This window comes from Erithacus rubecula (assembly GCF_903797595.1).
Source record: "Erithacus rubecula genome assembly, chromosome: 25".
Taxonomy (NCBI): domain Eukaryota; kingdom Metazoa; phylum Chordata; class Aves; order Passeriformes; family Muscicapidae; genus Erithacus; species Erithacus rubecula.
The window spans coordinates 2,942,141-3,064,036 of NC_136677.1; the positions used below are offsets into that span (position 1 = coordinate 2,942,141).

Sequence of the window (121,896 nt, forward strand, 5' to 3'; positions counted from 1 at the left end):
CTTTGTAAGAAATGCTCAGGTAGGAGCTGCACAGACTCCAATTATTCTCCTCCACCCTAAAAAGAAAACACATTTCAAGGTTCTTCACATCATTTTGTCAGGCTCCATTTTCACTCAAGAACTTAATGAAGTGCAGTGGAACAACCAAGCAGCAGCAAAGAAATACAAATTAAAGCTGGAAACACAATGCAGTGCTTTTCAAAAGGCTGGAAAACAAAGGGGCAGGGGCAGAATATGGGAGGCTGCAGCTAGAAAAGAACAGGGGGCAGTTTAACATTTTAAAACTCAGCAAGAGCAGGTTTTGTTGGGTTTTTAGTGGATAAGCTGAGCTCAGAGAAGCTGCCAGAGGAGCCTTGGCATCACCTGCAAGAGGCTTTCTTGGATCTGTCCCATAAAACTCAGGCCCCAAATTCACCCCAGAAATCCAATCAGCCTCAGAAATAACTCCCTGCTCCTCCTCCCAGCAGCACAGGACCTGCAGTTCACCCCACTTCTGCTGCCACTTCTCTGAAGTTTCCTTTCTAAGCACCCAGCTGTGTTTAGACCAAGCCTCTCACCAAAAAAGGAGGTAAAAAAAAAAAAAAAATCAGATATTGATTAGCAGGTCTCAACATATTCAGAGAGAAATGGCACTGAGATATTTTACAGAGAAGAAAAAAAGAAATTAATCTGTTTCTTCTTTCCTCTTTTATGATTCAAGTATTGATTTCCTAATAAAAAATAAATAGCAAACTAAATGGTAGTAGGTCATTTTGGGACATATCTGACCCAATTCCCCTGCCAGGAACTTTGGCACTCTCCAAACAATGTCACCTGAAGTGCCAGGACATCCATGACAAATTCCAGGCTTTTCTCAGCCCATTCTACCAAAAATGCCTTTACAGAGGAGAGACCACCCTACAGAAATATGGATTTTATTGGGTTTTACCAGCCCATTTCTCCTTGGAGCTCAGACCAGAGGAACCCATTCTTCCCTTGGAGCCAGCACATGGGAACCCAATGCAATGAACTTTCACAGCATTTAAAAACCAACCCCAAACCAGCACAGATTATTCACAGATCTTCTGGGAAAAGCAATTTTTACTGTCCCCATCTCCCCCTGCTCATCCCATCATGGATGGAACAATGTTCACCCCCCAAATCCCAAATCCTTAGCTCCAGGTCCCTGTTCTGTGTAAAATCCCACCACAGAAAAGTCCAGGAGCAAAAGTTCTGCTGGAAACTCCTTCTATTCCTTGATTTCCCATCCAAACATTTGGGAAATATTGAGGATCAGTTATTATCCCCAACTTTACATCACACAAGATGCCAAAATGGGATTTTCCCCCCTTTTTTAAAATTTAGTGTCAGCTCACAGGGGGAAAGAAGAGTGGTTGGACTTCTCTGACTTCATTTTAATACAATAAATAGAAAACACAGAAAACCCTGGAAATTGAGCAAAGAGGGGATTATTTTTTTTTTTTTTTTTTTTTTTTTGCCTACAGCAGCGTGTGTCAAAGCAGCCAAGTTGAAACCCAGAGAAATTTAAAAGTGGAAATGCAGAGCAAATCTTGGGTGGAATTAACACTGAAAGCTTCTGGAAAGAAATAGTCAGACTTTATTTTGAGTTTACAGCCTAATTATTTTCATATAGAATCTGTACATTGGGGTTTTAAAAAAATGACTTCTTCAAAAAGAATTGTTCCACTCTCCCAACTTTAAAGGTTATTTTTGCACTGCAGGCTTTGGTGGCTTTTTCCTGCCCTACCACTTCTTTTGGACTTTTCAGCATGATTATTGTTTCTTAAAAACCATTTGAAAAGACACAAATGCCATGAAATTGGGAGGAATGGGATTCTATAATAAACTGATTTTTGAGAGAGGAGTTGGAGGGCCAAGCCCCTCCTGTGGCAGAGAAGGGATTCCAAGTTCCTGGATATAAAAGAGGAGAAATGATTGTTCCTCTCACAAACTGCTGGACCAAGCAAGAAAAGAATAACTCCATGTTACTTTATAAATGAAATTATTTTATCTGGTTCACAATTAACACAAGAATTCTCCCCTATCACACCCCCATCACCAGAGCAGGGCAGGACATGGGTGGGATTTAATTTCTTCAGCCTGATATCAAATAAACTCCCCCCATCCCTTTTTCCCCAGCACCAACCAAGCAGAGCACCCCTTTGCACGAGCTGATAATTGCAGCTCCACTTTTATACCCCTCTAAATAAAATTAAAAAAATTAAAATATGAAAGAGGGAAGAGGGGAAAAAAGGGGGAAAGAGTGAAGAATATTTGGAGGTGAAGTGCAGCAGCACCCAGTGTGCATTTGCCAGCCAGCACAGACCTATAGATACAAGCTTGTGTGGAATATGAGCACAAGTTCGGATCTACGGGTTTGTGGCAGCAGGCAGGGATTTCTGCTGCCCCTGCCAGGTTTGGGGTCACTTCTTGGGGGGGTGGAAAGAGGAAAAGCTTTTCTGTAAATGGAATTTCTGAGTTTTAGCCAGCTTTCGTTGTCTCAGCACCTTAAAGCCCCTCCTTGGAGGGTGGGGGGCAGAGTGGATTGTTGATTTTGTTGTGGCACAAGGCACATGCATGCCCATGAGAGCTGTAAGATAATCAGTAAAATAAAATGAAATAGAAGTTTTTAAACCAACCCAAATGAAGCTGATCTGTGTTTCTTCCTCACTTTGCTGGACAGAATTTCTGGGGATGACACAGTACTGAGGTTATTGAATCAACAGGCAGCATTGGAGGTGTATCACTGAAACAGGGCAGGAAATCATCCAACAGCAAAATTTGGGGATAGAAACAGAATTTGGGGAAATAGAAACAGAAACAGAATTCCAATGCACAGCCATTCCCCATCCTTGCAAAGAGTTGTTTCCATTCTGGCTGAAGCAGGCAGCAGAAACAACTTTTTACAGAAATAACTTTTTTAACTTTCAGAGAAGTCATTGCTGGGCTGGGATTCTACTTTAATTCTATTTTTAAAGGCAAAAAACCCAAACCCTGTCACTCTGCTAAACAAGCTGGAAATTCCCCCCTAACCCCAACTCTGCATTTCTTCCACACAGAGAAATATAAAAGTTCTTTAGGATTTTTCTAATAAAGCTTGAAAGTTTTACCACCACAAGCAGGAGGCATCCCCTCCTTCCCCTGAGGTTTCCAAGTTTTCTTTCCTATGTAAAGAATATTTCTCATTTTTTGGTGGGGAATCAGCCTGGAGAGCAGCCTGGCTGTGAGCTCCACATGGAGCTGGTGGAGAAAATCCCTGAGATCAACTTCTGCTCAAAGTATCACTAATTTCTCACTTCCATCAGCAGACAAGCCATATTAATGCAAGTTAATATAATCCTCTTTAAAAATCAAACAGGCAACACTTGGAAAAGAATTTTGCTATTTGGATGCTGTTAGAAAATTTCCTTTTTTTTTTTTTTTTGGGTGCAGGTTCTTAAAATAAATCACTTCAACCTTTCCAGCCTGGTAAATATGCAATTATCAAATACAATTTTCCTTTATTTGGAATCATTGGGTGGCAAGAACCTCCTGTTATAGATGTTAAACTTTCACCATCTGCCCAAAGGTTATCTAAATTCATCCTCCAACTTCAGATTCCTACACTGACACTCACCTTAAAACAATCCAGCTTTTCCCAAAGCTTCCACCAGCCAAAAAAAAATCGTGCTGCAGCATCTTTAAAAATCCAGAATGGTTCTCCTGGTGGAATTTTGGGGTGGGCAAAGCTCTGCAGTGATCAGGGCTGGAGCAGGGCAGGGATTGTGAACAGAGCTGCAAATGGAACACAACAAATGTTACCCTGCCAAAAATAACCCCAGCCCTCCACTACAAAGCTCATTTATTGCAGGGAGGTTCAAATCCAGGTTTTCCAGCAGGGTTAAAGGTGCAATATCAGGGGTCAGTTGTTGCTGGGTGCATCAGGATTTCTTCCCCAGGCAGGGAATTTCACCTCAATCTCACTGTGTTGTGCAGAAATGTGTCAGGCAGAATGTGTTCTTTATATACAGTATTATATTTTTATTTATATTCATTTTCACCCTAATATTCATTGCATTCAGTTATGTGTATGAAGCCAGCTAATTTGAATGGCTCTGGCTGAGAAATATTTGATTTTTTTTTCATGAGATGATCTGACTGAAATCACACAAGGCAGGGTGGAGGTTACATTTTCATCACTTTATGAATTTCCCAAATTTTACTTTTTCTTTCCCATTAATTCCTGGGCTAATCTCCTTTCCCTGGGATAGTTAAATCCATGAAGGATACCAATTTATAAAATTTGGGTGTTTTTTTGTACAGAGGGAACACCCAGAGCCAGACTTGAGCCAGACTTTCAAGGAACCCAGCACATGATCCAAGAAAACTGGGATTTATTGGGATTTGTTGGGAAAACCCTGCTGCACCTCCCACTCCCCACCTGATTGGCTTTTCCAACACAAAAGGGAAGAAGGAAAATTGGGATCCATCACCAGAGCTTCACTCAGGGATGAAAAACAGGAGAAAAAATTGAAAAGCAGCAAGAACTATGAAAATCTCCAAATTAATTCCCACTATAAATCTGATTTTGCCCCTCTGAAATGGAGGAATGGGGCATGGGGATGGCATTCCATGGCACCTGGGTGCTGTAAATCACAAATATCCAGGAGCCAACCTGCTCCTTTTGGAAAAGAAATTCCTGGATGAGCTTTAAGATAACAAATTGATAAATGCAGCAGCAAACCCACAGTTTTGTTTGCTGAAAAAGGCAGATTTTTAATTTTTTTTTTTTTCATGAGTGCTGCTTTTTAAATAGGAATTTCACTTGTGTCCAATATTTTCAGGGGGATTGAAAGAGAGCCATGGATTTGCCAAGATTGGTTGGAAATGTTTCCCTCCACTGATTGATCCTTTGTGAAAACCTGATGAACACACACACAGAGGCAGAAAATCCATCAGAGGCAAACAAATCAATCAGCATCAGCCTGGATTTGCCTGGAATGCTAAGATTACCAAAAAAAAAAAAAAAAAAAAAAGTTTCAACCTGTACATTAAGGTATTTCTATTTCTGATTTCTTTATAATGAGAGTATTTTGCTTCATTATTAATTTTGCAATATCACTGATCACAAAATCAACGAGGCTTTGATACGTGGGACAGCCAAAAATACAGAATATTTTTTGTCAGTAACAACCCAAAGCTGGTATTTTAGAGATTTATATCCAAAGGAATATAGTGGGAAATATGAGGAAATAAAATCTCTAAAGACCTAACACTGGGGTTTGATCTGAGGGTGGTTTCCTTGCAAACCACAAAGCAGAAATGCCCTGTCCAGGAAAATCGATCACTACGGAATGCATTGTGTGCCTGAGCAAAAAAAAAAAAAACAAAAAACAAAACCAAAACTGTTTGCAGCCATTTCATCCTTCTGCCCTGAAATTCAGGCAAATAAGAAACACAACTGTGAAATAATTCCCATTCTTTCCCCCTCCCCACTTTTAACCTCAATTAGGCCTATAAAAAAAAATAATAAATAAATGTATATATACATACTCGATCCTAGCTTTAAAGAGCAACTCTTTAAGGATTTCTGTGCTTGAAATAATTTGAAGGGGTGAGGAAGAAAAGGGAGAATTCAAATTACCTCAGCAGCAGCTGCATTCTGCAGAGTTTCCTATGGAATGTGTGCTGCCATATTGCTAGGCCCAACTCCTCGGGAACGGATCCTGGAAGACAAAATATTTACAGATATTTTCATGGCATATTTTCAAGGAATGGATGCTGCTCTCCCTACAGCCAGAGGCTACAGATTTAGGAGCAAAAGGAACAGCCAAGCTCCTATAAGAGAAATTAATCCCCTCCCTCCCAATATACTCATTTTTAATTCTTTTTTTTTTTTTGATGATTCTTTTCCGTGTTCCACCTTGGACCAACCCACCCGTGGAAATCAAACAAAACATTCCTTGGAACACAACAACTCCAGAAGTTCTGCCAGTCCCCATTCCCACCAAAACCATTGAGGAGAAGAAAGAAACGGGGAGGCACCAACTCCTGCAAGTGATCAGTTCTCATCTCCAAACCCGAATCCCAAAAATCCACAACGAAGAGGAGAGCATCGTTACCTGCTTTGGAGGAGGTTCCCCAAACAAGCTTTTTTTTTTTTCAGCTTGTTGACTCTTTTACCAGTGATACAAGGAATAATTATTTCTGTGTGCTGAGGAGATTGTTACAAGAGGAGAAGCCCTGGCTGGTGGTGGCTCCGTGGATGCAATTCTTTTTTGCACCACAGCAGGATTTTTGGCTGCCACTCCAAGCTGCTTTCACTTGCCAAGTTTTAAGATGCCGGTTTTGCCTTTCATTTTATTGTTCCTTTCGCAACGTTAAAGAGCGACTTTAAAAAAAAAAAAAAAAGAAAACCCTTAAAAAAAAAAACCAAAAAAAAAAAAACAACCCATGCACAGCTGCTATTGGGGAGGGGGGGAATTATTTGAATTTTGCACAAGAATGGAGATGAGGAAGGAGCTCGCTGTGATGTAACCACAACGACACCCACAGAAATATTCCCAATATTGGGGGGGACGGGCCAGCTCCCGATTTTTGGCATTTCCCCAGCACCAGGAGACAAGAATGAAACTCAAACCAGCCAGAGCCACGAGCAACCACAGAGGTGGAGGCTGATCCTTCTCCCCCCTCTCAGCACCAAAACTCCTTTTTCAATCCACTTCAGGCTGTTCCTCCCCACGGAGGGTTTTTCATCCTGGGGGTGCAGAGATGGTGAGGTTGAGGAGCAGCCTCCTGACTAAAGGATTTTGCAGACCTCCACCCTTTTTCTGTGATAGGATTCACCCATTCCCAACCATGCCAGCCCTTCTTGGATGTGATGCCACCAGGAAGGAGCTCCACAGAAAATCCTCCCATCCCAACTCCCTGCAGGGTCCTCCTCCAAACACATTCCTTCAGCGTAAGCCATTGAATTCCATTTTTAAATTTTCTTTTTACAATTTCTCAATAAATTTTTAATTTTTTTTTCTATTATTCCTGGATTTTTTTTACATTTTTTGGAAAAAAATATTTCAATTTTTAATTCATAATTTTTAATTTTTTAATCACTATTATTTTTAAAATCCCCAACTTCACCGCTCAAGAGCTGATTTATTTCATTTTCCTTGACGTAGCAACAAAACTCCCGGGACTGATGCCAAGGCCCGAGCGCATTTAAATGAACAAACAGCAACAACAACAACAAAAAAAAAGTTGTTTGTGATCCTCCTTGGGTCAGAATATGAAAAGCACGATGGGCTTTATGCTCTGTGTGCTGTAAAGTGCAGGATAACGGAGCTCTGAGCTGGCTGCTGCAGATGTTTTTTGGAGGGACACAAACTCCAGATGTGGGCAGGGAAAATCCCCGCTCGGTTCCTTGGGTTCCACAAACCAAACCCTGCTGGCCACAGCTCCTTTTCCCAGAGCAGAGGTGCCTGTTTATCCCAAAAATGGGAGTTCCCAGCCCGCAGCAAACGAGCTGCCGCCAGCTGTTGGGTGTGCAGAGCTCCACAGAAGCAGGAGATGAATTTCAGAATTCCATCCACCCCATAATTTCATATTTGAAGGGAAAACCCAACCCTGACTCCAGACAAAGTTTCTGTGCAAAACCCAGCGAGTCTCGAACAAAAGCAGCGCGGATTAATAGAAGGGGGGAAGAAAAACAGAAGCTTTGTTCTAAAGTGGAAGCAGAAGATGTGAAATTTCAAAATCAGATGGCTCAGGCTGTGATTTCTTTCATTTAAATGAACTGATCTGTTGCTAAACTGCTGCTCTGGTGCCAAGGAAGTTTTAACTCCTTCAGCTCAAAGCTGGCTGCGTTCTGCTGCTTCCTCTCTCCTCCCAAGCAGCAAAGAAATCAGAGGGGAGAAGTGAAAAAGGGAGTGGGGAGGAAAAAAATCCGAGATGGGGAGGATGAAACCCAAGGGCAGAGCACAAAGAGCTTCCAGTGCTCGAGGAGAACTTGTGCTGCACAAACAACGAGGTTCTGCAGATTTCCTAAAACTTGGAGAGGAGGCAGAAAGGCCTCGAGCTCCCCAACCATGGGGAAAAGCCCAAAATGCTAAAATCCCTGAGCTGACTCATGGCAAAGGGTCACTTACCGAGAATGCAGAACCCCCTTCCCTACACGTGTGAAAAAGAACAACCAAAAAAAAAAAAAAAAAAAGGATTTTAAAAGCAGCCCTAAAAAAAAAAATAGCTGCTTAAAATTTGGGTGAAAGTTTCTACTGCTTTTCCATTTGGTATTGGGGTTGTTTTGCCCACTTAAAAAAAAAAAAAGAAATTGAATTAAAAAAGAAAAAAATGAAGAGAGACGTGTTATAATTGGAGGTAATTCCACGGGGAAAATATTTATGTGTAGAACAAAAAAAAAAAAAAAAAAAGAAAATGTAAAAATAAAAGAAAAATATATTTCTATATCTCTGTATCTCCCACTTTGCAGTTCTGCTGCAGTTCCCCCTAAACTGCTGCTGCTTGCTCCAATCTGCTGCCTGCTTAACAACGGAATGACAGGCAACATCTGTTTGTATAGGAGCCAAGATCAAGCCTTCAAAATGTTTTTTGGCTCAGCTTCTTTTTTTCTTTTTTTTCTTTTTCTACCCCCTCCCCTTGGAAGAAAAAAAAAAAAAAAAAATAGAAGCAAAAGAAAAAGTAAAAGCGCCCAGGAAGATTTTGAAACAACTCAAGTGAGGCTGCAACTCTTTTCCCCTTGAGTTATTTCAAGGTACAGGACTTGGAGGAGAATTCTGCTTTTCTCCACCCTCCTCCCCTGCTCTCCCCACCCTTCAGCTTCTCTCTTGCCCCATGCTATTAATAAAGTATCACACAAACTGGGGGGAAAAAAAAATAATAATCCAACGTACCTTGATCCCTAAAAGGCCACTCCCTCCTGTGGGGAGGGAGGGGGTTCTTCGGGAGGAAACTAAAAAAAATTGCACGGGGAGGGGAATATGGGATTCAGGGACAGGCTTGCCACAATCCTCTCACCCTGGTGGGTTTTTGTTTTGTTTTGTTTTTTTTTCCTCCTCTCCTCCATTTTATAGACTGTTAAATATATTGTTTGCAAAATCAAAGGGGTTGTTATGAAATTAAAAAAAAAATAAAAAATAAAAAAAAGATGCGGGCGATTAAAATAAATAAATAAGTCGAAAAAGAAAGAAGAGGAAGAAAAAAAAAATTTTTAAAAAATCAGCCCGGCTCCAAATACAATTCCAATGAGTAACAATGTCAGGCTACTGCCAATTCTGTGGCAAATTGGGAGAAAGCACAATAATTCCACATGCTGAGATGTGAACAACTGGAAAGGAACCAACTCTCGGGAAGTCACAATGAAAACTCTCCCAGTGCCCCCACTGCCATCCTTTTCGGAGGAAAAAAAAAATAATTTAAATTAAGCCACTAATTTAACAAAAGGAAAAGGCAAAACAACACCAAGAGCATCGAGGGAAGCGGTTTAAAAACTCAGGGAGTGTTTTATTCGCTGGAGATTTGGGACAACGCCGCCGCATGCACATGTATGAAAAAAAATAAAAAAAAAAAAGGGGGGGGAAAAAAAAAAATAAAATAATCAGAGAAGTTGCTAAGGAGACTTGTGGAAAGCGGGACTGCAGGCACATTTGTGGCCTTTCCCCCGTGCCCATCTGCATTCCGAGCACGCAGCACTGCGGCGCGGCTGCACCAATGCACGGCACCGAGCCGGGCAGCGATCTGTCACCGCCGGCAGCAGAAAAAAGCAGCTCTGGGGAGGGCTGGGGCGGGCCCTGCCTGATGGATATCAAATATAGAGCCTGGCTTAGTGAGGGAATTTTAAAGAGGAAGTGTTATCCGGGGGGATGCAGAGCGCTGCTGTGTTTCTGCCTGTCTTTCTCTCCCACTGACAAAATCCCCGTTCGCTGGCAGATGTCTGAATCCCTGCCAGATCTAACAATGTCTGACCCACTCCTGCCACCAGACACTTGGGCTCGTTCTCCCAGCACGCTGGGGTCATGTATCCATATTAAACAACCTTTTTTTTTTTTTTTTCCTCTCCCCTCTCTTCAGTGCCTGTTCCCAAGGCAGACTCTTGGATGTAATATTGTCACCTTCCACTTTTAGGAAGGGGCAGATCAAATCAAAGCCTGAGTTATTTGTGCCTGCTGACCTTGTCTGGGACAGGATTAAATTGGTGGGGTTTGCTTTTTTTATTTTTTTGCTGTTCCTTGCTTGGGGTGCAAAGGGTCCCTCTCCTCCCATCTGAAATCCTCTGCTGTTGATGGGACCATTCAACACCTGCTTTTCCTGCTCCTTTTGTGCCCTGCACTGGGGGAGATGAGGATTTCCATCCTCACACGAGGAATCCACAAAACCAAGAGCAGGACAGGGGAAAAGCCAATTTCATGGGCTTGGAGCATTATCCCACTTTCAGCTCCCAAGGACAAGGGGCTGGAATGGGGTGGGTTTTAAATCCCATCAAACCCAAGGCCATTCTGGGGTTCTCTGATTGTCCAAAGGCAGCACATTCCAAAATAGCAACCCAAAATTCCCTGAGGAGCATCATCTTTACTTTCTACCCAGGACAAAAGCACAGGACAGGGAATTTCTGGCTGATGTCACCCCAGCCAGGAGAAGCATTCCATGAGTTGGGAGAAGAGGATCAACGTTTGACTCACCTGAGTGCTTGTCTTGGTTTGGGAGAAACCACCTAAAAGAAAAATACCAAACCAACAAGTTAAAACTGTTCATTTGAGATTTGGCTTTTTCCCTAATAGTTAAGGAAAAAGCAGAAATCATCACAAAAACATGCTTTTTGAGTGTTTCTCTGAATTAAACAAACACAAAATAAACATTCCTCTCTCTCAGCTTGCTCAGTTCCTTTGTACAGGTTGGTGCTTCTGTCCCAAACCCAAAAATGTGGGGGTGAGGCACCTGCCTTGAGGTCCTCACACTTAGGAACAGCTGGAATGAGATTTGAGGGGTTGTTGAAGGAGGTTTTCTACAGCAGAGCCAGGAGAAGGGATCAAGCTCCACGAAAAACCAGTGAAATTAAATTAAATTAAATTAATTAAATTAAAACCAGTGAAACTGGTACCTGAGCTGGGCTGGGGCTGCCCACACCCCTCTGTCCCTGGGGGGACCTTCCAGCAGCCCAGGTGAGCAGGGAGAACATTCCCTGCCTTGCCTCCAGCCATCCACCTGCAGCTCTGCTGGGGCTGGCTCAGCACTCCCCACCCCCAGAAAAACACTCAGCAGCCCCAAAAAGCAACCAGGGCACAGCTCCTGACTGCACATGGAGAGGAAGCTGAGGAGGAGCAAGAAAAATCCCTTAGAACTGGCAGAGGGGGGGATAAATTGGGATTTTGGGAGGGATAAATTGGGATTTTGGGAGGGAGGTGAAGCTGTGGCTGCCCCTGGAGCCCTGGAAGTGTCCAAGGCCAGGTTGGGGTTTGGAGCAGCCTGGGACAGTGGGAGGTGTCAGGCTGGAACTGGATGAGCTTTCATGTCCTTCCCACCCAAATTATTCCATGATCCTCTGAGGAAAAGCACAAGAGGCAAAAAGATGCTAAACCCCACTGCAGGTGCAGCACCAGGTGCTTTTCACACCTTCCCACTTTCAGCCCCTGAGGTTTTCAGAGGAATTTCTGCTCTGAGGTTGGCTGAGTGGGGCTGCATTTTTGTTTTGGTTGCCAATTGGAAGCCACTATTTTTATCCCCAAGTCCCCCAAAGCATCTGTTTCCCCAGAGCTATTTAAGATTTCTTTTTATAAGACCTACTTAGAGGTGTATCATTATTTTTAAACCTTACTCTGTGCAGCCATACTCCCATTTTATCATCATTACAAGTGTCATTATCTGTGCATTTCAACTGGGTAATTTAAAAGAGAGATAAAATCCTTGCAGGGGGGCTTAGAGTTGCTTCCCCTCCAGCAAATATTTTGGGATAATACTTGGAACAAGCTGGTGCATCCCAATGAAAGGAAAAGAAATTCCAAGTTATCTAGAAAAAAAAAAAAAAACCCACCAAAAATTGTTTGGAAGCATTCACAGAATAGACAAATCCCCAGAAAATGAGAAATCCCCATTTCAGTGTTCCTATAACATGATGTAAGTGTAGCTCAGGTCATTTAATTTAAAGTTATTTTTTTTTTTATCTCTTTCCCTCATGGATCCACCTTGCTGCTGCTGATGGTCATGGGGGATTTTATTGCCTCATAACCAAAAAAAAAAAGAGATTTTTCTCAAATCTTTTTGTCACAAAAAGAAGCTCTGTGTTCAACCTGAGGCAGAGCAGGAGTGATGCCTGAAACTGCAAACACCCAGATGTGCCATGAAACACCACCAGGATATGCAGAATTTCCTTTCCAAATCTGACCTAGGACTGCTGATATTTGGAATAAAAGCTGATTCACTGTCCCAGAGCAGGTTAAATGCATCAAGTGGTGAAGAAAATCACGTGTTAGGAATGGTTTGGATTAAATTTTTCACACCTGTCAAGGCTTTCTAGCAAGAAAATTTGACCTCTACATGCCCTGTTCTAGAAATCCCACAAAGAAAATTTACCTTCTTCCAGCTTGAAATTAAAGCTGTGATAAAGAAACCAAAGGTAAATTTTAGCACCCAAACAGGGCAGCTGATCCTGTAAAGTCTTCTAGCCACACAAACCTACAAGTACAAATTAATTTAATTGGAAAAAAAAGAAAAATCCAGAAAATAGATGTTGACACACCTAAAGAAATCTTCCAGAAATTGTTTTTCCTTCTTCCCTTCCCTCCTGACACATCAGGGACCAGGAGGACAAACCTTCATCCATCAGATTGTGACATTGGCAAAGAAATTCTTCAATTAAGTGAATTTCAATGAGCAGAATTTACTAAATACAGCTTTGGAGGTAGAAAATTAATTCTTCTTTGCACTGATCCTTTCAGCATTGCTCATGGACACTCATTCTTTGGGAATCTAACCAAAGTCAGGGAAAAATGTACCCTGGTTTCATTTCCTGGCATTTCCACCCCTCAGTCACTGATCCAGGCTGTCCCTCACTGTCACCAGGCTGAGGAAAGGAAATTAATTCACATCCTTCAAAATTTCTGAGCTTTTTGTCCTTAATTCCCAACTTCAAACTGTTTCCACCTTTCACATGGGGATGGGACACTCCTTTAACCTTAAGTGTAAGGATGTCAGAAAATGACCTGGGTTATAAATTATAAATTATAAATTCAATTCATGCTGAGATGGAGCAGGCAGAGGATGGGAGCAGCAGAGATTTCCAGGAGCTGACAGAGGAAATGAGCAGCAGAGCCTGGAATTTATCTCACATCTCTTGGTTCCAGTCCAAATGTTTAAACCACAACATCACCCTTCAGGCCTGGGACACCAACAGAACCTTTAACCCTCCTGCTGGAGCCTCCTGAAGCATTTTCCATCATTTTTCCAGCAGAGCTGGCCTCCAGGCTGGGGCAGGGCTGGAGGAAGCCAGGCCAGTTTGGGATCTCATGCTGGGGTCAATCCCAGATTTGGGAATTTCATGACAGAACCCTCCAGGTATTTCTGCCTCACCTGGGCAAGGGCAGTTTGCTGGGAGCTGGAAATGGGGAGGGAAAACTTTCCAGACACAATTTCTCACTGGGAGAGTGTCCCCTGCCATTCCTTTCCAGCTGGGGAAAAAACTGAATGGGAACTTTAGGAAAACTTGATGGTAGTGAGAATAATTTTAAAATAATCTTTGAGCACAAATGGACATGTTTTCATGGAGATTTGTGAGGATTTGTTCAGCACATTTCTTTAGCAGGTATAAAACCACTGCCAGCCCAGTGCCCTTCAACACAGAGCCAGCCAAGAAATAAAATTAAATATATGTTGATTGTCACAGCAAGAGTGATGGCTGGGGAAGGAGGAGGAGGAAGAGAGTGTCCATTTTCTCAGGCTAGGTCACATCAATCCTGACTGTGCTGCCAGGGACACCTCCATGATTTCCCATGGTTTGGAGTAAGTCAACAGCAATTTTGGGAATGTTAAAGAGCTGACAGCACCCAATGAATAATGGAGGGGGCTCCTTCTAACCCAAAGGAGATGGATCACCAACCTTGAGGATGATTCACTCACAACCAAAAACCAAAACCACCTCATCTCCTGGGCTGGACACAGCAGAGTGGGTCATTCCTTCCCACCCTGCTCCAGGCTGGCTGCAAAACTCCTCTGTGCTGAGAGGAGAAGGGCTGGAGCAGCTGAGGAAATGCTGCTGCCAAACTTTCTGCAGGTGCCCTGATGTGTCTCTTTGCAGCTCTAAGTCCAACACAACGGAATTGAAAACAGAAAAGCTGCACTCAGCCCTCACAGATGAAAATGAAGATTTTTCCTCTTCCCTGTTCTGGTGGGATTGTCCCTTAAAGTCCCTAAAGGCAGAACACATCCCATTCATCAGAGCAACACCCACTGCTGCAAACCGGGAGAGGGAGAAGTGCTCCAGCCCTGCTTTGGATTAGGAAGAGACAGGAGAAATAAAAAGAGCATCTGACACCAAAATAAAACTGTTTTGGTCACTGCCATCTCTCTTATTCTAAATGAAGCAATTGTGGGCTCCGTTTGTTTTGCATTCATAATTAGCAGACGGAACAGATGGCAAAGGCGTCACTTAAAGCCACACGCCCGACAAAATAACCCAGGCTGCCAGTGCTGCTCTCTCTGGGAACAAGGAATACTTTCCCCTCTTCTCCCATTGAAGAGAGGAGCCAGCAAATGTCTGCATGGAGCAGGGGATTCACGGCAGAAAGGAATCCATTGTGTGGGGAGAGTGCTGGGGCAGCGAATGGAGAGAAAATAGGGCTGGAAAGGGGCAGAGAGCTGCCAGGAGCACAAGAAATGCTGAGTGCCTCCTGCCTTCAGATCTGGGCTTCAGGCAGAGGCTGCAAGGTCTGTGGTACACGTCAGAGACAGTGGAGAGATGTTATCCATGAAGGTGTCCCACAGCCATACCTGACTCGTCCTCTCCACACCTGTAGGGACACTGGAAAACTCACTGAGAAACTCTCCAGAGCACAGCTCCCCATCCCTGGAAGTCCTCAAGGCCTTCCCACCCAAACCTTTCTGGGATTCTCCAAAACGAGCAAAGCACAAAGTTTAAAGCACCACCCACTGCATGAGGATAGCTCAGAGCTACAACCAGGACAGAATATTTTACCAGAAATCATAAACCACGTGTGGTACTCACATCCTATTGCCTCGAGCAGAGGGAAGGAATGGGATAAAAACCCAAAACAAACCACACACGACTCACTGACAACAGGGAGGTCTTGGTCTCTTGGGGAGTGCTGTCCTTGTGACCCAGAGCACAGGTGGGTGACATCTCAGAGGAAGAACTTCCCTGAGAATGTCTCCATGCAGTTCCAAGTCCCTTTATTCAGTCCTACAAAGCCCCAACAGTTTAATCACTGTGAGCATCCCCTGCTTCTTGGAAAGGAGAAGGAACCAGAGATACCAACAGAGTTTTGCTCCTTTTCCAGCCTTGAGAGGTGCTCTGACAGCCCTGATGGGCTACCAGAGGGGTTTGGCATTCCCTGAGCTCCAGGGATAAGCTGCTCCCAGCATGGATGAGTGAGCAGGATCAGGGCACAGCCATGGGACACACACCAGGAGCTTCACCTTGCTCCTGCTGAAATGTTCCAGCTTCCAGAGCCACTGCAGCTCAAACCTCCTCCCTGGTGCCATGAAATGCTGATCATGGTGAGTCCTGTCCAGCTCCACAGCCACAGGCTCAGAGGCTCCAAGTGTGGTGCTGTGTGTGCCTCCATCTCTGCAGAGTGGAGCTCTGCCCCTCTGGTGATGGAAAGGGATCAGCAGGGATGCTCAGGACCAGCCATGGAAGAGGATCTGCAGAAAGAGCTCCAGGGAACAGGCTGAGGGGGAAGGAGAGGGGCTTGGCAAGAGCAGAGCTGGGGAAAGAGAGGTAAATCCCCAGGGAAGGAGAGCAGCACCCAGAGCTGCTACCCCACCTCTCCCTCCTGGCCAAAGACCCTTCAGCAAAGCTAAAACCTCTCTGGGGAGGAATACACTGACCAAACCCCATCTACCTGTGGGACATCATCTTCCTCCACCAGCTGTTCTAAACTTTTTGGACATTTTTTTCCTCGTTCCTCTCTGTTTTCACTTCATTCCTCTCTTTGTTTTCACTTTTCCCTGCCCTTACACCAGCTGAGGGCTCTCCCAGCCATCCCTGTGCCTTCCCCTAGCTCAGCCTCAAATTACTTTATTTTTTTTGTTTCCTCAATTGCCTCTAATCTCCCTGCTTTTCCCAGCTGCTCCATAATCCAGGAGGCATCAGGACATGGAGCCCAGGGCTGGAGCTTGATGCCCTCCAAATTTAGAGCTGGACATTGCTCCACTGGCACAACATTTCAACATCCAGCAACTGCTCTAAATTAGGAAACGGCTCCACAAATGCTCTTTTGCCTGGCTGGGAATTCCCTTTGGATGTGTTAGAGAGAGAATTGTTATCACTGCCCTCACCTTCTCTCAAGGCCCATCAAAACCTCACAGGGGTTGCAGCCCCTAAAATTCACACTGTGAGAAATCTGCTCCAGGATTGCTCCACAAATGCTTCAGGGGTTCCTTACGCAGAAATTTTGGGGATCTGAGGTGCCCAGGAGGGCAATTCCCAAAGTGTCAGACTCAATTCACCCCCCAGCTCCATAAAATGCAGTGATCATGGCAAATCACACAGAAATTCCTAGAAAAGGATCCATTTCTGCAGAAGAGCAGTGGGAAGAGAGCAAGGAAATAGAGAAGGATGTGCTACCCATCCAGCTCTCAGTGCCTAAAACACTCAGCTGCCAAAGTTGTGGGGAAAGAAAGATGGAATTTTCACGTTTTCAGTGGGGAAAAAAATAGATTTAGTGCACTGAAAATTACTCGCTGATGTGCTGCCTCTGGCACTCACGTGGCAGAGGGGAAACCTGGGCTCTGCTCCCTGCTCCTGCATTAAAGAATCAGCAATTAAAATGCACAATCAGCCCTCAAAGCTACAATCTCATTAAAAGTAAGGACTGAAATTAAACAATTCACCAGCCCAAGCTTTGCTGGAGGAGGCAGGGAGGGGAATACCTGCAGGGAGAGCCTGCCTGTGTCAACACCTGGATATTGATGCAGAGCAGAGCAGCAGCAGTGCAGGCTGGCAGGGAGACATTCCTGCAGCCTGCCTGGGGCTCAGGTTTCCTGCAGGAAGGGAGGGGAGCAGAGCCTGGGCCACATCTGAGCTGACCACAGGGAATGCTGAGACACGAGGGGGAAAGGAGCTGCTCCCTCATCCTGCCAAACCCAGCCTGGGAGCTCGGAATTTCCACCCCATCCCACAAAGTTCCTCTAGTTCCATGCCAAGGGACACCTTCCACCACCCCAGGCTGCTCCAAGCCTTGTCCTTGGACAATTCCAGGGATCCAGGGCAGCCTCAGCTTCTCTGGGAAATCCATTCCATCCATTCACCACCTTCACAGGGAGAATTTCTTCCTAATATCCAACCTGTCTGTTTGAAGCCATTCCCCTCTGCCATATTTTGCTTTGGGAAAGATCAATGCAAAGATTTTATGTTAAGCCTGAAGGGGGAAAAAAATGGTGTGAGGGGAAAAGATTCACTTTGGGGCAGATTTTTGTGTCTTAACTTCCCATTTCTCCCACTGATCCCCCTTAAACAACCCATAATTCACACCCCCATTAAAGATTAACCCCACTGAATTCAAGAGGAGTTTTCAGCCTTCTGAAAATTGGTGCACTTCTAATTTAGGCTCTGAGTTCAGCAGATTAACAGGTGGCAACACATCCATGCCCAGGGCTTAACCAAGGGGAAGGAAAAAAAAAAAAAAAAAAAGGGATTTGGACCTGGATTTCAGCAGGACAAAACAGGGATTTGGAAATTCGAGGTGTCATTCACTGTGCTCTACATTGAATATTTCACTTGTACTTGGGGACATCATCTCTGTGTCACCTCTTTTAGGACATCCAGGAGGGACAGAGCTGGATCTCAATGCTCCCACAGAACATAAAAATCTTTGCCTTGAGCCTTCCCAAAGCAGAATAGGACAGTGACAGTTCAAAGGAGGATGGATTCAAACTGATTTAGATTGGATATTAGGAAGAAATTCTTCCCTCCCAGTTTCAAACCCCCAAAGGTGAAGCCTGGGTGTTTCTGTGTGCACAGAGCTCCTGGAATTCTCCAGATTTTCCTGCTGTGTGGTGCCCTCCTGTTCCTTCCTGCTGGGAATCCTCCCTGGGATGTGCAGCACCTCTTCCGTGCACAGCTTTAATTCCTGCCCAAAGGCAGGGCCATAAAATGTGCATTTACCTCATTGCTCATCCTGATTTCAGGAGAATGAGGTAACCACACTCACCCACCAATAAATTCATCATCATTATCCAACCTTTCCCCCTTTTTTATCATTATTAAATTAAACTTATTCACAACCCTGCTCCTGTGTTAATGCATTGATGGCACTTTGAATAATGATCCCCTTGATCTGAATTCCATTTGAATTCCAAATATCCCACTGGAAAGACTCTGACTTGGGAGGAGATGTCTGCAGCCTCTTCCCAACTCCCAAAAAAAAGGGGATGTGCACCAGTACCAAGCTCCTGGAAACTTCCACAGGTGTGTTTTTCTCACAACTTTTCCAAGCTCAGACAAGTAAGCTGAGTTTAGGAATAGCTGTGCCATTCCCACAGCCTCTGGAAAATCAAGCTTTTCATTCATTTTTGCATCTCTGAGGATGCTGGAAAGCCTCAGAATTCTGTATTTCCAGTGATTTTGACAACAAGACTCTGATATTGCTCAGGGCTAGCAAAATATAGATAAAAAAAGTTCCCCGATCTCAACATTAGGACATATTTTCTGATAACAAGTTGAAGGTTCCTTTGGCTTTCTTTCATCCTGTTCCTATAAATTCCTGCCCAAATTTCTCAGGAGGGCAGAATTCAAATCCCTTCAAATGTACCCATGCAGCAAGAAATAAAATAATAATTAATAGGTGGCTCAGATAAAGGCTTTCCATCTCAGGGCAGAGGAAAGTATTAGCTAATTAATCATCAAGTTGGCATTAACTTATCTTTTGGCACCTCCAAGAAAATGTAAATCTGAAACGAGTTGGGGGTGGTGGTGTGTGGAAACAAAAGAATAAGAAGCCAACAATAGTTTTGGAAATGGATGACAAAATCCAAATGTTCTGCCTGACTGCTGCTAAATTAAGCTCTGTGTTATCAGTGCAAAGATTAGGAAAAGAGAGATTTTCCTCTGAACCTCAAGTCACACTTTGGAGCTGCACAGGACACGACAGCAGGAGTGGAGACAAGAGGATTCACTCACCCTGAAAATGAGTGGAAATAAAACAGGATCTGCTCAGTTCTTGGCTCCCCCCAAACACGGATCTGTGGAGGAAAAGAAGAAAGAAGGGGGTTGATTTATTGTGCAGGGGATGAAGTGATGTGCACCCTCCCTCCCATCCCAGGCTCCATCCAACTCATTTTTCCTTCAGCCCTTTTTGCCTAAATTGCCTTTTTTCCCCACTTTTAAGTGGAAAGGGCTCCAGTGAGATCCTGCCTTGAGCCAAACACTCTTCTGGGAATTATTTTAGTGCTAAAACCATGAGGAAAATTGGTTTTCCCACCTTCCATCAGAGGCTCCCAGCTGCTGACCCAAGATGGAAGATCATCAGTTGGAATTGTGTTTTCTCCAATTGATTTTTTGAGCAAAACCTCTCCTTTCAGGGAGAGGCCATATCCACAAACCTTGATGTGTGCACCAATTGATGCTTCATCAAATTCTGCTGGAATTAAAACCATCCCAGCTGGTTTTACCCCCAATCCAGACAAGAAATGATTCCACACGTTCCTACCTAAACTCCAATTAATAAACACTCAGCTCAGCTCCATGACAAACGTTTTGCAAGCACCTGTGGGTGTTTTTGGGATCAAAGGAGCTGCATTCCTTCCTGCCCAGGCACAGATCCCATCCCTGCCTGCTGCAGGAGCCACTGGGATGGATGGGCACATTGCTCCTCCAAAAAGCCATTTTATTCCCAAAAAACTGGGAATGAGGGAAGGTAGAAAGGCTCTCCATCCTTCTACCTATTTTTGCCTTTAATTCAATATATCCTAACCAGCTTTGGCCTCCAACAACCTGCCAGGAGTCATCCAAGTCTATAAACCAGAGGGGATGAAGGCACCTGGCACAGGGCAGCTCCAGGAAATCACAATATTTCACAAATCCAGCTTCAATACCCCAAAAATCAATATATTCCTAATCAATGGGGCTGCTCAGGCACAGTGCCCCTGCAATCCAAACTTATTCCTTCCTAATACTCTCTTCCCTTCTGTTTTCTTTTGGCTCCCAAAATGGTGTGAAATCCAACAATTCAGCATGTGATCAAATGCACAAAAGTCACCAAGACCTGCCTTGAGCTGCATCAAAGTCCATTTTTATCCCCAACTCGTCCAGCCACAAAGAGCTACAAATAGGCAAAGGGAGCTAAAAGGTTTTTGGATCCCTACAGAAAAAGAAGATGCAGCTTTAGGTGTCGCGGGATTTTATTTTTTCCCGCATCCATTAATTTCAAGAATGAAGTCAAGATTTTTTTTAATTTTTTTTTCCTTTTTTTTTTTTTTTTTTTTTCTGTGAACGTGGCTGGTTATTTGACGAGTGAAGCGTTAGATTTGCGAGTTGTTCTGCAAGCCAAAACACGCTCCCTTTTCATTCATAACACTGAGCTGCTCGGCGTTAAACAGCCGATTATCATGAATGAAGTGGGTGTAACTTCCTTGAAATCCTCCAAAGACCTGTCAAAGCACAGCTACTGCAGCTCGCTTTTCTCCTTGAAGCACACACATCATTGCTTTAATTGTTCCCCGATCCCCCAAATGTGTTCCCTTCAAAGCCAGAGGGTTTTTGATTTTTGATTTTTTTTTAATTTTTTGGGGGAGGAGAAAAAGGGGAAGGGTGGGGAATGATGCCTCGGGTAAAGAGAGGGAAAGTGGGGTTGTGTCTCCGCTGTTGAATTTTGATTTTCTTGGGGGGGGAATCTAAATTAAGCTTTATCCGTTTAAAAGTGTGGCAGACAAAACCTCACAAATCAAAGCCCTGCTTGTTTTGCATGGATAATCAAGAGCCTCTGGCTCTTTTGCTAAGAGGAAATGTTTAACCCTAAAAAGAGGACTCATGGTTAAAGTGCTGGCCAAAGGCTTCCAAAATTTAAATTTAACTGCAGGTCTGCCATTCTCCACCTCCTTCCCAAAGTTTATTTTTGCCCCAGTGTTGCCATTTTGCAAAGCAGGACTTTGAGGCAAGAGGCTGAAAGAGTGCCCTGATAAACACACATTCAATCGAGGAACTGGTTTAGTTCCAGATCTTTCCAAGGATGACCATTATCCCAAAGAAAGACCTGCAGCATCTCAGCCTTTGCTCTTATCCCACTCCAGGAGAGCAACCTTGGCCAGCAATAAATTGTGATCTCACCACTGACCCACCAAATATTTCACCCTCTTGCCTAAATATTTTTACAGCCTGGGAAGCTACAGAAAACCCACTAAAACAACCCCAAACCCACAAGCACACTTAACAAGGTTTAGTCTTGGAAACACTGGGGAAAGTGGCACCAGGGAAAACTATTGAAATTTTCATATTTCAGCTCAGATTCTCAGCTAAATCTCATTATCTCGCCCACAACCAAAACATCAAGAACAAATCTTGACGGTGCTTTCACGACAACAGCTTTTGTACATCCCTTAACAGCTCTAACAATAACAAAGGCTGATGCTTGTTGGGAAAGAAACATAAATATTTGTCCAGCATTTTGGAAAACTCCAAACTTGGGATGCATTGCAGCCAGCTCTGGAGACAGCAGCGATTCCAGAGCAATTCCACCTGCTGATTTTTATCACAAAGGGGTGATAAACCTGGGAGCATCCACGTTTGACTGGACACTGGATCCCACTGAAAATTCCAGTGAAAAAAATTGGATCATCATCTTATAAAAATCCACATCTCTCCCTAATGAGCAAATGGAAATGACAATTCCCAAGGAATTTCCCTGCTCCCATGGAAGCCAGGGGGAATTTGGACACTGGTTTCAAACTCAGTGAGAGCTGGCTGACACACAGGATCTGCAGGTTACATTTTCCTTCTCCTGACTTTAATGGGCACAAGATTCACTGAGGATCCACTCGTGCTCATCTTTAGCATCCAGTGCTAATTTCAGCTGCATCTGTGGCTGCATTGCTGTGAAATGCATCACTGGCTCTGACTCACCCTGCAGAGGACACGTTTGTAAACTGACCCACCATTGACAAAATCCTCTCTTTCTTCACTTGGAGGAGGCGAGATGAGGCATAGGTTCCCCGTCTGATTCATTTCCTGGGGAAATTTTTACTCCCTGCATCTTTTTTCAGTCCTTATTCAGCCAGCGAGTAGTGAAGTGATTAATACAAAATCCATGCTTGACACAGAGTGGAAGGATTCATTCAAATTCTTTTAAAATCAGCTCTTAATTAATTGCTTAGAAAAACAACCCATTGCCAAAAATGTGGGGGGTTGGTTTTGCTTTTTCCTTTTTTTTTTTTTTTCTTTTTTTTTTCTGGTTGAGAAAGCTTTTTCAGTTGAGAAACTAATTACAGGCAACGGCACAGAGCAAAATGCATGAAGGACAAAACCTGGCACCTTTTTGATACTCAGCCCCTCAGAAGGAAGAAATAAGAACCTGGACAGAGCTCCAGGGCAGCTCCAGCTCTGCTGCTTCTTCACTTCCATCCAGCCCTGATCCTTGTTCCCAGCCCTGCAGAAATCCTGTGAGGATCAGGCACGAACACAGTGAGCAGGAAATGCAAACTGCCAGAAATAAAAGCTAAGGCAAAGAGAGCCCTGTGGAAACTGCTGTAAGTTTCTTGACCATTTTTTATCTCCCTGATTATTGGTACCAAGGCAGTACTAACCAAGTCCAGATCGGGATGGGGCTGGGAACAATCCCTGGGGCTCGCAGGGCTCAGCCTCATTCCTCCATCCTGCAGGGTGCACAAGCTTAGCCTACAACATCCAGGAGAAAACGAGCGTGTCCTTTCCCTTCAGCTCTGCCTCTCTCCCTCTCTCCACATTCTTCTCCTCTCGCCTTTTCCACGGCGAGCACTGAATGATGGGATTTTTGACATCAGAGGAAAGTCATCCCTTCTCCACTCCCCCAGCTCCTGGCGTTTCCTCCTCAGCTCTGCTGGTTTGCAGGAAAAAAAAGTGTCTTTACCATCCCCACTCAGGGACCAGCTGATCCCAGCCCAGCAGCATCTCTGAGCATCCTAAACCTGCCCCAACACACCAGGCTGGCTGATCCGCTCTCCCTGCAGCCTCTAAAGCTCCTTCTGCTGTCCAGAGCTGGCACCCACTATAGCAAAGTCATTGTTTAGGCAAGGTAAAGTGACCTCTGTTTACTGGGACAGCTCAGCCGCCTGCAGGGAATAACTGGGCTGGAGAGAAGTGAAAATGTGGCTGGGAAAGCTCGGCGCTGGCTGCCACAATGAGCTGAATGTTCAGGCAGTTCATGCCCTCTCTCCTGCAGCTTCTCCAGCCCTTTGATTTATTATCTGCAGCCAGACAGCCAATGACCCCATCCCGCTGCAGCGAGCCAAGGCCAGATGAGAGACTTGTTCAGCTCAGCGCATTTTCTGATCCCAATAAATACCCCCTTAATTATCATAAGCTGCCAGACACCTGCCATAAGTTGTTTATTAAAGAATAGCATTAAATCAGGGCTTTTTTTTTCTTTTTTAGGATGCATTTCCTCCTGCAGCAAGTCCAGTGGATCCCAGCTGGACTGGGGATGGCGAGCGCAGGAACCGCGGCTCTGAGTCACGGAGCTGCTCCGGGGGGGCGGAGGTCGGAATTTCCTGCTGGCCCTTGGCCTTGTAAATCACCACGTCCTGTTGGAGCAGAGCTGCTGGGAGGTCAGGGAGTGGGAGAGCTGGGGATGCTGCCCAGTCCACCTGCTTGGGGGAAGGAGGGGTGGGAATGCTGTCCCAATACCACAGCAGCACCCGGGGTCTTCTTGCTCCACACATAACTCAATAATTCATTATTCAGTATCATGAACGACACTGATACAACCCCAGGAGATTTCTCTGCCTTCCTTCAAGCCCCATAAATGAGAAGCCCTGAAAGCCAGCCTGGCATCAATAACATCTATGGATCAACATGGCATCAATAACACCAATGGATCAATATGGCATCAATAACACCAATGGATCAACATGGCATCAATAACACCAATGGATCAATATTGCACCAATAATACCAATGGATCAACATGGCATCAATAACACCTATGAATTTGAAGGGGAAAATCAAAAGGTTGGTTGGGATAAGTCCAACCCAGTGAAAGTCTTCCCCATTGAACTTAATTTCTGTTGTAGCCAGAAAGATTTCACTGAGATAAAGAACTCACACATAATTCAATAATTCATAATTCAGTGTGCCCTGACATCTTCAAATTCCTGACAACCTCTCTGGAACCACACATTGCCCATCCAGCCACCCACAGACCCAAATCTTCTCTTACATGGATGGACAACACTGATACAACCCCAGGGGACTTCTCTGCCTTCCTTCAAGACAGATCCATCAATGAGAAGCCCTAAAAGCCAGCCTGGCATCAATAACACCAATGGATCAATATGGCATCAATAACACACCTATTTCACCAATGGATTTGAAAACCAAAATGTTGGGTGGAGATCCTGGTATAAATCCAACCCAGTGAGTCTTCCTAGTTGAACTCAATTTCAGCTGTGGCTGGAAAGATTTCACTGTCCCAGAGAACTCATGGCTGGGCTGTGCCACGATGACTCTGAGAAAAGCCAGTGGTTAACTGAGACAATGGACACCATGAATAGGGAAAGCAGCTTTTTAGCTGTGCAAAGATCACCTTCCAGAGCAGACCCAACTGGCCAAAATCAGTGTTTGAGGCAGGAAATTGAATGGTGGAAAGGAAAGGAGGATGCTGATGGTACTCAGCAGAATTCCTGGTCGTCCCCCAGCGATGGTGACACAGAACCAAATTTATCTTACACCAAAAGCACGTCCAGGAGGGAAAATGAGCCCAGCACATTTTAGCAGTTGTTGCCTCAGACTCCACACAGAGGGGCAGACAGATTTATCCCAGGCTCACCTGGTACCTGGCCATGTTGTACAGCTTTAATCCCTGCACTCAGAGAGGCTGTTAAACACCACACAGTGACAATCTCACACAGCAATACAACAGCCCCTACCTATGGGGTTATAATCCCTTGCCAACAAATGGGTGGAACTTCTAAATATTTATTTTCAGCCTTACATTTCACCCTTCTAGCTGAATTTGCTTGAATTATTGTAAGGAATATTGTCCCAATGTCTGGCCAATGGAGACACAGAGATCCCCACTCCAGCCCAGGACTGCTAAAAGCATTTGTGACACTGAAACTGCCTGGGGAGTTTGTGTCTGAATGGATTTTGACACATCCTAAAAATATTATGGTTTTTTGAGAGGGGATCAGTTGGTTCCCATCAGATTTTCACATTTTATCTAGGAGATGGTGGTTCTAGGAACATCTTTTGGAGCATATTGTTATCTAATGGCATCAAAATCATTATCTAAGGGCACTAAAGACTCGTGCAAAAAAATTTCCATGAGAATTACAGACAGGTAGAAGCACAAGGAGATTAAACCTGAGCAGGTTTAAAACCAAGACACGCATTTTTATCAGCCAAAGGCAATCCCCCCCTGCAGACACTCCTGAAGGACAGTGGGTGCATTTCCATCACTCAGCATTTCAAAATCAAGGCTGGGTATTTTTCATGCAGACAGAGAAGCCTTTTGGGCAGCAGAAGGTCAGAGCAGCCCGTGCTGAGGATCCTGGCTGCCTCCAGCACCTCCCCACGCTCACCTACAGCAGCACTTGTTGTTCACAGCCAGCCTGTTTCCCCACGGATGACCAGACCTGACCCTGCTTAGATTACAGAAGTTAAAGGGTCCAGAAGTGAGGAAAACAGGAAATCCAAACAGTGAAAATCTCAGCAATAACGTTTCCTAACAAAGACCTTCAGATCTCGCTCGGGGCCAGCAGCTGCCTTGGTGACGTCCAGAAAGGGCCATGTTCAGCCTGGTCTTTCTGCCATTTATTTTTACCCTGTTTATTTGTCTATACTGTGACATTCTCCTCCTTTTTTAAAGGCTTGGTCATAAATGAGGGCGCTAATCCAGACCTAAGAAAACAGACCTAAATGCACCTACCCCATGACATGGAATTTTCCCCACAGAAAATCAAACCTGTGCACCACATAAATCCCCTTTTGGGACCACAAAATTGGGATTGAATCCTGCAGGGATCTGCAATGAGATGATCTGCTTAATTTATTGTGCTACTACCTCTAGGGCTGCAAAGCAACTCCAAACATGATCCTGGTAAGGAATGATGAGCTTTGTTTTGAAGAAAAATATCATGTTTGTTTGTTTTGGTGCTTCTGCGTTTTAGACCTCACCCGAATCTCCTGACCAAATATTCTGTACAAGTTTGGCTGTGATACTGCTGTGGGCCAAATCTGTGGGTGGCATAAATTGGCATCACTCCTGTGCCACTGGGTGATCAGCAAAGACCTTGTCCTGGCTCTTCCCAGAGCCCTTTATGGGAATTTAAGGAGCTTGGAGAGGCATTTTTAAGGTCTGGTTGCTTTGAGTTCAAATTTTAGATTTCCCCCCGGGTGGTTTTGGGGGTGAAATTAGCCTCTTGCTCCCCGGCAGGGCAGGTTTTTGCCATTACACTGCCATCTAGTGCTGCGAGGGAAAAGAACCCAGACCTGGAGGGGCCCCACAGCAAGAGCCAAGCTCAGGAGTAAATGAAATCCAATTAAATTAACAGAATCGCCAAGTGCACAGCCAGTGGTGGCCCTCAACCGTGGCAAAATAACAAAACACTTCCCAGAGAAGGAATTGCGTAGAAGCTCGTCCATTTTCCAGCTGTTCTCCATGGTGGGGGACATTCAGGATGTGCAAGTTTGAAACTGGAAGTCTCCAAATCCAGCTGCTCACCTGGCACCAGGTGTTATTGCTGCCACAAGCAGGAGTTTTTTTCATGAGATGAATCCTCCTGCAATCCCCTGAATGCCTCCAGCCACGTCTTTTCCAGCTTTTGTGGATCCTTCCCTCAGCCCAACTCCCTCCTGCCTTCAGCTCAGTTGTATCACAACATCTGGGCCAAATTTATTCTCTTTGTAATTGATTTCAGTGGTTTCCACCATGGGCTTTTTGGAGTCCCTCTGCTCAGCCATCACTGTGATCAGCATCCAGACAGGATTTTCTAAGGCAGCACGTCACAGCACTCCCAGAAACCCTCCCCACACTCAAGGACTGGCCAGCAAAGCTCAGACTCAACATCTGAACACTCACCAAGTGACCTTTCCCAGTTCAAAAAGCCCAGTCCTGAGGTTTTACTCATGCAGAGGATATTTGTCCTCAGTGGAATGTGTGTCAGAGGGCGTGAAAGTGAGAGTGTCTTGAGGTTAGTGATTGTTCAGCCTCATAGTGGATGAATCATATGATAACAGCACAGCAACATCCTGCAGGGTGGTGGGAGCCTCTATTTCTGGCACTGTGTCCCTGCTCTGCCTCGTGAGCAAATGGTATTTGTGCTCTGCTGCAGAAAAACCCAACCCAAGCTGGCTGGACCTTCCAGAATCCCAAGTGCCCCCCTGAGCTTCCAGACCCCACTTGGGTGATGGGGCTGGGATGGATGGGATGGAACAATATTTGTGTTTCCTTGGCCACAGCTGAGCTCAGTGGGAATATCAGGGATCTGGGACAAGCACTGGGTGCTGGGGGAAGGAGCTCAGCAGTGCAGCTCAGATTTATCTTTGCCTGTTTTCCTGCTGGATGACCACAAGAAAATCATTTTGCCTTTTCTCCCTCTTTTTTGTCTCTCCAGACCTGCAATCCACTGCTCTGCTGCTCTCTGAGCTGCACCAGGAGCACACTCAACCTCCTTTGCCAACCTAAACACAAAATAAGGATCTTTAAGGTCCTTTCCAGCCCAAACCTCTCCACAATTCCACCTGTGGGAAGCCAAACACGGTGCAAAGCAGATTTTGGGGTTGCAGCAAAAACCACCAAGGATCTGCAGCTCCCAATCCCAGTTTGGGATTTCAAGCAGATATTTCTAACCTCTAAACACCACAGGGGGGGTTCCAGGGGTACAGATATGGGATGTGGCTGTTTTGGGGTGCACATCCAGCTGTTTCATGCATCCCTCCAGGGGAAGGTTGCTGTAGGAACCCCTGGAATAGCCACACTTAGGGCAGAGACCCTTCCCGAGGTGATGGCAGGATTTTGGCCTCTGGTTTGGGACTCTGCTTCCAAAACATCAACAACTGGAGCTCATATTTCAGCCATAATCCCACAAGATCCCAGGGAACCGTGGAGGAAACACCCTGGGAAAAATCAGGATAATAATGGAACATTTTTGTGGGGAATAACACCAGGGAAAAATCTTTAAAACGCCATTCAAAAACTTCCAAACAAATGTTTTATCTCTCATTAGAAATTATTTTCTTACGTTTTACTTCTCAATTGTTTTGACTATATCTTTACTCTTATTTTTTCATATATGAAAGAAAAATCCAAACTCTTTTAACCCATCCCTAGAGAATATACATTGCCTTTAAAAATAATCAATATTTTGATGAAATGGCAAATTCTGACCAAATGTATTTTTTAGGAAGAAAAGAGGAAAACCTTCCTTCAGAGAAAGGCTGGGCCTGTTTCTGAAAATAGTTAAATATGAAATATTTTGCAAGAATTATCTTCTGTTTAACTCTAAACCCAACAAATTTCTCAAACACCACTAAATGATCACCATTATGATTTTTCCATCCCCACTGGAAACTCTTGCAGGGTTTTGCAGTAGGAATTTCCAGGATATTCCCACTAATAAGAAGGAGATTTTAAAAACAATCTAGGGGATTAGCCACACATCTTCCATTAAAACTGAGGCACCCTTGGCTGCTTTACAATCTCATGAGATTCATTTGAAGAAAGTCTATTTAAAATGAATGTAAAAGTGGGCCAATATTAAAATGTGGGAGCTGAATCCCTTTTCAGTGCTGTGGGATCAGATGGGAAATTCTACACGTGCAGCACCCAAAAGGTGCTGCACTGGATTTTTAACAGAATTTAAATGACTAAATTTAAATTGAAATTATTTAATTCCATGTCAAAACAAACACAGAAACAAAAAAAAAAAAAAAAAAAAAAAAAAAAGGTTTCAAGTCAAACAAGCAAATGTGGACATCAACAAGGGAAAGCAGAGATGCTTTATGGGGTCATGTTGACTATTCTGACTTCAGATCTTTGGGTCATTTGATCCCATTTTGCTGCTCTCAAATCCCAGAATTTAACCTGGCTCTGACACAGCCCCAAAATGCAACAGCACCCCAAATCTGACACCACCCCAAAATCCAACAGCACCCCAAAATGCGACACCACCCCAAAATCTGACAGCACCCCCGTGGCCCAGCCAGGCTGAGCCTTCCTTGCTCCAAAGAGAGGAAAAAATCCTGTCAAATACAAAAAATATCTCCAGTGCTGCCTCCTCCTCATTTCCTGACTGCAGGCAGAACGGAAATAGCCACATTTCCTGAGCAGGGCTGTTCTCCAGGGAATGGCAGCCTGGCTGTCTGTCTGTCTGTCTGTCTGTCTGCAGCAGGGGCTCAGGAGAATCCCTGCATTCCCAGCAGGAGCTGGCATAAAGCACTGAGGTGCAAGGGACACCCAGGAGGAGATGGGAATGTGAAAATGGGTTTAGAGGGGGAAAAGAGGGAGAAGAGAGGGAGAAGGAGAGTTCCCAGGCAGGTCTGTGTGCAGGGAAAGCAGATGGAACCTCAGAGCCCCCAGGTTTGGCTGTGCTCTGGATATCCTGAGGCTGCATTCCAGATAAAGGGAATCTGTTTGGTGCCTCTGAATGGGGTGTTTCTATATCCTTATTCTATATTCTATAGTTCATATTCTATATTCCATATTCTATATCCTTATTCTATATTCTATATTCCCTATTCTATAGTTCATATTCTATATTCTATATCCTTATTCTATATTCTATATTCCCTATTCTACAGTTCATATTCTATATTCCATATTCTATATCCTTATTCTATACTCAGGGAATCTTTTTGGTCCCAATTCCTCTGAATAGGGTGTTTCTATATCCTTATTCTATATTCTATATTCCATATTCTATATTGTGTATTTAGGGAATCTATTTGGTCCCAATTCCTCTGAATGGGGTGTTTCTATATCCTTATTCTATATTCTACATTCCATATTCTATATTCCATATTCTATATTTAGGGAATCTATTTGGTCCCAATTCCTCTGAATAGGGTGTTTCTATATCCTTATTCTATATTCTATATTCCATATTCTATATTCTGTATTTAGGGAATCTATTTGGTCCCAATTCCTCTGAATATGGTGTTTCTATATCCTTATTCTATATTCTATATTTAGGGAATCCACTTGTTCCCAATTCCTCTGAATGGGGTGTTTCTATATCCTTATTCTATATTCCATATTCTATATTTAGGGAATCTATTTGGTCCCAATTCCTCTGAATGGGGTGTGTCTATATTCTTATTCTTATTCTATATTCCATATTCTATATTTCATATTCTATATTCTATACTCAGGGAATCTATTTGGTCCTAATTCCTCTGAATGGGGTGTTTCTATATCCTTATTCTGTATTCTATATTCTATATTTAGGGAATTAATTTGGTCCCAGTTCCTCTGAATGGGGTGTTTCTATATCCTTATTCTATATCCCTATTCTATATTCTATTTGATATCCTTATTCTATATTCTGTATTTAGGGCATTTATTTGGTCCTAATTCTTCTGAATGGGGTGTTTCTATATTCTATATTCTGGGGATCTATTTGGTCCCAGTTCCTCTGAATGGGTGTTTCTATATTCTATATTCTGTATTCTGTATTTAATTGGTCCCAATTCCTCTGAATGGGGTGTTTATATATTTTTATTCTATATCCTAAATCTATATTCCTTATATAGGAAATCTTTCTAATCCAAATTCTTTTGAGGAGGGTAAAGTTTGGTTTCCTAAAAGTTGGGTCATAAAACTGGGTTTCCCAAAAGTTGGGTTTCCTAAAAGTTGGGTTCCCCTAAAGTTTGGCCCTAAAAGTTTGGTTTCCTAAAAGTTTGTATTCCAAAAAGTTGGGTCCTAAAAGTTTGGATTCCTAAAAGTTGAGTTTCCAAAAGCTGGGTCCTAAAATTTGGGTTTCTTAGAAGTTGAGTTTCCCAAAAGTTTGGTGTCCCAGAAGTTGGATTTTCTAAAAGTTTGGTCCTAAAAGTTGGGTTTTCCAAAAGTTTGGTTTCCCAAAAATTGGGTCCTAAAACTTGGGTTTCCATTCTCCTGAAAGTTGGGTTTCCCAAAAGTTGGGCCCTAAAAGTTGTCATTCCATTCTCAACTCTTTGTTTTGATGCTGTAAATCCTAAATAAAGAGATTTAGGCAGCTCTGAGGGTAAATCAACCAACCCTTAAAGCAGAGGAAATGATGGACACTGCCAGTCTCAACTGGCATTTTAAATTTCAATTTAAATTCTGGATTTTAAATGATTGAAATTAGTCAAGGAAAATCTTATTCACAGAGGCAGTTTGAGGAAAAAGAATAAAATATTACAGGTATAAGGGCTTGGCTCCCATTCTAATTAATAAATAATCTCCAAAATGGTTTTGCCTGGTGGGAAGTTGCATCATGTCCCAAAGAGAATGACAGCTGATAAAACCAATAATAAAAAAAAAAAGTTTGCTTGATGGAAACATCACCTCAACCTGACCAGCATCAAACCAACCAATCTGCTGAGCTGCCCCATTTTTCACCCACAAAACATTTTTGCTTTGGTAATTATCAATCACCCTTCTGCAGAAAGGTTCCTCCAATTTTTTATTTTTTTTTTAACTACTCAATCCTTGGAGAGAAAGATGAATTTTAATGATTTAGATTATTAACCTAAAGGTTGATCCAGACTGGGAGGAACAGAATAATTTGTTTAATCATTATTATTATTTATAATTATTTAACATAAGGGAGAAAAATATCACCTTAAATGTCATCATGATGCTTTTTTAATTGCCTCGGATGAAATTCAGAATAATCATTACTCTGTAAATGTATACAGATCTAATTTTAAATACCCTAAGATGCTGGATATTTCTCTGGAAAATGCAGAAGATGCATATTCATTACTGGATAGGGAATTGCAAAGACAGAAAAGAATTGATCAACCAGTTATTGAAAATTAATTCTTTTTCCCAATTCACTGCTGGGCTGTTATTTGACACGAGGCAGAAAGAAAAAGTTGAGCCAGATAATTTTTCTTATTTTCTCATTCCAGAACTTTAAGATGTGCCCTTTAGGAGGAGGGATGATTTGTGAATGCCTAAAAAATGTGCTTTTAATTTGGAAATATTTATATTGTGCAGTTATCTGCACTGAGAATGGTCACCCAGCACAAGGAGAAAATTCCCTCTGTGAGGAATATTGGAGCCCAGCCCCACATGGGGCATGGAAAACCACAGGAAACACACAAAACTCATTTCAAAGCAATTGTTGCTGCTTTAGTGGTTTTTTTGGGGTTCATGCAGTTTCTTTTTGGAGATGAACAGCATAAAAAAAAAGAAGTTTTGGGATGGAATAGGATGCTCAGAGCAGCTGTGGCTCTGGGAAGTGTCCAAGGGCAGGTTGGAGCAGCCTGGGGTAGTGGAAGGGGCAGATATTCAAGGTCCTGTCCAACCCAAACCATTGTGGGGCTCAATAAAGAACAATCCTGTGCAGGACCAGCATCTCCAGGGCATGGACAGCATCCAAATGGGATATGGGGCTGCAGTCCTGACCTGTGCCCCCACACACACCCCCAGAGCAGGGCCAGCTCCCATCCAGTGCAGGTAACTCAGTATTTTTCCCTGCTCACACTTCATTCTTCAAAGGCTTTGGACTTCCAGAAAGTTGTTCTGCTTTTTTTTCTGCTCACAATCAATATTCTAAAACCCTTGTACTTTCAGTGATAACCCAGCACTTCTCCCAGCTCACACTTGATTTTCCAAAGCCCTTGCACTTCCAGAAGGCAATTCTGCATTTCTCCCTGCTCACACTTGATTTTCCCCAGGTACCCCAGCACTCCTCCCTGCTCACATTCCATTTTCCAAAGCCCTTGGACTTCCAGAAGGCAATTCTGCATTTCTCCCTGCTCACACTGGATTTTCCAAAGTCCTTGCACTTCCAGAAGGTAATTCTCCATTTCTGCCTGCTCACAATTGATTTTCCCCAGATAACCCAGCATTTCTCCCTGCTCACATTCCATTTTCCAAAGCCCTTGCACTTCCAGCAGGTAACCCTGCATTTCTCTCTGCTCATATTTGATTTTCTAAAGCCCTTGCACTTCCAGAAGGCAATTCTGCATTTCTCCCTGGTCACACTGGATTTTCCCCAGGTACCCCAGCACTCCTCCCTGCTCACACTGCATTTCCAGGTCCCTTTGTGCCCCAGAGCTGGGCTGGGGCAGGTCCTGCCCTTTCCCACCCCATCCCATGTCTTTGCCCCTCTCTGTGCTGGGACAGCCCCCTCCAGCCTGGGCTCAGGGAAACATTTGCATTTTCATTGGCACAGGTACAGCATTCAGGATTCTTTCAGGCAGGGCCAATTAAAACAAGCTGAAAACTGCTGAGTGAAGCAGTTTCAGGCAGGATCTGCTTACATTCCCCCTTGGAGAAAAGCAGGGGGCCCACTTGCTGTAACTCTCTCCCTCTCTGCACAGCGTGGGTTTTCAGCTTTTTTTTTTCCTCTTTTTTCTTTTATTTTCCTTTTCTTTTTAAGGTGGAATAACTTGTGCCCTTTACACAGGGGCTCTAAGTGATGGGTGGCAGGACTTGAGAATGTGGCTTCTTTTTCAAACCAAACTGGGGCATGGGAATTAAAAAAAAAAAATATAATAAAATGGGAAAAATAAAGAAAAAACCACCAACCCCAAAAACTAGTAACTCTGCACAGATTAACACACTTTACCTCCTTCACAAACCTTACATGGTATTTTCTTAAAAAGGAATAAAGCCACATAATTAGCAATCAGTTGAAGCCTAAGGCTTTTCTGCCACCACAGAGACTATTCAATGCCTACTGGCTCTCCTAACACTCTCCTATTACTCTTGGGTTTCATTTTGGACAGCCTCTTTCAAAGCTCAGCTATGTTGGAAATGCAAGCTGACAGGTTAAAAGATACCATTTTTATACCCCTGAGCAAATAAAAGGAAATAAAATTTAAAAGCCCATCCTACCAGGGCTGCTTTATTTTATAGTGATAATCTTTGAGAAGGTGCAGGAATGCTGAATGGTCCCAGGGATGGAAGGATATGTGGTGAAAAAAAAAGGTCAGGATTCTGCATCCAGCTCTTTATCCTGAAAAAAAACCTTTTTATTGGCACTGCCCTTCCCAGAGCTCACTCTTCCAAACCCCTGCATGCCAGGACTGCCACAGAGAAAACACCTGCAAATGGCCCTGCATCCATCTGGGGGGGAAATGGGCTAATCCAGCAGAACAAACCACAGCCCAGGGATTTGCATTTCTTCTCATGGCTCTGAATGAGGCTGTGTCACTCCTGGGCTCGGGCTGAATGGAGGGGAAATGTGAATTGCATGTGAAATTTGGGTCCATTTGGGGTGGAGCTGGGTTTCAGGCAATGACAGAAGCCAGAGGGCTCTGAATATAAATTTCTTTTCACCTTGATGAAGCAGCACTGGGCTCACACAGACACCAAGGATTCCCATCAATGCCTGAGCAACCAGAAACTAAAACATAACCAGAAAACAAATCATAACCAGAAACTAAATCATAAACCTGCCATGTCATCCCTCTCCTAATTGTCACAAGATGTTAATGAGAGGCACAGGAGGAGCAAGCCAGGTGACAGCTGGAGCAAACAGAAAGGATTTGAGCCAGCAGAAACAGCAGATTCCTCAGATCAGCCCTGAGAGGAGACAATTCTCTTCTCTTTGCTTTCAGAGCCTTGCTCTAGGAACAGGCTGGCCCAAGGGACTGGGAAAGTAGGGCATGAGGACTATTCTGGATCAAAATCCTTTTTTTTTTATCAAAGGCTGCCAGATGCCCTCCTCAGTGACCTGGAGCAGCTCAGCTCACCTGTCACAGGTGCCCACAAAGGCATTTATTGATCTCAGCAGGGCAGGCAGCACAGACACATCAATCCCTGAGTACACAAAGGTGCCACCCTGTGATCCCAGCCCTGCCTGTGCAGGGTGTGGGGTTATTGATCTCTGGAAGGGTGAGCAGATCCCCAAATTTAATAGCAGAGGGCAGTGTGTGACATTCAGGTGGGGACTTTGATGCTGGATGTGAAGCACTCAAAGGACTGAGCTGATCACCTCCCTCTCCTGCCCTGCCCCACAGCCCCACCTCTCCTCTCAAAGAACACTTCCCATCCCTCTCATCCAGGTGTCTTTTAGCTGTTAGAATTTTTTCCTGCTTTCTTCCCCTATTTAGTGTCCACCTGGATTCACCTCTCCACAGCAAAAAGCAAAAAACAAAAACATCCTCCAGGCACAGACCTCCTCTCCAGGTCTAAGCAAGGCTTGGACTGAGCAGGAGATGATCAATGGAAATCCAGTAAAAAAGGGAAAGAATACAAAGAAAATCCTTGCAACAAAACATCCTCCAGGCACAGACCTCCTCTCCAGGTCTAAGCAAGGCTTGGACTGAGCAGGAGATGATCAATGGAAATCCAGTAAAAAAGGGAAAGAATACAAAGAAAATCCTTGCAACAAAACATCCTCCAGGCACAGACCTCCTCTCCAGGTGTAGGCAAGGGTTGGACTGAGTAGATGGTCAATGGAAATCCAGGTTAAAAAAGGGAAAGAATACAAAGAAAATCTTTGCATCTGAGGTGGATCAAGGTTCCACCTACCTGGGACACTTTCTAGTGACATTTGCTAAGGTCATCCCCCAAGCTGGGATTCCCTCAGCCATGCCTTACTGGGCAGCTTTTCCTCCTGGTTTTCAAGAGGAAGAAAAAAAGAGGCAAAAAAATAAAAGAGAGGATCAGGAAACACTCACTTGGCCAAGTCCTGAGCAATTCCCAAAACGTGAGTGAGCCCAGGTTTCCTGCTGTCCTCTCAGAGATGGGATTTTCCACTCCCACCTTTCCCCCTCCTACTTATCTCCCTGCCTTGGCCCCTGAGCCTGCCTGGGTCCAGCAGTGCAGATTAGAGGCTGAGCACTGCTCAGAGCCCAGCTCCCAGGCAGCCTGCAGAGATAAAAGCAGCCAGACACTGTCCAGAGCCAGCCAGGGCAGAGCTGGGCTGCAGCAGCTCCCTGGGGTGATCTGGAGTGGGGACACCCCAGCAGCTGGGCTGAGTCCTGCAGGAGAAACACTGCTGGCTGCTCCCTGTGCTTCAACAGAAACCAAAATGGACAAAATGTGCAATGGAAACCTCCTCTGAGCATCAAAGAGCTGCTGCTCTGGGGTGCAGAGGAGAGAGATTCAGTGAAGGACAACCTGAGACCCCCAGGCTGTCAGAAGTGATGCCCAGAGAGCAGCACTGCAGCCTGCCAGCCCCTCAGTCCTGCTGCTGCTCTGGGAGCAGGGTGAGGATTTGGAGAGCTCAAGGAGGGCCCTCAGTAGTTTTTCACACTTTTTTTTCCAGGATTTGCTTTGCTTTGAGGCAGTGCTGGGTCCCTGTGCTCCCCATCCTGCCATGGCACAGCAGTGTTGGTGGGACTGTGCTCAGGGTGATCTGGAGCTGGGCTGTGACTCCTGCAGGCACAAACACTCCTTGCTGCTCCCTGTGCTTGGACAGAAATCAAAATTTCCAAAATATCCAATGGAAACCTCCTCTGAGCATCAAGGAGCTGCTGCTCAGGGGTGCAGAGGAGCAGCCAGTGCCAGCCTGCAGGAGCTGCTGAGCCAGCAGCACACAGTGGCACTGCTCAGGGTGACCAGCTCAGTGACAAAGTGCTGGCCCATCCCTGTCCCCATGGCTGACCCCCAGAGCACAGAGCTGTCCCTCAGGCCCTCTCTGGTTACATGATAAGAGCTGGGCCTGACACAGCAATATAAACACAGCATAAATATGGGAGGGACTCTGCAGGGACACGCTGCAGTGTCCAGGGGATTCTCCAGAGCAGGAGCTGTCACATTTATCTCAGGCTCCTCCAGAGCTGCCTGGAGCCACGGGCAGAGCACACAAAAGGACCATTCAGGGCAGCCCAGCACCAGAAACAAAGCAGATGCTTCAGGGAAGTTTGAAAAGGCACAGAAGGTTGGCAAAGCTCCTCTCCCAAATCTCCTTGGCAGCACCAGCAGCAGCCCCAGGCCAGTGGCAGTGTCTGGAGGAAGGGCAGTGTGCAGGACAAAGCTTGGCAGGCACCAGGGATGCAGAGCTAAACCAAAGCTCAGAGGCCACTAGAGCTTTTCAACTCTTCCACCAAGTTTGGCTGGTGAGGTCTATTGGGCCTTTTATTTATTTTTTCCTTCACTGTTTTGGCAAGTTAAGGAGTGGAATGGGAAAGCAGAAGCTCCATCTGACCTGCTGGGAGGTTTGGTCTCTGTGAAACACCAGAGAGGTCAAGGTGCAGGGAATGTGCATTGCAGGTGAGGTTTCAGAGGCTGAAGGGTGGCACTGAGTGGATTTGGAACTCTCGTTAAAGAGGATACAATAAATCAGGTCTGAAAGCAGGGACTGGTCCAAGCAAGGTCAGTTTTCTATCAGGAAGGCATAAGGGAAGATTCAAACACTTTAAGTGCAGGAAAAAAAAACAAAACAAAACAAAACAAAACCAGTTTGAAATGAACTTCCTACTGATTTAAAAATCCAAACTGCTTTTTTGCTCCTAGCTGGTATTTCAGGAATGAGCCTGAGCAAAGGCACCTGGTCTGGTTTTACAGACTGAACTGCTTTTGGAAAGGAGTCAGATGGGATTTGGACAAAAACAACGGAGGCCCAGACACAGAGGCTGCCCTGGGAGAGCAAAGCAGCTGTCTGCTCTGCTCCAGCCCTCACCATGTGCTCCCAGGGAAGGCAGGGGGACCTGTTAGGGGTGGCTCAGACACAAAACCCTGGCTCCAAACTCTGCAAGCTCAAAGCACACGGGGACTGTGAGCAGCAGCAGCAGCTCAGGGGGATGCTGGAACTCAGGAGAGCAGCAGGAGGAAGCTTGGCAGGGCCAGAGCACCTGCTGGCCCTGAGCTGGGAGGTTTGCAGAGAGTCCCAGTGGTGGCCAGGATAACAGAGGGGACAAAATCTTTGTCACTGAGCAGTGCCACTGTGTGCTGCTGGCTCAGCAGCTCCTGCAGGCTGGCACTGGCTGCTCCTCTGCACCCCTGAGCAGCAGCTCCTTGATGCTCAGAGGAGGTTTCCATTGGATATTTTGGAAATTTTGATTTCTTTCCAAGCACAGGGAGCAGCAAGGAGTGTTTGTGCCTGCAGGAGTCACAGCCCAGCTCCAGATCACCCTGAGCACAGCCCCACCAACACTGCTGTGCCATGGCAGGATGGGGAGCACAGGGACCCAGCACTGCCTCAAAGCAAAGCAAATCCTGGAAAAAAAAGTGTGAAAAACTAGTGAGGGCCCTCCTTGAGCTCTCCAAATCCTCACCCTGCTCCCAGAGCAGCAGCAGGACTGAGGGGCTGGCAGGCTGCAGTGCTGCTCTCTGGGCATCACTTCTGACAGCCTGAGGGTCTCAGGTTGTCCTTCACTGAATCCCAGGATGGTTTAGGTTGGAAAGAACCTTAAAGCTCATCCAGTGTCACCCCTGGGACACCTTCCACCATCCCAGGGTGCTCCAAGCCCCAAACTGACCTTGGGCACTGCCTGGGATCCAGGGGCAGCCACAGAGGGCATCCCACCCTCTGATCATCTTCCTAACATCTCATCTAAATCTCTTATTTTGTAGTTTAAAACCAAACAACATTAATTCTGAGATCAGCAGCATCTCCAGTTGAGTCCAGCCCATCCATGTGGAGCTTTGTGCATTAGCCTGGAGTGAATTCACTCAGTTCAGGAATTTGGGGCTCTGATCTCCACTCAGAGCCTCTTGCTGCTGCCACCAAGCAGGAAAATGCCAAATATGGCTCATACCAATCCCACCTCTCCCTAATCTGTTTTGTCAGCTCATCAGAATCTTGAAAGCAACCTTTAAGTGCTGGGAGGCATCCTGGTCTCTAATTAGGCTCAGTCAGATTTTGTGGTTTAGTCAAGCCAACCTGGCTCACTGCTGCAGCTTCAAACACATGCACTCAAAATCAGTTTTTCCAGCCAGAAAAAGATAAGGGCCCCAGTTTCCTCCCCTCAGATAAGCTGAAGGAGAAAGGAACATGAAGTCATGTCCCTGCCACCCCAAACTCGTGTGGTTCTGGGTCCCTTCTCCACAGCTGTGCTTTGCTGGCATCCAAAGGCAGAAACTGAAGCACAGGGTGCTCCAAGGGGTGGGAAATAAAAAAAAAATCCAGGGATTTCCAAGCCATCACAGAAGGTTTGATAAGCCACTATTATTTGTATTTTCAGAAGTGTCACAGTGTTCTCAGCACTTTGCAAACAACAAGTCAGAACTCACAGACTTTTCCAACCAACAGCAAAATGCAAAAAAGGAGAAAACTCAAGACTGACTCACTCTGCCTGATTATGAAGCACTTTATGAAACTTTTCATCAGCCATTTGCTTCCTACAAAAAAAAAAAAAAATTCTAATCCAATTTATTGAATCATTTCAGCCTTGCAATTATGTAATTCCTGATACCAGGGAATTTCCACTGTGTGTTTTGATCACCCTTAGAACCATCTGCAGAGCCTGAGTGGACAGGGATGCCAGGGCAAGGCACTGACCTGGTGTGAAGGTGACACAGGACTCATGTTCCCTTGGAATACAACTTGAACCTTGGAAATCCCTGCTTGGCAATCCTTCCTTGGCCATGGCATTCCCTTCTCATCCAGCTGCCAAAAGGAGATCTGAAATGAAAATAATTAACATTAATCACTCATGGTTTTGTTGTTTGGTTTTTCTTCCCTGTTAAGCGTCCAAACCCGTATCTTAGATAAACAAAAAAACAAAAACAAAAACAAAACAAAACAAAGGAAAAAAAACATTTGGCCCCAGCCAAACCTTGGCTCTGAACAAATCTGGGTAAGATACCCAGGACTCTGTTGTGTGGAATCCTGTGAATTCATTTACCTCCAATTTGTTCATTATTATTATTGTTCATTATGGTATTCAGACCCTGTTGTATTTTGGTTATAGGGGTGGCAGAAAGGATAATGCAATCAAGTTTTTTTGTGTAATGGAGGAGCAAAAGAGCTTTATTTAAAGAAACACTGTAGTCATAGAGAGTAGTTAATGAAAAACAGAATAGAAAAGGTTTATTGGTTTAAAAAGGTAACACTTCTTCATAAAAATGCTTTTTGCAAAACATCACATTTCTCACACACCCTGCAGGTGTTCAATCATTGTTATAATTTCTTGTCTTTGAGCAGCCTGAGAAACCCAAGGCTGCTTTTCCCTGGTTCCCAGCAATATCCAAGACCCCAAAGCCAGGCTGTTCCCATGGACGTGCCCTGAGGCTTGGGCACATCTCACCCACCTTTAGGGACTGCCTGAGGAAGCTGAAGGTGAGGGGTGTCCCCAGGGCACCCCACAATGACACAGGGCTCCTCTGGGGGCTCCACCTCTCAGCATTGCCTCTGGGCAAGGCAAACCAGCTGTTGGGAGCCAGCCAGAGCCTCAGATCCAGCTTTTCCCTGAGCTCCCCATCCTGGCTGCTCCTTGGCTCCCACCCAAGAACTCAGCACCTGGGGAAGGCTCAGCCCAGCTCAGCTCAGCTAAGCCAGCCCCAGTTGAGAGGGCACAGGGGCTGCCACCATCAAACTACCCACCTTCCCTTCCCACAGCTTCCAGGAGACACGAGGGAAGTGCAGCTACTTAAATAAATTTGGTTAAAACAAAATGTCTTGGGTTGCAATGCAGGATGTGGCCAGAAATGTGTATTCTATCACAGTGACCCTGGCACATATTATCTGCTAATGGGCCATCTTTAAACCAGCTGGGGCAATCATCGTTATCTTTCACCATGACCCACCCTTCATCCAGGAGGTATCACCTGTCAATGGGCCATTGTTTAAAACTGGGTGTGGCAGCGATTCTTATCCCTGTGGGAGATATCTCCTGTTAATGGGCCATTGCTTAAAACTGGGTGTGGCAGTGATCTTTATCTCCTGGCACACATTATCTGCTAATGGGCCATCTTTAAACCAGCTGGGGCAATCATCTTTATCTTTCCCACAGCCCATCCTCCCTCCAGGAGATATCTCCTGTTCATGGCCAGTGAGTCCCAGTGCATGACTGATAAAATTCCATCATCCCACTGGGAGATGCTCCAGCCAGGGCAGGAGCCAAGCCTTTCCTACCCAGATAAAAACTGAGATTTTGGACACCAAGGCACCTTCTTTCCACTGGATTCCAGAGGAAAGCCAGACCTTTCCACATCATCCCTGGACCTTCAGAGGAAACTGCACCTTCTCCAGGAGCACTGCTCCAGCTGAACCACATCTGCCACTGCAGGAGGATGCAGCCACCATGGAATGGGACTGCTGCCACCACCCTGACTGACTGACGGGTGTCAGCTTGGATTCTGACTCTGGCAGTGTTTTGGGATTGTTCTTTGTAATACTGTATTTCTATTTTAATTTTCCTAGTAAAGAATTGTTATTGCTAATTCCCATATCTTTGCCTGAGAGCCCCTTAATTTCAAAATTATAATAATAATTTGGAGGGAGGGGGTTTCTATTCTCCATTTCAAAGACAAGCTTCTGCCTTTATTGGCAGACACCTGTCCTTCCAACCAGGACACACAGCAAGTTTGGGGAGGAACTCTGGGTGTTTGGACATCCTGGCAGTGGTGTTTTGGCTGGATGGGCTGTTGAGATTGAAATGCCATCCAGTCCTTGGAGATTCTTCCAGCAGCAGAACCCTTGGAGCTGCCTTTAAGCCCCCTCCTCAGTCCATGTGGGGCTTAAGGGCAAGGCTGCACTAAAACCTAACAGGGTGAGAAGCTGCAGAGCTCTGCCTTGTGTCTGCAGCTTCAATTTTGCTAAGAAGGGATTAATTAATGAGCAGTGGACAAGCCCATGGTGATTCCCTGGCAGCTCTGGCACAGGGGAACCCTCACCATGGAGATCCAGGGCTGCTCCCACACATTACCCTGGCAGGAGGATGCCCACACCCAGCCAGGACCCCACATCCCTCCTGAGCTGCTCCAGGGTTCCCCCAGTGCCAGGGGAGCAGAGAGCTCCATCCTGGCGTGCAGATGGCTCCCACTCTCCTTTGGAGAGGCTGAATGACTTTTCAAACCTTTGATTCCTGATGTATTCACTTCAGGAGACACAAAAGTACAAAATCTCAGCATGGAGTGACTCCTTTGCTTGCTTTATTTTTATTTTTTTCCTTCCCACACCCCCCCCCGCCCCCCCCCATCCCTTGTCTTTTCTTTTCTTCTCTTCTCTCCCTGGACAGTTTTATAATTTTGGCCTGTGGCCAGAAAGTCTGTCCTGATTAGCCTGGGCTGGCTGTGAAACACCTGCAGCCCATTAGAGCAGGAGGAGGGAGAAAATCCCTTGTCATAGGTGAAGTAATGACCAATTCTTCCTTTGTTTTAACACTAAAAGGACAGTCCGGAGAAGAACCAAAATAAAAACCCCGTGGCTTTATCACCTCACCTGCCATCGACTCAGCTGCAGCCACTGGGTCATTTTTGTCTGATAAGTGACTCCAATAATTTGTTGTCACTTCACTCTGGTGAGATTTACAGGTTATTAAATATGATGTGCACTTGCTGCATTTGAACAGTGCCCCCTGCACCTTATTTTATGTCTCTGTGAGGAGCCAACCAGGCACAGGGAAGGGAATTTCCTCTGGGCAGGTCACAGCTGCATTTCTGATCCCAAAATCCCTTCCAAAGTGTGTTTGTGCACCAGGATGGTCATTCCTCCACAGAGGGGCTTGGACCCTGCTGGGATGTGGCAGCAAAGAGATGAAAACATCCCCCAGATCCCTCCTGTTCAGCAGGGTCACAACCAAAACACACCTGGGATGAAGGGAAGGAACCAATGAGACCTCAAAATATATATGGGATGAAGAAAAGGACACAGTGAGACCTCAAAACACACCAGGGATGAAGAAAAGGTCATAGTGAGATCTCAAAATACACTTGGAATGAAGGGAAGGACTCAGTGAGACCTCAAAACACACCTGGGCTGAAGGGAAAGTCACAGTTACACCTTAAAATAGACCTAGGGTGAAGAAAAGGCCACAGTTACCCCTGAAAACACACCTGGGATGAAGAAAAGGTCATAGTGAGATCTCAAAACGCCTGGGATGAAGGGAAAGCCTCAGTTACACCTTAAAATAGACCTAGGGTGAAGAAAAGGCCACAGTTACACCTGAAAACACACCTGGGATGAAGGGAAGGCCCCAGTGACACCTCCTGGGGTGGGGACACCTCTGAGTGTCACAGGTGTGCTGGGACAGGAGCTGAGGGCACAGCCAGAGGTGCAAACCACTCATCCTGCTTCACACCTGACAACAAAGTGGGAGCTTAAAGGCAGCTCCAAGGGCTGGCTGGCATTTCAATCCCAAAACTGCCAGGATGTCAAAAAACCCAGAGTTCCTCCCCAAATTTGGTGTGTTTTAATCAAATTTCTTTATGTAGCTGCAGGGCACTGGAGATATTTAAACCCCAGCAGCTGAATTTTTTTAATTCTGCATCCAGTGGAGTTCAGCCATCAATACAAAAGAAAAGGGAAAAGAAAAACTTGTGACCACAAGGGACTCTGTCAAATATTCCCACTGCTGTCCTGGAGCATGGAAAAGCAATGCTGCTGCACACAGGTCTGACTATTTGCATTTTTAATAATTCAAGAGTTTAATTAGTATCATGCCCTTAATCAGAGGCTGAAAATACAGCTGAAGTCATCAGAGCTTAATTAGTTTGGAAAAAAATAAAAAAGATTCTGCAGTGAAAATGTCTTGACTAACATGGAACTCAGTCCTCAGCTTTGGGCTTCAGATGAGCTTTTACCTGTTGCTTTTGATTTTCAGTTCCAGCCCACCTCAGAATAACTTAAAATCCTCAAATAAATTAGTTCACTTCCTGTTTATCCCTGTGAACTCTTCCACAGCTTTCTTGAACTGGACTTAGGAAAAAAAACCAATCAGTTTGAAGATAATAAATTAGATTAAACCAGGTGTAACCCATACATGTGATATTCCCCTCTGGAGGAAATAAAACTGCTTTTAGAACATCCATAATTGTCTCTGGATCTTCAGCAGGAGCACGTGGGGGATCAGTGTATGGGTAGAAAAATCCCCTTTTAGCAGCAAGAGTGGGAGCTCAGACTGGTCCCAGCTGGGCTCTGGGTGGTGAAGCCTGGGAGGTTTGGTCCTGTCCCATCCTCAGATGGTCCCAGAGGAATTCTCCCAGTTTGGGATGAGCAAATCCAAAGGCAGGAGCCATCCCTTCCTCCCTGCCAGGTTGTTGGTGTTGTACAGGACATCCTGGATGGGCTTTCCCAACAATATTTCATTTAATGCTGGAATTCATCACCACCCAAGGCTGGAGAGACTGAATACATAAGCAGGTTCCAAAATGGATTAGTGAAATTCGTGGGAATGAAGCCAATCCCAGACAATTAAATATGCTAATCCAGATCAGGTCAGGAAGTCAGGCAGTCCTGTGCCCTTCCACCCCTGATTTATTTGGAAAAAGGAAGCCAGAAAATTCTCACCTTGCCAAAAAACTGTCCCTTGGCTCTGAGAATTAGTGAGAATCACAGTAAATCCTTTTTTTTGGCAGGGGGAGGAGGACAAGTTTTCCTTCAGCAATGATATCACAGTTCCTTTCCTCTGTAGCTCCTGAACATCTAGAGAATCTCCCAACTCACTGTCCCCTCAGGAATATCCCAAATAAATTAGTGAAACCTACTGGAAGTGATAGCAATCACATTTAGCATGGAGTTAGGAATTCAATCACTATGTACCTAGGAAAGGTTTGCCTGACTCAGACTGAGAAAAAATGGTTTTTGGGACCACTGGGCCAGAGGAAGATGCTGAAAATTCAAGATGGAAAAATGGAAGCTGCTTTGTCCCCAAGGAAGGTTTTCTATAGCCCCAGGATAGTTTGATTTCCTCCTGACACTCCTATGGGAGTTTTTATATATATAAATAAATATAAAAATGGGTTTATACATATAAATAAATTTGAAACAAATACATTTTATTCTGTGTCCTCATTCCCCTTTGAACCTGCTCAACTCCTGACCCAAGGAACAGCTTTGGGTGTGGATTTCCTGCTCACCTGCAGCAGGAATCCCCCCTCTGCTGCTCCTGAAGGTGTTTAGGGGCTTTGCTGCAGAGCAGAGGACAAGATGACAAATGAGCCAGCACAGGAATGTGAGTGAGTCTCAGCTATTTTTAATTAAGAAGCGATGACAGCTGCCTGAATTCCCTGACCCTGCAGTGAAACCCAGACACTGGCCACCCTCTGAGGGCCAGCATCAGTCCCACAGTGCTGCTGTTATTGTCCTGTCTGGGCACACACAGGGCTCACCAAAATCCTGCCAGGATTTGGGGATGTGGGGATGCTGAGCAGCAGCAGGTGAGGGGAGGACAGCGAAGGACACCGTGCTCATCTCCAATTAATGTTCCAAAGGTTTGGACAAATCCAGCTGCCATTTCCCTTTTTGGCTGGTTAAACCAGTGATAGATTGAGCAGGGGAGAGGCTGAGAGGCAGAAAGAGCAAGAGAAGGGGCAGGGCAGGAGGAGCTTTTCTCAGCCCACAGGTCACAGGGAGGGTTTGACTGAGAAAAAGCAAAGTGACCTGGATTTTGAAGGGTAGGGATTCACCTGGATTCGTGTAGGGATGTTGCTGTTGGGCTAGGAGAGCAGCAAAAAGGATGCAGCAACAATATTTCCTTCAGGCAGGAGAGAAGTAAAAAAGCCCTTTATTAATGAAACAAACTACACTTTTATAGACTGGATGGTGGAACTGAGGATAGACTTGATTGTGTTGGTGCAAGGAAGGTGACACCTTTGTCACTCATGCACCCTGCAGGGGATTATCTTTATTATTCATTCTTTCTCTTATGTTTTCTTTGAGAAAATCCAAGGCTGCTTTTCCCTGGCTTTCCCCAGTATCCACATAAGGACTCTTTAGCAGAGATGGGAGCACAGTCCAGGTGTCCAGATCCCACTGGCACAAAAGTGGCCCTGGGAGGGTGTCAAGAAGAAAACACCAACCTCAAAAAGCGAATCCCAAACTCCCTTTTTGCTCTCAGGGCTCGCACAGCACCAAATCCAGCAGCTGATCTCTTTACCTTGAGCTCTCTTGTTGCTTTTAGCAGGAGAGATAAAGAGCAGAATTCCTTCTAGCCTTTCCAGAGGGCCACAGGGAAGAGGGATGAGGCAGCAAAGTCACCCAGATCACGTACAGCCTTGGCATGAGCGAGACAAATACATTAAGGGACATCATCAGGAACTTTCCAGGCTGGCTGCAGCTGGGAGGGGGCAGAGCTGCTCTGTGCTGTTGCTGAGCCAGCCCCCCCAGCCCTGCTGCCTCCAACCCAGCCTTCCTCCTCCCATTGGCTCTGCAGCCACATCGAACCATCCTGACAGCTTCTCCTCCTCCTCCTCCTCACCCTGCTGCCTCCTGCCCAGGGCCTGTTACCAGGGGAGAGCCAGCCAGACGTGGAATCAATAGTTTGTGAGAGGGAAGGGGCTGTGCAGGGCTGCATTTGCATTCCAGCCCTGTGGCTCTGTGCTCCCAGCAGCAGGGGTGAGCTGTGCCCAGGGGGTTGTACCTGCAGTGCCAGCAGGACACAGGGACCATCAGCATCTGCCTGGGCACTGATCACAGCCTGCTTCCTCCCAGTGGCCTGCCTGAACTGGTGTGCTGGTGTTCCCAGCTCAGTGATCACTGGAAATCAGGGGGAGTATCACAGCACTGTCAGTGATGCCCTCTCCAGTGGGATTTTTAGAAGTTTCTTGGTCTGGAGGACCTGAAAGCCTTCTGGAGCAGGAAGAGTTTAGGAAACACCCCAAAGCCACAGAAAGCATTCCAGCCTGGACCAGGATGGCTGGTGACCACCAGTGCTGCTTTGGCACAGCCAGGCTGCAGAAATTTGGGAACAGGGGCTCCTTCATCCAGTGAAACACAGCAGCACTGGGACAGCTCATCAGTCCCACCCCAGAGCCCATCAGGATTTGGGAGCAGGCACAGGCAAGGGGACAAGTTTCCATCTCCCATCAAAACAGGCTGGAATTGACACTGGGCATCAATGAAACACCAACACCAAACACCCAAATATTGCCCCTGGCTTTGGGACAAACTGGGAGACAGAACTTACTGAGCAGTGACAGGGACCTGGGGCACACAGAGGGGTGAGTGACTCAAAAAGCAAAGCCAAGCAGCTGATGAGCCATCCCAGCACACTGGGACACCAGTGAAACACCAGCCCTGTGGCTGTTTGCCTTCCCCACTCAGGTGAGTCAGCATCCGGACTAAGGAAGAAAAACTGGAGTTTCCTTTTCTGTCCAGGACAGCACGAGGTCAATGAACCCAGCAGAGCCATCCATTGGATGGACACTGTCCCCTAAATACCAGATTTTCCCATCCTGGACATTTCTTTTGCTCCCTGTCTTTTATATTACACGGTTAGGCAGAGTTCTAACCCAAGCTGATGTAAAATAACACAAATTGTTGATCAAGACAGGGCAATTTCCTCAGGAAATTTCCACTGCTAAACATTTTTATTTGTTTCAAGGCTGGAGGTGGCTGGACACAAAACACCAGGTCAGTTTAAAAAAACAAAAAGAGTCTGATCTGAATAGAGCATTTTTATGAAATCCCCAGGGATGGTTTCTTTAATATAAGATGGAACTTGGAGTTGAAAGGAGGAGAGAGAAGAAAAGAGCATAAAAATCAGGTTCAAATCCCTGCTTGGCCTCACTCAGCAAAGAACTCTGAATTAGGTCTACAGTTACTTAGACAGCTTCAAATATTTTGGGATCTCCCTGCAGTTCCTATGATCTAAGTTTCATCCTGAGTCAGAACAACAAGAATGTTCTGAGCTCCCCAAACCAGCCACAACTTGGGACAAATGCATTGAACCCAGCTCCAAACCAAGCTGCTCTTTTTTGGAGTCTCTGCAATGTCAGATTTCTGTGCTGTGGTTCCTCCCAGTTGTGTGCTCAGACTGGTGCAGAGAAGAGAATTAATGGGCTGCAAAGAAAGCTACATTTATTTTTCTCTCTCTGCACCATGTGAGACTTGCCCTGTTACCTTTATGAAATTAAGCAAAACTCAGGATGATAAAACAAACTCGAATAAGTGAGTTAAACCTGTTGTAGCTACTCAAGACAGAACCTCTAAATGAAGCTTTTTTGATCAATCAAAGGCTTTTAAATTGAATTAAAGCTCTCAGAGTAATTTTAGGATGGAAAAGATTCCATCCCTCACAGCTTGGCCCCAAATTTTTCTCCTTCCCATTACTTCCTACAGAAACATTTACCTGGGCACGTTAGATTTGCTGTAGTTGGAAAAAATAATCAGATTCTTACCAGGAATATGGAAATATCCAGAGCTGGGATGGAGCACCTGCAGTAACAGCAAGAAGATAAATATGAATATGAGGAATATGGATGGATATTGACAATATCAATCTGACATGATGGATACCTGACTGGAAACCCCAACCCAGCAGAGGGAAAATTGTGCCTTTGTTTCTCTTATCAGAATGGATTTACCTTTAGCCCAGAATTTCAGGATACCACTCCCCACCTGCCTGGCACAGCTGATGGAGAAAAGGAGCCAAGAAACCTGAGACATTCCTGAGCCAAGGACTGTTCCCAGATCCCTTCTGCTTTCAGATTCCCAGCTCAAAACATAAAATCCCCAATGCATTCCTTGTCAGATCTTCCTTGCCTCAAAAGCCATTGAAATATCAGCTGTCTTGTCTTTTTTTTGTTCTAAGAGATGTTTTTGCATGTGCATTTTGGAATTTTTGACAGGAAAAATCAGCCCTCCTTGCTTTGTGGTAAAATTGCCCATGAGGGGGTTTGATCCCTGCCCCATTCCATGGATGCAATTCCTCAAGAAGCTGGGATTGTTAATAAAGCCAAACCACAGCAATACTTCTCATAACTGCTCCATCCCTCTGATGCCAAAAGCTCTCCAAAGTTCAATTCCATCTTGAAACAGTTCAGGGAAGGTAATTTGGTGTTCCAATCCCATTTTGCTGGTAAAGCAGAGTGCTAAGGATTGTCCCAGGCCATAAAAACAGAAGGAAAAAAGAGAGCCAAACTCCTGATTCCTGCTCCAGAGGCACTTGCTCCATCCCCACTGGACAACATTCTTTCCCAGCATGACTAAAAATATTGGGATCTTCTGTGAAATCCAGTGGGATCCCTGATTTTTGAGGTGAAACAACCAGGCCAGCATGGGAAAGTGTAAAAGGGGATAAAATATCCAAAGTTCCTGAGCTCTGCTCCCATGAACAGCTCCACAACTTGTTTCCCACACTGAACCTGTGTTTTGGGGGCAGACAAGAAGTGCCAGGTGTTTGTGCCTGGTCCTTGTTCCCTCTCCCTGGCTGCTCTCCTGTGCATCCATCCATCAGCAGAATGTGAAATCCACGTGCAGAAACCCCCATGTGCATATCAAAGGTATTGAAATGAGAAGGGACTTTGATGTTAGATTGGAAAAAAACGTTCCTGACACACACAGAGCTGTGGGAATGAGCTCAGAAATCCAAGGATTTGGAGGACAGACTTTTCCCTCAAGGTGTTTCTTCCCACCCATCACCTGTTCAGGAAAATGAATTTTGCATAGTCAAGCTTTGATCCTTCTTCCTGGGTTTGTGCCACCCCCAAAAAACTGTCCCAATATCACCACAACACCCCAGAATAATTAGAATTTTGGTAATTAAGGCTGAACTAGCCAGGCTGGATGACTTCAGTACCAAACCAACGCTCTCACAAATGACCCTTAAAGCAAAATAAATCAAAAAAAAGAAGCAAATTAACAACTCCCTGCACTCATTTGTTTAGGATGACAGATCAACAAACACAGGCATCTTATTTATTTTATTTTTTTGTTTCACAAGCAGCTTTTTATATCTTCTGACCCAAAATAAGCCCAGGCCCAGCTGTGGTGCCATGTCAAACAGTAATTACTCTATAAAAGGCTGACCAAACGAGGATATTGGTGGGCCAGAGGCATGGAATTATTTTAGGATTTGCACAAACTTTCTCTGGGAGTGGTGAGAGGAGCTGTTGGCACTGTGGTGCACCTAAGAAATGAGCAAACTCCAGAGGGGGATTTTTATTCCTGCTTGTTCCAAGCCTCACCACCTGATGTGAAATGACTTGGTCAAAATTCAGCTCAAGGAAAAAAAAAAAATAATAGAAGTGAGATTCGTTTACTCCTCCATAAAAGAGGCTTCACTCTGTGACAGGTTTGGAGATTTTTCCCCCCAGGAATTCTTGCTGAACCACACCAAAATGAGTGGCAGAATAGCAGCAAGACCCTTGGAATATTTCATTATGCTGGGAGGAAACAAAAAATAATTAAAAAAAAAAAAAACAACTCATCCAGTTCCATGGATGGAACACCTTCCACTATCCCAAGCTGTTCAGCTCCATCCAGCTCAAGGATGCACCTGCACTCCTGATTTTTTTGGCAATATTTTGGCAATATTTAGGCTCCCTGAATCCCTCCTGCTGAGCCTGAAGGAGCAGGAGCCCCTAAATCCCAACTCCTTCATCCTCTCAAACCTTCAGGAACATAAACTCTGTCCCCTGGGGCATGGCCTGCATGGGAGGAGGAGGAGGATGGGGAATCTCTGGGGAATCCTAGAGAGGTTCAGAGTTTGAGAGATGCTTCTCAAAGCCCAAGGCACCAAAAATGCACATGGATTTTTGCTGGAAGGGCTGGGAGAAAGTGACAGCATCTGCCTGATATGAAATTCCCATCCTTAATTAGGGATTTCCAAAATAAATCCAGTTTTCCTAGCAGGATGGTGGGTGTCAAATAAAATTAAAGGGAGGTTTTAATGATCTCAGTGAGAGACAAGTCTGTTTTCTACTTAATATGTGGTTTTGCACCCAGGAATTTCATAGAATCATGGAATTATATCAGTTGCAAGGATCTTTAAATGTTACCCTTTTCCAAGCCCTTAATTCCAAGTTTAAAATTTGTGGCAGCAAATGGATTTGGGTGATACATCCCAGTACAAACATTATACAAATAAACCCGAGTTTAAAAGTTTCTGAGCTCTTAATTCTCAGTTAAATTCCCAGCTGGCCCCAGGAACAAAAGTCTCATCCCTCCAGGTGACAGGAGGGAATATCTCACCTGCAAACAGCTCCTCAGCCAGTGGGAAGGAGCAGCTGGATTTGGGATTTGGGATTTGGGATTTGGGGTGGCAGATTTTCTGTGTGCTTCTCAAAGAGATTCACCAGCACTGGCAAACTCTGGAAAAGAAGGAAATTCATGGTGGGATTAGAAATGATCTCCAGATTTTCCTCAGCTCTGCTCACGTGCTGAGAGTGGCCTCAATGTGAATATTTTTCTTAGTTCTTTTCTCTTTGGATATCCCTGATTCTGAAATCTTCCTCTGAATAGAACTGAGGTAAGCACAACACAGAAATTGCAGGATAATTCAAGAAAATGATGGAAAACAAATGCACATACCCTGTGTTCCATGGAGTGGCTTTAAAACCCTGGGTCCATTCCTTCTCCCTTAATCTGCCACCAGCACTCAGCTACATGGGAGAAAAAAGATTTAAATTAAATTAAATTGAATTAAATATTGTGTCTAGCTCATTATTAACACCTCCTAAACTGTGCTGAACCTCTCACTTTGTGCCATAACCCAGACTGTGGGATTAAACAGAACTGGCAGCAGGCTCAGATCTGGGCTAAATTCTGAATTAAAACCCCAAGTTCTGTAAAAGTTACACTCCTTTAAACGTGAGAGATGTGACAGATGGCTGCTCCTGCAGCACCTCTGTACAAATATTGTGCTGTGCAAATACTCATCAGCTCGTTCCTGCCACAACCGTGTCAGGTAAGATCATTAACACCACCCCTAATTTCCCTGATAAGTAGGCTGAGACAGGAGGGTGGAGAGCATTGTCTAAACTGAAGCACTGAGTAACAAAGAGAACTCTGAGCCATCCTCCCCTCTCAGAGTCCATGCAGGGATTTATTATTATTATTTTTTCTTTTTTTTCTGCTTAATTCAAAAAATGAAATCTTTGGGACAGTTGGACCCCGTGCCAGCTGAAGTTTGATGGCACAAAAAAAAAAAAGCAAACAAACAATGGATTTCAGCTCACACCAGAACTAATGAAGCATTGATGTTCCACTAAAATGGGGCTTAGCTTAAGTATCCATTTTTAACTCTCAGCTGAAGTGAAAACATTAATTCATGCAAATCAATGTTCCCTAAACAATAATTTTCCTCTAGAACATTTCTTCTTTTTTAACATAAACTCTTATCTAACAGAACCCATTTAAAGGATTATATCTGCAGAGTTCAGCAATTAGCTCTGTAAATTGTTTTCCTTGAGTGTAGGGAAGGTTCCATTACACAGTGAAATATAAAGTGCACACTACAGTCCATGAAAACCTCTCTTGGAACGATGATTATCCTTCAAAAAGGCTGGGATGAGGGCCAGATTACCAGAAAGGACTCAAGTTCTATTTGTACACCCAAAGTCCCCCTTTATTTCATGCAAGTATCCACTTTCAGCTCATCTTCAGAAGCTTTGAAAGGTAATTGTTTCTGTGGAACACCCACAGGTCGAGTTTTAGATAAAACACAGCCCTAAAAATCCACTCTGAGAGATAAACAAGCAAATAGGAATGGGAGGCACAGAAACAGGGGAGGGGTGAGAATCAAACAGCCAGAATAAGGTGGAAATGGCACTGAGAGCTCTGGAAGTGAGGATGAGGATGGAGGGGCTCATCCTCATCTGGCTGCAAACCCAGAAAATCTCAGGGGAGTCACAGGTTTGGAGAACAGGAGTGCAGAGGGTGTAAAAGATGGCTGGAAGTCACCTGAACCATCACTCAAATGGAATCAAATCAAACTCAAATTGTGGCTAAACTGAAAATGGAATCTGCTGCTGTCCAAGGAGCTCTGGAGCTCCTCAGGATCAGAGACACAGCCTGGCTGAGCTGCACCACCCTCCCAGCTCTGGGGCTCCCCTCTCCTTAAACCCAACCAGAATTTCTCCTGGAGTGACAGGAGGGTTTATTCCTGTGGTTTGGAGGCAGATTCATTCAATCAGGTCCCTCACAGGTGACACCCCCACGAGACTGTCCCCACTCTGCTCCCGAGCCACAAGATCCTCCTTGGCACAAAACACAACCCTTCTCCTTGTTTTCCATGGATTCTCTGTCAAAGAGTTGTAACCATCCATCCATCCGTGGTTCCATCCATCCATCCATCCATCCATCCATCCATCCATCCATCCATCCATCCATCCATCCATCATCCATCCATCCATCCATCCATCCATCCATCCATCCATCCATCCATCCATCCATCCATCATCCATCCATCCATCCATCCATCCATCCATCCATCCATCCATCCCTCCATCCATCCATCATCCATCCACAATCCAGGCACACAGAGAGGGCAAATCCCCCAGAAGAAAATACAGGAACCCCAATTCCCCATCTCCCCTGTTACCTGTGAGACCAAACAACTTTTGGTGAGACCCCAGAGGATGATGAGAGAAGCAAAGCTCCTCACTCAGATCAGTCCCATGGGGTCTCAGCTCAGCTGATCCCATTTGGTGACCCCCAGAGCTTCCACCACTTCCAACAGTGCCTGAAATCCACTTACACTGAAATCCAGCTCAGAGCATCTATGAACACACCCCTGATTTATTCCAAACCCTTCTACTTAATGCTGCCACTTCTCTTTTCCATGCCAACATGCACAAGCCCAGGAGACAGACACATTTCCATGCTCTCAGCTGGGAATCGTGTTCCTGCAAGGCTGGTGGATGATGCACAAACTGTCTCTATTTGTGTCCCCCCTTTCACATGGCAGGGTGCCCACCAAACAAGCTGATTAGCACTTGCCCTGGGCTATCAAGGCAAGGCAATGGTATGTTTAGATCAGCAAACTGCATAACAATATAAATGTCATCTATTCCACAAGAAGCTTTGGCAGGATTTTGCATCTTGTTCTTCATGTGCCAAAAAGAAACATGAAGACTTGCAGGAGGAAAGGCAGGCACGGGGTTTGCCACCCCTTCCTGGTTGCCAAAACACGTTGTGCAGCATGGGGTGTCTCCTTATCATCCCCCAGGAGCACCCCAAGGTGTCAGATTATCCATGCACACCCCTGGGATGGATATAAATATATTGAGAGAGCTTCTTTTTCTGTTCAGCCAGGCTCACACGCAGAAATGAGGCACAACCAGAGTGTCTGGCACAGCTCAGGACAGGATCTGTGCCCAGAAAGGATGGCACCAGCCCAAGGAGAAGAGCCCTGGTGGGCACTGCCTGGGCAATATCTCTGCTGGCAGGGCCAGGCTGCAGCAATGACCAGCAGCCCTGGTGGAGAATGGGCTCAGGACACTGGGATTGGGACACTGCAGCTCCATTTTCCAGTGGAGAATGGGCTCAGGACACTGGGATTGGGACACTGCAGCTCCATTTTCCAGTGGAGAATGGGCTCAGGACACTGGAAATGGAACACTCCAAATCCATTCTCCAGTGAAGAATGGGCTCAGGACACTGGGATGGGACACTCCAACTCCATTCTCCAGTAGAGAATGGGCTCAGGACACTGGGACACTCCAAATCCATTTTCCAGTGGAGAATGGGCTCAGGACACTGGGATTGGGACACTGCAGCTCCATTTTCCAGTGGAGAATGGGCTCAGGACACTGGGATGGGACACTCCAAATCCATTCTCTAGCAGAGAATGGACACAGGACACTGGGACAGTCCAAATCCATTCTCCAGCAGAGAATGGGTTCAGGACACTGGGATTGGGACACTGCAGCTCCATTTTCCAGTGGAGAATGGGCTCAGGACACTGGAAATGGGACACTCCAAATCCATTTTCCAGTGGAGAATGGGCTCAGGACACTGGGATGGGACACTCCAACTCCATTCTCCAGTAGAGAATGGGCTCAGGACACTGGGATGGGGACACTGCTGCTGGCCTGGCAATCTTTAGGATCTGATTCCTACTGTGTGACTGGAATGAGGGGCTGGGGGCAGCTCCTGGGGAGGGAATGTCACTGTTCTCAGAGGGAGAATCCCTGTGGGCTTCGGGAAGGAGCTGAAGGGAAAAAAGGCTGATCCCTGGCTCATTGTCAGCCTGGGGACTTCCAGGACATGGCTGGGAACAAGCAGGAGGGTTCAGAGATTCAGTCTGGACAAGTTGTACCTAAATCCTCAACAGGAACCACAAATGGCCTGGGTTGGAAGGGACCTTATTGATGATCTTGTTCCACTCCCCTGACTTGGCCAGGGACACCTCCCAGAGCTCAGGGTGCTCAGAGCTCCCCCCAGCCTGGCCCTGCACACTCCCAGGGATGGGACAGAGAAAAAAACACAGGAACTATGCACCAAAAGAGAGAAGAAAGTAGAAAAGAATAACCAGAAAAACATCCTGGCATGGTGTGCTCAGGGGAGCACCAAACCCAGATCACCAGACACAGAAACTGCAACTGTGAGTTGACACCTGGACAGGACACTGGGACAAATCCAGGATTTTTTATGGATTTCACAGATCTTTCTCTCCAATTTATGTTTTGTTGCACACCAAACCCCAAGAGCATGTTACAGGTAAACCCTCAAATTTTCTGTGCCACTTAAACCCAGAGAATAAATCAAAGCTCTCAGAAATCTTCCAACACTTTCCTCCTAGAGCAAAGCCAAGAGTTTTCAGCACAGTTTATAGAAATTCACAAAATCCTTTATCCTAGCTGCTTAATGGCTATTATTTACTTGATTGAAGTTTGATTTTCAGCAGACACTCAAACCCCTTGAATGAACTCTTCCAACCCATTTCTGAGCAAGGTTCTTTCTCTGGGATGCTCCTCACTGCTCTCTACAGCCCCACTGCATCTCAATTTCTCAATTTTAGTCTTGGGTCAATGCTGGAAGCACACACAGAAAACTCCAGAGGGCCTCTCCTAAGGAGATTATGCAAAATGTCACTTAGCATAAATTCCTATTTGAAAATTGAAGGGTTTTCTATTTCTTAGTTATGCAAATGAAAAATCAGAAAAGATATTTTGTATTTCTGATATTCAGGAGAAGCCCTGAACTTTTTCTTAGTCATACCCTCTGCTATTGCATATTCCTCATAAATTCATATTTACAATACCTTCTGCTATCAATTTCTTTTATTTCTGAGAACAGAAATGCCTCTGAAATGCTTTTGTTTGCTTAGCAATATCCAGATGCATTAAACTTCTCTTACATAAGAGGATTTGTACTTTACATTAAAGTTTTCAGGGGAGAGATATTTAAAAGATTATGAAATATGCTTGCAAAATGAATTAAAAAAAAAAAAAAAAAAAAAGAAAGAAGAATGTTGGAACATATCCATCAATATTTCAGTATAAATTGTTGAAGCACCAGAATTACACGGTGCAATTATCTCACAGAATGTATAGCTCCTAGCACTGATCTTTATGTTCAACAGAAAAAAAATGGTTTAATACATCACAAATGAATGTTCATTAAGTTGTTGGGAAGAATTCTGTCATAATTGAATAATGAAATGACTGCACCTTGAGCATCTGCTTAAAAAACTCTGCTGCTCTGGCTGGATCCAGCACAAGGGGTCTTTTATGGGATATTTCTGGCAACACCAAGCTTTGTATAAATTCAGATTTTTTTTTTCTTATTAATGATTTGATTTGGACTCTCCCTGTGGGCAGTTCAGACTATTGAAAAAAATCAGTGGCACTTCTGACCCTTCCAACTCTGGATATTCCAAATGAGCTGGACAACTCCAAGAAAATATTGTGTAAAAGAGCTTGGATTTCTCTCAAGTTTTGAGGGTTTTTTTTAATAAATTATTGACAATTGTGTTAATATGTCACATAGTCTATTATTATTATCATTATCGTTATTATTAGTAGTAGTAGTAGTAGTAGACTGTACATGGAATTTTGAAAAAAATCAGTGGCAATTCTGATCTTTGGGATTGCAACTCTGGATATTCCAGGACATCTCAGATGAGCTGGACAACTGGCTCCAAGAAAATATTGTGGATTTCTCCCAAAATTTGGGGGTTTTTAAACAAATTAGCGACAATTGTGTTAATACGTCACAGAATCCATTACTACTATTTGTTTTTTTGTTTTTTTTTATTAGTCTCCCAGTGATCAGCTGATGAGCTGATCTCATGAGCCCAGATGAGCTGGACAACTGGCTCCAAGAAAATATTGTGGATTTCTCCCAAATTTTGGGGGTTTTTAAAACAAATTAGCGACAATTGTGTTAATATGTCACAGAATCCATTACTACCATTTGTTTTTTTGGTTTTTTTTTATTAGTCTCCCAGTGATCAGCTGATGAGCTGATCTCATGAGCCCAGATGAGCTGGACAACTGGCTCCAAGAAAATATTGTGGATTTCTCCCAAAATTGTGTTAATATGTCACAGAGCCTTTTTCAGCATTATTATTGTGATGATGATGGTGAATATTATTCTTTCCCCTGATATTCTGCCTTTGCAGCAGCAGCAGCTCCATCCACTCATCCTCCCACTCCCCAAAGTGATGCCTCAACTTGGGCTGGATATTTTTTTTTTTTTAAGGGGCAGATTTTGGGGTATCAGGAGAGCCCCAAACGCCCATAAGCGGTTGGGTGGATGTGCAGCAGGGCCAGCCCGGCTGCTCCCGGCAGTAAATATGCAAAGAGCCCCCGGCAGACAAAGGGAGCAGTTTTCCGCTGCTGTAGATCGGGCCGTGGATAATCAGCGCTATTCACCGCCCCGCCGCTGCGGAAGCGCAATCAGGAAAGCATTATGAGCAAAAAACCTGCCCTGCAGGGATAGACTTGCTTTAATAATGTTTAGGACTTGTCCATATTGTATTTATGTCTGGAAGTTGAGTCCTTGGGTTTTCCCACCCAGCACCCCCTCCCCTCCCCCCCCAAAAAAAGACAATTTGTAAATTGGATGCTCCAGCCAGAGAAAAGGGGGAAGTGCTGTTGGACACTCTCCTCCCTCCAGGATTAAGATCCCAGCCAGAAACAACACTTGATCTTATTTTTCTTTTTTTTTTTATTCCTAACCTCACCTTTTCCTGGAGTGCCTGGTTCAAAACCGAGCCCGTGTTTCACAAATTAACAGGTCTGGCCTCAAGAAGTGCAGAACTTTGGGCAGGTGCTGCCCTGCTGTCCTGAAAACCAGCAATAATGGGAGGAAATTATTGGGGATTTCCCCCAGTATCTCACAATTACTGAGTTCTTTTAAAAACAATCCATCTCAGTCATCCATACCCATCCCTGAAAACAAATCCCAGAGAGGAGCCAAGTGCAGAGACACAGCTGGGAGAAAACCCAAGCAGAGATTTGCTTCATCTCCACACTCCCAGACAGGATCTGCTGGGTTTGTTCTCCCTGGTTTATTCCATTTGAATTCCACCTCTCCCTCCTGCAAAATCTGCCCCAAATTCCCCAATCTTCCAAGGTTTTCAAGTCACCAAAAGCTGAAGATTTGGTTTAACTGTGGCAGGTCGATGTGATGGCAAAAGACATGCACAGAAATTGAATCTCCAGGGAGGAAGGCACACAAGAATTCCTAAATTCCAGCCTTTTCCTGGGTGTTTTGTGCATTTCCCTGCTCTCTCACTGCTGGGAGGCAGGAAAATCCCCAGGCACCTCTGATTTTGTGGGTGCCTGGATCCAGAGCTGGATCCAGGGATGGCTCAAATCTTCAGGCACAAAAATCCTGGCCTGGCAAACCATCCCCTCCTGAGAACAGAGCACACCCAATTTTGGCACAAACACCCCAAAATGAGGCAAGATAATTTTGGGAATGAGTGTCTGGGCTCCCCAAACTCCAGCAGATCCTCCCTGGAGCAGGGCTGGGTTGTAGAGAAAAGAAGGCAAAGCTGAGCCTGAGGGAGCTCTGAGAGCACAGGGATCACCACCAAAAGGAGAAATTGGGATTTTATCCCTGCCCTGGGGGCTCCTGCAGGGATGGGGAGCAGGGAAATCACTTCCAAAGGCTCTCCCTGAGCTCTCCCTGGGCACGGAGCTGGGGCAGGTGGAGGTGAGCATCTGTGGCTCCTGTGCCTCCCAGCTGCCCTGCACTCAGAGCTTTGTTCTGTGCCCCAGCACTACAAGACAAAATAAACAAGTCAGTCATGATTTCACTCTCCTGTGCACCCATATTTGCCTACAAGAAAAGCCCCTGAAAGCCACAAGGTTTCCTTTTTATTTACCTCTTTTATCTTTGCTTATTTTCTCTGGTGAAAAGTAACCCAACCTTGGCTCGCTCATAACCCAGGCAGAAACAAAAACCCTCTTGAATTCCTCTTCATTATAAATGGATTGTCAATGTGTTAAATAAATCAGTGAAAATGGAAATCCAAAAATAAATAGCCATCCTGCTGTTGCCATGACAACTCAAATTTTTTACCTGGACAGAGATTTTTCTGTTTCACAGTTCGTAATCGCTGAAAAGGAGGGTCACATTTATTTTATTTTATTTTATTTTTTTTTTTTTAATCCTGGCACATTTCACCACCTACCCCCCAACATAAAAAAAAAAAAAAAAAAAAAAAAGAGGGGGATTATTTTTGGTTACTTTTTAGCAAATGAGGGGAAGATCAAAGAGAGGACCTTTTTTTCACTGCAGACAGGAGAAAGGAGACACATTCCATTTCCAGCAGCAGAGCTCAGAACATCGACTCAGCCCAGAAAGGACAGAGAGCTCAAAAAATTTCAGGATTTCAAGGCTTCCATGTGGCCCTGCCATACATTGAGCAAGATGAACATATCTTAAAAACATATTTTGGCTCATTTATGAAGGCAGTTTTACCATGGGAAATGGCAACATCACCTCAGGACATCCATAAATATTTTGCAACTTGTGCCATTGTTGATGGCAGTGAAATGTGGGTTTAAATGACCCCAAACTCCAAAATCAATGCACTGCCTGGTGCTCAAAATGTTAAAAATCACCCAATTCCCCCCAAATCCATGTGGGAATGCTCCAAGCACTGAAAAATCCCATTTTGTGGAATGATCTGATGTGTGATGCCAAGGAATATTCTGGGGTGGGAAATAGAGGGGAATTCACCAAAAGCTACCCCAGGTGTCACCTGGGATTCCCTGGCCAAGCCCAGCAAAGTCACCTAAAGGTCTTTTATTCCATTTTACCTGCTTTAAATAATCTACTTGGAATCTGCTTGTCTGGAGCCTGGTGGGTGGATGATTCACAGATCAGAGAACACCTTCATCTCTTGGCTGGCACACAGGCAAGAAGCCTTTCCTTCACCCCAAGAGGTAACAAAAAAAGAAAAAAAAAAAAACAAAAAACCCAGCCAAAAAAATGCTTTAAAAGGTCAGAAATTCAAAAAGGCAGCTAAAAAAATCCCCACTTGAAAATAGCATCCCTTTGGTTTGTTTCCATTGGACAATTTCTTTGTTAAATAAAATGGATTTTCAAAAAAAAAAAAAAAATGGAGTCTTGACCCAAATATTTTCTTCAGGTTGAAACTTAGTGAGTTGTTAAAAAACAAACAAAAAAAATTTAAAAATGAAACAAAAATAAGCAAACAACCCTGAAACATTCAGAGCTGGGGGTAGGGAGGAAGCAGCACAGAAGGAAAATGCTCCCAGTGAAGAATCTCCACAAATCAGCCTTTTCCACACCAAAAAAAACCCCAAAAATATCTTTTATCCCAAAATATCTTGATTTGCATTCAATGGAATTAATTAATCTCGATCAAAATCCAACCTAATGGCAAGAAAATGCTAAATACACCCCAAAAAACCAAAGAATCAGGTGAGAAATTCTCACGGAATCACAGGCAGCATAAAGGGCTTTTTTGCACTGAAATGTGATTTTTTTTTTATTAGTGTACACTCCTTGCAGTTGCTGGGATTATTTTTGTGGCTCTCTCCACACACATATGCACACACCCAGGGATTGGGAAAGTGCTCCAAACAAATCTGGGTGTTTGCATCCTGCCTTGCCCAAAAAGCCAAGCAGGCTGTTGAAGCAGCAGCCACTGAAAGCAAGCATTCAACTCTCCTCAGAGGCTCGTTTTCCTCTAAATGGGCCTCTCAGACTCGGTGACAACTCTTAGCTGCCTGAGAAAAAAAAAAAAAAAAAAAACTGGAATAGAAAAAAAAAAAAAAAAAAAAAAAAAAAAGAACCTATTTTCCAGTGCAAAGTAATCCCTGCTCCATTGCCATGGCACCAGACATCCGTCTCTTTCTTTCATTGACCAGACGAGGTCCTCCTCAGCCTCTAGCTCCTTTTTTTTTAAAAAAAAAAAAATAGAATTTTTTTTTTTTTTTGTTCATGCATGTGTCTGTGTGTGCGTGTGTGTTCTCCTGAATTTGTTTCCCTGGTAGGAAAAGGAGTTATTGAAGTATTAGTTGGGGTTGGTTGATTCTTTAAGGGTTTTGTCATGATCCCAAAAATGAGGTGGAAGGTTGGGGTAAGAAAAGGAAGATGCAGCTCGTCCCCTGGAAAGCCAAAGAGCCTCATTTGCAGGCTGGGAGTTGAATCCCTTCCAAAAAAATCTTGGTGATTTCTTCAAGGTATTGTGAGAATCTGTGAAATAAAGGAGGAGGGCAATGCAATCTCGTTTTTTGCTTTTAACTTCAGAGCAGTTTACAGGATTGTGCCGTGGCTGAGGAGCTGCAACTGACTGCAGCAAAATGTAAAAGGAGGAGAAAAAAACAATACAAAAAGCAGTAACTGAGACAGATTAAAATGAAAAAAAAAAAAATACATATATATACACTCAAAACCAAAGCAGAGCTGAAAATCAAACCACCTTAACTCTGCTTCCTTTGTATTTTTTCCATGCCCTCCTCTCCTCTCCTGCTTCCCAGGTTAAGGAAATTCAGCCCAATTCCATTTTTTGGGGTGACCACAGTGCTACAGAACTGCTGGGTGATGACTCAGCATCTGTTGCTTTCTTTTCTCCCTGCACTGGCTCTGTTTAAAAGCCATCCCTGGCTCTGGGATTGTCTCTGTGTGGGGTGCTGCAGGTGCCTGGGGGATTTTTTTTGGGGGGTGATTCAGCACCTTGGCAGGATGTGGCTCTTGGGTGGCTGCAGAGTGTGTGCAGCACACGTGCAACTCTGATTTCTCCATCAGGGGAAGAGAACCTGGTGGGTTTTGTAAGGAAAACAAAGGAAATTTTCCCTCACTCCGAGGGAAAGTGCAATTTCTGGGTTTTTTTTTTACTAATGAACAATCCCAAATACCAAAAATACCAAAAAAACAAATACCAAAAATACCAAATACAAAACCCCATCCCTCCAACAGGAGCTCTGACAAGCCAGATGGCTCTGAGCTGCCTCATGCCACACTTCACCTTTGGATTTCACCAAAAAAATTCAATTTGCAGTGGCATCCACAGGCTGGGCAGGAGGAGGGAGCAGGAACAGGGACAAATGGATGCTCAGGACACACCCTGGGCCAAACACCCAATTGATCCCCGTGGCTCCTGCAGTGTAATCAATTCTGCATTCAGAGCAGAGCCAGAGGGAATTTATTGCTCCCAGCAGAAAGGGAGGGGGGGTCTCTGGGGGCTGCAGCAGTTTTGGGCTCGTCCCTTCCCAGGCACCTGATTTAAGAGCAGCTCTGGTGGTGACACGAGTGCTGCTGGCATGGTGGCATTTCCCAGAGGCACCATTTGGCCCAGATTCTGTTATTTTGCTTGCTGGGCACAGAAAGGGGAAGGCAGGAGGAGAAGCAGAGGGGTGAGGTGATTACAAACACACTCATGGCATCATCTCATCACCCTGAGTCCATTCATCAGCCTGGAGCTGGTTCCTCCCAGCCAAGGCCACCAGGGACACGTTTTTGGGGCACCAGAGACACTTTTGTAGGGCACAAGGGACAAAGTTGCCTTGCAGTGTCCTGGATGTTTTGCTCACACGTCTCAAAACTCATCTCCCCCTGCATTAAGGAAAAGGTGCCTCCCCCAGTTGACACAAGTGGGAAACCAGGTTTGACACCTCCCTGGACACCAGGAGAGCTCCCTCCACCCCCATCTCAGGGCAGCCCTGATAAACACAGCAGATTTTTCTATTCCAGAAGAATCTGGACTCCAGCAACATCCCCTGGCTTGTCTCATACTCAGCAGTGGGTCCAACATCCCCACTCAACCCCCAGCACCAGGAACTGGAATAGATTGAACCCAGGAAGGACAAAAACAGAGAGAAAACTTCAGCTGATGGCTGTCCCTGGAAAGGATGGGCAGCAAAAGGGAATGCAGCTTCCTGAGCAGGGAAGGGAGGGAAGGATGAGATCTCTCCCTGCTTTCAGCTCTCTCTTCCCTCCAAGCCCAGCCTGTAATTTAACACCTTCCCTGCAATATTTTCCTGCCTCCTCTAAAACATCTGGGCAGAGGTTATGAACTCCAGTGTGGCTCCTGCTGCAAAAAGCAAAGCAATACCATGGAGCAATTGGTAAATGTTGGGCAATTAGTTTGTGCTTAATGATCAGACTCAGTTTCTGGAAGATGGAGCTGGGACATGGATACAAATATGGCTTTGAAATTGCTTTGAAATAAATTCTGTGGAAAACACTGCAATAATTCCAAACCTGAGATCCCATCTCACTTCTCCATCATTGATTTGCTCTTTGCAACCAGGACCATCCACAGCACCTGGTGGGATTTTTTTTTTTTCTTGCTTATTTTTCTACTCCTGCCTCACACAGCTCCTCCTGAAATCTGCACTAAAATTGCCTCCTTCCCATCAGGATTTTTATGCAGGCAAATAAAATGTAAAGCAGGACTAAACCACGTGGGCAGAATTTCACATTTCACATTTCACACCTTGACCTCTCCAGTAACAAACCAATCCCCCCAGCTGCAAGAAACACTAAAAATAGAGTCAGCTCAAATATAGCTTCACACAGAGCACATCTCACACCAGGCTGAATCCAAAATCACATCCCAAACAGCTTTTCAAACCAGCAAAATGAATATGATTGGTTTTTGCCCAAATCCCATTGTCTGTGCTGGTCTCCACTTCCCTCCATATCCAATTCCACAGACAACCAGAAGAGGGGGATCACATACAGGACTGACCAAAAGGTGACTTTAGCACCAGAAGCAGTTTGTCTTTAACAGATTTTTTTATTAATTTAAATTTGCCCTTTCCCCACTCCTATTCCCACTGGTGACAGAGGGAAAAAAAAAAAAAAATCCCCTCCTTGCCAAGAATCCCATGTGAACAAAGCTGCAGTCAGTGAGGTGACAACAGGGTAATTTATGTTGGTTTTAGGAGGAAAAAGTGTGGGTTTAAGTGAAACTACACTAAATTAAAAAGAAAAAAAAAATGCAGTTCCTGAGAAAAAGTAATACTGGCAAAAAAAAAAAGGAATAATAATGGAAAATAATGGGCCTCTGAGCAGCTCTTGTGGACCTGATTCAGCTTCCACAAGTTCCAAGATGCTGACAAACAGCCTGGCTGGGGGGGCTGCTGCAGAACCACATCCATTCTGCTTTTTCTGAATTTTGGAGAGAGAAACAGCAAAGCAGCACATGGAGAGAGCAGGGCAGAAATTCCCAGCCCTTCCTCAAGGGGGGAGCTGGGCTGGCCTGGATTTCAGGTACCCCAAAAAGAGCAGAAGCCTCAAATCATCCTGCCAGAATCTTGGAATTCAAGGGAAAACCTTGAACTTGAAAGTCATTAGGAGACAATTAGGGATTGATTTGATCAGCTTTCCCTGCCCCAGGCTGCAGCCTCAGCAGCAATCCTTCCCTCTCTGCTCCTCACTCAGACCCTCCAGGACACCCAGATCCCCCAAAATCTCACCCCAATGCTCTAAAGGCCACACAAAAAAATTTACAATTCTTGCTTTACAGGGATTTGAATGCTGAGTTCAGCAGGTTCTGGCAGCAGGGAGAAGTGGATCAGGCACCCAAATCCTTGTCATTGTCCCTCAGTTTTTTTCCCCCCATCCCTTCTGGCAGGTTGGTATAATGCATTACCACACAGCAAATAAAAAAAATATATAAATTAAAAAAAAAAATAAGTTATTTAGATGTTGGTTTAGATCAAAAGTGAGGAGGCACTGCTGCTGATTTAGCCAAGGTGGGACCCAGGTGTTGCCCAAGAAACCCGACCAAAACAATTCAACCTCTTTTCCCTGGCTTACTTTCAGAGAAGAAAGAAACCAGCTTCAGCAATAATCCAGCCAGAGCCCTGGGGAGAAGGAGGAGGAATCAAATAATCAAAGCAGCAGCAGCAGGGCAGGCAGGAGGGGCTGGAAGGGCCGGGATGAGCAGAGTGCGGGTGGCAGCCACAGGAGCCACCGGCGGGGACAGAGCGCCCGCAGGGACAGCGACAGTGCCAAAGGAGCCCGAGCCGCGGAGAAACGTGCCGAGAGAGAGAGCTGAGCCTCCCGGGGAGAGGGAGCCGCTGGGACAGCCCCCGCGGCTGCGCCTGCTGGGGATGCTCCACTCTCTTCTGTAATTTTTTTTTAATTTTATTTGAATTTTTTTTATTATTTTTATGTTTATTTTTATTTTCTTCTTTTATTTTTCTTAATTATTTTTATTATTTATATTTATTTTAATTATTTTATTTTAATTATTTATTATTTATTTGTGGTTTTATTTTTATTTTTTATTATTTTTATGTTTATTTTTTATTTATTTTCATTTTTTCTTTTTTTTTTAATTTCCATTTTTATTTTTATTTTATTTCCGTTTTTTAAATTTCTATTTTTATCTTGATTTTATTTCTATTTTTATTTTTATATATTATTTATATTTTTTTATTTTTATTTTTATTTCTATTTTTATGTTTATTTTTATTTCTATGTTTATTTTTATTTGCATGTTTATTTTCTTATTTCTCTATTTTTTATCTCTTTTTTATTATTTTTTTATATTTATTTATTTATTTATTATTTTTTATTTTCATTTTCTTTTATTTCTATTTTTTATTTATTTTTCTTTTTATCGTTATCATCTTTATCATCATCTTTATCTTATCTTCATCTTTATCATCTTTATTTTTATCTTTACTTTTATCTTTATCTTTATCTTGGACCCCACTATTTTGATCCACAAGCCACCCCCCCAAATCATCTGTTGAAATTCCCCTTTTCTCACCCCACTCAGAGGTGTGCTGTTATTTTTACAGTTCCTCTGCACAACCACAGCCACACTCCCGGTTTTTTTTTGGATTTTGGGCAGAGCAGCTCAGCCCAGCTCAGTCCCAAATCTGCATTTCTCTGGATGCACTCACCCCCCAAATCATCCAGATGTTGGAAGGACAAATGAGGAATTGGAGCCTCAAATGTCCTTCATGTCCCCAAGTGCCTTGTTTATCCTTTTTCAGGCCACCTCACCCCTCTGTGCCTCAGTTTCCCTGGATTTGTGCATCCTGTGAGAGGAAAATGGGACAGCCCTGAAATTCCAGTAAATAGGCCAGGCAAGAACCTACATTGCCATGGGAAGAATTGCTTTAACCCAATTATTAATACACCATTTACTCAGAATTAACTACAACTGAAAACAGCAAACTCCAATAAGTGATATTTCAGCTCCTTCCTTTTCTCCAGGACAGGCTCAGCCTGGGGATGGTTTTGGAAATGATTTTTACTTATTATTTCAACTCTCATTCCAGACTGGCAGGTGATAGCATTGCCTTTTGGGATGATATTTGGGATGAAAACAAATCTCCTAATTTCAGATTCAAAGTCAGGTTATGCCCCTCAGCTCCTCCCTTTGTCACTTGTGTGACCATTTGTATTTTTGCACATCATGAAAAAAAAAAAAATCTTTTTTTCCCACAAAAGCTATGGAAAAATCCCATCTCTTGGAAACATTCTAAAATTCAGTATGTTTCATACTGTAGGATTTTTTAAAACTAGATTTTCCTCCTAAAAACCACTGGCTCCACTTGAGAAAATCCACCAAACATATATTTTATAGTTTCATTTTCTACTTTTTAAATCCACATCTTTCATTCCTAAAGACTCCTATGTGCATGTTTCTGTGTGTGTTCAACAGTTCAGTCCACCTTGACAATTCCTGGAATTATAACATGGATTTTTCTGTGAGATGGCACAGCACTATAGGGAAAACACCAATTTCAAGTCCATCAATGAATTCCAACCAATTCGGCCCAAGAAATCCAGGAAAGGGAGGCAATCCCCATCTCAGGAATTAAATGAATAAAAGCAATCTGAAGCAAAGAGGAACAAAATAGCAGAGCACACATTTCCCCTGGCATCTCCCTCTCTCAATCATTCAAATGGTTCATTTAACCTGTTCTTAAGTGCCCCTGTGAAAAAAAAAAATGCAAATTTTCATCCAAGTGAAAATGACTCATCACTGAAACAGGAGGATCTTCACCCAAGTCAGCAGAGAAGTGAAAAGTGAAATTGGGGATGTAGATAAGGCTCAAAGGCACGGGCAAAGCTGAGCCTACATCAAAGAGCAGCAGAGAAAACCCAGCTTAAAATTGGTTCTGAGTGCCAGGAAGTCATGTCCTGGCCTGAGAGATTGCACACTTCAACACCAAAGCATCCCCAAGCCCAGATTCCTGTGACCTGCAGCACAGCCCCTCCTGTGTGGGGTGGGTGAGGAAAGGCAGTGCTGGGATTTCCCCTGCTGCATTTCCTGTTCCCTGTCCCAGGCTGGTTTGGCTGGGAAGGGACTTAATGTCACCTCACCCACCCCAGCCATGGGCAGGGACACTCCCACTGCCACAGGCCTGGCCCTGGACATGTTCAGGGGTGGGAAATACCAAATGGTCATCCATCCATCCATCTGTCCATCCATACATCTGTCCATCCATCATCCATCATCCATCCATCATCCATCATCCATCCATCCATCCATCCATCCATCCATCCATCCATCCATCCATCTGTCCATCCATAATCCATCCATCCATCCATCCATCCATCCATCCATCCATCCATCCATCCATCCATCAACCATCCATCATCCATCCATCCATCCATCTGTCCATCCATCCATCCATCCATCCATCATCCATCATCCATCATCCATCATCCATCCATCCATCCATCCATCCATCATCCATCCATCCATCATCCATCCATCATCCATCCATCCATCCATCCATCCATCATCCATCCATCCATCATCCATCATCCATCATCCATCATCCATCCATCCATCCATCATCCATCATCCATCATCCATCCATCCATCCATCCATCCATCATCCATCCATCCATCATCCATCCATCATCCATCCATCCATCCATCCATCCATCCATCATCCATCCATCATCCATCATCCATCATCCATCATCCATCCATCCATCATCCATCCATCATCCATCATCCATCCATCCATCCATCCATCCATCATCCATCCATCCATCATCCATCCATCATCCATCCATCCATCCATCCATCCATCATCCATCCATCATCCATCCATCCATCCATCATCCATCCATCCATCCATCATCCATCCATCCATCCATCATCCATCCATCAACCATCCATCATCCATCATCCATCCATCCATCCATCCATCATCCATCCATCCATCATCCATCCATCATCCATCCATCCATCCATCCATCCATCATCCATCCATCCATCATCCATCCATCATCCATCCACCCATCCATCCATCCATCCATCCATCCATCCATCCATCCATCCATCCATCCATCATCCACCCATCCATCCATCCATGATGCAATCAGGGTTTTTGGCTGCACACAGGCAGATGAAAGCTGCTCTCCTCTCCAGACATAACAAATCACAAACCCCAGGCAGAGGCTTTTAGGAGGAGAGCAGGAATTAGCAACTCCAACCCCAGCGATTCCCTGGCAGTGCTCAGAGCTGGGTGAAGCCTTTCAGGCCCAGCACAGATATTATTGTTATTATTTATTATCTAACAGCCAGGATTGCTGCCTTTTCACTTCACCTCCTGGAGCCCTGACACTGTCACTGTCCCCAGCTTTCCTCTGTGCAGGTAAACACAGAGGCCCATCTCAGAGGCAGCTATTATTCCCTGCTGCTTCTCCCTTGCACTTATCCCATTATGCCATTACAGCTGCTGCAGGCTCGGGTGTTTTCTATTTTGTGACATAATATTGTGGGCCCAAACCCTCCCCTTGCCTGCCTCCAACACATGAGGAGTGCTGCTAAAGAGCCCTTCAGGTGGCAGCAGGCAGGGCCACCAATGTGTCACCAACAGCAGCCAGGACCTGCTGTTCCCACAGTTTATCCAGGAATTACCTCTGGGGAAATATGAAATATTTCATATTTTATATGTACTGACATGAAATAACAGCCAACAGCAAATGAAGGCACTTCAAATGTGCAAACAGACACAACTTGGAGAACTAGCAGGATGGATAACCCATCTCTCTGCCTTTTAAACAGAGGGAAATGTCATTTCAGGGCTTGTTCTCTCAGTTCTCTGCACCTCCTGCAGCTGAAGGTACCTGAGCCCTGAGCTGCAGAGTGGGAAGTCAGCACTGCCAGGGATAGAGGGGTCTTTCCCTTCTCCTTCTTTTACAGGGGAATTTTGGTGACTTTTTGTCCTTAAAATACTTTTGTTTGCTGAAGAAAAGTCCAAGTTTCCTCACAAATGCTCTGCTGTGGTCACTGGGTCCAGCAGAACCTTCTTGTGCCACTTTGAGCCACTGTCCTGAGAGTTTTGAGCCCCCTTTGGGTACCTGAGGCTGGGATAAATTCCAGTTTACAGCCAGCCCAGGGCACTGTGAGTGGAGAAGAGCTCATCAGGAGGAGCTCCCAAATTAAAACAGGACAACAGGGCAGAAGGACTGGACAGACACCCAGGAGCTGGACAGGGAGGCTCCAGCCTTTACCTGTGCCTGAATAAAACACCCCAGGGAATGGAGATGAGATGCAAAATCATCACACAGTCCCTTTGACCCATCCCATAACTGTCCAAGGCTTTTTATCTCTATTCTTACACGTCTAGAAGGCACCAAGCACAACCAGGGGGTGATTTACACAACCAGGGGATGATTTACACAACCAGGGGGTGATTTACTCAACCAGGGGATGATTTACACAACCAGGGGGTGATTTACACAACCAGGGGATGATTTACTCAACCAGGGGATGATTTACTCAACCAAGGGATTTACTAAGCTCAGCATCAACAAAGAGTAAAAAATCTTTGAAATTCATTGGAATTAACTGCCTTCAATTAATGCTATTTTCTGAGCTGGAGCACTGTGTTATTTTTAAGGCCAGGTTCCTAAATCTCTTTTGTAAATTGCTGCTTTCAGGAATTCACCTGTGGCCACAGAGGAGGAGCACTGAAGTGCCACCACACCCAGGTCTCAGCTGCTCCAATCCCAACCCATGGCCAAGCAAAAACAAGCACATTTCTACCCTATTTTAAACTATAAAATAACTGCTGCAGTTTAATTATCAATTAGTAGGGATTTTTTTTTTTAGTCTTTTTAAAAATAAGAATATAAATTATATCCTAACTATTATGTTGTATCCATATCTGCTGTTCTGGTTATAGCTGAGCTGCTTCTCAGAGCAAAGGATGAGATATTCAAGCTGATGAACAGCAAATTCTGCTTTTTTGGTTCCTTCTCCAACTTTAAAACCAGGCTGCACTAATCTATAAATAAATCAACAAGGCTAATAATTAATTCTCAAGAATATGGAAGATCCAGAGCGAAGGGGAAACAGAAGAGCATGAGAAGAAATTGCAAAGGGGGAGGAAGGAGATTTGTGGCACTCCATCCCTGAGCTCAGTAAACTCAATAAAATAAAGAGGAAATCCTTCAACATTTCAATTAAGTGAGTGACCCCCAGGGGATGGGCTGAGATGTTCCTGCAGCTCCTCCTGTGGGTTCTCCTGCAGGCTGGGGCAGAATGGACTCAGCTCTCCAGGAAAACTCAATAAAAATGGAAACTGTTGACCTGGCAGAGCTCAGCCAGGACTGAGAGGATTTACCCTGAATTTGGTCACTTTTAGAATACTGAGCTCACTTTGTATCATGTAGGGGCTCAGTTCTGCCAGCAGCTTCAGAGGGGTGAGAACCCAAAAGGGGGACATTGCCTTTCCCCACAGAGATTTTGGAAATACCAATCCATAATGCTAGAGCAAGATGATGTTGAGATTAAAATCACCAATCTTGTGAACCCAGCTTATTTTCTGAGTATCCCCCTGTTTTTGTTCAGAGGGATGAAAATCTCCCTGTCTTGTTTAGTTCTCCCCTGTTTGTTCCCCCCTGTTTTGTTCCCACCCCCCTGTCAGTAAGTCAAGGTAAAATAATCCACATGTTGGGAAGAATTTGACCCAAAAATCCACTGGAGTCCCTGAAAGGCTCCCACCAGTTTGCTGGCTGTTAAATCAGCTTCCAGTGAATTTTCCCCACAAACTATTTAATTCTATTTAAGCATCCCAACTGAAATTGTATCTGACAGAGATCCTGACACAAATTTCCTCATTTCTGGTTTGCACACACTGCCAGTGTCTGATAGTCCTTTCCTAAAGCCAGAATCACTTCCCAAGATTTGGACTTCACTGAAATCCATACAGAGATCACCAGGAACAGAATCACAACTTCCAGTAATCCCATAATTTTCCATAAAATGATATATTTGTTTGCAACCACTGTAATATCCCTGTTCTAGAGCCTGTGGTAAAGCATCCCACTGAACTGAACTGAAGTTACAATGGGGACAAAGCAGTGAGAGGTGAGAATTTGGGTTATCATTTCTATTCTTCTTGTAAAAAACTCAGTGAGCATCATAATCACTGCCCACCTTGAGGGTGGATTAGTTAATGAAGATGCCTGAAGTCACCTCCTCTAAAAATCAGCCTGGAATGTCACAGAAATTAAATTATTTTAGTAGTTCATAAGTTTTTTTATCTCCCAGTGTGCAGCCTGGGGCACTTCAGGTTGTTGGTCTGTCATAGCTTTGTCCAGTTGTCCCAGGAGCTCCAGGGTTAAACCAACAATTCCTTCCAGCCTGAGCTGCAGGTTCCAAGTTCAGGAGCCAAGACAGAGCCAGTTCCTCTGGGATTTGGGCACTCCAGTGATGCTTGGAATCATTAAGGTTGGAAAAAACCTCCAAGATCATCAAGCCCAGCCTGTGACCCACCCTCTGAGTGCCACATCTAGTGATTCCTTGGACTCCAAACCCCCCTGGGCAGCCCCTGCCAATATTTAACCCTTTCCATGGGGAAATTCCTGCTGATTCCCCCCTGAGCCTCCCCTCCCAGCCTGAGGCTGTTCCCTCTCCTCCTGTCCTGTTCCTGGAGCAGAGCCTGACCTGGGGCTGTCCCCTCCTGGCAGGGAGTTGTGCAGAGCCAGAATTTCCCCCTGATCCCCCTTTTCTCCAGCTGAGCCCCTTCCCAGCCTCTCCTGGGCTCCCTTCCCTTCCCTGGACATTCTCCAGCCCCTCCAGGTGCTGTTTGCACTGAGACCCAGCTCTCAAGGTGTGACCTCACACAGGGACAATGCCCAGCTCTGCTCCATGGGGAGAGCTAATTAACCTGGCACAATTAATTAACCTCTGCATCCACACCAGCCCTGCTCTGAGCATTTCCAGTGTGTTCTCCCAGCTCAGTGGGGCTGAGCTCAGGGCTCAGACCCAGCAGGCAGCACATGGGGAGGCTGGAGGAGAGACAGGTCACAGATTCCTGATTTTGGCAGGACACAGCTCAGCAGGACAAGGGGACACACATCAGGCACATTCCAGTGGCAGCTGAACTCACACAGAGCTTCTGTGACTCCATTTCCACACCTGGGGCAGAATTACTGGTGAGATTATGGCTGAATCAGAGGGCAAATATTAATTTATATGGATGGATACATATTGATTAAATAGATCGATAGATAAATGTATACAATTAAAATCTATAATATTATGTAGAGTAAATACATGTTTTTTACAACTCAGCACAGCCAGCTCACATATGATCTGTACATCAAGGGAAAGCTCAGCCTGAGGTTCTGTTTCAAATTAAAAGCAGCCCTGCTGCAATTAATCACAGCCTGGCTGATGAAGCACACACTGAAAGGACAACAAGAATTCTGGGAAGCTCAGCCTGTCATCTGCAGCCACAACAAGTTTGGTTGAAACCTCAGGACAGTGAGGGTTTGTCACCCAGCCCCTGGTCTGGGTTGGTCCTCAAACCAGATCCCAAAACAGCATTTACAAAAGTTTTGATTTCCCCATCACAAAATTAAATAGCACCCATCCAACACTAAACCCTCACTACTTTTATTTACCATCATTTTATTAATTGCTGAATTCAGCTAGAAACTGGATCATTTATTTCCTTCCACTCTCTGTCTCCCCATTCCATTTTCCCCTTTACTGCACCTACCAAGGTTGAGTCACCCCTGGAAAGTTTACAAAGCTCTGGGATCATCTTAAATCACATGAGATGACACACAAGTGCTTCTTCCAGCAATTTTGAAAACTTCAGCAAAACTGAACTCTTCCTCCATTTATTTGCAAGGAGATATTATTAAAAAAACAAAAAAACAAACAAAAAAAAAAAACTCTCTCAGGATTTAACTCACTGAGTTATTACAGTTTTCAATAGAAAAATGTCTTAGTGAAAAACTCCACATCAGCTTTTGCTTTAAATTAAGGGCTTAGATTTTATCTGAGGCTGAATCCACTGCTAAACACTGGCAAATCTTCCCTCCTTGCTCACAGCTTCTACAGGTGTAAAATAAAAATTAAAAAAAAAAAAAATAAAAAGGTTATAAATATATTCTAAGGGCAGCTCTTAAAATGAAGAAATATTCCATGATCTAGATCTGTTTCCTAAAGCTCCTGAAGCCTCAGAGGGCTGATATTTGCACAGAATTCTCCCAGCAAGCCCAATCTGAGCATTTTGCACCAAGAAACAGAGGCTGAAGAGCCAAGATTGAGCTGCCTGATTTCTACAAATCACAAATTTAAAAAAAAAATAATAATAATAGAAGATAACCTGACTGATGTAATCTCATTGTGGGATCCTTTCTTCCCCATCACAGTGTGTGGAAATAAAACAGTAATCCCACCAGAAAAAAAAATATAAATAAATTTTAAAAAATAAAAAAGGCACTTTCTGCATCTCCAGAGTTTGGGATTTTAGTAGGAATGGCTAAAATAGATCAGCCAAGAGAAAGTTTCAACAAGTTTCTTCCTGGAGGAGCCCCAGACCTACAGCTTGTCCTGTAGGATCTGTACCAGAGATTCTTTGAGACATTTAGGGTTTGGAAGAACATTTCTGCTTCCTGATATTCTTATATCCATACCATTATTATTATTACTGCTGTTACTAATAATATTATTTTATATGTTGCTCAATAATTCAAAGAGGGAACACAAGCAATAACTAAAAAGAAAAAAAAATCCTACTAAAAGATAATATATGCAAATAGAAAAATGCATATTTATCAACCAGGCAGCAGCAGGGTGGTATTTTCAGATTTCAGGACCTTTAAATACAGGAATATTGTCCAAAGAGGAAAAAAAAAAAGAGATTAATTTAATCAGTTGTGTGATTCCAGCCAAGGTTCTGAGCCAGATCAGGTGGGAAAGGACCTCAGGAGGTTTCTGATTCAACTTCCTGGGATCCAACCAAAGAAGTTTGGGTTTTATCCCATTTTTCATCCACCCTGTGGCTTCCAGCAAGAGAAAATCCTCCACTGGTGTTCATGAAATCACTGAAAAGTGGGAAAGAACCTTAAAAACCCTCTAGACCCAGAGTCACCTCCCTCCAGAGTTCCATTTGATTTTCCCTCCCCATTCCTGAATTTTAAAACTAACTGTGGTTGGTTTTTTTTCTGAATCAATTTAATTTTTTGTTCAATCACCCATTATTTATACAGAATTCAAAAGGGAATCCCAAGAATAACTAAAATCCCTTGACATGATGCTTTAATCTTATTTATAATCCTATTATAAAAAAATGATTTGCAAATGGTTTGTTGTTTTTAAAGCCAACTCTGGCACCTTCCTGAGTTTGGGTCCCACCATGTTTGGGGTCACCTCAGCTCATCCTACCCAGAATATCATTTGTAACTTCATCTCATTCCTGTGGGGTTTGGTCACCTGAAACAGGATGAAGCTGGGCAAGAAAAGGAAAAGCTGTGAAGGATGGGAAAACTATTCATTTTGGTTCTTAAAATTACAGAAATCATGGGATGGTTTGGGTTGGAAGGGACCCTAAAGCTCATCCCATGGCAGGGACACCTCCCACTGCCCCAGGTTGTTCCAACCCATCCTTGGGCACTTCCAGGGATCCAGGGGCAGCCTGCCCACCCTCCCAGCCAGAAATTCCTTCCCAAAATCCCTTTAAAAATCTCTAAATGCCTCAAAGTCCTGCAGGAACTGAAAATACAGCCAGGCCCTAAAAGGTGACACCAGATATGAGTGTCCCTTTTCAAAGCACAGACAAAATAATGTTGGGAAACCAAAAGAACAGGTGGGGACAAAATCTGTGAAATTCCCTTTTTAAACCTGAAACTCACACCCAGATTGAGTCCTTTGTAGTCAAAGCAAATGCAAAGAAACAAAGCAATGCCCAAAATTTTCAGGATGTGCCCAACATTTCCATACCCACTCTGGCTCAGGACAATTCCTGCCAAGAAAAGTGGGAATTCCATGCACAGCTTGATGAAAGAAATAGAGTAGATTGCAGGTGTGTAAATACAACTGAAGTACCACAAATCTTTTCCCACCCAAATCACCTTGTGGCAAAGGGAAATCATGTTCTGAAATGTGAATTAAGATTTGAGCACACCAGGCATTTCTGACACAGCACCAGAACACAGCAAGTGGCCTGAGTTGGAAAGAAACAACAATCATTAAAGAATTTTTCTTCCTCTGTCTTGCCAATATTGTCCCATGAAAGTTTTCTGCTGTGCTCACTTTCAGAGCTCTGGTTTGCTTAAACTCTGGCACATGTTTTGAAGAAGGAAAAGTGAAATCTGCCAGCACAGAGCTGCCTGAACTCAGGGAATTCCAGCCCAAGCAGGAATGTCCACCCTGACATCCAGAGCTCCCACCTGCACCTCAAGCATCCAGCTGGTGCTGGGACATTTTCCATCAGCTCAGGGGCTGTCCCTGCACATCCCAGCATTCTGAGTCTTTCCAGCACACACAAATTTGCCCTGATTCCCTGAAAACCAGCATCATCTCACCCATTAGGAGGATAATTGCCTGGCTGGTCTTTCACTCCACACTTTTCCCACAGCTTCCCCTGCCTGAATGAGTCTCTCCAAGCAGGATTTTCCCCACTGGAAAATAAGAAGTTTTTTCATGCCTTATTTCAGACTCCTGCACTTTTAAAGAATCTCTTTTCTACCACACAAGTTTGCTCCTATCAGAGATGAATTCCATGAACATGAAGAAGGAAATCAGGACAATCCCCTGGGAAGGTGCTGCCTGTGGTGTGCAGAGCCCACCTGGACACAAAATTCATGGTTTGTAAACCCCCAAATCCTGAAAAGACAGGATTGCCTAATCAGCGATTTAAAGTGGTAACACAAAATGGATTTGGGGTTAGCAAAAGGCTCATAATCCAAGGGTTCAGCTTTTCCTGACTCAGCTCTCTGGGGTAGCTCTTGTTGCATTTTGGACTCTATAAACCCTCCCCAAGTGTGGAGTGACACACTGGCCACTGCCAGGGGACCAGAACCCTGATGGATGAACCAAATTCTCATCAAATCTCAATGAAATAAAACTTTACTGGCACAGTTTCTGCATGTGAGAACTCATAAGGACTCACCAGTGAAGCTCCAAGCAGGGGAATGGTCCTGGCCTGAAGCTCCAGGTGGGATGGAGAGCTGAGATCTTCCTCTTGTGCCTTGGGCAGGTCTCCCCTGGAGATTTCTGGCCCTGACTCCCAGCTCCAGAAGAATCCAGCTGATCCTTTTCCATGAGCAATTCCCACTGAAGTTATTCCTACAAGAGGTGGGGAAAAAAAAGAGATATATTTATTTCTTAGAACAGGAGTCTGAGGGTTGCTCACTGAAATCCCACAGGAAAGAATGAAATAGGTGCCTGGGACTTGAGCTGACACCACTCAGAGCACTTCAAATTCAGATTACAGAATGGAATCTGGGGAAAAAAAAAAAAAAGCATTTTATATTCTCACCTTAAAAGCAGCGTGAACACAAGTTGTTTTGATTAATGAGATAAAATAAATTTTAAAAATTAAACACAGAGTGAAGTTTTCCCTTCTCCACCTGAAACAGATCAGACTGGAACAGCTCTCCCCTTGAATCACCTTTTTCCCAGCAAAATTCATCTGTGGGGCCAAATGTTTCTACCTTTGCTCTGAAAAAACTTCTTTTTCCCCCCCTGGCAAACCTCATCTCAGCCAGCATCACCACATTCCCCTGCCCCTCTGGGGTGTCCAGACTCACCAAATTCCCCCTCAGCTCTACAACTTCCCTACCCAGACCTACCTAAAGAAAACATCTCAAGCAATTCAAATATTTATTCCTGGGTTTGGAAGGTCAGGGAGGAGGAGGAGGGAGGAGTGGGACTCAGGCTTGGCACTCGTGTGGTGGAATCACTCAGTGGGCATCTCTCCCCAGGAGTGCAAAAACCAGAGCTGAAAGCTCAGCCAGAGAAACCCACAGCCTCAAAAAGCAAAGAAATGAGCCAGGCCTGCTCCTGATTCATCAGTATTCAGCCGTGGATTCAGTGGGACAGCTCGGAATTTACACTGGAATAAGGAAAAATCAGGATTAGGCACCATCTGTCTGCCAGGGGAAGCGCCCAGAATCTCTCTGCACATTTGAATCCTCTTCCCCCATTTCTTTAATCTCTTGCACATTCCAGGTTTTCCATTCAGCTCCGGTGACAAAAGATTTTACAAAATGACAGTCCAGATTGAGAGAACAGAAATTACAACCTCTGACAAAAGAGATGCCAAACTTTTTATCAACGGTAAGTGCTCCTTCCACGCCGAGCCTGGGCTGCAATGGTAAATATAAGGCAGATGTCGAATGGAAATTAAACATTGTGCTCCCAGGGTGGCCTCGACTGCATTCAGAGCTTGATTTAAAACAAGGCCAGAGTTCTTTCATCATTTCTTAAAAAAAAAAAAAAAAAAAAAAAAAGTTTCAAACATAAAGATATTCCAAACAGGCGCATACTTGACCTAGAACTTGGCGGTGCGGGACAATAAATGAGTGTAAAAAGCACCAGCATGAGGGAGAAAAGGCAAAGCCAGTTGTCTGCAGGATGGGCTGGCAGAATTTGGTCCTGAAATCACTTCTATTTCGGCATCCTGAGAGTTAAGAGGGAATCCAGGTGAAATATCTCGGCCCCCTTTTCTAAATTCCCACCAAAACCTCTCGTTCGGGAGGCTCGGCCAACTCGATTTTCTGCAGCAGAAGCAAAACCAAGCCCAAGGACCCAGCAGCTGGAGGAGAATTTCTCTGTGAGCTTCTGGAAGACTTAAACCATATTTCCATCCATGCCTGGTATTATTAGACATGATAAAATAGCAGGAGACGTTTGCAATGGCTCAGATATTCAGCCTCCCATTCGAACGGTCTGCGGTGTTTGCTTTTAATAATTTCTGATCGTATAAGAGCTCAGCCAAAAGAGCATAATAATAATAATAGGCTTGCAAAAATTAAACCCCCAGACTGTTAAATATCCTATACACTGAGGATAAATTTAAGGATTGAAAGGATGATGCTCAAATTTACAGAAACATTAAAAGCACAAACTTAATTGCGATTGCTGCTCTTTCACTTTGTTAGATTTATTATTTTAAGGCAAGCAAAATATAGTAATGATAGTGAAATGAGTGAAATATTTACAGCTTGAACACATAAATATGTTTGCACTCTTCTGGGCAGCCCCCTTTTAGAAATAATTTTCTCCTCTCAGCAATTTCACCTCAAACACAGTAAAACAAAAAAACTTTTGAGGCCACGACTTTGTAACCTCCCTGAAGTTTTGAACACGGGCAGAGCTGGCCTGTGCACACAAGACAATCAAACACATGCTCAAATGTCAAATAAACTCCTGTCTATATTCATTTTTCTTTCTCCTTCAGCAAAGGAAGAAATTGTGACAAGATTTTACTTTGAATGCCCTGACAAAGCAGCACTTTCTGGCATGAGCAGGACACTCATCCCCCCTTCATCTCCCAGCACAAGATTCAATCAGCTGAAACACAAACCTCATTCTGCACTGAGAGATTTATTTTTTTTTTTCCCCCCCAAAATAAAACCAACTTGCAAACAGCTTCCCTGGCCTCTTTAAAACTCGCTTTCAATCGCTTTAAAATATAAAATAGAGATGGATGGATGGATGAATGGATGGACAGCTAGAGAAATGCTTTCAGTCATGCTTCCTCCCCCCCACACACACCTTTAAAATTGAAAAGCATCAGTATCCAAATAGCAACAGGAAATTTTTACCTTGTGGCTAAATAGCTCACTGTTCACTTTGCAGCTGCCTCTATTTTTTGCTGGGCAAAAAAAAAAACAAAAAAAAAAAAACAAAAAACCAAAAAAAACCACCACAAAAAAAACCACCAAAAAAAACACCAGTACAAAAGTCTTTCCTAAGAAAACCAAGCTTTTTGACATAAGGGCAGCGCCAAACGCAAACCTACAAAGAAATTTCTTTTTCCCCCCGTCCCGTCGTTATAATTCCTAATTTTGTGGGATGTATTGCTGGGGCTGTTTATCATAACAGTGTGCAATAAAAAGGACGACTAACTCTTGCAATTTTCTCCCTACTCCTCCCCTTGACAGGGGCCACTGATAGGGAAAGAGGCTCGGAAAAGCAGAGCAGTGAAAGGCTAAGAAACAATAGGCAACCATGGCTTTGACAATGCAGCCCTGAACCCTTTTTGCTCCTGCTGTGACACTTGCATTCAAGAGCAAGGGCGGCTGCCATCATAAGAATGGACAATGGCATGAGGAATATAAGGGAGAGGGGGGGGGAATATATATATAAAAAAAAAAAAAAAAAAAAAAAAAAAGGGAAATCAGATGAATTCAGAGCTAAGATGGCAGAGCTCTCACCTTTTCCGCTTTTTTCGAGTAATCTGGATGGAGACGTCCCGCAGAGAAGAGATAAAAAGGGTTGTGCTGAACTGTTGGATGGTTCTGAAGACTTCTGCATTTGCAAACGCATTTTAGAACTATTTGTAGGGGTATATATGCTGCATGCCATCTCTCTGTCTCTGTCTCTCTCTCTCTCCCTGTGTCTCTCTCTCTTCTGTTTTATGTCCTGCTATCTCCATCACACACCTCTAATAGTATGAAGACTTTCTGCCCGTGGAAGTAAGTGAGAGTGTGTGTGTTCCTTAATGTTTGAATCAAGACACACGTCTGCATGCATTTCTAATCTAAGGAGCCTATAGCAGTTACTACAACTATCAATTAGTCAGCAATAGCTCCAGATCCCCATGTGTCTGGGTGAACAAAGGTGAGAAACACATGCAAATAATCCTCCAGCACCTGGGTCACGTACAGTAACTTAGCCAGCAACAAATAATTGCATCTGTTTCTGCCTTTTTTCCGTGCTCCTCGCTCGTTGGGATGCAAAGTTCCAGGTTATTAATGTGGAATAGCAGCACAATTAGGCATGGCACTGTATATTTTCAGCCCAACGACACAATAAAAGGGAATTAAGCTGAGCTGGGATGGGAATAAACGGGCGACTGAAAAGGGTTTAAAGTAAAAGATGCTCTCAGCTACAGCAGTGCTTCCATTTGTTTGTTTGGAGCAATTGTTCCTGAGTTAAAGGATGAGAATGATGTAAGATGTATTTGGTCGTTTCGTATCTGTTAGATAAGAAACTGATTATTGCAGAGGAGACAGAGTGGATGCCTAATTTCCTGAGGTTAAGTCCATAAAGAGGGTAAGCTAAATCTGTTCCTATTTTTTATTAATTAAGCGACTGTTACTTCTAAGATCATTTTAAGGGTGTTTTTTCAGCTGTTTTAGACTTAAGCCAAACAATTAAGAAGAAAGATACGGTACCTTTTACTCTCTCCTTCTTCTTAACCTCACACAAAATGAGCCTCACCTTTAAAAACTGTCAGAGTCAAAATGGACTTAAAAAAAAAACAACAAACAACGAAAAAACCCTACTTTTTTTTTAAATTTAAAAATATAGCCATGAACGAAATCAAAAGCAATAAAATGCAAAAATCTCCGAAATCCGGCACCACCCTGACTCCACCACAAGAAAAGACAGAGCTAGGCTACGATCCAGAGAGCATTTCAGAGGTGACAACACAGGCTGGGGACAATGTTATTTACACAGATTTGATCAGAGCGGCCACGGGCTCCAAACTCTAATTGAATTTGCAGAAATTATCCAGCCCGCATTTCGGAGTGCGGGGAACTCCGAAAATGAAGCGGTTTCACAGAGTTTGGGGCTGAGAATAAGCTGCTTTTTTTTTTTTTTTTTTTTTTTTTTTTTTGCCCCCCTCCTGTAGAAGATGCTCAGAGTCCTGCAAGGCTGCACAAACCCTCTCGTTCTCTCCCTTTCCCCTGATCTCAGATTCCGTGGGAGGCTAATTAGTGACACCAAAAGCAAAATATCCTCGCTGCTTTTTGGGCTCGGAGGAACTGAGTTTATTTAGCTTGAGACAGCATAAAGGAAAAGAGAAAGCAAAACAAAACAAAAAAAAAGAAATTAAATCATCTTCAATTTCAAATAACTAATGAAAGCATCCCCTCCCCAGCTCCCTCACCTTTTAGGAACAGCCAGTGGCTGGAAGGTTGGAGCTGCTAAAGATGCTCAAGATTAAAGGAGAGCTGCAGGAACAGCCTGGCTTTGCCCTGAGAAGCCCTGGGTGGGAGCATCCCAGAACTGAGCCTGAAAATAAAGCAAGAAGGGGCTGGAAAAACCCTGCTGCTCGCTGGGTGTTGTGCTCTGACCCGCCAGGCAGCTCCATTCCCAAACTTAGCAGCTGGGAATTGCAGAACTGGAGATTCCCAGAGTGAGGAGCAGCACCTGCAGTGACCGGGATCTGCATCCCCAGGGCACAGAAAACCCTCCCAAAAACAAAACAAAAAAAACCCCAAAATAAAAAAAATAATCTCAACCCTCTCGCTGAACAATGAGACCTTAAAATTTCCACGTTGGGAGGGTATTCCATGCAGATAGGCAGGGGGAGGGGGTGGGGATGAGGACATTTCCCATCAATGCCGTTTATTCCTTAGTCTGGGGGGAGAAAAAAAAAGGATCTTTCCCTACTTTAATGGGAATCATTCATCTCATAAATCCCGACGCTCTCACTGCCTGCAAAAGTCCAACTCAGGTGGGAAGGGACATTTGTTTAGGGGTCAGGCAGAGAGTGATCACTCCATGCCTTTCTAAGGGTGAAAAGTGGTTAAATAATACTAAAAAATGGTCATTTCTGTGGTGATCTGCCTGCTAAAACACTTGGGCACGCAGACCGGGGGGTGGGAAAGGAGCTGAGGGAGGAAGGAGATTAAAGCAGAGAGCTGCCTATCCCCAACACTATTTCACATCCAATTCTTCCAGCTTTTAGCTTTCTCAACATAGCCCATTGCCATAAAATAAGCCAGCTTTCTTTAAGAATAAAAAAAGCCCCACACAGATGAATAGACAGCACTAATCAGATGTAATGTAATCGAATACTCTTCTTCATCTAATCTGCCTGCTCTGTGTAATCTCGCTATTCTCCCAGCTCCAGCATTTGTAACAGGCATGACATTGATTCCCATCTCGGATAATGTTATTTCAGTGTTTTATTCTTAAATGAGCCCACAAGTTGGGTGGCTGCTTGGCATTCCAAACTCTTCATCAACTTTGCACAGCGATCTGGGGGTGTAAAGAGGAGCAGGGCTGCTCCTCTCTGCTGCTCTTGAATGGTTGCATCTCCCAAGCCTCAGAGCCTGGCATGAATTTTTATACAGACAAAGGAACTCGCAGAATTTAACCACAGAAATACCCAGAATCAAGAGGAAAAAAAAATTTAAAAAAATATATATAAAAAACAAAATCCCGCCAAAGCTCATTTGAGAAGGTCTGAATGCAGCCAGCAGCTGGGAAAAGCTGAAATCTTTGCACAGAGAGCTGGTGGGGTGTTTTTTCTTCGTCTTTTCTAAAATGCAGAATGATTCCCTTAAACAAACATTTTGGCAACGTCCACCTAGGTTTTCCCCCAAGAGAAAGGAAAGCCTCGTGTAATTTTCCAGGATGAGCAGGATTCCCAACTAATCGGACAAATGGTTCTGCTGGGGAAATGACAGCAGTGGGGAGAACAAACAAACCCTCTCAGACAAACAAATACATTTGAATGTAATAAAAATGTTGACAACCGTTATGTGATTAAAGCAATTGTTTTATTCATTTAAGGCCTCACCATCGGAATAATTTAAAATTAAGTGAGAAACATCAGCCCCTTGGGTTTCGCAGAAGATATTTAATTTGGAGGAATAGTTGTGGGGTTGTCTTTTTTTTTTTTTAAACATAGCTATTTTCAACCTTGCAAGATAAAGCTCTCTCTCTCTTTTTTTTTCTAATTTTATTTTAAGAATAGACCCCATTTAGGATTTCACATTGTAAATCTCCCTATGTCTGAATGCTGTTACAAGGTTTGACAATGAAAGAATAATTCATGTCAGACAAAAAGAGCCCTTCAATCAGCTTCATGCAGCTTTTCTCCTGCAGGGCTATGCCAAAACGAATGTGGAATCCTGAACTGAACCATCCATCACATTTCCCGAGTCTTTCAATTAATGACACTGCAATCAGATCGATGGCGTGTAATAAGAAAAGAGCTTTGCATTTCTATACCTATTAATTCGCTGAGTAACTCCAGTGGTAAAACGTGACCAGAAAGGGAAGAGAAAAGAAAATTTCATCCTGCTGGTGAGATTTTGGGGGATGTTGAAGCCAAGCTGGACAAGGCTGAGTGTCACCCCAAGCTCAGAGCAGAAATCACGCAGGGTTTGGTTTTTTTATTGTTTAAAAGCTGCACAGTCTCTCTTGCAGCCAGGTATTTTCTGCTGCTGAGTGTTTTCTAGGGAAGAGGAGTCTGTTTTTCTTGCAGGCTGGTGCAGGGTGTCCCAGGGCAGGATGTGCAGCCTGGTTTTACAGGGCAAAGGCAATAATTAGCCACCAAATTCCCAGATCACAACACGCGCCGAGGACGGAGCTGCCTCACGCAGCCACTGAACCTCCAACAAAACGAGCTGGGGAGGGGGTGAAAGGCAGGACACACACACACACACCAAAAAAAAACTCCACCAGCAGCCCAGGGATGAAATTAGGGTGACCTCACGTCGGTGAACTGGCAGAAGATATTTTGGATCGATGACAAAAAATTATCGAGGCTTTGCAGAACGGAGCTGCCAAGCACATTTCAATTCCCTTCCTGCAGGCGTTGGGGGATTGTTTGGAGAAGCAGAGAGCTACAGGCAAGGGAAAAGTGCAGCTCACCAGAACACAGGCATGATTAAAAGGAGCTCATTTGCAATTTTTTTCCTCTTTAAAGGTAGTTTTGTGCCTTAAAATGCCCAGCTCTGAAAACTGAGCTCAAACCAAGCGGCTTCACTGTGGAAGGAAGGAGTGATTTGGAGGAGACAAGAGTGGATCATGGGTGGTAAGAGACAAATCTTGGCTCCAGAAAGATCCCCTTGTGCTGTCCTGGACAGGAAACTGGAGGTGAAGTGTCCCCACCAACCCCAACCTTCCTCTGGGTCGGATAATTCTTCAACCTCCAACACTGCCATGAATTTCAGCAGCTTTGGCTTCACCTCAAAGGAAAAGGAGCTGCAGCTGGGATAGGAGATGGACCCGGGTCAAAACCTACAGCAAGACCTTCTTTTGGGAGCAATAGACTTTCAGGGAGGTTGTGTACTTTGGAAGTGTTTAGAAAAAAAAAGGAAGAAAAAAACTTTATGAGAGAAAACAAGGAATGGAACAACAGGAAACAAGGGAGGTTTTCAAGGTTCACTTCCCCAAATATCAAAGAGTGCCCTTAAAGGATCATTTCTGGCTTTGCCTCTTGACATCTTTTATGACCAGATTTCAGCAATTTCAAATTTCAGCAGCCTCTAAAAAAAAAATAAAAAGGAAAAAGAAAAAAAGAAGAGAAGAAAGCTTTGTGAATGCTGCAGCTGAATGTGCCCATTGGTGGCACACAGGGAGCCAGACACAGGCTGAGCACCCAGGATGGGAACTGAGAACTCCAGGGCAACAACAGCAAAATGGGACAGTGCCCATGAGCTGACTTGCAAAATAACTGCAACTCAAGCACAGTCTGAGGTGCCCAGACAAAGAACAATAAATAAATAAATCATGTCGAAGCAGAGACAATCCCTCTGCAATAAAACAGGAGAGCTGAATGCAGGCTAAAGAAATCTGAAAAAATGAAATCTGGGATGAGGAGGGGTGAGGCTGAAAGGGGCTTTGAATAGGAAGGCAAATGCAAAATATTTATATTGCACAACACCACATCTTGCCCTCTCTCTGCAGGGGACACAAAGACACAACTGTAGGTGTGTCAGAATCCCTCAGTCTTTTGGAGGAGCAGGTTTTGGACCTCAGTGACATCCAGGGAACAACCGGAGGTGCAGAACAACAACCCAAAGTGGTTTTGGGGTGTCAGCAGCTCCCCACAGGGAGGTGTCTCCAATCCCAAGGGTTGGGGGGCTGCTCCTGCCATCACACAGGATCCCCACAGCTCATTTACACCTGGAGATGCCCAGCTCTGAGCAGAGCCCTGTCCTGTGCAAGGCACAGTTTGTGCTCCATGGCTCAATAAAGGTCAGAGAGCAGCTCAGGCTCAGGGAGAAAAGGGTGCTGCTGCCTCCAGCCATGATTTCAGCCCTGGCTGCCTTCCAGGAGCTCACAGAGCTTCACAAGGCTTGGGCAGCCTTGCTTGCATCTGCTTCCCTCTGCTGTAGCTGCAGACAGACTTGCACACTGCTATTTTCTTTTTTTTTTATTCTTTTAGAAGAGGTTTGGACAAGCTTTCAGGAGGCTTTCTCAGGCTCGTTGTCCTCCTCTCTCTCAAAGGAGCTTGGGGAGTGATCACTGCAAATGAATTTGATGAAGAGAAAGCTTCTCTAACTGTGTGCCCTGTTCAGGGCTGGGCAAAGGCAGCATCTGGGCTGGTGGTGAAGCATCTGTCTGCAAAAAACTGTGGGGCCCCTGCCAGCAGAGCCAGGTGCCTCCTTGTTTCTGGACAGACAGGCAAAAAATCCCCACCTGGGCTTCCAAAAGCAAAAAATGCCCACCTGGGCTGCCCAAAACCATGGCCAAACCCAAGCTTTGGGAGCCAGCCCTTTGTCCTGTGCCTTTCTGAGAATTCAGCTGCCAAATTGCAGTCCCAGTATTGCAATAGTCATTATTACTTTGCTTTCTTCCCACTAAAAAGACACTTTCTCCATGCTCCTGGTGCTCCTGCCCATGATTAATACAACAATTACAGGTCAGCATTAAAGCAATCAATGCAACAAGGGCTCTGCCACCTGTAAAACATCCCTGGTGCCTCCTTATCTGGAAATCCAACCTCAGATTTCTCCAAATCATCCCTTTCCAGCCAAATAAAAGTACTCCAATATCTGCCTTTTACAAATAAATTTTCTGACAGCACAGTGTTATTGAAAGGTAGATGGGAAAATGAGAGCAAAACCTGAAGGTGGGTGAGATCACAGCTAAAGGATGGGTTGGGTTGAAAGGGTTCAGTATCATCAAAGTGCTAAAATATTTGGAGGGTGTGCATGGAATTGCAAGGCTGGAAGTGGTTTAAATTGTTAAATAATGGGAGGGACACAGATTAGGATGATTCTGTATTTTCTATGCACCTCCAAAAATCCCTTGATTTTTTAATGGCATGGGGAGGAATGGGGCTTTAACTCCTCAACCCATTGTCCTTTTTAAAGGGTGCCCCTGTCTCATTGAGAGAGGCACAGAAAGGAGTTTATTAATCACCCTCTCTCCATCTCCCTGCTGGGATCTCTACTACACAGGGATGATAATCCAGTGGATTTATTTCTCCTTCTGGAGGTGTGCAAAACTGAAGGATAGCAGGATTCCCAAGGAAATTTGGAGGCTGCTCCACAGCTGAGAGCAAGAGGCAGCACCCTCCACATCCCTCAGCCAGCAGCAATTAGCTCCTGTTCCCTCATCAGCACTGAGCCCTCAGCCACTTAATTAACAAAAATACTTCACTGGTACCAACTTGGTTTCGAAAAGATTTTTTTATACATTTTTTTCTTTCAAGAATTGTGCCTAGAGATGCTATAAAGATTTTCAGAATGATGGGCTCTACTTAAAAACACACAAAAATCTCCAAGTCAACCTCTGCATCTTTATCTGCAGCTTCCAACTATTAAACTTTTAAATTCTGGGCATTCCATGTTTAGGGCTGACAATGTACTCGTGATTTTTTGATGCAAAATTATTGGGGGAAGTAGAAACGCTTCCAAGAAACTAATTTCTAAATTAATCTAATTTTTAGATTATTCCATCTCTGGCCTTGCCCTCTTCACTGATTTTAGAGACTGACCAAATTCCGAATTTTTAGATATTTCCATCTAAACCTTTCCATGTGTGCAGCTCTTGGATGAGGAACATCAGGATTTCCTACAGCAGACAAAAACTGGGAAAACTTTTGAATTTCCTCTGATATTTGAAAATAATAAATTTCCAAACCTTGCCAATATTTTAACTGTCCCACACAGATTTGTGCCATTCAGATCAGTTTTGTGCATTCCTTAAATTTGCCAGGAGTGTGAGATTGGGAGAGTGGTTATGGACAAAGTTTTTTATGCTAATTAAGCAAATATCTCATTAATTCAAATGTCTAATGATTTCCTTCTGTTTGTTACCTTGGTTCTCACCCTTTTATTGTTCCTCTCCTACACCTTTAAACATAACACAGAAATAGATTTCCTCTTGGCAGATATGGTGATAACTCTCAGAAAAAGAAGCTTAATCTTAAATAATACCAGCATACAAGAATAAAACCAATCTATTCACATTCCTGTGGGCTGGAAAATAAATTTTATTCACTCCAAAAGTGAGAAATGGCATAATTGGGCCCTATCAGATGCTTATCAGATTGATGCCAGTGCTTGGTGAGCCTTAGCTGCAAACACAGACATATCAGTGCTCTTTTTCAAGGGAAGTCACCTCTCCTCCAAGGGTACATTAGTCACAGGGAAACTGTTGAACCTGGAGAAATAAAACTTTCCTGGTGGTCACAGCAGTCGCCTGGTGGAAGAGTTTATTACCCTGACATTAGGCTGTAAAATTACCATTATTATTGAACTCCAAAGTGAGCACAGCTTCTCAGCACTGGATTACAACAGGCTAAGCATGCTCTGAGTGGGATTCAGAGCTGAAAAATGAGGAATTTCAGCTCTTTGGGCTCACTGGGGGATGTGCAGGAGCTGCAACACCTGTGTAGGAAGGGTCAAGATTTTTGGTTGCCCATCAAAATATTCCCAGATCAACTCCATTTAAGGTTTTTATCAAAACCATATATATAGTAAAAATAAAATAACATCCTCTAAACAGTTCTTGTAATGTAAAAACACAGAATAGATGATCCAACAGAGGGTGTGAGCTCCTGTGTTCACCTCCCACAGGCAGCAGAGGCCAAATGCTCTGGGCAAGCTGGATCCACCTCCCTCCTGTCCTGGGCAATCCAGGTATTTATTCAACACCACTGGGTGATTTTCCAAATTTTTCAATCCAGTTTCTTTCAGGAACTCACTTTCAGAAAGAGGTTTGAGAAGAAACAGCATCACCACATCATAACTCTCCTTACCTATGGGCTGGCTAAAAACAAATGAATAAAAATGCCTGGAGAGGGAAATTTAGCCTGGTTTAAGTCAGTGGGGTCAGCAGTGAGGGTTTAACTCACTTTTGCCATTTTCCCCATTGGAAATCTGGCCCCATGAATGCAGCAGAACAGAAAAAACAGCCATCCACAACCCGTGATCAGAGGCTGAGGTTTCTAAACCGTATTGAGGTTGCAAAAACAAATTGACATCAACATATGGGGGAAGTCTGAAGTTGCAGCAAACATTCACAAGTGTGAGAAACTTTGGCATGCAAGAGTCCCCATTAAATTCAAATACACAATGCACAAGATTAAAGTTATTCAGAGGCATTAATGTTTGCAAGATCAGACCCCTGAGATGTCTCTGTGTAGTAACAGTTACTTTAGGTTTAATCTGTTATTGCATTAATATCTATAAAGAGCATATATAAATACAAATCAGATGGCAGCTGCAGTCTCACTGAAGAAAAAAAAAAGATTGAAGGGCCTGGGGGGAACTAAAATTTCCACAATGGGAATTTCCAGTGCCACGTATTTTGGGGATTCTCATCCTGCTCAGACTGAAGCTGTTATTTTTTGTTATTTTTTTTTTACACAATGCACAGATGTGTGAGGGCAAAAAAAAGGCAAAGCAAATAATGAGGGGAAGGAGAGGAGGACAATAAAAGTCGTTTTCAAGTGGACAGATTGCCCTTGCACAGGAGCAAGTGATGGTTTTAAGCATGGCAGCCCCCCTCAGATTTCTGTGAAAAGCCTGATGTGCTCTACTTAACACTTAAGAAAATTCACTGGGGAATAATGACCTCTAATTTATTTTGGCTACAGTGATGCTCGTCTGTGCTTCTGTTAATCTCACTCTGAAGATTTCAGGGGACTTTTGAACTGGAGCCTGGCTCATTCTCCAGTGCCTGGTAGTTAATCTGCTGGGATCTTTCCCCAAATAACCATCTGCTCCACCTTGGATTTGTTTTACTCCCTGACTATCTCAGCTCTTGGTCCGTCCTGCTGGCTTATTCAGCACTCTTTAAATTTCTCCTCTGGCCTTATGTCTGGTTGCTTATGTTTTGGACAGACAATAGAGGTGATACAGGCCATTATTCATGAGAAGCTTCAAGTGTAACGTGAGAAACATCTCATCTCCTGACCCCTGTTAGCATAAGAATTGCTGATAAAATTCTGGACTGAAAGAGAAGAATCTTCTGGGAAAAATATCGGCAAAAGTTTCACTTGAGATGGGTTTTGTAAGAATAATCCAGATTAATTCTCTGCCTGAGGACCAGATCTGGTGCAGTCACCAGGACTCTGGAGAGGCACTGTGGCACAGACCTTAGGGGCCCGTGGAATTTTAAAGAGAAGAATATTCTTTACCACTCCCACTGCCTGTGCTCGTGCATTTTATGTTTTTAATCCAGGGATCACAAAGTGATTTCCACACTCGAGTGAAGTTTGCCTCCAAACACGCCCAGAGAGGGTGCAAATATTGATTCCACATCTGGAGCACCTGAATTAAAGATTGGGAGATCTTCTTGGATCGTGTATCATCAAGTCACCAAGTTTTAATCAGTTTCTACTTATTTTAGCAGAGTTACATCTGAAATGAGTTGGGGTGAAGCAGTGGAAAATCACAATATCTGTCAAAGATCATCACTGAGGCTACACCTGACCATGAGAAGTGAATTTTGGCCACAAAAAATGTGGACAAATTATTCGTTTTTACTTGTATCAACCCCAAGCAGACTCACAAAGTATTAATGCTGTTTGTGGGATTTATTTCCCATCAAATTTGGCAGCAGTGGGGTTGATTTAACAGGAGCAGAGCCCTGAGTCTGCTAAGCACAAACTAACCCAATACTCCTTTAAGGAAAAACATTAAATAAATGGCAAACCAACCAATTAATACCCTTGGATGGATTAATGGAAATAAAAATCTCCATGTGCACACTCAAAATATCCCAAACCCAAATCAAAACCTGCTGAGGAATGTTTATGGATGCTCCAACTGCTAATGGCATGCAGAGCCTTATCCTTCAAATATCACAGGTCAATGGAACAGGAATATGTGCATTTCCAAATGCTCCTTGCTTGGCTGATCCATCAATATGATAACTAATACATACTTAAACTCCTCGATGGACTCCCTGAAATTAAAACAACCAGAAAAAAATAATTAAAAAAAAAAAAAAAGCTTAAATAACCATTACCAATGGATTTCAGATAAAAGTCAAGGAATAATTCCACAAAGATCACCCAGCACAATCAAGTGAAACAGCTTTGGAGAAGGGTGAGGGAAGGGGGAAATGGAACCAATTCCATTTCATATGCACAGGCAGTTCAGCAAAAAGTCTGCCCAGATTAAAAGCTTAACAAAGTTGGGCCAAGCTGCTCTCCTCACTAATTGATGGGAATAAAAAAAAAAATAAATCAGTAAATGAACAATATTCTCCTTCCAACAGTGACAGAGCAGTTGTTTGCTCAGAGACAGGGTTTGGGAACAGGCTGCCCCTTTTCTCTCTTTGTTTTGGGGAATCCAGACTGGCTGCTCAGGTTTTGTGTTGAGCATGGTCTGGGATGCCCCTGTGGTCACTCAGGGTCACTTGTCCTGCCTGTGTCCCCTCCCTGTGCACCCCTGTTAGGAAAGGGCTCTGTGCAAACCCTGCTCAGCTGGAACTAAAACATCCCTGTGTTATCAGCACTGTTGTCAGCACAAATCCAAAACACAGCCCTGTGCTGGCTTCTCTGAGCAAAATTAACTCTGTTGCAGCCAAAACTTTAATTTTAGCACCATGCAGAGGTTTCAGCTGAAATTAGGGTGCCTCAAGGCTACAGACACACCCCAACTCACTCCACAATCCAGGTCCTCAAGGAAAATATCAAATATTGCTCAATTCACCACAAAAAGAGGCAACTGAGGAGCCCTGGGAGAACAAGCTGTGAGTCCAAGGCAGAGAATTTCCAAAACAAAGCAAGTGAAACGTGGGTTTGGGTTAACACTGAACTCACACAAAGCTGAAAGGAAAAATTCTCCTCTCTGGGCATCTCTTCCTGTAAATCCTGTTTGGGGCTGTCCCCTGGGCTCTCCTCTCTCCTGGGTGGAACCCTGCAGCTCTTCCATCTCCCTGCTTGTTTGCAGCTATGTCATTCCTGGCTGACCCTTCCCAAACCTCAGATGTTTTCCTCTCAGAGCTGGGTTATTCTTAAGGCTTTCAGGGTCTTCAGCAACTTTTTGAAAGGTTGGGGAAACCAGGAGAAGAGATAGGGGTCATTCCTCCCCCCCCACCCAAATTTCAGCCTTTCACCCCATGTGCAGCCAGAAAAATAACATCACATCAATTTCTCATTCTTTGGAGAACAGGACAGTGGGCAAACCATGTCCAGGGTTGTCCAAATCTCCACTTCTTGCCCTTCTCTCCCCTCCACACCCAGAGTCTCCTCTAAAAAGCAGATCAAAGATGAAGTTTGTGGATTGTGAAGCTTGGCTGCTTTAAAAAAAAAAAAAAATCAGACAAAGCCAATCAGCTGAGCCCAAATTAAACTCCAGGAGATGGTCAGAGGAACCCACATCTGCACCAAACCTTGGCACCCCACATTTCCTTTGGGGTTCTCTGACCCCCTTTACCCTCTTGCCCCATGCAGAATTTGACTCCTATTTGGGTGTTGCATTTGGGGGTTTTTGGGTAAGTGTTGGTCTCTTTGAAGGGCCTTGAGAAACACAAATTAGTCCTAAAGATCTCAGATTTTCCAAGAAGAAATCTTTCCAGGAACAAATGAAGGAAACAGGCTCCCAGGGCCCCTCATAAATCCTGGCAAGGAGAGGCCTGTGCTTCCTTGGAGGACATTTCAGAACATTTCCTGAGGCATTTCTGAATGCTGTGGGTTTACAGGCAGAGATGATGTCTGCAAAAACCTTGGCCAACAAAGGTGGGAGGACAAAGCAGCAAGAAACAAATTAAAACCTTTTTTTTTCCTAAAGGAAACTAGGCCTGATTCCCTTTGTTTGACAGCAGCAGGGCACCACTGAGTGCCCAGGAGTTAATCCTGATTTACTGTAGCACATCCCAGCACTGGAGCCACTCTGAGTTCCCTTGGACAGCACAACACTCCAATCTCCCTAATCACCCACCTCCTCTCCATGCATTCTGTTGACCATGAAGGCAATCACATGAATTTGTAAATCTGAGATGGGGGAGCAGCCTGAGCCTCCATGGTTGGGTTTCTATGGAAACAATTCCCCTGGCATCCTCAGTCCACATTCGGTATTCCTGTCTGGCTGCCTCCTTCTCACACTCAAAATCCCTGCTCTCCAAACACTCATCTCAGCAGGGTGATGTTTGCTGCTCCCTCCTGCTCACCCACTGGGCTGGGCAGCACTGGGTGAGCAGAATGGGGCAGAGAATGTTCCCCCTGTTCACTGGGATGAGCAGGATTGGGGCAGTCACTGCTCCCCATTCCTGTTCACTGGGATGAGCAGGATTGGGGCAGTCACTGCCCCCCCTGTTCACTGGGATGAGCAGAATGGGGCAGAGACTGTTCCCCCTGTTCACTGGGATGAGCAGGATTGGGGCAGTCACTGCTCCCTATTCCTGTTCAATGGGATGAGCAGGATTGGGGCAGTCACTGCTCCCCATTCCTGTTCACTGGGATGAGCAGGATTGGGGCAGTCCCTGCTCCCCATTCCTGTTCAATGGGATGAGCAGGATTGGGGCAGTCACTGCTCCCCTTGTTCACTGGGATGAGCAGGATTGGGGCAGTCACTGCTCCCCACTCCTGACCCAGAGAAATCAGAATGGATGCAATGACAACACAATCTCAACAAACCCTTTAGCACTTTTGCTGTTTTGGTGCAAGCCTCAAAATTAGTCCCAATCACAGAGGCTTGGCCTCTTTCACCTGTCATGACTTCCAAAGGAAACTGGTATTTGTAGTAACTTCCATGTAGAAGCTGCCACCTTTCCATCCCCTCCTTGGCAGCTTCACCCATCCCATAAACAATTACTGATGGGAAAGGTGGCAGCTTCTCAACTCCCTGTGCAGCCAGGTTTCAGCCCTGGGCTGGAATCACTCCCTGCCCAGCTGGAACAGGGAGCAGGCAAGACAGCCAGGAATTAACCTCTCACTTAAAATTTGGCCACGATGCTTCAATTAACACTCCATCCTCAGGACAAGTCCCACTTCCCAAGCACCAGAGCTTCCATCACTTCCCTTCTGAGATGTTTCACAGTCCAATGGGCTTCACACTTCATTTTCCTCTGAGCCAGCCCACGTTTTTAATTGCTCAGCCTCACCATAACTCACTCCCTGTGGACCATGAGGAACAATCCATGCCTTGTGTCCACAGAGCAGCCTGATCCCCTGGGCAAGGACAGGACTTGGAGCTTCTGGGGCTGCACACCTGAGCTGCTGTGCCTGTCCCAACTCAGTACCTGGGGACTTTTGGACTGCTTCTCCCAGGCTGGGTTACACCTGCAGCCCCCCAAAACTCCCCATGACAACATCCCACATTCTCTGGGACTGCTTCACACTCTACTCTGCTGGTTCTGCCTGTATTCCTGCAAGAGTAACAGAAATGCCCTCTCTGTCCATTATCTGCCAATATTCAGCTGAGGAATTAAACACTTGAAGCTTGCATGTTGCAGAGGTGCTAAGTAGGAAGATGTCCAAAAATCTTCCACATTTAACCCACTCTCTGTTCTGGATAAACCAGGATTTACCTTGCAGGAGTTAAAACACCAGTGGCCTCTCTAAACTACCACTTGCACCCCTGCTGTGCCAGTTTTAAAAGAGTGCAAGGGGCACATTTTTAGCCAGTATAATTTGGCCCAGATCCCCCAGCTCCATTGTTTTCACTGGCACTGGGGTAAGTTACACCAGATGAGGATATTGCTCGGAAAAGATTTTCCTTTAAAACAAACACACAAACAAAACCATGTTCAGACAAGACCAGGGGTTTTGAAGCTGCATTCCTGTCTCCAGAAACTTCCAGTGACTCGCAGTAGTCTCTGCTCCACCAAGCCACAAATTTGTAACGCTTTAATCTTTCCATGTAAGTCAGTTCCTCTCCTCCCTTAATTGTTTTTGTTGCTCTTCTCTGAATCCCGTCCAATTTACCACACAGTGCAGACTCCATTACATCCCAAAGGCCAGGAGGATGGTGTACAGAAGCTCATTTTCCAATTCTATGACCTCAATTCTTGGGAGGATTTCAGAGCCCAGACACCAGGCTATAAATGAAGAATGTGCGCCCGTATAGCTGGGTAATTTAAATGCATTTTCTGTGAATAAATCTACTCGGTGCTTTCTTGATCTGTACAATCTTCTGCCATAGGGGCCTAACATAAAAATACTTCAAAGGCTCCCACAAATTCCCTCAAGATGTGATCTTCAGCATTTCAAAAGCTGAAAGACATAGACAAGGTTTAAAGTGATCATGATGTATTTTCAAGGTAACCCTCTTCAGCAACTCCTGTTCACCCATTTCTTGTAAGTGAAATTCTATCACCTCTCTCTATATAGATCTTTTTTCACTTATTGACTCGTTTATGAGCAAGGCAAGGATGAAGTGAATTTGGCTTTTGGTTAGGGTTTATTAGACCTCATTATCTTCAAATGAAGCACAGCAATGCTTCCTTCCTTCAAATACCTACTAGGCAGGGCCAAGTGGAAATGCTGCAGCCACAGACCCCTCACCACTTCCCTCTCCTCTTGCAGCACGAAGAAAGTTTAGATTTGGATTCAAGTTTCAGCCTCCATCTCCCTCCCCGTTTCAAGCTGAAACACGACCCTGCCTAGTAACACTCCAGTGAAAGATTATTTTTATGTCACACCTCAGCCCCATCTCTGATATTAATTATACACTTGGAGCCTGAAGTCAAAGGAGGTTTTAAAGCTGGTGCTCTGGGCTGAAAGCAGGATTCCTCCTGCCTGCCTTCCTTCCAAGCAGTTCCATAACAACCTCCCCGAGACTGCGGCATATTTAATGAGAATGCAGATGATCAATTGCAGCCCGCCTCGCACGGTTAACTCAATCAACAAACTACTAATGACTCCAGCATGTTACAGCTTTTTTGGCTAATGAGAACCTCATTGACCAGATTTTCCCCCTTCTCCCAGGATCAAACGCCAATATGGAACGAGTTCTGCTACAACTGTAACTTTAGCCTGCGAGCAAAACGCTGCCCGGCCAAGGGACAAAGCCTGGGTGTCATTAGGGAGCAGAACGAGCCCCAGAGCCCTGGAACAGCCCTTCCCAAGGATGTGTCTGCCTGGTGAAACCAAACTCCTGAGAAACACAGAGCTCTCACCTTGCTGCATTTTGAAAAAAATGCAGAAAAGCCTTTTGTTCCTGCACTATCCCACTCCTCCTCCTCCCTGCTTTCTGCTGCAGGGTAATTTGTAGCAGGTGAGAAGTAAATACCTTCTGCTTCCTCTCTCTTTCACTTTTGTTGCTGCAATTTACCTCCTTTTTTTATTTATTTTTTTTTTTCTTGCCTTCTCCTCCAAACAGAAGTCAAATGACCTCATGGAAGAATTCAGGGATATATGGAGAGCACAGAGTTAAAAACCAGGAGTCTTGCACCTCTTCATCACCAACAGGGACTGTTTTCCATATGGGAATCCAACAGCTGACCATGCTCTAAGTGAGGAGTATTTATTGCAGAGCTTGAGATGGGAAACAGTTCCTGGGGTGTTATCCTGCCTGTTACCAACCACTGTTAAACAAAGATTTGCTCCCACGGAAAGAATTCCAGTGACTCCAGTCGCCTTTGGAACAACACTTTGTTTATTTACAAAATAACCTTCATTTCTGATATATGAAATGGCCAATTTCTGAAGCAGATTTCCCAGCCTGTACCCTGGAGAAAACACAGTGCTCCAGTCTGACCAATTCCTCTCCATCAAGAACAGACCTTGCTTTCATTTTTGGCCACACCATCATTTTGCTCCTTTCCCCAGTTCCCCAGTCCTCTCTTCTCCTTTGTCAGGGATAACGCAGAAGGTTTGGTCCTCTAGGAAATAAAACTGCTACAGCAAAACCCAAACCAGGCATTGGTTTGCTTCTGATCATGCCCTGCCATCCTTGCCTGCCACAAAACCAAGAAAAAGGTGGAGAGGAGGAGCAATTAAGGCTTGAGAATCAACTGGAAAGCATCAATCCAGATTTTTTTTTTTTTTTTTTCAGCCTGAGCTGATTTGCTGGGATCTTTCTGAAGAGAACTCATGGAGGGTGCACAGTCCATCAGGGGATTGTGCTCCCTCCTCTTTGAGAGGTGCTCCTGTGCAGTTCCCTCCACTTTTAAAGGCTGAAATATTAAATATCAGCCAAGTCATGGTGGGAGCCCACATTTGACTTCACTGCTGCCTGCACCATGTGCTGGGGCAGGAATTCAGACACTGAACAACTTCCCTGGGCTGGGAACTCCTCACCTTGGGATGCTCTGCTCCTTCTCCACTGGGAAATGTCCTGCTCCTGCCAGGCTCTGCTCTGCCCACAGCTCCAGGAGTTTTCTCCTGATTCCTTGGGATTCCCAGCTCCACCTGCAGCTCATGGGAGCAGCTCCCTCCTCCCTCTGCCTTCAGCTTCCACCCTACCATGCCCAAACCCCTTTTTCCCCTTTTCCTACCCCAATTTCCATATCTCCTGTACCAACATCCTCTCCCAAGATGCACAGATCTCTCTGCTACAGTGTCATGTCCTGGTAAAGAATTTTTTAATTCATGTTTAAATTTTAAGAGTTCACTGCTCTCTTCTCACACAATTTCAGCTTTTCAAGATAAATTCCAGAGACTTGTGACCTGGAGCTCCACACACACAAGAAGATTTCCAGAGCATGCTGAGAATCCTGCACAAACACTGATCATGTTCATCTCCTCCAAATACTAAAATTTTACACAGAAAAATTTCAGAGTTAGGACAAAAAGGGTGAGATTAAGCCAATTCTTGTCCACTGCAAGCAGATAATAGAAAAGAATCATTAAGGCTGGAAAAGCCCCTGGAGTCCAATAATTAATCCAGGTAGGAGCCATTCCCTCCCAGCCTGGTTTAAGAGATGTCAAAGTCACTTTTTTCTCCTGGGCATCAAGAAGCCAGGCCTTGAAATATGGGTCTGGCAACTCCTATGGAAAGTAAACTCAAGTTCCAGTAAAAATAACTGTACCAAGGCTCTTGGTTCTCATTTGTAAATGGACCAGGGCTTTAGCACAGCCAGGTTTTTGTGCTACTTCCTCAGATTGCTTTTAGGTTCATTAAGCTCCAACTTCAGGAAGAAAATGGTAGCATTTGATTTATGGGTATGGGGGAAGAAGGATGAAATGAGCAATAAATCTCCCAACTGTGGTGTTCCTCCAGCTCTCTGCAAGCCACAGCAAGGAGCTCCCAGATTCCAGCCCAGGATTAACACCTGAAGTCCAGGGAAAAATAAAAATTAAAAAAAAAATTCTCCCTGCTCCATGCCTCAGTTTCCCTGATCACAATAAGGTGATGCCAACTGTGAGGCTGAATTTAAATAGGAAACTGCTGATTTAAAATGGGTTATTTGTGGCTTCTGAAGTAAATAGGAGAAAATGAATGAATTTTCTGCTTGCTTTTTGCTTCTTTTTATTGCCTTCAAGGAGCACAGAGGAATGACCAGGAGGTTTTCTGGACAGATCAATGAAAGTAACACCCAACAAATGACCTTTCCTCAGTGTCTCATAAGTACCTGTCAACTTCAGGAGTGCCACCACCCCTTGAATGGAGAGATTTAAAGCCAGACTATTCATTAGAGAGCAAACTATTATTCCAGAGGCTTAAATGAATTGGCCAGTGGCCAGCTTTCCTCACTGCTTAGGGACTACTGGGAAAAGGGAAAGTGGCTGCTGTTGGGTTTGCAAAAAAAAAGCAAAAAAAAAATAGGATTTAAAGAGCAACAAGAGCCAGGCTGTTCAAGTGGTGATGGTCTGATATTCAGAAGGTGGCACCAGGGGTAAGGAGGTTTAAGCACATCAGGGAAACATCATGAAAACAAGTCTGTAAATACCAGAGATGGCTCCTATTTTATGGCATCACTAAATCAACCAGCTAAGCTGACTCTGAGGAATGGCATCAAAAGGTGAAGAGGTTTGGAGAGTGCCTCAAAAATCCCATTTTTTTCCTGCAGCAGATACCACTCACTTGCCACGTGCAGTTCTGAATTAAAAGCTAAATCCTCTTCTCTGGTAGAACTCAGATTTGCATTAAATCTCAAAGCAGGAGTTCCAAACCTCACCTGTAATTTTTTTACCCTAAGTTGGTTCTGCGTTGCTCCAATTCTGCAAATTCACCAGAATATTGCAATTTAGGGTAAGGCAGAAATTGGGTTTTCCATCAAAAACTGCACTTGAGCAGCACCACAAGATTTTCACTTGGGTCAAAGCTGGTTGCTAACAGCCCTGGGGGAAATATTTTACCACAAACTCAGTGGTGCTGGTGAGGATGGTCACCTCCAGCAGCTCATGGAATCTTCCAGGGTAATTTTGCACTACCCCAGGCTGCTCCAAGCCCCTGGGCTTGGATATTTTGGGTGTCCAGAACTTCTCTGGGCATCCTGTGCCACCACCTCACAAAACAGAATTTCTCCCTGAATTTCCAATCTCAATTATTCTCTGTCACTTGGAATCTGTTCCCCCTTGTCCTGCCACCACCTGCCCTTGCAAAAACCACACACAAAAATCACACACAAAAATCACACACAAAATCCTCAGGCTCTTTCATGATTGTTCCACACCACCCCAAAAAGTTGTTTTTTAAATAAAATAAGCTTTATTTTTCAAGGATGAAGAAGTTGCCATTTCTTCCTCACTACATCTCTACAGACTTTCCCAGCTCCACCACAGCACAAATTGCTAAAATACATCCAAGATGGTTTTGCCACTCCCCATTTAATTGCAATTAAAACACAAATACAGAGTTCTCTACCTTTCTGTGCCCCATTCCCTTGCCAGTGACACACAGGTGGATGTTCCTGCTGCAGGGATTTTGCTGCTCAAAAGCAAAATGCTCCTTTTCAGGTCAAATCCTGCCCTCCACATCCCCCTGCTTGTTTCACCTGATTTTGGGTTGTGTTAACCCAGCACAGTGTCACCAGTTCATCTGGCTGAGGAATCTTCCTCTTTTGCTTATCCAGGAGGATTCTGTTCCATCCCACCACTCCTGTTTATCTTGAGTCTGTTTAAAATCTCACTACTGTCCAGCTCTTTGGAGGAAACTGGTGGTGGGTGCTGGTTCCCCAAAAGGAAGGTTGCACACAGGGCCAAACAGCCTCACCATGTGCAAAAATAAGATTATTAAGATTGTACCACACAAGTGGCCCAGTTTTGCCACAGATAAGGCAGAAGGAGGAGGCTCAACATGCAATTAAAAAAAAAAAAAAAAAAAAAAAAAGCAAAAATAAAAAACTTCCCCAGCTGCTGAAGGTGCAAAAGGCTGAGTTTTAGGACAAGCTTTATGGTGCAATTTGTTTCCATCACACTCTGCTTATGATGATTTAGCTGAGTGGATCCAGAATCTCTCACAGTAAAACAGGTCAGGCTGGGAATGGGAAAAGATATTTCCATTCTTCAAAGGCAGAAAAACAATTTTTCATCTTTTCTGACTGGATACAGTTAAAGAAGATTACAACTGGTATGATTGCTTTTGGTAGCCCAGTGTTTGACCCATCATTCTGTAAAAATATAACTAACCCTCCATATATTGACTGTCAGAAATTTTCCCCCATGTGCTTTTTGTTCTCCTCTGCCTATTTTGGATTTTAGAAAATTTACCATATAGATCTGCATTTAAAGCTTCCTTGGCCTATTTCATGAACAGACAGAACAGATTAAAGTGAATAGAACATAAGCACAGCTCAGAATTCTGGCTGCTCACAGAATCCTGCAGTGGTTTGGGTTGGAAAGGACCTTAAAGCTCATCTCATGCCTTGGGCAGGGACATCTTCCACTAGGCCAGGTGTCCAAGCCTGGCCAGCCTGGCCTGGAACACTTAGGCCAGCTCAAATTCAACATTAAAGCTCAGTTTAGCTGCTCCAGGTGCAGCCTGTGCTTTAGGAAGTCCCTAAAACCCAGTTTGCCAAGAGTAGGGGGGACATAAAAACCACATTTATAAAGAGTTTTTCTTCCTCTCACCCCAGCCAGTGACCAGGCAAGGCTCAGGTGTGACATTTTCCTTTACTGCCATCACTCCCAGCCACAAAAACAGGGGGACTCCCCCTGAGCATCCCAGCTCTGCCACATCCCTGCTTTCTCCAGCACCAGGGGAAAATCCCTCCAGATTTCCTCATGGGCAGAGCACCCCCAGCTCATCCCACCCTGGGATTTCCTTGGGATTTTTGTTGATGACCAAGATTTTGGCCCAAGCTGGGAAATCCAGGTGAATGCAGCTACCTCCTTGCTGCTTTAAGTTTAACTTTCCCTGTTTACTTTTTAATTTAATGTATTCTTTTGATCTCTCTTCCTCTCCTTTCTCTTGTCTCCCTGAGTTTGCTGACACAGGAGAAGCATGACAGGCTCAGACAGGTCTAACCTACTTTTTTTCCCTTTTCTCTGGTACATGTGAATGCTCCCACTCTCCTTCCCAGCATATGAAAGCACATTCCAAGGATCATTATAATGATATTTCCAGTCCCCTGTGAAGTAATTCCCCATTGACAGGTGAGGAAACTGAGACACACACAGCTCTTAAATGACTTGCCCCCCCCAAAATTGCAGCAGCACAAGGGGAAATAAAACCCACCAGGCTCCTGCTTTTCTCTGTCCCAATCTCTATAAAATTATCATTTTTTGACCCATCACAGGTTTGGGAAATGATTCCACTCCTAAATAGAGGAATCAAATTTTAGGTGTCCATCAGAGGGGTTTAATTGCAGCTGAGGAATTCCCATCACCTTGTCCTGGCTGTGCTGGCACCTGAGAGCTGGAGAGGGACTGGGGACAGGGAATGGCTCCAAACTGGAAAAGGGGAGATCTGGGTGGGATTTTGGGAAGGAATTGTTCCCTGGGAGGAAGGGGAGGGACGGGGATGGAATTCCCAGAGCAGCTGTGGCTGTCCCCTGGATTCCTGGTTGGATTTGGGGCTTGGGATGGTGGAAATGTCCCTGCCCAGGGGCTGGATGAGCTGTGAGGTCCCTCCCACCCATCCTGTCATTCTGTGGACTTTGTTTCATCCTGACCATGGATATCCCTCAGCCAAGATGTTTTCCCTCCTTCCATGGGATAATCCAGTGCTAAGCCAGAAGTTCGACTTCAGAGAAATCAGATTCCCAACAAAAATTCCATCACTCCCTCCAGGGCACAGAGTAAACCCCAGCATTTACAAATCTGGACTTTCAAAAGCAAGAACATCTTTAAAATTAGCCTAAAATTACCTGAATTCAGATATTGACACCTTTGGGGTTCATATTCTCAAATATATTTTCTGCAACACCTTTTATTTCCTTGTGAAACCTGAAATTAGCACATTATCTTGGAGTCTGAAAGGCAAACAAAACCCAAAATACTGCAAGGAGTGATTGATAAAATCAAAAGTGGACTTTGAGCATCTGCACCAGAGCACTCAAGATAATCAAACTGCACTAATTTTTGAGGTGAGTTAGTTGAGCACTGCTTAAAACCCTGGTGAGATTTCACACTTCACACTCAGAGTGGCTTGAATTGGGTTCCACAAAATTTAGTTTGGAACCAAATCAAGTTTAAAAATCTCTTCCAGCAAGAGCAAGAGCGACCACAAAGAGGCTCTTTAATGCATTTTATCAGTGCATCACCACTTTAATAAAAATTAACTTCTGCCCACCCCAGTGCAGACAATCCCACAGTTCTTCACACCTAGAGGTGCAATAATTCTCCTTTTCCAGCTCAGTTCTGCTTCAGCAGAATTATTTTTAATTATCTCCAACACAGCAACAGCCACAGCACTCCAGAAAGGAATCAGTGCTCCCTTTGCTGCCAGCTCTAAATGCATGTATCCCATAACAGAACAGACATTTGGGGCTGCACATCTGGGGAGCACATGAGAGGCCACCCCAGCTATTAAATTATTTTACAACCATACCTCTCAGACCCAGAATTGGGTATTTTTTTTCCCTTTGTTTTGATACAAAAAAAAAAAAAAAAAAAAAGTGAGTTTTTAGTTTATAAGATATTCATTAAATAAAATCTCAGCTGTATTACTGGGATGTGTTTTAGTCCTAAAAATTCCCCACTACACCTGAGATATCTTATCTAGAGGGTTTTGATGTGCTGGCAATCTCTGTTCCTCTGCCTCTGGAATTACCCTGAGCACTCAAACACCTTTTAGGACACCCAGGAAACGAGGGGAAAAAAAATCCCCAAACCTCCAGAACAGCAAGGAAACATGAAATGGATTCTTGTTTTCAGTGCTGGCAGCTCTGAAGGAGAATTTTCCCTGCCCAGCAGCTCCTCAGGAGGGAATTTGGACTCCATTGAGGGTGTTGAGGTTTTGAATCATTCTTTTCTTCCTTTCTGAATTTCCAAAGCTGCCCAGTGGATGCAGGGAGAAAACATCAATTAAATGAAAGGCCAGGATGATGATGGAGATGAAAATGAGTGTCAGAAAAAGCCAGAATGGCCAGAGCAGAAACTTTCACCCTGTGCAGAGTTGAAACCTCTGCCAAAACCTGGACCTCAGGGAGGGCATCACAAAAATCACAGAGATGGAAACATCAATTCATCCAAAATCATTTTAGGGAGGGAGAAACACCAAAAACTTCATTTTCCACTCCAGTTTATGAACTGCCCATTGTTTTTCAACTTCAACTAAAAATTTTCCTCAAGGAAAAAAACAAGGAAATAACACTTTGGGCAACTTTTCCTAAGTGAAATGTTCCCTAAAAAAAAAACCCCCATGGGATGGGTTCTAGCCAGAACTGGAGTCTGAGTGTTTCAGAGAGGTGCTGAACCCCAAACCCTGGGCTGGTGCCATGTTTATTATGGATTATTTCTCCCTCTTTCTGTCAGGTTTTCATTGAAAATCCAAAAATTTGAGAGAAGCACCCAGGGTATTTTCTGTGCTGGAGCTGCCTCTCATCCCTCCCTCCCTCCCTCTGTTTTAGGAGAGTGGAAATGCTCTGACAGGGCCGGATCTTGGCTGATTTTATTGCTGCTGGGGCCAAGAAAAAAGGGTGAGACCCATAAACACAAAGATGCCAAGACACCACAGGCTGAGGCTGGAATGCCCAGCCCTGGCTGCTTTGTTCCCTGGGAATAATCAATATATTGGCACAGATCATATGTAAAAACACATGAGGAAAGTGGAAGTGCAAGAAGATGCTGTTTAATTTATTATTATATCTCTGTTCACCTTCCATAAATCCTAAATCTTCTTTTTATACATATTTCTACTTGGAATTGCCACCTCTTGTTCTGCACAAAATCTTTGGGGTAAAAAAAAAAAACAAAACAAACATTTATGGCTGTGGGACATGGAGCCACTCAATCCCAAATCCTAAAGAAAATAACCAGATTTAAATACAAACTTTGAATTCAGTGTGGTTGAAGTTTCACTAAATTCAGCTAATTTTAGCTGAATTTTTTCTGTGGCAGCAGCTCCCAGAAAATCACCTGGAAATTAAATATCCCCAGCTGCAGAGTGCTGTGCATTGCTCTGAATCCTGAGCTGCCCTGCTGGCCCCAGCCCTGACCCACAGCACAAACCAGCTCCTGGCTCAGCCCTTCTGAGGATGAGCCCTACATTTCCAGGGAAGGCAATAAATTGGAATTTTGGGAACTCATGTTTTGATAAAACCCCTCCTGTTGCTGCAGAGCTCTGACCTGAGCAGCCTGAACTGCAGGAAATCACCCCAAATTATCACCCTGGGGATGCAGGATTCACTGAGTTCATCCAAAACCTGGAGGGAGGAGGGAGGCTGGAAATCACTGCAGCCATCCCAGTGCATCCCAAACCCAACCAAGATTTCCAGCAGAGCTCTCCTCCAAATGCTCAAATTCCCTCCAGGGGAACTCAGGAGCAACAAGTTTTTCCCTGGAGAAACCCAGATATTGATGAGCTGGTGGGGCAGGAGGAAAAGGCAATGAGAGCAAAGCAGAGAAAAGTGAGAGGAGCCAGGGGCTTCAGCTCAGGACTTGTAGAGCTTCAACCTCATTGAAATTTATATTTAAAAGCTGAACAGGAAAGTAAATGGGATACAATGCAAAATAAAATTAAATAAAAAATAATCCATCACCCTGCCCAGCAAAATGAGTTTTTATCACAAAACCAAACCATCCACAAGACCCATTCCCAGAGCTCAGCTCCTAAAACACTCCTGGGCCATCAAGGTGAGGCTTTTGCATTCAGGTTCACAAACTAAGATGTCATTGTAAGTGGTTTAGAAGCCCAGCAAATTTTAATATCCATGCCAGCGTGTGTGACCAACAGGATTACCCACAATGGCTCACCTGATTACTTATACAAATGCCTGCCTCTTTTTATTTTTTTCTTTTTTCCTTTTTTTTTTTTTTTTTTTCTTTTTCTTTCCCCCTTTTTAATCCAAGACCGTGCAGAATGCCAAGCAGGAGAATGGGCTGTGTGCTGGAATGTCTGAGGGCTACAGGCTTGGGATTTATATTCCATGTTGAATTCATTGTTTTCCCCCCCTCCTCCTACCCCTGCTGCCCTCTAAAATATGCTGCAGCCATGACAGAAATAAATTAGCCTGAGGTACAGGTCACACCTTCAAGGGCAGGCAGAACTCTGGGTAAAATCAATAGAGAAGATGGGAGTCTCTAACAGCTGAAGCAGAAAGAATGACACATTGAGGGCTTTACACAGCCCCAGACAAAGGCACTTTGGAGAAACCCCAGTCCCTGCTGCCTGGGGAACACAAAGCTCATTTTTTCAACCACCTGAACCTCAGAAAAGCCCCATTTCTATGGAGAATTTGCATCTCGATGCAGAAAGTTTCAATTCTTTGCACCTCTGCCCAGGGAAGGGGGTTCAGCTGAACTCTGGCCCAGGTTGCAACTCTGAAAACTTCTTTGCAGAGGGCAGAATCTGCACTGAACTTCAGCTTAAATTTTGCAGCACTCTCCAACCTCTCAAGAAGTTAAAAAAAACCCAAAAAAACCCATTAAAAACTCCCCTGAACTTTGGTGAACTCCAAAACCAGGCACCAACAGACACTGAAATACGTGTTGCATTCATTATTTTAATTTATGATTTGAAAGCAATGGAGGATACACTGAGAGCCTCCAACTCAGGCTTTCAGAATTTCTGAATGCCAGCTCCTCTGAAATCAGGAGATAGAAGATTTATAAGGATTTGGATATGGGAAGATTGATGCAGGAGTCGAGTGGGTTTTGCTAATGTCCCTATGGTGAGTTAAGTATTAACTCTCAGAACCTGTTCAGACACTTCACAGGTCCCACGGGGTTCCCACCTGCCTTTCCAGGTTCCTAAAAGCTTTAAAGTCTGATTTAAGCTCCCAGAATAGTTCTAAAAATAGGAGTTAAACTTCTCAGTCCCGCAGGAGTTTCTGAAATTGCTACCCAGGAGGTTTCTCAATAGACAGAGCTAAAAGCTTTTCTCCTCTCCTGTCCCTTCTCCAGAGACAACTTTGGCCCAAATGCAGCTGGATCTAAATCCAAATGAACCCTGATTTTCTGCAAAGCCAGCAGGAAAATGTCAAACAAGTGACTTTCCCCTGACCTCCTTGTTTGTTTGCTTTTTTAAAAAAAAACCCACACAACATTAACACGTGTCCCCGGCTTTGATCCTTAGACTCAAATATGGCAAAATAAATTGGATTTGTACTCACATTTGTGGAACCTGTGAGGGAAATAGAATTGCTTTCATTTCCATTGCTACCTGCAAAAATAAAGGGAGGAGTTCATTAACACCAGGAATTGCCTTTTGCTCACAGTCTCTGTCCCAGGTCTCAAATGATGCAGCAAGATCTCTCTGCCTTTTAGGAAAAATCAGGGTAAATGCAGCACCTCGAGGGAACAGGGTTATTTATGAACTTGTGAAGAAGTTTCCAGCTCCTCCATGGCTCATCCCCTGCAGCAATTCCCCTGTGCTGCTGCTGGGGACAGGGAAGGTGGGGAAAGCACATTTGGGATGTTCCCAGGAGCGTTTTGAGGCACGAGATCCTGGGCAAACATCAGGCAGAAGAGCCTCCAGTGTCTGCCCTGCTGTTCCTTGGCTCCTCTCAAGGACAGGAGGGTGATGATAATGCACATTTCTGCCTGAGATACCTCAAACACTGCCTGAGGCACCACTTGCAGTTTTCCCCTCACACTTCTGCACTAGACATGAAAAAAAAATCCAGTTTTTAATGCCTCCCCCAAAGAGATTCCATGTCCTTATCTAGTGCAGCTTCCTCAAAAATAAACCATCCCTTGTTTTCCACTGTCCTTTTTTTTGGGAGCATCCCAGCAACCACAGGGTCCTTTGCCTGCACAGATCACATTTGGGAATGTGGTGATTCCTAAATGACATTTAGGATGCAGGAATGACCCATCAGACATCCCCCATATGGGGGTTGTTTCCTCATCCCATCTTCCAGGTAATTTCAGATGGATCTTGACATCCTGATCCTCAAAATGCTCTGAGAAATCCTCATCTTCCAAAAAATAAAATAAAATAAAATAAAAAAGGATGTGTGAGCACTGGGAGGTGTCTGAAGGGCTCCAGAATTCCAAAATTCTCATCCCAAGGCAGGAGCAGCCCCAGAGCTCAAGGGGATGGGATCCAGCCCATTCCTCCACCCAAATTTCACCTCTGCCTCTCAATTGTGGCTGGATCCAGGTGGAGACATCTCCATTTCAAAGAGCAAAACCATACATGGAACTTGGGAGAGACACATTAAGGTTTTTTCCCCATTTAAATTGTTAAAATAATAAAAAAAACCAAACAGGATTCAGCATAAAAATGGAAGACAAAAAATGAGGTTAAGCACATTTGCAATGGTTTGCTCCACTCTGGAGGTAAATGAAAGCTTAGAAATGTGAAATGAAAGTTTAGAAATGTGAAATAAAACTTAGAAAGACCCAGGCCTTTCCAGGAACTGCGGAATTCCCCTCCCTTGGTTTAGAAATAAAGATTTAAATGCAACCAACAAACAGGAGCAGACTTGCCTTGGGAGTACCTGTGTAGGTGGAGGAGGAAATAGATCTGTATTTAAATATTTAAGGAAATATTTAAGGAAAACAAAGAAGCACAGGAGACTAAATGGTTTATTGGCCAAAATCTGGCTGATCTTCTTTTAATCTGAATATTCCATATCACAGGTGAAAGTCTGGGCTCCATGAACCAAAGGGGTTTTTTTTCCCCTTCCAACTTTTGCAAACTTAAAAATTGAAAAATTTCAACCCTAAGGAGGTAAATTAAATAATCCCAAAAATATTTCCTGTCCTGAATTATAATTTTACACGTGAAATGGGTTTCTACAGAGCTGGATTCTGCAATTTGGATACCTGCAAAGGAACAATGGGGGACCTGAATATTCCACATCCCAGGTGAAAATCTGAGCTCCATGAACCAAGAATTTCTTTTCCACTTCCAACTTTTGCAAACTTAAAATGTTAATTCTAGTGAGGGAAATTAAATAATCCCAAAAAATTATAATTTTACCCATGAACTGGGTTTCTACAGAGCTGGATTCTGCAATCTGGATACCTGCAAAGGAACAATGGGGGAGGCCACGTTGTTTGTGCCTGGATCAGGACAATGCTTTGCCTTTCCAAGGCCACTGGCTCTGGGATAAATCTCAGGCACCAAAAGTCTGTGTTCAAAACTCAGAGGAGGCTGTGCAGCTTTGCAGCCTGGCTTTATTCATCTCTCAAAAAAAAAAAAAAAAAAAAAAAAAAAAAAAAAGCTTTGGTTTTTTTTTGCTTTTTCTTTTTTTTTTTCCTCCCATAAATATGCAAAGAGCAAAAGACCCTCCCCATTTCCCAGGAAATGGAGGGCTGGAATGTACAGGGGGGAGAGAGATCCCCAGCAGGCCCCCAAATCAAAAATCAAAAGGCAAAGACATTCCCCTGATCAAAAACTCCTTTGGATCTCAGGGGGTGAGCGTGGGGGAAGATCAGAGAGCTGCAGCTTTGGGTGTTTGCAGATTCCTCCTGCCTGGCCTGGCTGGGCAGGTAATCCCAGTGGGAATCCCCCAGGAGATCCAGCAAAACCCTCTCCTCCTCTGCACAGAGCTTTTCTAGCAAAACTCCTGGAGTTTGCAAAGATATTTTCCACTCCTAATCCCCCAGCTAGGAGTTACTCATCATACCTGCTATCTCTTTTTTTTTTCCTACTGCAAGGGGTAAGTCCCAGTTTAGAACAAGCAAATTATAAATGCACAGCTTTTAAACACAAGGATTTGCATGTGTTCCAGCCATTTCTGCAGTTTCTAAAACTCAAATATCCAATCTGTACTCGCTCCTCAAACACACAAACTTTAATCCCAGCTTTTCATAAACCACATAACCATTCTCAAGTATATCTGAGGACAAAATTTAACACCAGAAGCTGCCAAATGTTTCTGACCCACTTCAAACAATCATTAACTACAGGCAGTTTCTAATTATTTAAGTTCATTTCACTTCTTATTCAGTGGTCATTTTGTTTCTTGGCCATTTGGCCTATGTTCAGAAAAATCTCCATTAGGCAGCACAAAGCCTCACAAAAAAGAAGAAAAATTCTCTTTTCCCATTCTAAGGTTGGGAATGTTTTGAATCCTCGAGAGACAGGAGTTCTAAATATGCTTTTAATAGCAAAAAGTAGAGAGCACTTAAAAATTGAAAAGCTTAAAAACTCAGCCACCGAGTAAAATTTAGTTATCAACTAAAATTGCTTTCTCTCACCTCTCTGCTAACAGTTTTGCAATTCCTTTTTCAGAAAGGACTAGAAAATGTATTAAAAGGCAAAAGAAACACATCGATGCTGGGACTGGGAACAATCACATGAACAAGCCACAAGATTTTCTTGATAACACAGAGTTTATTATTCAAGAACGAGTCTCATTTTCAGCTCTAAGGGAGAGGGCGGGGAGAGAAAGGGGGGAACAGAGTTTTAAAGCACAGGCTGGAAACCCAGTATTGCATTTATAGGAAAAAAAAAGAAGAAAGAGAAGAAAAAGTAAAAAATAACAAATCTCTGCTCTATCAGCAAGTCGACTTTGCAAAAGTTAAACTCAGCTCCCAGCAAATTCAGGCTGGTCTCACTTAAACCAAGTTTACCTTCAGCAGAGAGATTGAAAAAGCAGAGAACTGCTGAACTTTTTATTTTATTTTTTTTTTCCCCCAAAAGTTCAGCTCTGCTCAAGATGGGAAGGGATAGAGGAGAGCAGAAAGAGGGGAGTTCAAAAGTCACAAAAGCTGCTGGCAGAGTTGCTCTGCGCCCCCTCGTACTGACCTAGGCTGTCTTCGTTTCACAGGTAGCAAAGTTTTGTCTCCTTCTCCAGGGCGAGATTCCCACTGGCAGGAAAGCATCAAAAGCACATTGTTTGCGAGGAGGAGGGAAGGGAAAAGCTCAGCCCAGCCAGGTACTGTTCCTTCCTGAAAAGTAAATCCAGAATTCTGGACCCAGTTCAAACCTGGGGTTGACAGGCAGGGGAGCGAAGCTTTTTGCACTGAGCATGCTTCTCCCTGCACTGCCTGCACACTTAATGAACATTACTTCCTTCCCAGTGGTTACTCCTAGCAGAAATCCACACCCCCTCTTTGAGAAGTGAGGAATGCAGCTGAAACCAAAGTCCAGAAAACATGCCCGGCACCCAGACAAGGCCCCACGGATCAATAAACTCAGGTTGTGACCCGCAGGTCAGTTTGTCAAACAGGACATCAGGGTGAGTTTTTTCTACACTTGGTGGAGTTTGCTTTATGCCTCAGCTAATGCTGCTCGCTCCCCAGAGAAAATAAAACTGTGCTGGCTTTTAGAGAATGATTAAATGCTTCAATAACAGATGGGAATTCTCTTTCAAATCTTGTCTTTCCAAACCTGCTTGAAAGTGAAGAAAGAAGTTGTGCTTTTTTTTTTTTTTTTTTTTTTTTTTTTTATCCCAGACTAAACTCAGTTGTTGGACTCCTGAACAAAAGCTGTTTGAATTTGTCGTAGGGAAGGAGTATCTGGTGACTTTAAAAAAAAAAAAAAAAAAGCTCCTTTTATTTAGTTAGGGTCTAATCCTGTTCCGTTTGCAATCACATGGAGTTTTGTCATTACCTCCAGTGGGAATAGTGCTGGGGTTTTAGATTACAAATGCTTTCAGGCAAGAGCTGTGTCTACTCCAGTGACCTGCACAGGCCAGACTGGTTTTGGCACTTCCATTTGCAATTTACACCATTGCTGTGCCTGAACCCTGCACAGAAGCAACACCCCCCCTCCCCAAATTCACAGGGAATTGATGAAGAGAAGTTTTGCAAAATTGCTCGGGTTGTTTTTAAAGCTTTTCATTGTAAATCCAGTTTTTTTCCTGGAGGTTTCATTCTCTCTCACGTCTCAATCCTACTCCACAAGAGGAGCAGAAATGTTTTTTGTCCTGGAGTCTCTGCTGGCCCTGACTGCCCCATCACAGCCTCCAGGAAAAAACCAGAATTAAAATGAAATAACCCAGGCCATAATATTGTCAGGGTCAGGAGCACTAATCCCAATCACAACTGCATGGGACATTACACTCTGAGGCCTCAAATTTTAAAATAGGTTAAAACTCATCATGACCTCAGTGTCTGAGCAAAGCCAGGCTCCACAGGGCTGCAGATCCTGATGGGAGCAGGACAAACATGGCAAAAATTAAATTTCTGGATCCAAATGGCCCAGACCTTGAGAACACAGCCCCAATTTAGCCTGCAGATTCTGACAGTGCACAGTGGGAATATATTCACACAAATCCAGCTCAGAACCACTTTGCTCCTAAGGGCAGCCAAGTGATGTCATTTCTTTAAAAAATTGTTTCCTTGCCCATACATCCCTGGTCTCCCTTGTTTCCTTCAGGGTCATAAAAGGAAAAGTCCAAATCCTACATGACAAAACCAAGCTGTGCTGCATTTGCAGTGCACAGAGCTTGAAGAGGTTTTTGGAAACCCCCAGAGAAAGTTTTTTGGCTGGTTTGAAGAAGCAACCATGGCAGGCTAATTAAACCCAAATGCAGTAACCAAAAAAGCTTTTCTCTTTCCACTTCACATCCCAAAGCTTTCCTTTGCTCAGGAAAGTCCCAAGCTCCCCTTGGATGCAAAAATCCCTGACAGGGGACTTTCCTAACAGGCAGCTAAATGGAATTTCATCTCCCCTGGACCATCTCAGAAGCTTTTCTGGCCAAGAACTAAAACCATCAGGTGCTCATTGATGTCATGGAGAGCAGGGGGACAGAGCTGAAAGGATTTACCCTGAGCTCTGAACTGATGGACTCAAGGCTTAGACACAGATTTAGATGTGATTTGAATCACAGATTTAGGTGGTTTTAGGCATCCTCATGTCCCTCAGGTGTTCAGAGAGTCTTAAACTGGTTTGGGTTGGAAGGGATGTTAAAGCTGATCCCATTCCACCCCCTGCCATGGCCAGGGACTCATTCCAACATCCCAGAGTGTTCCAAGCCCCATCCAGCTCAGCCTTGGGCACTGCCAGGGATCCAGGGGCAGCCACAGCTGCTCTGTGAGCAAGGAATTCCCCCCTCCCATCACCATTCCTTCTCCCAGCTGGATGAACAGGGCACACCTGGAGCTTGAGGGGCCACCAGGAGCAGGACACAGCAGCGAAACACCTTGGGAGCACCATGGTGTGACATTGGGGTGGCACCTGCCTGGGGGGAGAGCACGACCTGACCCCAGGTACCCCAGAGCTGAAGGGTGCCATGAGAACTGTGTAGAATATTCCACAGCACCCACAAATCCCATGCTCACAAATCCCAAACCCCACCCTCCAAATTCAAAAACCCCAAATCCACCTCACAAACCCCAACCCCACCCTCCCAGGCTCTGCTGCAGCCCCCCAGGGCTGCTGGCTGCATTTTCCTGCTGGATCCCCAGGCTGGGAGCTGCAGGCACATGGCAAATGTGCCGTGTGTGTCACACTGGGGGGAGCAGACTGCTGATTCCCTTCATGCCTAATTACCCAGGAGCTCCTGGCACGATGATTTATTTAGCACAGCGCTGGCCCAGCTCTCAGACAGGTCCCGTGTCCAAGTGGAAAACTCTCTCCCTCCCTTTTTCCTGCTGAAAGGAAAATCAGCCAGGGCATCTCAGGCCATAAAACCCTTCTCTGCAGGGATGTAGGAGACATTTTATGGAGCACTGGATGCCAAAGTTGAGGTGGCTGCACCTTGAAATGAGCTCAGAAATGTGTCTGTATCTGTGGGAGTCCAGGGTATCTCCCTGGCTCCTCTGGGGATGCAAACCCCCCCCCGGCAGACCCCTCTGAGACCCCTGAGTGATGTCCAAGAGCCACAGGGGCTGGATTTGGCTCCTTGGGAGGGTTTGCCAACACTGAGGGAAGAAGCAATGAATATGAAAGTGAGTAGAGTATAAATCAGAATATCAGATTGTAGAATAAGTAGGGTTTTGGATTGCTTATATTAAAGACCATGTGGTCAAAATGGAGGATCCTGAGCATGGGCTTCTTCCTCCTTCTTCTTCATGCCCTCCATGTTGAAGTTGCGTCCTGGGAATCACAGATTGGATGGGGAAAGAACTGGACATTGTAAAGAGATTGCATGGCATTGGAAAGAATTTGTAAATATAGAATACATAATTTTGTGTGTATAAGGTCTGGCACAGCCCATGGGAGGATCCTTCTGCAATGGTCGCTCTGCAGAGCGGACCTGTGTCGGGCTGACTGAAACATTTTAAAAGATAAGATAAATAAATAACCCTGAAACAACACAAGGTCGTCTCCAGCTGCTTCCTTGCCAGTGACTCTGAGAGAACCAGACTCCTGACCACCTGCATGTCCTCTCTGGGGAGGTGTCACATCTAGAGAGACCCTTGGGTGAGGACACCTGGCGTCCCTGGGTGGGCACGAACCACCAACCTTTCAGTTAACAGCTGAAAATAAATATATTTTCCAGCTGAAAATAAATATATTTTTATATACTAAATATATATATAGAGAGAGAGAGTTCTGACATGCAAATTACATGGTTTTGAGAGTAATTTGATTTCACACAGGGAGGAATCAATCTACCTGTGACTCTGCAGCTGGGACAGGTAATTCCATTCAATGCTTCAACACCCTTGAGGCTTTGCAATAATGGCAGAGAGTTGGGCAGGATGGAGCAGAGCTGGAGAAAAGGAATTTTCTCCACTTTTAGAAGCTGTCAGATGGACTGACAGCAGCAGAGAGAGAAGAACCCTGAGCCTGGAGCAGGGCTGAGAGAAAATCCCTAGGGAGCAGCACAAGCTTTGGGCAGAGGATTGCTGGGGTTTGGGCTTGTGTTCAACCAGCAAAGCCGAGCCTGGGGCACAGAGCTGGGACTCGCCAGGCTGAGGACAGAGCCCAGCAAGGCTCCACATGCAGGAGGGGAGCATTGTTCCTTCAGGGAGTGCCAGAGCCAGCAGCTCCAGCTGGGACAGCTTCGCCTCCCTCTTTCCCCCCCAGGACGCATAAAACGCGTTCCTGCTCTCCTTCCTGACACCAGAAAAGGCTGGATTGCTTCCCATTGTGCTGCCAGAGCTTGAAACGTGGCCATGCTATTTACAGCATCTTCTTAGCCTGGGGGGCTTGGAGGCACATCCCAGTTTTCCCGTGTGTGAGCAGCAGGCACTGCTGCCTGTGCCAGCACCGAGAGCCAGCACTACCTGCCCGTGCTGCCCTGTGGCCACTGGAAGCACTACAGAAGCAAAAAAACTGCATTTCCCAAGGAATTCCTGCATCCCCATTGTTCTCAGCGCCCAGTTGCGTTCATCCTTCAATTCTTGGTGGGAAGGGGCAAATTAAAGCAAGGCTCTGAGGGTGGGGCTCGCTTGCTGCTCCTCTGAACTGGCATGCTCGCTTTTGGATGCTGCAGAGCTTTTCAAAAGCCTTCCAGTGAGTCAGAAACCTCAAATCTCTTGGTTTTCAGCGGGAGTTGGAGCTGCAAAAAGATGTTCTGCCTGTGAGTGTCCTGGAGCAACATCCTGGCTTTTCCATGGACACTGAGCAGCCCTGGGGGAGGCTCTGGGGGTTTGGGGCTGGGAAATAACTGGTGTGACTTTTGGAGCCTGTTGGGGTGGGTGGAGCTGGCCCTGCTGCTCCAGCAAGGTTTATTCCAACATTTCATTGAGAGAAAAAGAGCCAGGAGATTTTACTGCTGTGAACTCAGATTTTAGATAATGGTGTGTCCCCAAATGTCCCCAAGAGAGAAGAGATCAGATGAGAGAGCCAAGGATGCCAAGGAGGGACGTCCAGAGCTGGTGGCAGAGACAATGCAAAGTCTGACTCAAAGGGACTTTGGGGCTGTCTCTGTTGGCAATTCAGTTAAGGAAACGAAGATTGCAAATCCTGCTAAAGAAATTCTTTGGTCAAACTCCCAGCAGGCAGAATCAGAGGGAAGAAACAGAGTGGAAATCTGATGTGTACAAACTCTGTCTCTCCCAACTTTGGGACTGACTAAAATCAAGAAGAATTCACTGCATTAATGTGATGGAACACTAACTAAGAGTAGCTGGCACGTTTTCCAGTGTGCAGCAGGTAATCCAGACATGTTTAATGTTAAATTACAATAAAGTTTAACTTTGAGGATGGAGCAAGGACAGAGCAGGAAGCACAGCAGCTCGCAAGGCTGTCCCAGCATCTCCCTGATCTTCCACATAAATTTGGGCCAGATATTTCACATCCCTGATTAAAATATATCAAAGTTGCTGTGATAAAGCTGAGACAGCAATAATTCAGGAAAGATGCAGCCACAGAATTCCAGGGCACTCAACTCAGTTAACAAATCAGATTAACACTGATTTTTTCAGTGTCTTGTTGTAGGGTAATAAATGACAGCAGGCATTTACCTGTGACAACCTCTGGTTTTATATTCCAGGCAAAATAAAGTTGATGGAAGGAGGAGAAAAAGACAAAGTGCACAAGCAGCAGCATTGAGCTCAGGGAATTGAATTTTTCTCCTCTCTCAGGAGAGAACTGTCTCAAGGCTAAATGGTTTGTGTGCACAGGTACATGTGATAAATACTCGTGGAGAGATGTTGAAGTGCAATTCTTCTGAAGGAGCTGAGCTGCATCATTTGTGCTGCATTTCCAACCTGAAAACAGCTCGACTTCAATAAGACATGATACTTTAAAAGAGAAGGGAAGAGAAGAAAGGGGGCGAAAAAGGGGGAGGGAAATCAAGATTTGTTTGTAATTTCTGATATAAGGCAAAAAGGTTTAGGGTTTGCTTCTGAGCAAGCAGAGCTAAAAGCCATTTTATTGCACTGAGTGGGTTGGATGAGTTTTTGCCAGCATAAAAGGACTTGCTGTGTATCCATCCCTACAGGATTAAAGTTTTCTGGTGCTTAATCCCAGCCTGGTAGAGATGCCTCAGCTGGGAGTGCAGACAAAGCAGAGCTGAACATGAAGTTTAGAGCAGGAACCACGAGGAGCATCAAAATGCAGGATTTTTCTGGACCCTAAATCAACCAGCTCTACAAAACCCAGACTGGGTCAGGAATTTAATTTTCTGGCCTCCTTGATCCTACAACCTTAGCAAAGCTGGGAGATTTCTTTAAAAGGCAACTCCTCACTTCTTTGCTGGACTTTCCCAACCTAAATTAAGCACCCTACCCGTGGCTGGCCAGAATTTGGACATCAACCTGGAATTCCCACATGCAAAATTCCAGACTTAGCACTTCCCAGGAGCTGGCAGGTCTGTAAGAGGAAAATGCCAGCTGTCCATGGGCCATAAAAAAGGCAAAAATATCCCTTTCCTTAATCGTCATAATCATCTGAGAGTCAGCACAGCTCTGCACAGGGAGCTCCTCATGCCTGTGAATCCAGTGGATCCATTTCAGTTTTTCCACTCCAAGTCATTGCTGGGCTCAATTTTGGTTCTGCAGCAAAAGGAGCCCTGGCTGCTGGTGCACAGGGTTGGGAGGGGAGCAGTGCAGAGAGATTTATTTATAATAAATTTTACATATATATATAATATTATAATATATATTGCTATATATAATATAATATTAATAATATTTATTTCATATTATATTTTATTATATTGTATTATATTATATTACATTATATTATATTTATAATACATAATACTATATGTAAAATATATATTATTTTTATATATGTGTATGTGTATACATATATATATATATATATATGTATATATATATATACACATACTATTATTATATATTATTTATAAAGCACTGGGAGGATCTCTGAGCTCCCCTTCTGGATTTTCTGTTGTGTTTCTGTGTTCAACAAGAAATGTAAATGTAACCTGGTGTTTAACTCCCAGCAGTCTGAGGAGGGAAGAGGTGACAGTGCAATTTCCTCCCTCTGTTTTGGAGATTTACAACTCCAAATTATAATAACAGAGCTGGGTTTTGGAGTGAGATATCACTGAAATTTCCACACCTCCAGGGTTGTAGAACCTTGTCTTTGCTGAGAGTTCCTTTGCAAAGATGTGGAGTCTGAGATGGGTTGATGCTCCACAAAAATCCACAAAAATCCACAAAAATCACGTGCAGAACCAGCCCAGAGCCCAAGGGAGAGCTGAGATTTTGGGGTCCCCAAGTTTGCAGCTCTGCAGGAGCCACCCAGCACCCCATGAGCCAAGCTGGTCCCAGATGGGGCATTGCAAACCTGACCACCCTCATTTGGGCAACCTGGATATGGTGTAACAATATTTTATGTGACAAGAGAAGAAGGAAGCAGGATTCTTTCTCATCCCACCTGAAAATATCATTACAACTGAGATAAACACTTTGATTTTGCATATATTGACACTTCACTGGGGAAATTTTTATATCCAGATTTCCCTGCACGCTTTAGCTTGCACCAATTGATTTTTTAACTCTCACCTAAATCCATTTACTCATTTTGGGGATTTTTTTTTCCATCCAATACACACCCCCTGCCTTTTCAAGCCACTGCCTGGTTGCTGGTTTATTCTCCTTTCTTCTCAAGATCTTCCTTTTCCTTTCTTTGCCTGTTGGTAACTTGGCTTATCCCATTTAAGTAGTTTGCAGAGTGAGTCTCAGGGGATGTTTGTTTTCTGTCCCATGAATTTAAAATTCCCTTGTCCTGTAAATACCCTGGGGCTGCATCACCCCTTTAAGTCTGCACCACACACAATATTTTGGTTTTAATTTTTTTTTTTTTTATGAGCTCTTTTGATGATTTTAAAGTTTTTAAGGTGTCTGGGTGAATTCACACAGCTCCAGATCACCACAGAGCTCGGAGCAAGTGCCTTGGTGAGCACCAGAGGAGTGAAAGCTTTTCATTTGCTGCAGAGCTAAATGCAATAAATACCCACAGCATCTCCATCAAGCAGAACTTTGGCTGGTGTTTACTTGGAAACCACTCTCAGATGTGTTCCTGCCATAAACCCCTAATTGTAAAGGAGCCAGCAGGACTAAAACTCTTGGTGTTGAGTGCTACACCTCGTGGTAAAGTGTTTGTAGCTTTTTTTTTTTTTTTAGGCTTAAACAAACAATTACATCCAAACAAGGTTTAGAGAAACAAATAATACCCAGAATAGGAAAGGAAAAATCCCTCCAGACTGCTTCCCACACTTCTGCTGGGGGTTTATTCTCCTGCCAGCATGCAAGGAATTCATGCAATCAAATTAAAATCATGAATGAATATAACCTGTGCACCAGGAGAAAAAGCCCAGTTATTTCAGATACAATTTGGACAAAGCAGGAGCAGTGGATGCTGCTCTGCCATTCCTGTTCCATGCACAAGGAGATGCTGCATTTACCTCTCTGCTGAGCCTCAGGCAGAGAAAAAGTCTCAAAGAAACCAAAAATAAGTTGCAAAGTGGAATTTAAAAGAGATTTCAGGTATCAACTTCAGCAGAAATTCATAATAAAGAATGAATGCACATTTTGAATTCTTTACAGACAGGCATTTACCATTTGTATATTTGGAAACACAACAGGTTTATTTCCACAATTAATCTTTTTGCTTTGCATTAAAGAGCCATGGGACGACCCAAGAGAAAGTGCTTGGAGCAGGGCCTGGCACCTGCATTGCCCCTCACAGGGAGTGTCAGCACAGCCTGAGCCTCATTTCCTCCCCCTGCAGCAGTGACCTTTCCAATCTCCTCTGCAGAGCACAGCACCTCCTCAGACAGAGCAAGAGTCAGCTCCCACCACAGCTTCTCATGGCAAATAGTTCCTATATAAAACAAAGAAAAATAAATTCAGGGGTAAATCTCTGCTTTGCTTCTTTATTAGCAGCTTATCTGCCTTCTGTTCACAGCTTCCAGGGGGAAACCATTCCCCAAGGAGCCTCCTTGCCTGTGAATCCTCCTGTCCCAGCAGTGTTTAATACAGCCCAGGGGGATTCAGAACTCTCAGGTCCATCCCAGAGGGATGCAGAGCTCTCAGGTCCATCCCAGAGGGATGCAGAGCTCTCAGGTGCAGCCCAGAGGGATGCAGAGCTCTCAGGTGCAGCCCAGAGGGATGCAGAGCTCTCAGGTCCGGCCCAGAGGGATGCAGAGCTCTCAGGTCCACCCCAGAGGGATGCAGAACTCTCAGGTGCAGCTCAGGGGGATGCAGAGCTCTTAGGTCCATCCCAAAGGGATGCAGAGCTCTCAGGTGCAGCCCAGGGGGATGCAGAGCTCTCAGGCCCAGCCCAGAGGGATGCAGAGCTCTCAGGTGCAGCCCAGAGGGATGCAGAGCTCTCAGGTCCATCCCAAAGGGATGCAGAGCTCTCAGGCCCAGAGGGATGCAGAGCTCTCAGGTCCATCCCAGAGGGATGCAGAGCTCTCAGGTGCAGCCCAGGGGGATGCAGAGCTCTCAGGTCCATCCCAGAGGGATACAGAGCTCTCAGGTCCATCCCAGAGGGATGCAGAGCTCTCAGGTGCAGCCCAAAGGGATGCAGAGCTCTCAGGTGCAGCCCAGAGGGATGCAGAGCTCTCAGGTGCAGCCCAGAGGGATGCAGAGCTCTCAGGTGCAGCCCAAAGGGATGCAGAGCTCTCAGGTCCATCCCAGAGGGATGCAGAGCTCTCAGGTGCAGCCCAGAGGGATGCAGAGCTCTCAGGTGCAGCTCAGGGGGATGCAGAGCTCTCAGGTGCAGCCCAAAGGGATGCAGAGCTCTCAGGTTCATCCCAGAGGGATGCAGAGCTCTCAGGTTCATCCCAAAGGGATGCAGAGCTCTCAGGTCCATCCCAGAGGGATGCAGAGCTCTCAGGTTCATCCCAAAGGGATGCAGAGCTCTCAGGTGCAGCCCAGAGGGATGCAGAGCTCTCAGGTCCATCCCAAAGGGATGCAGAGCTCTCAGGTGCAGCCCAGGGGGATGCAGAGCTCTCAGGTCCATCCCAGAGGGATGCAGAGCTCTCAGGTCTGGCCCAAAGGGATGCAGAGCTCTCAGGTGCAGCCCAGAGGGATGCAGAGCTCTCAGGTGCAGCCCAGAGGGATGCAGAGCTCTCAGGTCCATCCCAAAGGGATGCAGAGCTCTCAGGTCCATCCCAGAGGGATGCAGAGCTCTCAGGTGCAGCCCAGAGGGATGCAGAGCTCTCAGGTCCATCCCAAAGGGATGCAGAGCTCTCAGGTCCATCCCAAAGGGATGCAGAGCTCTCAGGTGCAGCCCAAAGGGATGCAGAGCTCTCAGGTCTGGCCCAGAGGGATGCAGAGCTCTCAGGTTCATCCCAGAGGGATGCAGAGCTCTCAGGTGCAGCCCAGAGGGATGCAGAGCTCTCAGGTCCATCCCAGAGGGATGCAGAGCTCTCAGGTCCATCCCAGAGGGATTCAGAGCTCTCAGGTCCATCCCAAGTTCTGCTCTGGGGTTAAACCTGCAGTTTGCAGATCCCATCCTGCTCCACCCCTCAGTTCAGCTGCATTCCCCAAACCCTCCCCAGCCCCAGCTGGTTCCCTGGGGATGCTGCTCCTGCCCCAGGAAAGCTCAGCCTGGCTGCCTGCCCTTCTCCTGAGCTGCTGCATTGGCTGTTCTTGCATCCTGGCCTTGCTAAGCCTGTCCTAACCCCTCTGCTGGGAGCTGGGCCAGTCCAGCTGGGAGCTGCTCAGTTTCAGAGGGTGAAGTGCAGGAGTGCAGGGACAGGGAGCCTTCACTTTGTGCCACCCCAAATCCCCTGCTCCCACTGACAAAGGAGGGGCTGCAGTTCTGTGCTCAGGGTTGTGGATGGGAATTAATGGAAATGATGGGAATCAATGGAAAGGTGGGAAATAATGGAAATTATTGGAATTAATGGAAATTATTGGAATTAATGAAAATGAGGGACACACCTATCAGGAATCCCAACTCCCAGCACCAGCCAGGCTCCACATTGCATCCCACACAGCAGCAAGGGGAGAGACAGAGGATCCACAGCATTTCCTCTCCTTTCTCTTGCACAAACTGTGGAAGTGAGCAAGGCAGGGCCAGCACTCACACAGTTACTGCTGCTCTCCTGCCAGCTGGAAGGAGACACAACTTTTCATGGGTCAGAACTCTTCAGCAATGCTCCAGTTTCCAGCTTACCTCTCCTGAGATGCACAAACCCCCTCCAACTCACCATGCACATCATTTCCCCTCCATCTTCCTCTGGTTTCCAATTGCTGAGCAATAGAAATGCTTTTAATAACCATCTGCACATGCTTGATTTACTCCACAGCTTCTGGAGAGATTTCCAAATAGCCCAAGCTTATCTAAATGCTGTCTTGTTGGTGATTTTAACTTGCAGGGTTT

The 121,896-nt window shown here is 44.6% G+C and overlaps 3 long non-coding RNA genes across 3 annotated transcripts; all 3 read right to left on the minus strand.

Moving 5' to 3' along the window:
- Positions 1-5,625: 5,625 nt before the first annotated feature.
- LOC306812241 lies at positions 5,626-51,570 on the minus strand. The gene is made up of 6 exons (XR_013776834.1): positions 51,511-51,570; positions 48,717-48,753; positions 39,937-40,059; positions 19,340-19,401; positions 10,668-10,699; positions 5,626-5,705 (listed from the first exon to the last, which is right to left on the minus strand). It is a non-coding gene; the product is annotated as an uncharacterized lncRNA (long non-coding RNA).
- Positions 51,571-51,849: 279 nt separating this feature from the next.
- LOC306812240 lies at positions 51,850-110,677 on the minus strand. Its single transcript, XR_013776833.1, has 4 exons — positions 110,497-110,677; positions 106,907-106,956; positions 77,097-77,272; positions 51,850-51,920 (listed from the first exon to the last, which is right to left on the minus strand). It is a non-coding gene; the product is annotated as an uncharacterized lncRNA (long non-coding RNA).
- LOC306812244 lies at positions 95,130-100,137 on the minus strand. Its single transcript, XR_013776837.1, has 2 exons — positions 100,057-100,137; positions 95,130-95,519 (listed from the first exon to the last, which is right to left on the minus strand). It is a non-coding gene; the product is annotated as an uncharacterized lncRNA (long non-coding RNA).
- Positions 110,678-121,896: the final 11,219 nt, after the last annotated feature.